The sequence below is a fragment of the Anser brachyrhynchus genome, assembly GCF_964034855.1.
Source record: "Anser brachyrhynchus genome assembly, chromosome: 3".
Taxonomy (NCBI): Eukaryota; Metazoa; Chordata; class Aves; order Anseriformes; family Anatidae; genus Anser; species Anser brachyrhynchus.
Genome location: NC_137696.1, coordinates 23,245,596 through 23,388,990, shown reverse-complemented (window position 1 = coordinate 23,388,990; position 143,395 = coordinate 23,245,596). Strand labels below are relative to the sequence as shown.

The following is a 143,395-nucleotide window of genomic DNA, read 5'->3' as shown; positions in this document are numbered from 1 at the left end:
GTGATGACTCTTGAGTGCCCTCTGGAGAAACTGCCTCTACGGGTGCCTCACCCTGCTACAGGACAAGGGTGGCTGCCAAGGGCTGCAGTCCTGCCTCTCCGGCCCCACAATGCGCTCTGTAGTCAGACCCTATTTCCAGGGAAAGGAGGATGTCAAAATGGTGCCGTTGGGCATTACTCCTTGCTCTGTGTCAATGAGAAAGATCCCATCCTTCACTGCTGCTTCACAGGGAAGCTTCTCATGCTCTTCTCCTCACCTCACGAGCACTTGCTTTCAGCAGCCCTCCCCAGTGTTCATAACTGCTTCACAGATGCTCAGTGCTGCAATCAACTTGCTGAGCTGAGCCCCAAGCACCTTAAAAAGCAGGAGAGCTGCTGCTTTGAGAAGCTTTTGTTGGAGACTGATGCTTGCCACCCCTTTATTTCTTTTTTCCCCATTTTGCGAACTGCTGATATGAACAGATGGTCAAGAATATGTACAAGATTTTATTTATTTTTTTCCCATGGCAGAGAATAAATAGGCTATAGAGACAGGTCCCTGGAAAGTGTACCAGTAGTCTTCTCTGCCATAGCATGGTCTGGGTTTTACCTATTCCTTTCTATACAATCTATAGTCAGTTCTTCCTCTAATTTGTGCAAGGTTGCTTTCCATACGTGAGCAGGTGTCTTATAAAGTAAAGTTTAGAAAATTTACCATCATGTAGTTTGCTCAGAGTATTTTCTCATCATCACAGGATGAAGCCCAAATCTTGAAATAGTCTTTTCCTACATCAGGTGACATCGATAGTTGCTAAAGGGGTGCAGGTCAAAATAATTGAAGGGATGTTCAATGCTTTGGGATGGCTTGATAGTTAGTCTTCAGTTCCTGGTGATAGGTAAAGGCAAGTCTATTTGGCAGTGGTCTGATTAACTATGGAAAACCTTTGTAACTCTTAATATGAAGAAACAGATGTGCTTACTACTAGTACCAGTGCCTCTCTCTGTCTGTTTCTACCAGGGCAAAGACCTTTGAGGTTTTACCCATATATTTGACAAAAAAATGAAGTCTTAACTTTCATTTAATTGATTCTGTTTATCTTTCGTGCTCATTCCTGAGCTTCATGGGCACTGGGGAGAGGAAAGGTTTGTGTCATCAACTGCTTGCCTAACCCTCTGTGCTACTCAAAACTGAGGTATTGGCATTATTCTGTTTATTTCAGATGTAAAAAGAATGAAGTGGCTACCTGCCTCTCAATTGATGCTTTCTAATCATCTGCTGGACAGTATTCTCCTTTTGAGAAGCTAGAGTGCCAGCTTGTTGTAAGTTTTTAGATTATCTTACTATTACATTACCTTGATTACCTCGCTATTACTAAATAGCATGTGCTATACAGTAGGGAAGTCACCCTTTCTTGTAATTGTGCAAATGAATTCCATGGTCATCCATTTGCATCATTACGTAGCACTTCGTCACTTTGAGGGCTGATGCAGAAAGTCGTATTAAGAAGAATCGTAAACATAAGAAAAGTAGCAGAAAACAGATCAGACTGGTATCTGCTCTGAGCATTCTGGGCAAAAACACAAAAAAGATTGTTCATCCCACTCAGTGCCAAGAGAACTCTAGGTCCAGTGCCCAGGAGATGCATCAGCCAAGAGTGGAAGAGCTGTATCTACTTCACAAACGAGATATGAAAAGGTTAATATCAGTTTTTCTCTTCTACATAGCGCATATCCCTTGCCATATAATGTTCCTCCAGTAGAAATTTCTATTTCTCTCTTTGGGAATAAAAGTCAGCAGAGGGAAACATTAGATAGTTTTTGTTTGTTTGTTTTTTGTTTTTTAGTATAACTGTGCACGTATTTGAGGATACAGGATACTTTTTCAGTAGCAGCAGTACCTACCACCTCTGATTAATTTTGTTGTCTTCAAGCCTAGGAAAAGAAAAATCTTGAAGCAGACTGTAGAGCACATTTTTGTTCTGTGCAGTAATGTTGTTTTATTTCATTGTAAGAGGCAATTAGAGAACAAAGTCTTTCTTGGAATATTGTAGTGACATCTCTACTCACAGATTAAGCTTTTAGAAGGAAAATTTCCTAATGGATCTTCTTTAATCTTCTTAGGTCATAGTGTTTTTCTTGATTAAAGTCTCTGTCATTTCCTACCTGGGAAAAAAGAAATTGGTAATAACTGTAAAAGAGGAAGAAGTTGTATTTTTACTAACGTGTCAACCTGGTCATGTACTGATCCTATATTTAGGAGACTTTTTTTTTTTGTCTGCCATACCCCTACGTGCAGATACCAGGAGACAAGAGAGCAAAAAGGTCTTATCTTCCTCCCTCTGTTCTCTGTCTCTTCTCATAGCCAGTGCAGCATCCTGCCTCCGCATTCCTGGCCCCTGGACGCAGTCTGAGCACAGCAGTCATTTGAGGGGAGGGAGCAGTCAGAATGCCTTTGTGTACAGATATCCAGCTCTCTGGTCATAATTTATAAGGACTGCATCATGAGCACAAACTGGTGAATCTGGAGATCTGCCCTAAACTGTGCTGCAGGTTGTACATGACCTAGACTGTTCCTCGTAGTGGAAGGTGCAAACAACCTCTCTTACATCCTTGTACCAGTGCTGGCATAAGAACATGGATGAATCTGAGTTGGTGTGGAAAATCCATGGGTATTGTGAGCAACCATGCAGTAGGGACAGCCACTGTGAATTTGCTGTTCCAGACAATGACAATTGGCTTTTATTTTTATTTTATTTTTTCCTGCTCATATGTAGCTCATGTCATCAAGTCAAGCTACACAAGGAGCACAATGCAAAATGATATGTGAGATAATGTGTCCGTACATGAAATCCACTCATTTTTGTGTGCTAGCATGAATTTGGGTGCATATGTAGATGTAGAACGTAGCAGCATGGTTTAGTGGTAGACTTGTCAGTACTAGGTTAAGGGTCGGACTAGACGATCATAGAGGTCTTTTCCAGCCTGAATGATTATGATTCTATAATGACTCTATATTTCCTAGATTTTTTTGTTAGAGTGGACTTGCTACTCTCTGATTACTAGTGGATCGTTTGTTCTGAAGACATGGATGTGACTGTGAAAATCTGTGAAGTTCTAGCAGCATATGAGCATTGTAAACAAGTATCTACACTACGAAGTGATGGTGTGAGCAACTGCTGAGTTGTGTAAATTGTCCTTTACCTGTCCTTTAATTTGCCAGTGCCATATCAAGCTAGGGTTTTTACGTTGGATAGGCCTTAAATTTATGTCAATATTTAACTTACAACTTGCGCTAAGATTATAGCAAAACCAAATCTAGTGTCAAATTTCAAAGAGGCCTGCAGGAGTGCCTCTTGGATCTGAAAGTAATAACTGATCTGACATGCCAGTCTCAGGTATGGGCCTTTTGAAGAATGAAAGTATTCTTAATTCCTATAAACACAAAGGCAAAACCTGGGGAAGTGAGGGCACTTTTCACCCAAGCATGTAGATTGAATTAAAGACTACAAGGGAGCCTGTTAGGAATTTGATTCGCTAATGTTGTGTACAAATTGCAAACTGTATTGCTATTATAAAGTTTTCAATTCCATTGAGCTTCTGACTGCCCAAAGCAGACCATATTGCTAGCCATTGCTGAGCTCTGTGCTGCCCCACCTAGATTGCTACAAGTATCCCAGCAATTATTCTAAAGCTAGAACAGACATGTCTAGATGATACTGCAGCCACTGTTATGACTGCATTTTTAATTACTGTTGAGTTAACATAATTTTTTCCTTTATGAGGACAACTCCTGGAGACACTGCTCTTTTTCTTTGATTATATTGTTTCTGTTGGTCGAAGATAAAAGCCATTCAAACTAAAAGAGTATAGAGCTGCTTTTTTATGAAAAGGTAATATGTGCCAATGTGAACACATCTTAAATAAAAAAAATAGTATTAGTTGCACTTCACACTTTAAAATGATGTACTTAGATGGAAATGAATTACTTAAAAGGTTTTAAAGCAACTTTAAACAGGACATTATGATGCATTCATCTTGAGTAATTCTGAACTTTCTAAACACAAATATTATGCTGTAGAATTATTTTATCCATATGTAGTTCCAGTCATGTTTAGATGAGCGATTTAGTCATGTTGAGATGAACTATAGATAACTACGCAGATGTTTTGGGGTAAAATGATACAGCAAACAGTATAGCATAGAAAAATGGAATGGCCCATATTGAATTAATCTTCAGTGTTTGACTTAAATTCATAAAAGACTTAGTTAACTCCTTAGATTCACTCATTCTCAACAGGTAAGAGTTAGTAAAAAAAAAAAAAAAAAAAGTTGCTAGAATACTACATGATCTAAAGTTTTCTAGTCTCTGAATGTAATTCAATCTAAACATACTTATCAGTGACTCAAACAAGTTTTATGTTAAATAAAACTACACACTCAAAAATCACTTGACTGAGATACAGTAAGTTTAGTGAAAAGCCAATTTAAGACCAATATAAACAACCACCAAAACAACTGTGGAATGAGGATAGCAGTTCTGCTTTATAAGAATGGTCTTCTGGGAACTAGTGGTATGCTGAATTTTCATTAGTTTCCCACGTGAACGTAAGCTTTCTCATCTTTTCATAGCTGAACATATATGTCCACTACTTTCTACATGACTCTTATTTTACCTTCTGACAGCGTGCAATGGGAGGTCTCACCGGCATAAATGAAATATACCTACGCGCTGGAAAAATGTCTGTGTTCTTTTTGTTGCCTGTACTGAATGTGCAGTGCCCGTCCTTTCGCTGCTCTGAATTCTGAGCAGATACACTCAAATGTTAATCCTGCATAGACAGCTCTTCCTCCGAGGTCAGCAGGGCTGTTCATGGAAGGGCTTGGTACGGGTATTTCCTGTACAACAGTACAGTTACTGTTGAAACGGCCATATCTTTTATCTGAGAACAGGAGTCTTTCACATGAAAACAGACCATTCTGTTCCATATGACATCATCAGTTTAGAATTTAAATCCCTTTTTAACGCAATTTTGTATATGTTATTCCCAATTATAAAATATACTTAATTAGTCAAGTACATTTCAAAGTACATTCAGAACTATTCAGGATGGCTATCCAAGAACGCATCCTGTAGGTGTATACTAACCTATAATCTTATCTCTTCTGCCAAGTCTTTCACAAAGTAATGTCAAACTCAACATATTTTGCATAAGAAGATATTTGGTGTATTGTTACACAAAATGTGGCTAGCACTGCTTTAATGTATATACGCATATGACTCTCCACATGATATGGGGATATCAGTGGGAGTGCTGTTGTTAGAATAGGGCCAGACCGTCTGTTCTGTACCACAGATTCAGCACCTGTATTTAAGATAGGTTGGGTACAAATTCCAGATTCTAATCTCTGTGTTTCAATATACATGTGTATTAGTTTACGTTGGTACAAATCACTGTATTCATTCATGTATTGTCTTTACCAAACTGGTGTTCTAGATTAGTACCAATCCTACAGTTTGTTAACAGGCAATTTATTTTATTCTTATGTTTCAATAAAAAAAAGAAAAATAATTTTTTAAAAAATTCGCATTTATATCCATTTATAACTTACTGCTATTCCACTGGGTATTTGTTTATATTTTTAATTGGTTGTAAAATAGACTAATTTCTCTACTTTAACATTTTCTGTTTAATATTTCTATTTAATATTTCTTTCTAATCAAGGATTATTTCATGCAGGAAAAAGAACCAAGAAAACATACTAAAACCTATCTGGCATAGATAATCTATTTAGATATTCTTGCAGTGGATGTTGCCCCATATTGTCACATGCAAATGAAGCTTTTTTGCAACTGATTATTATTACAGTGGTTTGTTAGAATTGCAGGGCATGTTTAAAAAAAAAAAAAAAAGAACAGTCATTTACAATAAATCTTTAGTTTTCAATCTTGTGTTCCAGTAGCACTCTTTGGAAAGAAACCAAGTACTGGGATTTTGTGTGACTCACTGTGGTAGGTAATTCTTAATCTCTGAATATACGTTCTATGGTCCTTGGAAAGTACATTGTTGATTGTATAGGAGGTATTTGAGTTGCTTAATTTATTACCAAACACTTGATTACTAAATAACGTTTTACATAAGTTTTGCTTACAGAGAAATTCCATACTAGACACAATATACCACAGACTTAAAAGTAAATGAGAATGTTTTGTTTTTCTCAAATCTGTGATCTAGAATGACAGCACAGGAGGGAGTTATGCTGTGCCAGAAGCACTTGGTAAAATCCAAAACCCACACAAAATAAATCTAGCTTCAGGTTTTATGTACTCTGTATGCATATCATCCATGCTTGCAAATATTCCAGAAAGATGTGACTGTTATTACTAGTATAGATAGTCAGAAAACTTGTGCTAAATACTGTACAAACATGCAGAGAAGATATTGTCCATGTTGAAATAGTGCAGAATTAGTGACATGGCATAATTTCACAGCAAGAAGTGGGATTATTCACAGTTAGAATTGTGAATGGCTTTGGTTGCTTTTTGGCATAAAACTTGGTGAACTTAATTTTACTTGTTCTGTGAAGCAGAAAGTCTGGTTTTGGAATGAGATACATATTAGATTTTGTAAACTTTTTCAGGATATTTACTCTTACTACCAATCATTCTTATGCTATGTGTTCCAAACTAAACAATCCATATTGCAGATGAATGTTGATGTCCACAGTACAAACATCTGTTTTACCATTCTTTACTTCTGGTGAGTTATTTCCTCTGTTCAACCCTATGTTTTCTATGGAAAAATTACCCAGCTATGAATTAATCAAGACCCATTATCCTCAGTAATGCCGGCCTCAGCACAGTACTTCACCATAAAATATTTGATGTGGGAATTATTTGAAGCCAGGCCTTGCTTTGTTTATAGTGTTTAAAGTTGCTACTGCTTTTTACAGAAATGTTTTAGGTTTTTCATAATTGAATATACTAAATAGGTTCTTGAAACTTATGTTACCAAATTTAACATTTCTTTTTGTATTTCCTATGTTTTTTCCTTTTCTGGATTATTCATTCTCTTCCTATAACCCTAGGTATTTGAAAGTTAACTGTAGAAACCTTTGCTAAACTTCTTGTAGCGTGACTTTCTTCGCTGAAGTCACATCTCATATTTAGCTGCTTTCTTCATTAGGCTTACTTGCTTAAATACCCTGATGTATCGGTTTAAGGATTTAATCCTTTACAACACTTAGGTATTGCATCACATATATAAGGTTTAAAAAAAAAAAAAAAAGCAACAGGCTGGCTAATGCTGGGGACTCAAATTCTGTGTTAACCTGGTGAGAACTGTGAGTTAATAGTAGTCCTCTCAGACAAGTTCATTTTGCTCCCTTCTTTGAGCATTTGAGAGTTTGGATTTTTAGGAAAGGAGCTGAAAACTAGGATTATTCTCTGAAGTACATAAAGATGGCAGGGTCAATGTCTAAGTAAGAGTTCTGCACAGAATCAAATACAATAATTTTATAATATTTATTACAATTTTGTATTACAGCTGTGAGATTACATTCAATCTCTCAAATAAGAAACAAATTACAGTATCCTTCATGCAAGAATCTATCATCCTCATATAAGCATAGATTCAGGTCTTTCTGTAAGTCCATATCCAGCATTTTATATCACACTTTTTGTTTACCCTACATTCTGCCTAGAGTATATATTAGAAAACTTATTATTACATGGGCTTTCCAAAAGATTTCCATGTGGCAATGAGCTTGTTGCCTCTAATAAAATCAAGGAAATATCTTCAGCCATATTTATTAACTCAACAGAATGATATTAGTGATATTGACTGAGCAAAGTAAAGTCTAACACTCAAGACATTAACATTTCTCTGACTACAGTGCCTTAATTATTAATGAAGCCATACTGTTTATTCCAAAATTTCAAGGAATGACCTTGATATTGTTTTGAGTTTTCCAATCATAGCCCTCTGGAGCATTTCTAAGTGGTCAAGCAAAGAAAGTCAGGATTCCACACTTAGGACACAAGAATAGGGGGTTGTGGAGATGGAAGAATAAAAAGTGATGGAAGTTATAATTGATGAAATGGATGGAACTAGGATTGGTGAAATGGTGACTCTGGTAGGATTTTTTTGTTGTCAGATTTTTTTTTATTTTTTTATGTTTGTATTTTTCAGATACAAAATGCTGTCTTAGAATGAACAGAATTTTTGTCGTCTTGTTGAGAGGCATATGAGCTGCTCCATTTTGTCTCTGTTTTTCAGCCAAGCAAGCAAGAGCCCGAGGGAAGCAAGGAGATAGACCGTTATGTCATTTACTAAAATACAGTTATTATTTCTTTATTTTCAAGGCTGCCTTGTGCAGGGAGTTTCCAGATCTGAAGATCAGCATTCACTGTTTCACGTGTCTCAAACTGATAAAAATATTCCACTCACAAAGTCTTGTAACATCTTGTACTAAGACACTTGGAATTTACCAATTTACATATTGCTCCATATACAGGGCTTAATTTTGCCACTGAACTGTGGGACGAGCTACTGCCATTAGAAAAGCGTTGTTTGGGTGGGGAGAAATACATATAGCTGCTAAAGTTTGGTTCAAGAATTGTATAACTTGTGAATTGGCATTTTGCAATTCCAGTCCTTTTGTTTTTTTGTGTGTGTTTGGTTTTTTTTCCTAATACAAATGGCATTATGTGGAATGATTTACAGAAGAGCCAGTTACTACAGTCATGTTTCATATGTCATATTATTGTTTACTATTGGAAATGATCCACTTCTGACTTTTTGGGTGAAACGAACAGCATTGTTGAAAAATGTGAATTGCCTCTGGCTTCATTATAGTAGGCTCGTGTGCCCATGATCGTGCTGACACCTACAGTTTATTATTAATCTCCAGCAATTTAAGCAAGGAATTCTGAGGCTTAGTAAGTTGCAAAATGTAGTTACGCCTTTCATGGTCCTTCTAAGTAAACAAATTGTCTTTTACACATATACTGCTTCTTAAGAATCATCTAAATGATGCTAGAGTAGTATCAATTTGTTTCTCCAAATATGTGTGCATTGGTGGAGAGACTTGAGAGAACAAAGTTTCCTGTTAAACGTGAGAGGAGATAAGTACTTAATTAAGTGCCCAAGCCAACAGTGCAATAAAAAAGGAGGCAGTTCAGTTTCCTAAAGCTCAAATTGTTATTTTGAGAGCAAATTCCAAACTGTGAACCACTGGATTTTGTGTTGTAAATGTCACATTGGCATTTCGTACTGCCCATAATGAGACGAATCTACAGTTTATAGCATTAGCTAAATCTACCTGTCCTGGACTTGTCTTTTTGTGGAACTTTTTCATGTGTGAAAGGAAGTCAGTTTTAATTTTGATACTCTATGTAGGCTGTCTGTCCTGTCACAGTCATGTTGATCACAGGCAACTGTATTGGGTTTGCCAAGGACGTGTCCATGGATTGCATTTCTGTAAGGTGTAACAGCTATGGGAATGGAAGCATCCACCACCTTGCCCTTGTAGTAGGGCAACTGGATGCATGCTGTTCACGTCACTTTTCTATATCCCTGCTCAAAACATGGTCCTTTAGCCAGGATCATTTTCAAGCTGCATGAGTAAGAATGTTCCTGCAGTGTGCATTTTTAAATCCTCTATTAATGGAGAGTTGTTTATTCTTTGCTAGGCCTTTTATTTTAATGGTTAAAGAGGTTAATGGGATGCCTTGTGTTGAGATTTTAATATTAGCTCTATATGACTGAAGAAAATTGTGTCTTGATACAACCCTTACGTTTGTAAGACTGAGCTTTCCTGAAAGTATAGGCTCCAACTGCAATATATTAGGACAGTTCTTCACTCAGAGGCACTAAAATTTTAACCTTTTGTTTGTTTGTTTGTTTGCATGCAAATAATCATTGGTGCTCTGCATTGTCAGAGTTGCACAATTCCCAACTTTCCCCCAGTTTCTTATTATGATATGTTACTGAGTTGAAAATAAGAACCCATGTCCCCCTCCGGGGCTCTGTTCCAGCAGTGCTTGGGTACGCAGGAGCAGAGGCCTCTTTCTCATACTGGCTGCTATTTACCTGAAGTTGTTACTCAGTTCCTTTAAATCACAGCACTACGATGCAGCAATCCAGCTACCAGAGATTCTGCTTCATTGCCATAAACAAATTTAATCTGGCAGTTTTCTTTGACTGGAACTTTTTAAGACATTATTTTATGTATTTAGCCTTTCTGTAAAATACTTCATATGCTGTAAAAGAAGATGCATCATCTCAGAATCGAGTCACATGTTTAATTGCAAATGACTTGAGCTTACTGCATTTCGGTGTAATTCTGTGATGTCCTCACCAAAAAGACAGCACATGATTATTTGTAAGCTTGCCATATCTAGGACGAAATTTGATAAGGCTTTCAGAACCTGCATTGTAAGGCTAGTAATTGCTGTGATCCAATAAGGGAGCCCTCTGTGGTGGCATCACTCAAGAGAGTAAGCGTGGTGTGACTGCTGCTGGCTTCTCGGATCACGCTGTCTAATGAAAGATTAATAAGGGGATGACGCTTTGTAACAAACATCTAATACTGCCACCGGGTCACAAGTTTGATTTGAACCAATCAATAAAATTCATTCTCCTAAAGGTAGCTAATGATAGCCTGCTTATGAGAAATGAAATGGCCTGCAATCTAAGACAGCCTGCAAGCTCTTATTGTGTCAGCCTTAAAGAAACAGCTTTCATTTTGTTATGTCATCTAAACCTCGGAAAGAAAGAAGAGTTTAAAATCAGATAAAAATATTAAGAAAAAAAAAATTTTAAAGATTTAAACTCAGGAAAACTGAACTTAGAGAATCCTGAAATGAAAATTAATAATAATTTAACATCTCTAGAATATGAGGGAAAAATAAAAAAGTCTTACATTATCAGAGTTAATAGTATCTGAAATAGAAATGGGTGTTTGATTTGACCTCAGGGTTCAAGGATGTGGTGGTTTTATACTGCTGGGCAACTGCAGGATGCCGTCCTTCCCGAACTGATCCTGCGGGGGCTTCCCCCAGGCAGCAGCTCTTCAAGCACTGCTCCCACACGGCTCCGTACCACGGGGTCCATCCCCCAGGAGCAAACTGCTCCAGCACGGGTCCCCCACGGGCGGCAGCTCCCCCCAGACCCCCTGCTCCTGCGTGGGCTCCTCTCCACGGGCTGCAGCTCCGGCCCGGGGCCTGCTCCTGCGGGGGCTCTCCATGGGCCGCAGCCTCCTCCAGGCCACATCCACCTGCTCCACCGGGGGCTCCTCCACGGGCTGCAGCGTGGAGATCTGCTCCATGTGGGACCCATGGGCTGCAGGGGGACAGCCTGCTCCACCAGGGGCCTCTCCACAGGCCACGGGGAACTGCTGCTGCATGCCTGGAGCACCTCCTGCCCTCCTTCAGTGACCTTGGGGTCTGCAGGGCTGGTGCTCACTCCTCTCTCCCAGCTGCTGTTGTGCAGCAGGTTTTTTTTTGCAGTTCTTCAATCTGCTCTCGCAGAGGCCCAACCAGCGTCGCTCCCTGGCTCGGCTCTGGCCAGCAGCCGGTCCCTTTTGGAGCAGCTGGAGCTGGCTCTGATCTGACATGGGGCAGCTGCTGGGCTCTGCTCACAGAGGCCACCCCTGCAGCCCCTCTGCTGCCAAAACCTTTCTACATAAACCCACGATAAGGGATCAGTTGTACATGAATGTCTGTGTCCTTCATCCTAGCAGTAACTCACGAGCCTCACTATGGAAGGCAGCGGGTCTGATCCTCTGCTATGGCTTGTTGACTGGTCTGGGGAGAAGGGGAGAGAAACTGGACCATTGTTCTCATGTTCTTGCACTCACAGAGGGCTAGGTAATTTTCTGATGTAACTTAGAATCTGTCTCAAATTTATTTTTTCTTTTTACATTATACTAGTTATATTAATTCCAGAAAGCAAGTATAGGACACAGAGGCGGGCATGCGTTCATATATTGCCCTCAGAGATGATCCTATGAGACACTGGACAATCTGAGAATTGCAGAGTAAAATGTGAAAACATAAAGTGAGTTATTGTAGCTGGACATGGAATAGGATACTGTCAAATACGAATAATGGAGCTTAACCTTTGAGCTCTTGAGTGTTAGACCTCAGTTTTCCGAACTGCATAGTGGGAACTGCTTACTTCTCTATTTAAAATATGTCCAAATTGTATAATGAAAGATTCTGATTTTCACAGCAAAATAGTATTGCTGTCCTCTATGTATATATGGGACTATACCAATCTGTCTCCAATTACTCCTTAGGTATAAAATAATATTTTTATGATTCAAAAAATCATTACAATTTATTTCCTAAATGAAATTAGTATTTGCTTAAAATTTAGGATATTTGGCTTGTGTGATAATTTCTTTCTGTTTGGATAAGTAACACCGTAAACTTTATAAATATTAGCATCATTTTAATTAACAATGTTATGCTCCTAATACCCAGAACAACTTGAAATTTGTCACCAAAAATATCAATTTGTCATGAAAATATAAAGTTTTAAAATATCAATATCAGATCTAGAAAAGTCATTAAAAGCCAGGATAATGTTCATGCTAACATCATTTTCCAGGAGCACGAGTGCACCAAAACACTCCCTGGCAGTGAGTAAGCAGTCTATTCGATGAGTAAGCCACTTTTAAAGCACTGAATAGCAATTCTAATAGCAGCCCCAGTCCACTTTTACACTGTAGTAAGAAGGCTGTATATTGCCATTAGATGACATTTCTTAATGTTTAGCTTTCTAGTCTTTATCGTACAGTAGGGGTGAGAACGAATTAATCACCTCTGGCTGCAGTTTGAGGTTACAGCCAGATCTTTGTTTCAGTCACTGAAGCAATGCCCTTTTTATTTGTTTTCTTCCCCTCTATATATTGATTGCATTTTGCTTCCAGACTGCACTGTGATCAATTGCTATCATGTTTCTTGGATTAACTTGGATTTCTCAAGTTTTCTATTTCCGTTTCCTTTTTCCTATTCCAGTAAGTGCTCTAAAGTTTTAAATGTTTAAACAGAAGCTGCTTCCCATAAAGCTTGGGATTTACCAGGATCCCTTCCTAGAAGAGGAGCATGATCTAATGGTCAACACACACACAGCAGATGGATGCTGCTGTGTTCTTATCCTAGTTGATTTACTTTGGAGGCCTTAGGCTGATCTCTAACCTACCTATCAAGAGACCTATGAGGATTAATCAAACAAGCAAAGTGCCTTGTAATGCTCATTACTGTCTGACTTTAAGATTATTGTACATTCACTGTCAGCCTCGGATATGAGTCTGTGATGGTATTGAGAGAAATTGTGCTTTTTCGGTGATCCTGCCTGAAGAATGGTGGTGAGGTTCCTAATGCCAGTAACGTGACTTCATAATTGCACAGACTTTATTTTCATGATGCAATGAAACTCTGTCATTTTTGCCTCTCTCTGGTAGGTGACATTTTTGCTAAAGTTTCCTGTAAAGCTTGCAGGAGAACAGATGATTTATCTATATTTGTGTGGATCCATTTTTAAATAAATTTCAGGGTTGTTGCTATCCATAGTCTTGGAACCAAAGATGGAAAAAGGAGGACTGTAGAAGACAAATATGCTAAAACTGATGTCTAGAGAAATAAAAAGTAGTACATAACGGTGCTCATGTTAAATTGAAATTATTTACTCCTTAAATAAATATTCAAAGTAGTGAATGTTGTTAGCTTGATAATAGTTTGATCAGACATTTCTCTTTCTTAACAGACATTTTACCTACATCTTTAGCATTTATTTTATTCTAACTAGTGTCACCTGGGTGCTCAAATGAGACTTTTCTGTAATTGCTCTATTTTGATTTAATTATTTGAATAAGAGTGACAAGACCTTATATGTAATAAATTTCATTCTGATTAGCACTTGGCATCCTGACAGAATATGTTAGTGTTTTCTGTGCCACATCACAGTGATGGCTCATAGTCATCCCCTGATGGACTAATACACCCTATTCTTTCTCCTCATTTGTTATTTCCAACTTGTCACAGGAATTCATACCCCTGTGTGTATGACTATGTACTTTATTTTATCTAATTCCATTCTGCTTCTGTTACTGCAGTTACCCATTCTCCTTTGGTGTGGAACACAGTCTTCCTTTGTATTAACAGCTTACCATAGACCTAACTTCTGTGCCAAGGTCACAAGGGAAAATATTAAGCATATCCCAAGCCAGATGCTTGAGGAATTAACCTAGCAGTTTTTCTCTAGCTTTATGCTTCTGTTGTTTTCCTCTTTAGCCAGTGCTACATACATGCAGAGACATATATTCCAAATTTTCCTGTTAACTTTATACATGAGTCTGAGGTTCTACAGATCATGCTAAAGTGTGAAAACGAAGTGGTCAGAGAAGCCTCTAAGAGATTCCAAAAATTCTTCAGGCATTTGCAGAGCAGCTCCACTCAGACCACTGTGCCATCACTAAAATTTCCAAGCCAAATATTGCTTTTAAGAAGACAATTGTTACTTTCTGCAATTGTTACTTGCTCTGACTTTGCCTCCAAGTAGCTAGGGCTTTACTTTGGAACTGGCAGAGGTGGCATGCATTTTTGAGCACCTATCAATAGTAGAACAAGCTAGTGTGTGTCAGTGACTGGAGTTCAACTTGCAGCATCCATATGCACATGCTCAGGGCTTTATTCTGTCGGGTCTTGAGCTACTAAGGGTGGAGACAATACAGCCTCTTTGGACAATCTCTGTCAGTGCTCGGCTGGTGAACAAGTTTTTCCTTATATCAAGTTGGAACCTCTCTTATTTCAATTTAGGTCCTTTTCCTCTTATCCTTCTGCCATGCACAACAAAGATGTGGACCTGCTAGAGAGAATCCACAGGAGGCCACGAAGATGCTCAGAGGGCTGGTGCTCCAGCCCCCTGGCCATCTTGGTGGCCCTTCAGTGAACTCACTGCAGTTTATCAACATTGTTCTCATACTGGGAGGCCCAAAAATGGATATATTCTTAGTGCTGTTTAAAGTGTGCTGAATTAAGGGAGATAATCACTTCTCTTGATCCCCTGGCTACGTGCCTGGTGATAAAGCCCAGGATACTGTTGTCGTTTTTTGCTGCTAGGGCATACTACTGGCTCGTGTTCAGTCTGTTGCCAATATCCTCAGCTGCCCAGCCAGTTGGTCTCCGGCCTGTAATGCTGCATGGGGTTTTTCCTTCCCAAGTGCAAGACTTTTATTTGTTCTTGCTGAACTTCATAGCATTCCTGTCTGCCCAACCCTCTAGCCAATTTAGGTCCCTTTGATTAGTGGCCCTGCCTCCTCCAGGTCATCGATAGATGTAAAACAGAACAGATCTCCCATTGTGGACCTGTGCCATACTGTACTTGCTACAAGACTCTAGGCTGAGGGCAACTCATTAGCCACTACTTTCTGAAACCAACCATCTATCCAGATTTTTGCCCATTACATCAATTCATCAATATAACTTTTTATTATTATTTTTATTCAGTTAATACATTAATTAACATTTTATTGAAGGAATGCATTTAAGCCATGACAGTGAAGGACCCTGATAGTCCGGAGAAAAGAAAGCTATGGGTAATAATACAGCTTTTAAATCTAAACTTTTAAACCTGGATTGATTTCATTTATTCTTAGCCCATCCTGAGAGGAGCCATCTCTGAAACTGGATGCTCAGTGGAACACTGTGTAGACACACCCAAGCTGGTGCTTTATAATGATATCTTGAGTCTAGTGAGCTTCGTTAGCTCAGGTGAAGAGCTGTGTGAACCACGTTACTTCTGAGCTCAGGCTTGCCTGAGAATCAAGTGGTCATGTTTCTGTGCTGTCACTTAGGCGTGGTGAACTTCAGCTACCATGCACATTACTGTATTAAATACCTCTGCACCTGTGTCCTGATTTATCTGCAGAGTAGGTAGCCCACACAGAAATTTGACTGAGTTACTGTCTATGTGCTGACAATGGAGTCTCTTAGTAATTAGGTGGTTGAGTCAGAACATGTGTCTTTTTAGTTCATATTTTCCAAGGCAACCTCGTATTTGAATTTTGCAAGTGATTCGGCAAATATAAATGGAGTCATTTGGTAAGTTTGCTATCTAATGTCATTTGCAAAGTAAGCAGATTTTTAGATGGCCCTGTTTACCTTTATAGTTATTTGCAACAGTGAAATAAATGGTGAGGCAGGAATCCCTTTAAAACTAGGCCCTGAACATTTTGGTCCTGATTTTGCTTTAGTAGTAACTTCTGAAGAGCTTGCCACTAATGTCAATGGGAACGAGGTGGGGCGTGTCTATAGAATATAGACATTACGTAGACTGGTAATGGTACAATTGTGTGTGAATAAAACTGGTTTATTTCACTAAATGTTAAGTGGTTTGCCTGAAATCACTTTCAATATTATTTCTTGTTCTCTATACAGTAAAATATGTAATTAGGGAACATGTTATACAGCAAACGCAGTTTGAAAAATTGATTTTTAAAGCATAAAAGAGGCAGTGACTGAAGTCCTGCCAGGCTCTATCGAATACTCACATGCATTATATTGGAAATATAATACGATTATACTGTATGTTGTCATAATAATTGGCAGTGGTATTGGAGCCAGTCACTGAGTGCTTCGTTCATGTGGTAATAGATGACAAGGGTTACGAAGTTTGTTGGCAGCAAACTTGTTTTTCTTTCTGTTTTTCGTAGTAAATTGGTTTCGAAACAGTGGGAGGCTTTTTTTTGTTTGTTTTGGGTTGTTTTGTTTGTTTTTTTGTTTTTAACCAACTGTCTTAGGATCCAGATGTCTTTATCTCTTCTTAATGAGATTTGGGACATTCTCCCTGGAAGTGCTGTTCACCCAGTGCTGTCACAACGGCCGCGTTGTTCATTTGTCTCAAAGCACAGTGCTGGAACAACGGCGACAGGAAACACTTAGCAGTGATCAGCAGCACAGAAGGCCGGATTAAGTCAGATTCATTAGGATCCAGGGCTGAAGCGTAGCATGAGTCAGGAGAGAACATGAAAATGGAGCCTGGAGGCCAGCAAATAATTTTAGGTTACTGGGGAGGAACAGCTCATCCGTCAGTCTCCGTAGGCTTGACTCTCTAATCCTAACTCACGCAGGCTGGGCTCCTGGGGGCTGCCGGGTGGCAGGAGCTGCTCCTTGTGTGTAGGGACGGCAGAACCAGGCCACTCACCGAAAAGGGCCCGCAGGGGCAGGCAGGAGAGGTGACAGCTGGGGAAGGAGCAGTTGTCCGGCTGAAACTTCAGGACATTTCTTACTGAGGTAATCGCCGGCGTTATACAGGGCAAGGCACTCTTACAATCATTTCTTTTAATATCCAGGCCATGTAAACAACAGCGCTCTGCAGGACCCTGGAAGAGAGTTTGTGGTGGCTTGAGGCATTCACAATAGGCATGCATTTCAGTTATGATGGAGTGAATTTCACCTCGTACAAGTTCAACAGCTGAGAAAATGTTGCCTGTACCAACTTTTCATCTTCCATCAAATTCAGATCATAAGACTCAAGTACTTAGCTTCATATTCCTGCCAAATCATCACCAACACACACACACACCCTATTCATCACCATTCTTTTACCTTTACGTATATCCTGCACTTTTGCCAGTTTGAGTCCCGATCCAGCTCTCCCTGACTCCGTAGTACACGTTACAGCCATATGCTCCCACCCTTCCCAGGCTTCCATGCCTTTTCTCATTCCATTTATGTGCCTGTCCTGTCTGTCCCTGTGTCAGTCATTTGCCATTTCTTCATCCCATGTCGTGTACTTCTCTCGATCTCAAAGTCCATTTATTTCCATCTTCATTCTCAATGTTACTCACTAGTGCCTGATTCTTTTTTAGATGTCTCCTTTGGATTACCAGTTGCAGAATATGCCACCACCACAGATCCTTAGTTCTGCCAGTAGAACAGGAGTTGCAATAGAATCAGCACTACAATCATATCTTGTTCCTACAAAGCAGAAGTAAGTTTATGCTGCTTTGCACCGATATATACGCTTCAGCTTTCCTTCAGAATGCCCGCGTGGTCAACAATCTGCCCAAGTAGTTACAGAGACGGGATGGTATTCAGCTGCCGTGAATGAGATGCCTACCTGTAACCAGCATTTAAAAACACAGTGTATCAGCAAGTGAAGAACAGCTTGTTTAGGTCAATCTTCAGAGGGAAATGAAAATCAATAGGATAGTCACCAACAGTGATATTTAACCTGGCCTCTATCACTCTTTTTCCTCTTGAAAATGTTAGCAGATTTGTGATCTCCTACATGGTGTGGTGTTTCTCAAAGCATGGAGGATTTAGCCCCATACTGAGTCATAGGGAAGAGAGATGTGCTTGAACCACTAGTACAATTTGGATTAGTGTCTTAGAAGTTCTTTCGGGATTTCCTATCCCGGGGGTGTCCTTGTAAAACTGTTTAGTTCGTGAACATCTTTTAAAAATCACCACTCAGGATGGTTTAGTAATTTAAGACTATGTTGAAACACAAATTAAATAGTTGTTAAATACAATATTTCAACAATTTCCAGTTAGCACAAAAATGAACATTGTAGTATTTTTTCAACATTTCAAGGTTTTTATTCACATGCTGGGATGTCATCTGGCATATGATGAAATTGCTGCCATTTTTCCTCATTAAGATGTACTAATATGTGCGTGCGTATATTCTAATATGCAGTGGATTCTCAGCTCAGGTATTATAAGCATTGCAAACTGCAGATGTTCCAAGTGCTTTTCTCCTCGATATTCCAATTGTTAATTATGTGGCTAATCAGCACTTAAAGGCAGAAGTTGCATGTAAAGAGTTTATTCATCCTTTGGGGACTTGCTACCAAGTTCTCTCTCTACACAAGTGCTCTGCCCAGTAAGACACATATGTGATTAGCTGCATGTGATCAAAATAGAATCAGAAAAGGAAAGTTTTTATAGCATACAAAGTAGCTGGAAATTGCTTTTTGAAAACTTCTGTGATTTTTTTTCAGTGTACTTTACACACTGGGAGGGGAAATACATTCATGCAACAGTGCCCAGTACTGGAATTAGGACTGATTTAGCTTGTACTTTAACCATGTAAAAAAATCCCAATGTCTCCACAGTCTCTTGTGACTTTTGTCCACTCTGCTGCTTTAGCAGTCAAGTTTTTTCAACCACGAAAAATCTTGAAGGTACAGCTGTGCTTTGCCACACCTCTTTCTCTGTAGGGGATGGCAGAATGGAGAGAAAGGTTTCCTGCACCAGAGCCATTAATCAAAAGTTGTGCCTGTTTATATCCTCTGCAGTGGAAAATTCAGAAAAGGGTAGGCTTGACATTTCCTGATATTCTAAGGTAATATGCTTGAAGGCATGCAGCAACCTAGCCTTAGGAAAATACACTCTCAAATGTTTACAGATTTTTTGTACCCCATACCAAAGAAGGAAAGGAGCACACAGACACAGCTTTTCCTTCGTGAGTCATCTTCTTCCTTACAATTCTGCTTTTGATAAAATTATTTGGAAAGAGACTTAAAACTCTTTTTTTCAAAGTGACACAGTTTATTAGAAATCTGAAAGATCATGAGTTAGCTTCTGCCTCTTGCACGTTGATATATTTATCCCTATCTCTCTTCAGAGTCAATTCAAAGGACAGATGCAGAGTTTGTGAACATGAGCATTGCACCACTTCAGAGTCATGCTAAACTCCGTGATGAGGAGAATAATACCATGCCCTTTCAACAAGCATTGTGGAAAGTGTTGGCCATCATCCTTTAAACAGTACAGTATTTGCATGTCTCTTGATCATCTGTCCCGGGGCAAAGTTCAGTAGGTTGAGGAAGTATTGTTTAAGTGCAATTGATCTAAAAATATATCAAAAGGAAACAACTGTATGTGAACAAATTATGGAAAGGCTTTATATAGTCTTGTTGATGTCTATACATACATAAACAAGGAAGCAGGACCTTATGACATGGTTATTTCTGGAAAAGCGGAAGGCCTGACCGTTATTGTTGCACCACACACAAAGCCAAGAAGTTGCTACTGAAGAAATTGAGTGGAATTTAAGAGCTATTAGATTCCGCTCAATTTAGATAATATTTAGGTATTTAGACTCAATAAAAAAAATAGAACTATTTTTGTAGTCTTATGAACTCTTTGCTTCAGGTTTTGCCTCCATGAAAATCAGTGGGAAATCACATATTAATCTCAGTGGGATCAACTAATTTTTGCTTCCTTCCCCACCCCATACCACCTCACTTCTTTTTTTTTCAAACACAAACCATTTAATTTCCTTTCCAGAGAATACTTATTCTGATCATAAGCCTGAGGATATGACAATCTTTGGTGATTTCTGGCAGATCTCAACAGAGAATATTCTGAAGTGAGTGATGTCAGTTGACTTCTTCAGAAGAAAGAGTAAAACATATTACAGTGTCTACAGGAATAAATAATTCTGGAAGGGACTACTAAGTCAGTTAATTTGCTCTCTGTATCATAGGTCATTATTACCCTGTACAGAATATATGGTGTCCAATTGCAGTAGTAAGCATCTAAATATGTGCTCAGCTGCAACACTCTAAATGGTATCTTGACTTGAAGACCTCAAGAACTAAAGATGCCATTGAGAATTCCCGTGGTAATTTAAGTTATAAATAACTTGTTATTTAATGTGCCTTGTTTCCTACCTGAACTTTTTGTTTACACTGAGGTACCCTGTAGGAACGGGTATTTTCTGTGAAACATTAAGTCAAGCTAGTTAATAATGTTAATAAATGAACTTCAAGTCTTTTCTTTGAACATCTCACTATAAGACACTTTCTCTTCATTTTGTATGCTTTTCGTATTCTCTTTTGAAAAGGTTTTAAAATGTGAAACTTGGTGTGGCGTTTCACCTTAGGTTTCACCAGTGTTGCACACAGTTTTATAAAGCTTTTAGGTCTAGTCCCTTTGCATTTGGCTGTATTAACTCATGTTTAGTTTGAATGGGATTAGTTTATTAACTGGTCCAAATTGTTGTACATGGCAATCTCAAATCTTATTATTATAGGTATTGATATCTATTTCCAAATCATTGATGAAAATTATAAGCCCTAAAGCACGTTTAAGTTACAAGTCTCCATTCATTATTACTTTGTTATGTTTTTCTGGTTTTAGTCCATTTAACATATTTTATTGATATTTTGTCGTGCTAATGTTAATAATTGGAACATCATACACTCTTAAGTCCAATACTCTCCAAAATATATTACATCTATACAATTACTTTCATCAGCTAAACTTCTGTCTCATCAAGCAATGTAATAACTTTATTTTACAAGAGCTATTTGCCACAAAAATGTTAACTGATTTTAATTATATTCCTGTACATTAATTTTTATTAATATAATTTTATAACAGCTTTACCATTTTATTACCTGGAAGTAACGTCAGCCTAACTACCCATTAGCTCTCTGAGTCATCCTGCTGGCTTTTGTTTTTCTTGGCACAACATTAGCGCTTTTCCAGTGAAATGGAATTTCCCTAGAATGCCTTAATTTATTAAAATAAACATGATTAGTTCTAAGGCCTTCTTAGTATTAGTTCTCAGGTGTAAGGTAGATGGATTGGCTGATTTTAAAGTGTTTATTTGTAGTACCTGTTGTATAACATCCTGCTTGGTTACTAAGCAATTGGAAAATACTTGGTCATCATCATGTGACGTAAGAACATCTTTCCAAAAAGAGAATAGAAATATTTCTAAAACTTTTTGCCTCTCCTGCATCACCATTAGAAAATTTTATCACCTCTATCTGGCAAAAGGTTTACATTATTACTACAACTATTATAGTATTGATAACATTTTCTAAATACTTTGTGCTGCATTGGTCCTGTCAGCTCTGGTGTTTCTGCTCATGAGTCTAGCTTGCCTTGATTTCTGCCCTTCATGACCCCTAATTCATATAGATTATCTCAGTTTCTCTTTATTCTTCATTTACTAACTACTGATCACACTTGAGTAGTGAAACAAGACACCGTTTGTAGCCAAAATTATCCTGTCCTTGGCTGTGGCATTACAACTTCTTGCACATCCTAAGAATTCTTCCTAAAGAAATTTCTCACTTGACTTTCTCACCTCAATTTCAATCATAATTTTAATTACTCTGGCAGGATACTACAGTTATAAGTTACTGACAACTGTAACACATATACCACACTCATGGCTTTATGTTGGAGTGTGTCCCTCATCTCTCCCACTCATTCTGCCCATTCAGCGGTTTTTCTGTTGTTGTAGGGGTTTTTTTAGCATTTAAATCAGGTGAATCATTGCACAATGTTCATGACTAATAATAATGGCATCATTCTTTTCCACTGGTGACAGTTCCACGTTCTCTGGCTTATTACCACTTCCACCCTCAAAATGTAAATGTCATCTTTTAATACTCCTTACCACAGTCATTCAACGTCTTCAAGGACTGTTCGAGCACTCACAGTGTTTGCCTTCTTACCAGCTTCCTCAGGAATTGCTTCTTTAACATTCTCCTGCCTGCTCTAGCTTATCTCCAGCTCAGACTGGATGTCCATACCTCTCAGATGCCAGCTGTCTGTCCATGTGCTCCCATCCTCCAGTGCATTACAGTGTGCTGACCACCAACCCATCAGTGCCACACCATGCTGACAATTCACCAGTTTGCTGCCATTGTTTTCTGTTTCTCTGCGAGCAATGTAGCATGTCAGAGGAGTGGAGACAGAGGTAGCACTTGCACCATCCTCCTTTAGGGTTTTTCTCAGAGGTCAGATTACCGTGGGGAGTGAATTTTCATAAAAAGCCCTGTTGGTGGAGTCTCCCCAAGTCATGCACTTATGTCTGCTATCCACCTGACCGTGCTTGCTCAGAGCATAATGCCACGTGTTCCAGAAGTGGTGCTGCAAAAAGGAGGGATCAGATATCACAATATTGAGTTCTCTATGCAAAATTTTCACCAGCATGCCTTCCATACTAGTGTACCAGCAGAACTCAAAACTAAATCTGAGTTTTCTGATTATTTTTTTCAGCAGGTCCTCCTCTTTCTTAACCTTATGCATTTTGCCTCTGCGACTGAGACTCCTGCATATTTGGAAGATGTATCATAGTTTTATTTGATAATGTTGGATATTTTTATTTCATGTTTTAGAATAGAGTGTGGTAAAAAGTGGGATGATACGAGTGTTGAGGGAACTGTAGCATCTAGCTATAGATGTTGGTGTTACTAAAGATTACTGTCCGGGAGTAGAGCACGCTGCATGTTTTGCAGTGAGCATTCAAATTTGTTCAGCATTCAGAAGCAGTAGCCAGCTGGAGGTGATAAACAAAAATTGTGGCTAGAGCATATGTCCTTGTTTCCATATTTTAAATCAGATGCCTTCCAAGGGCAGGGCACTCAGTGAAATTTTCCCCTCTGACTTCCTCTTGCATTCCTGAAATAAAATTATTGCCACTGAAGCCTCTCCTATCTGCAGCAGATATGACCAGCAAAACCAGTGTTTCCTTAATACATGTATGTTGCAATAAAAACTTTTATTTTTATTATTATTTTTAAATTTTATTTTAGTAATATTCCCACTTGGACCTGCCAAAGGCTAAAGAAGGAACCAGAAGGAAAGAATTATTTCTTTCTATAGGTTTTATTATGTAGAGAACTGAAATACTGATAGATGATGAGCAGAGAGGGAGAGGAAGAGCCGACAGAGTTCAACTGCACCTATTCCTTCATGGTCTTACAGTCTGTCTTGAAACTGAGGAAGGAGAAGAACAGCAACCAAAACAAACTAGAATGTACAAATAGCTTTAAATAGAGGCTTTTCTTTCCCTAGTTATTTTGTACTCTGTCTAAAGTGGACATCTTGTTACACAGATTTCACCTATTATTTTCCAGGGACAGAGACTCAAAACCCAGTGATGACTGAGTGTCACACATTTGACCTGTGGTCAGAATGATTTGGTCGAGATCATGTTGCTAAAGAAATCTTTAGATCTCATGAATGCATAAGAACATCTAGTTCCTTCCAGAATAAAGATCACAGAAGGACTTTGTGTAAAAACAAGTACAGTCCTACTTTAGCAGTAGTATTTTACTTGACATGACCAATGCAGAAGAGTACTAAGAAAGAGTCCCAGTGCTGGAGCCACAGTTTTTCTGAATCCAGACTTGTTTGGATGTTTTGAAAGAGAAAATGAAATTGTCACATGGTTGCTGATTACATAGTGAGTGAATTGTTTCTAACTACGTGTGCTTGGGGAGATAGACTCTGCAGCTGGGAAATCCCCAACATGTGACTGGTACAGCTGTGTTTGACAGCGTGATTAAGCTTTACTGCAGACCTGAGGATTTCACCGGGTTGCATCTGTACCTGTGGGTGTCTGCCTGTTGCAGCATTCAAGAAACTGCCAAATGTGTTTCAGAGTTTGCATCAGCGTTTGAATGCCTGAGCTCCTTGAACTGTGCTAATCTTTTGCTGATAAAGCAATGAGGAAATAGAGTCCCAAGTGCAGGGAGGAAGAATGTTTCTCTTGAAGGGCGACTATGGTATCTTTAAGTCATCTGCATTTGTGCCGTGTTGCCAAAGGGTATAAATAAATGGCTAGGAAAAGGAGAAGCTGGGACTTCTGCTTTTCTTCAAGCTATTTTTATGCTTATCCATCTGCATCTTGTTCTTGTGTTTTCTCCCCCTGTGGCATCTTGTCAGCAATCGAGATGGTGAGTTGTTCGGGATAGGAGCTCTTTGTTACTCATTGGCACAGCGCCGAGGGTAACAGGACTTGATTCCCCGTGGGGTTTGTAGGATCTTCTGTAATACAGATTTGTGATTTCAACTAACGGTTCGTTGGGTGACTCATCCTGACATCCTGACCCTCTGCATTGTCTCCTGCGTCAAAGCATCAGGCAGGGTCCCACGTCCACGTGGGAAAAGGGAGACAGATGCTGCTCCGTGCCTGAGCAGTGACCCCTAGCAGGGCTGCAACGCAGGCACCCTGCTGCATGGCTGAAGGTGAGGATCACCGGTAATTGCAAAACATCACCGTGATGACTTCACCTGTCTAATAGTCAGCCTTTTTCACAATTCTGCCACTCCCTGGAGATTTTCTAGCGTGCTGTGAGCTTCGCCGTCTCTCCCAGTTACGCACTCGTAGCACAGCCCAGCAGTGACCCGTCAGCTCCGTGACGTTGCAAGAAACCATCGCGCCTTGGTTTTAGCATCCTGACGATACAGTCCCTTGGATGCTGTGCTCTACTAAGAAATTATTCACATGGAACAGAATAATTCAGTTAGAAGGGATCTACAAAGACCATTGAATCTAACTGCCTGACCACAGCAGGGCTCACCAAAAGTTAAAGCACATAAATGAGGGCACTGTCCAAATGCCTCCGGGACACTGACGGGCGTGGGGCATCAGCCACCTCTCTAGGAAGCCTGTCCCAGTGTCTGACCACCCTGAGGGTAAATACATTTTTCCTAATATCTGATTTAAATCCGATTTAGGGGGAAAAAAAATGCATTGAAGCACCATTTTACAAAGTCTTCTGTCTTATGAGGGGAAAAAAATGCATGATTTTTCACTGTAAAGTATGTGCAGGATGGCGTCCCTTGATAACACATTTAGCCTTTGCTTCTCAGATTTATCATATGTTTCTTTTAAATGTACGATGTCCTGGTAGAAGCTGCAACAGCTCTGGTCTTTCTCTTCCATCTCAACTCTGCTGATCGTGGGCTGGATTATACTGGTGCTGCTTCGACCATCCTGCCAAAGCCTTGCAAAACATTTAAAGCGTGTTTTCCTCCCGAGGTGTGCTACCTTACGTTTTCTGAGACCAAGTAGGGCTGACGTTTAGCAATTGTTTCAAAAGGTGAAATGGGGAAGATATTGCATGAGAGGGTTTGGGTCTAGCGTTTATTTTTATGCCTGCAATTTGTCACACATTATGGTGCAAGTGTCTGTGGTGAAATGCTGTAGCATGTTAGCCTTATCTTCCCTAATTGTAAACGTAAATTTTGTTTGTTGACAAAATTTAATGGTTTTACTCAGGGTTGCTTGTATTCAGTTTTACATTCTCAGTGGCAGAAAGTTAGTTGTACAAACCAATGCAATTTTTAAAGAATATAGAACTAGACTATTTATAGATTGCTATATTCCATATTCATATAACATTTTTTCTTTTTATATTTAAAATAATTACCCCTTTATGAGGCCTTTAGGGGTATGATACTTCAGAATCTAAGTATTCTCTGCTGTCACTCATTTCGTAATGAAGAGCAACCTATGCCTTGGTCAATCTGATTAATTAGTCAAAGGTTAGTCAGATTAATTAGTCAAATATTTGATAGAGCATGTAGTAAAGATCAGCACAACAGCAAAAAAAAAAAAAAAGCAGCTATTATTATTCCTCCTGTTAGTTGCTTTCTAATTTCTGTATGCTTTTTATATGTATTTGTCTGTGCTGTGTTTGAGGAAGTAATCAGGTAAGAGGTCAGAAAGGGTTTATGAAAGTGAATCATGTACTGAATCACTGTACACGGGCAGTGTGTGTTCGGTGTATTTGGACTGTGCCTACCTTTATTAGTTTGTTAGCCACTATACTGCAGAACCTGACTTAAAAGAGATTAATTGGGTTGCAAATCAGTTGAGTAGATATGTTGTTGCAATGTAGCTGTATGGACTTGAACGGAAAATTATATAGTTCATTTAAATTCCACAGATAAGCCATCATTCAGTGCTAATTTAGGCCACGTCCCCAGAATCCCCGAGTTGGAATTGAGATGAAGAGATATTTGCCTGACAAAAGTGAGATGCAGGGAGCGTGTGTGCGTTGCCGTCTGGTCGTGCGATGGAGAACGCGCTCCCTTCCCAGTTTGCTGTGACTGTATGCAAGTGTTGTAGCCTAAGGACACGTTACCTCCCCAGATTTGTGTTAACGTGCATAAAATGAAGTTGGGGCTGGGGACAGTGCCTCTGCAACAGCTGAAAAGAGCCCGGACAGCAGTCTCCGTCACACTTTCCTGCCCGTGGCACTAGGCATGGGGAAAGTGCCACAGCTGGAGTTGGGAGAGGGCAGGCAGGGAAAATCTGACGTAAAATAGCCACCAAAAATTGTAATCAGGATGGTGGAAGAGTCTGGTTGTTTTTTTGTTTTGTTTTGTTTTTTTTCATTTAAGTTGCCCAGGGCAAAGTTGACATATTTCCTTCCGCACGTTGCAGCCTGCTTAGTCATGTGTCTAATGTGCCTTGTTCTCTGTGACCACCAGCTTATATAATGTAGAGGGATTTAACCAACCTCACATGCTTTACCACAGTGTGATAGGTCACTTGACAGTATGAGGAACACAATATGGTAATTAGGAAGTCTTTTCTCTCTTCTCCCCACCTCCAAAATAGACGATTTCATGCTTGTGGAAGGGTATCATGCTAGCGCTCCTGGGAAGTGACGCTTTATCTGCAGAGGAGATGCAACACGTACTGTTACGCTGCAGGCTTTCATCACGCTGACATGTCAGCATCTCAATTCTCACTTGGAAATGCAACTTTTAGGGCTGGAAAAGCAGTCCAGGCCAGCTAAGGTGCTTGTTCGTACACCTTCTGGATAAGACTAACAAACATTAACACCAGAGCATTCCCTGTAACGTCAGACAGAGATATACCAAGATACCAGTACTGATGCCAATGTGAACCCTGATCTGCTAGAGGTGCTACCTTGTACTTGAGACAGCCAGTATCCTTCTCATAAATCACACAGCCCAAACCTTTAAAACTGGAAATACAGCTCCATGTGCAGCTGTGGTGTAGGAAGGGGACTGCACAGGCAGGATAAACCATCACATGCCTGGGTGCTGCTATTTGGAGCGGTGAGAGACGGTCATACTAGCAACACCTGTAAATCTGCTTTAAAGCATTTGGAAACCAAATCCATGCTTAGGATCCTGTCTAGGAAAGTACCACAAAACTTCTGCATGGTACTTAACAGCTGAAAGCTAAGCAATTCCATTGATACATTTCTGGACTGAGGCCTCTGGTTTCTTCTAACAACGAGTATAATTGCAGCTCCTCTGACCTTTAGTTGGCTTAATGCAGGCATCCAGGCTTGAAAGTTGTACATTGTACTACGGGAGTTCGAGTTTGGTTTTCTCTTACTACACCTACAAGTGGAATGCCAGTCTGATGTGCTCAGTAATGAAAATAAACACTGAGCAGAACAAATGGAAGCACTGTTGGACACAAGGGCTCAGTATAACTTTGGCATCATAAAAAAAAATCTTCAGGATGGCATTATAAGATTTTTATTTTTATGTTTTTTAAGCTGAAATAAATCTAACTATTTTTTAGCCTTTCCTCTTCAGGTGATGTAAGATTAATATATATGGAGCTGAACAGGTTTCATATGTTCTGAAGGGTATGTCTTTGGAATTACCCCAGAACACGTCTGTGGAGTATTGCCTCAGCAGACTAGACTCTAGACTCAGAGTACTGCTTCTAGCAGACCCTGTGTTTTCTGCAGCTAAAACAATGTTTTAAAACTTAATTTGGAATATGAATTGACAAAAGTGGGGAAAGAGTGAATGGCTCTGTAAAATGTCTGTAGTTACTTGCCGCTGAATATGCAGACGTTATGCAACTCAGGTTCTTAAAAATCATTTTCCCCTCCTCATAGGCACAGAGCTTATCTCTTATTGAGATCAAAATTTACAATATTCAAGGGACAAATTAAGATTATTGACTCCCTCACCCCCCACACACCTTTTTTATAGTTATTTGCATAAATTCTCTTTCCCTATGACTGTATGCATGTTTCATAAGCAATTGTATCCAAGGAAAAGATTCAGGTGGATAAATGTGTGTATGTGTGTTTGAAGATTTCATTAATAACTGTAGGTAGGGCTTCCTGAAATCTGGAGTTTTTACTCATGCCCTTTATTTTACTTAACTCATGTTACAAAAATTTGCACTTTGAGAGATAGGCATGCTTGCCACCAATTCTGGGGAAAAAAAAGAAAAAGGGACAAAAGGAAAGGACACAGGTTTCTCGAATATTTGGACTAATGGACAATACTAAGTAATCCAGAGAATGGGGAAGCACATATGCAGAGGGAAAACAGCTGAGTCTGGGAACTAAAGCAAGAACCAAAGAACCACAACGTGAGTGGAAAGCGTATCTTGGGTAAGTGAGGAGAAAAGCTGAGCAAGAGCTCTTGGGGAAGCATCTCCCTTTACCAGCTGGGGGCACCTTTTAGCTGTCTCATTTGTTTGATTCTTGCACAGCTGGAAAATATCAGACTGTAAAAGGAGTTGTTAGTATTATCTTGAAAGTATAGCTTAATAATTTGTCAGTTCTGGTTTCTGCCTTCTCTCTGCGGGAGGCTTCTAGCCCTTCAGCTAGAGTGAGAGTACTCAAACAGGCTGCGTGCCTGTATTTGGCACAGCTGAGAGGCCGAGCCTGTGGTGAGGAGCACAGCCTGGAAGCGGTCAGAAGCCTCCTAAAACTGATCTGGCATTGATGAAGAAAGCTTCTATGCTGTCAGCAGCAGAGCTGCTGGAGAAGGCTCCCGCTCCTCCCTGTGCCCCTGCTGCGTGCTGGTGAGCAGGATGGACGTGGGATGTGAGGATGGGGGAATGTCTTAAAATGATAAATTAACAGTACTTACTGAATCTAGCAGTTAAAGCTAATTATTATTTGTGAAATTGGTGGTAATTGAACCAGTTATTGTGTTAGAATAAACATCTGTGCCAGTGTCTTCTAACTGGAAAGACCTCCACAACGCCGAGTTTTGTCTAGGTGCTCAGGGTACAGGGTTAAGAGCTGAATAGTTCAGATAGTGCCAAAGTTAAATGTGCTTCAGCAGTGACTAAAGATCGGGTTCAGCTTCCCCTGGGGCTGTGGATTCACGCGTACTGCCTTCTCATAGCAGTGTCATCCCCAAGCTGTTCCTTCTTGCTTGCTTCCCACCCTTACCTGCGTATTGATTTGTCTCAGTAAACAGTTTGTGTGGATGCGCAGTGAATTAGATTGGGGAACTAATCCAATTCCTCTCTTTCTCCTCTCTTTTCTGGGGAGGGGGGATTATTTTCCTCAGTACACTTCAGCCTGTGCCCATACCAGCAGTTTTCCTGGCACAAATAAGGCTGTGGTGTGAGGTGGGTATAAGCTGGAGGGAACAAAGTGTTAAAGCCAGGACTGTTGCTGAAAGAGATGTTTGTAAAAACACACCTTGTTTTGGTGCAGAGGAGCAGGAAAAAGGGTGTAACTGACTTCACCAGGCATTGCTGGCGATGTGGTTACATGTGGTCGCTTTTGCTCAGAACAGAGGCCCAGATCTGACTGCCTGTGGACCTTCATTCGGATCCCTTTTTTTCCTGTAGTGGGTTCAACAGAAATGTCACTGCCTCTGAACTCTAGAAGAGTGTTCTGTGCTAGACTGGAATGGATGTAAGTTAATTCATTGGTTGGAAAAAAAAAAAAAGGAAATAAAAACACTGAAATATTCTGTATAGTACTGTTGTTCTTCAGTCCAGTCATCTCGTTGTCCTTTTCTCCATTGTGTCCTGGGCACTGCTGCAACAGGGGATGCAAATGGCCTTTCCTGCTGCACAGATATATATCCCTTCCAGGTTTCACCTCAAATCTGCCATTTCTTCTGCTGTAGATCATACCACCTGAGGACTTGGGCTGAAAGACAGCATAAGAAATTGGGAGAAACCTCTACATTGAAGTCAATGACTTGACTCAGAAACCTAAATGAGATCAGAGTAGTGTTCTAGGTCTCTGGAAATGAGAAGGTAATGATATTAAGGAATAAACAACAATAATCAGTCCCTATTTATTAATTTTATCATCTTTTTTTATAAAAACTGTTTAGTCCTTTTTCTTGGGTTTACGCGACAAGGTTTTGGTAGCAGGGGGGCTGCAGGGGTGGCCTCTGTGAGCAGAGCCCAGCAGCTGCCCCATGTCAGATCAGAGCCAGCTCCAGCTGCTCCAAAAGGGACCGGCTGCTGGCCAGAGCCGAGCCAGGGAGTGACGCTGGTTGGGCCTCTGCGAGAGCAGATTGAAGAACTGGGGGAAAAAAAAAAAACAAACTGCTGCACAACAGCAGCTGGGAGAGGGAGGAGTGAGAACCAGCCCTGCAGACCCCAAGGTCACTGAAGGAGGGCAGGAGGTGCTCCAGGCAGGCAGCAGCAGTTCCCCTGCAGCCTGTGGAGAGGCCCCTGGTGGAGCAGGCTGTTCCCCTGCAGCCCATGGGTCCCACACGGAGCAGATCTCCACGCTGCAGCCCGTGGAGGAGCCCCCGGTGGAGCAGGTGGATGTGGCCTGGAGGAGGCTGCGGCCCATGGAGAGCCCCCGCAGGAGCAGGCCTGTCCTCATCTCAACCCTTGAGCCCTTTCCATTATATCTTCTTCCCTTTTTGTTTTGAGGAGGGGGAAGGGTAAAACCACCACATCCCTTCAGTTCTGTGCATGGTCTGTTAACAGGTCCATTGCTTGAAGTCTTTGTCTAGTTTTAACTCAGTTCTCAGCTGGACACCTTTTGCATCAAAGTTGATGCCATTTTGCCTGAGTGGAAAAGCAAGGATCAGCCTAATGGCTCAGCCCCTGCACTGACAGCGCTGTGCCTGTATGTTAGTGCTCCATCCACGTCCCAGGAAAACGATGTGCCACTCTCAGTTCTCACTTTGCCCCACAGTACTCTATCTTCAGGTTGTTGGATTTCTCAACAACATTGAAGCGATGAGTCTTCGCTGCCAAATGCAGCACTCCCAATTGCTTACATTATATTGTCCTCTAGTGGTAAAACTTTCTGCGTGCTGTCTGGTATCAAAAGCAGAGTTTTTTCAGGCACTTCCTTCTCTGTTATTCACATTTTAATGTTGATCTTCAGGCACCATCTTGCTTTGTGATGAAGTTCATAATTCAGTTTCAAGGTTTAGCTTTAGGGGTGCTTTTGTTTGGTTGGTTTGCACTGCCTCAGCCATTCTTCTACACCATTCCTTGAACTTGCAAGTGGAAGAATATTTGGGAAAGTATAAATCAAAGACAAGAGAGCTGAGTTATCACTCCGTTTCAAGTGTAAGATTTTGGTGAAACTTTTGATGTCATTTTTCTCTACCACTTTTGTACGCTGAGGGGAGTAACAGTAATAGCTATTTCATCAGGGTATTTGAGGACTGTTGATGAAAACAAGGTCTTAAATGCAACTGATTTTCAATGTAAAAAACAGTAATGCATTGTCTCGCACAGTAGGCCCCAGCTACAATGAGAGAATCCTGGTTCTGAGGTGGTACATTTTTATCTATGTTTACGTAACATCACAGTGAGCTCTTACTGTATGTAGATCGTAAGATTTAAGCTTTTTTTTCCCCACCATGAGTTCTTACCGAATGTAACAAACTTCAAAAAGAGGTGGAAGCTAAGGCAAAAACAAAAACACATTTTAAATGTTCTTTACTTTTTATGAAAGTATATTAAGATTTATTTTGTTAATACATCTGGACCTACATTATTAAATCATTAGGTCAAGAAGTGATTAAACACTAACCTTTAAATAATAATCATTTTTTTTAAATAACCAAAAAAAGTAGTCATAATTTCAGGTTTCTGGTGTCCAATTAAGTGTAATGATATATGATATGCAGGACTAGGTGGAAATTCCACCAATTACCCTGTTAATAAATAATAACTCTAACAGAACACAATTCACATGCATTTTTCTGCGCTGTTCTACAGGAATAGGTGTAGAAAGAAAGAAACTTTGGAGAAACCAAGTACCAACTCCAGTCAACATCACTTTGCCCCCCAGAGCTGTAATCTGAGGGACTTTTCATCTCCAGAGTACAGCAATTAGGTAAGATTTAATGATTTTTATGAGTCCAGAAAGATAACATGGTGTCATCGTGTAAAGGAAAAATCTGTATTCAGGTTGGAGTTGTGCAATTACGCTGTTAACTCTTGAAAAAAAAATCACTTATAGCCCACTTTCTGGAAGGAGCCACTGCTGACCAGTGATCACAGCTCAGAGCAATCCAGTTTTGCTTGTTTAACCATGAGCACTAATTGCCCAGTGGCCATCAGGACAGATCACTAGGAACACAGTTGCTATTTGCCCATCACTTAACTAAATTAAATCCACCTGTAGACAAAGCTGCCCCCAGGCAGGCACATTCTGAACAGCCTGATGAACTGCAGGACCTCTACCTGGGTGCTGGTGCCAGGCTTGGAATACGATGTGACTTTGTGCTTCATTACCAAATTGTTACCTGACAAGACCAAGTCATTGCTACAGTGTTCTTCTAGCATATAACAGACGGGTTCTTAAAATGGACACTGGATTTTAATAAAGCACCTTCATATAATCACTCTGTGGATTATGTGTCTTCATGAACGCTAACACCACCACACCAGGCCCTGGTGTTAGCCAACAATGTTAGTTCAATTAAACATCCCTCCCCAGTCTGGTCAAGGCATGAGACCTGCTGACAACTGATTTGCTGCTGTTAACGGCGCTTGAAATGACACTGTGCATCTCAGGTCAGTGCCATGGACCTGCATAACTGAGCTGTGAATAATGCTCACCGACAGCTGATAATGTTTGATCACTTACAAGCATGTGACATGTTAATGAAGCCAATAGTCCTCGCTTACATTGTCAGCAGGGAGAATATAGTCATAGAATCATTCAGGTTGGAAAAGACCTCTAAGGTCATCTAGTCCAACCCTTAAGCAAGTACTAAAGTCCACAACTAAACCATGCTACTAAATTCTTTATCTACATGTTTCTTGAAGACCTCCAGGGACCTCAATCACTCAACCACTTCCCTGGGCAGCCTACTCCAATGCTGCACAACCCTTTCAGTAAATAACTTTCTCCTAATATTCAACATAAGCTCTTCAGTTCAGCATTCTGAATTGCCTTTAAGGGGCTGCTGATTAGGGATGCCACATGGTTACCATGTTAGATGCCTACGGTTAGACAGTGTCATCAGCCCTACCTTACAGCAATTCCAAGATACCTCCTCTTTTAAAAAAAAAAAATCCAAATAAAAACTAGGTCTACTGCACATCTAATAGTTCTCCAAATGTCACCTATTCTGCCTTATTTAGATACCCCCTCTAAAAATACATGCAAGGTTTTGATAAAATATTTGAAGAACTAGATTCTCGTCCAAAGGTTATTAGTAAAAATACTGCACTTGATGCCCAGAACCTGAGATTCTGATTTCAGCTTTTGATTTCTATTGCTATAGATCCATTGCTTCAATGGAATCTCTCTGGCTTTCCAGTGAGATCAAATATGGTCTAAAATCATAAGGGAAAACTATTTGCTGTAATTTTCCAGTCACTTAGGTATATTGAGAAATCTCTGAATATATTGATTTAAAGCCTTCCAGAAAGTAGATTCTAGTGATGTTAGCCATTAAAATCAAGCCCAAGGGGCAACTGGTAGTTAAGAAATGTTTTTATTTAATTCAAGCACAGAATTAATGTCGATCAAAGTTATGCCAAGCAATTTTTACTAAGCAGCAGTAAGAAGTGCCTTGTGGACCTTTTTTTTTTTTTTTAACTTCTGTAGTAGTAGTAGCAGCAGCACAGTTGAAAAGCCTTGCAAGGAAATGCACAATAGAGTGAAATATTTTAGCAGAAGGCTCAGTATAAGACTTCAGTCTCCTGTGTTTTTTGTATATTAGGATTATCTCTATCGCAGCTTGATATGCTGTTCACCTTGTATGAAAAATCCACCACACACGTATATAAGATAAAAAGGAACCAATTTTACAGAAAGGAAATCCAAGAGTCAAAGGAGTTTGTCTTTGACACGACATATGCGAATATGAAAGGCCACTTGTTCAAAAAGTAAGTTACACTGCAGAGCATAAAAATCCCTAAGAGCCAGCACTGTACACAGGTCAGGTGTAGTAGCTGAATTATTTATTTGCTTTCTCAATTAGTGTATTTGAGAGTGTCCAGTATTTCTGAAGACACCCACATGGGATGGGGTACTGCAGGAAGGAGTGAGTGAGAACAATCACAGACTTCTGATCTAATTAATACAAAAGACTGTCTCCGCCTTCTGTCCTCACAGCTGTATGAAACATTCAGAGACAAGTAAGAAAATATGGACTCTTTGGGTTTTGTTTGTTTGTTTTCCCATTTGAATCCCAGTCTTTATGCCAGTATGTATTCAGGGTATACACCACCTCTAGTAAGACCGTGATTGCTGAAAACAAAGTAAAATAAAAACAACACACATTATCCCCAGCTCCCCCAACTGCAATACTGAAGCAACAATATAAAGAAACATGATGCAAATCCATGTCTACTAGAAAAAGGCTCCGCCCTTACCTTTTAAGAACCAGGAGCTGTGTACTTACAACTAACAGGATGGGCTTGTCATCTGCGTTACCAGAGTTCTGCAGGGTCCTTCGTGCAGCAGGACAGGTCTCCTGCTCAACATTTGTCCAGAGTGCTCATCTTGAGAAGGTGGAGGCAGTCCTGCAAAAAAACTAAACATCTGTACGTACTCATCCCTGGCACAAGCTCTACTCCATTCTTCTGGTGTTGCTGCTTCACAGATACACTAATACAGGTCAAGTTCAGGAGCTAGAGGTTTAACAATGAGCAGGCAAACAAACACAGGTCTTTGGAATGTGAAAATCATCTCCCTGCCCAGAGGTCAAAGATTCACTCCCTCCGGAGGACATACTGTCGTTGTAAGTCTCATGACAGTGCTCTTACAAACAGTGCATGGCACTGCTCACACTGCAAGGCAGCTAGCAAAAGAAATACGTCAATATGCAAAGGAAAAAAAAAAAATCAAGACAGCCTGAAACTTCTGAACTGTTTTATTGCTTTGTGATTTTTAGTTGTACTTTGACACAATGTACTTCGGAATAAATTGGCGCCTACTACATAATTTAAAAACTTAATATCTTACAGCTCATATATTGGCACTATAGAGAAAACCCAGAGATTTGTCATTTTGACCCAAGATTAAAAGAAAGATAAAATATTTACACCCTTTATTGTTGGCAAGTAAACATTCATTGTGGAAGGCCCTTAAAAACAGTGAACAAAAAATATCAACCTAAGTGCCCTCCAAAAATATATAAAAACACTATCAGGTAACTCACTCCTTTCTTAAACTAGACTTTTTTTGCGCTTTGGCACTTTTAGTGTGCAAGTGCACAGTAACTCCCTCATCTCATTACTTAAGGAAAAAAGTAACGTGCTTCAGGTGAAAAGAGAGGAGAGATTCCCACACACCATCCTCCACTCCCACACAAACAGTATTTTCATCAAAAAAGTGACGCTGCTTCAGGATTTAGCACATACCAAGGAGTTTATAAATACTAAAGCTTTTTTTTTTTTAAATAAGAATCTTTTTGAATAAATAAATGACAGTTGGTAATAGAGAGCTACATTTGCTTTGGTGATCAGTTATCTATACGCAGCATAAGTTATCTTCATAAGGCAAGCAATGGGATAGCAGACGTGAAGTCCCTGAGGATCAGCAACTCTGTGGAACAAACATGTTGAACAATGTGTGTAGATAGCCTGGAAAACAATCAGTCCCAAGGCATCTGCTTTTTGATCTCCAAGCACAGCTGCAGACCACACAATGAATTATTTCTATCTCTCTTCTGTAGGCAGGAATTCGTAAAAAATAAATCAGAATACTTAGTAGGCAGTGGTGGGGAATTAGTTCTTCTAATGCTGGACCAAGTGCTCCATCTTGCGTTAGTCCTCAGTATTGAGAAAAAGCCTTTCACTCCCTCCTTGATAATTGCTGGTTGGGCGGAACAGCTTGTAACTTCTGCCTATGAACTACTGTTGTCCATGGTGCCATATGATGGCTGCTCCTTTTGGGCAAGCATCGTCCTTTCTGTAGAATGAGGATGCAAAACTCGGGGGATGTACATCTGAAATCACAAGCGTTAAGGATTTTACTAGTCTCTCAGACCATAACGTTGGGATAATTTACCCAGGATAATTTTTCCCCTTGCCATTCTTCTTTTCATCCATTTTCCCATTCTTCAGCTTAACACCCGAGGCCTTCTGCACGCTACAGGAGGCTTCCTGGTGCACCTCTCACCTGTACACACACAACTTGTAGATGTGGCACAAAGACCTCTATTTCTACTTCAGTCCTACAGCCTTTTTAGTGACACGGCAAAGACCTGCTATACACGTCACAACTTTCAAAGTCACAAAGCAGTGGCAATTGACTACATTTGGCTGCTGTCCAGATGTCAGGTACTGTCTGGTGTAAGGCCCAGAACAGCATTTAGTGCTGCTGGAGGTAGCATATCTCAACTACTCCTAAAACTTCAGCTGAAGGTACTTCTGGAACACCACCTGGGAACAGTCAAGAAGCCCAGCTGCAGAACTCACTGGTCCCACCAACATATGGAAGTCCTACAGTCCATTCAAACTAGTATGTCCTACACAAGCTCTCTGGCAAGCAGGGTGAGAAATTAGGCTTTTCTGAGAAATGTGAGAGAATATTAGTAACTCTTAACTTCTTACAGAAGACGCTGGGATGGTTCGTACATCTGTGTTGTTTCCGCTTTCGCATTGCACGTCTTCTATCTGTGACCAGTAACAGGTGGGGGAAGGGAGAGAGACAATATCAAACTGGTAAGTTAAAACAGTATTAAGAGATGGTAAGCACTTGAAAACCTGCAGAAAGAAATCACTGGGCAGTGCTGGTGCTCTAATGTACAGTTACAATGAACTTGCCTCCAATCTTTTTCCATACTGCTCTCTCTCTTAGATTTGGTTCCTGCTGAAACTGGCACACTTTCCACTGTGCCAAGTAATCTGCCTCTAATGATCAGCCCTCTTTAGTCATCTTACTGGAATTAATGTTTGTGGACAGCCATTGCTACTGTCAAGGCAAGAAACGCCCCAACATGACTAGCTGGTGCTACATCAAATACACAGGAAGGTGCTGAAAGGTGTAAGGTATCCATCACCTACCTTATAATTCAGTGGGCTCAGATGCTTGAAACAGCCAAAACAAGAATAAGCCACGCAAACAGCGATTGTGATGTTGACAACCAGGAAGGTAAACATGCTTGTAGGTGCTTTAAAGCCTAGAAAAATATCCAGAAAATAATATAAAAATACAGAGCAAGAAAACAAACACACTCTTATTTTCACACTCCCATTTTCACAGAAGCCTCATGTTTTCTCCTTGGAGGACTGGGCAAGCCACTTCCCACCTCAACTAGAAGAACCTGCTTAAGCACAAAGCCTGCTGACTGCTAAAACTGATGAATGAGCTATTCCCCCCCCCCTTTTTTTTTTAAAGAGGCTAAGGCAGGCAGCTGCAAATCTTGAGTGCTAAACAAGGCTCACAGATCCTTCTTCTCCTCCCTCATTTATCCTGGACCCACTTCTAAGATGCTTTTAATTAATGATCTGTGAAATGTAATAGGTAGAGTCCATTTATTAAATAGGATGGTGGTACCAAACCAGAGAGCTTGCAAACAGCTCAAAGGGGAAAAAATGACCTTTACAGATTAAAAGTTGTTCCTCCACTACCTCCCAGGGAAAAATATATATATGGATAATAGAACTGTAGCTTCTCAGAGTAAGAACTGGTGAGAAAAAGTTAACCCAGCTGTTTCTAAACTTCTTTGGCCAAAAAGAGCAGTAACAATCCTCTTTTCTGTGTGTGTTTGTGTTAACCCCAGCATATGTAGTGACACAGAACAGACATGTTTACTGTTTAGTAGGTTATATGAACAGATCTGTGCAGATCTATTTGAGAGGAGGAATAAAAAAACAAAGTACATGTTGCTGTTCAAGCAAGGGAAATGAAAGAACTTCCCTATGGGTATTCTGGAATCTCCTTTAGAAGTTGTTTTTCTAAGCATAGGTTACATCACTCTTTAACCAGCTGTTGAGGAATGTCTACATCAAAGCCAATGTATGGAGTGAGCCACAAGGCAAACAGCAGACATCAGGGGAGAAGTCTCCACAAATCAGTTTTCCCCTGCCCTGCATCCTCAGCACTCATCCCTGCCAACATCTCTAGAGAACCATGGGACTTCGGTGCCCATCCCAGGAGACAGGCTGAACTGCTGATACTACTACTGTCCTCTGCCGTGAGGGACACAGCAGCGTTTTAGGTGTCTGATGGATAAAACGGCACGAGGCTGAGGAAGATGACAGTAGCTGAGGAGGAAATAGATGACACTGGCGCAGCCTGTCTGCATGCAGTACTGTGAGCAGTCAAGCGATATTTGATCCTGACTCAGAACTGGGATAGAAGTCTTTCTAGCCTTACATTTCTGTGAGTGAGAAAATGGAGTATTGCTGTACTCTGCATCCATAATGTCCATCACTGCACCAGGCAAACTACACAAGTCATTGATTAAGCAATAAAACTTTACATACACAGTGATTTATTTTGCAGGTAAGGAAGCACTCTTCCCCCTCCTTCCTTCCCCTTGGCACAAGGAGTAGCAATTAAATCAAAACGTCAAGGTCCTGCCTCTCAACCTCACCCCACTTGGTTGGACAGCCTTGCGCACTGACAAGGCATTGAAGAATATCCAGTTAAACAATAATTCTATACTAAACCAAACATAGTAATGGAAAATACAGATTGGGTTAAGTTCCACAGCAAATGATGGTCTTGCCGCAGAACCAGGAAATAGAAGGATTTCATTTTTACTACACCAGGTTTTCCTTCATAACAATTAGAGACGTCAACTGCTGCATGTTTGTTTTTTTCCTAAAGCATGCTCTCGAAATTCTGCTGTTATTTTAGAGGACATGAATTTGTTCGTCATCCCAGTTGCAGAGAGAGATCAAAACAAAGGAGAAAATCTCCCAAGCATATAACTACCACAGTGACACCTGCTCAACTCCAAAGATAGCCTGAAGCCATAGTTTTGAGTGCCTCTTAAATCCACTGGGAACTCTCTCCAAAGTTAAAAAATATAGATAAATGACAGTCTGCCAACAGTATAAGTACGCTGGAAAAGCACGATGCAAACATACTTTGTCATCAGTGCTGTGAGAACAGAGAAGGTAAAATACAGTTAGATTCCAAGGGCTCCCTTCCCAAGAAGGGAAACTTAATTCCTTCAAACATTCCTGTTCCATGACGAGTGCTTCCTCCTACGTCATGAGTGAAAAGCTGTAAGCTATCACGTACCTTTTCTGATGCCAAAGCTGTTAGTATACTGCAGCCAATACTAATAATGCCAAGTATTTGCAAAATAAAGAACATCTGCGTATTTAAAATGAATTACACAAAACCATGAGTTTTTGAATCACAGTATGGGGAGGAGAGTCACTATGTCACTGCAGTCTTCCATATAAAGTTTGACAGATGATGTAGAACAAAGGTCATAGTAGCATTAGCCAACATTTTAAGAATTTTTTCCTAAACAACAGTTGTACAACAGAAGTAATAGCCAATTCACTCAGGCAAATTCAACTTACATACAGACTGCACAAATGTGTGTAGTTAAGCCAGAGACCATCTACTAACAATAACTAATTCTGAACAGACTTTTCTTTAACATTGGTGTGTTTATTTTTTATTTGTTTGTTTTTAAATACTGTCACTCTACAGTCCAATTGGCCAATTCAAACTCTGCAGATTTAGGGAACGCAACTTCCTGTAAAGTGAAAAAACTGAATGGCACTTGATATTTCCAGTTAACACATCAGCCATCTATGCCTTCTTCAGAGCATCTTACGCAAACTTGTATAAGCTGCAAATATTGCATACCTCAGTGCAACAGGTAACCCCCATGACTTCCCGTTTACACAGGCAAAAAGAGAAGCCCATAACGCCTGTGGAACTTCACGTTTCACATGTAAGAAAGATGTCAAGAGAAGACTATGTTCTCAGTGAAAAAAGGTAAAGCTTACCCAGTCGCAAAAATGAGAAAAAATAGAGCCATAAAAGGCAGAGAATTGGAGCGGCAAGAGCCTGGTTCACTGCTGCAAAGTGCATCTTCTTTTCCAGCTTGGCAGGGAGATATGCATAGTAAAGGTTGTAGCGGTCAACCATGTGCTTCAGGAGTATATATATTAACCCTGGGAGGGAGAAAGGAAGAGCCAAGGAGAGGTTGTTGAAGACTTGATAAAAGCAGCAATCCTATGAGATCTATACCAACAAAGTGACTGAAGATCCAGATACTAATGGTGGATACAGCCCAAATATGAATGGAGTACAGCTTCATGAGAGCAGCCTGCTTCTGCGGTAGTTCATGGGGCAGGGCCAACATCCCCAGGGTTTCACTAGCCCTCCCCTTCTCCTCACACTTCTCTGTGGCACCACTTGTACTCCCAGGGTAGAGCCCGAGTTCCTCTCTAGTGCTGGCACATTGGGCCAATCTGTTTGGGTAGGCTTGGTAACTCCCTCACTGCAGTACGGGTAAAGAAGAAAAGTCTAGCAATGGCTTTGTCTTTCCCCCTCAGCCTTCAATAAATCCACGACTGGATTTCAAGTCAGCTTTTGTCCTTCCCCAACCCGTCCCGCACAGCAAGGCAGCCTGTGACTTGGAGACCTTCTCCAGGTCCTACAGAAGGACCCCAGCTCTAACTACACTACAGGGCAGCTGCACCCTACCCACATACCCTGAACTAATTAGCTGGTTGTCTAAGCCAGCGCATCAAGCAGAGTACAGCATTTCCTTTCCTGTCAGAGGACAGGCATGGCATTCACCAATACGTCATCTCAAACAAAGTGGCTAGGATATCATTAGGTCACATCTCTAGGGTCAAGACCACGGAGCATGCAGCTGTCGATAGAATGGTGATGGCCACAGCCCCTTTTCTCATTCAGGGCATGGAATTTTAGATAAATGGTTTGCAACACAGTAGAGCTGCAGCAGTGAAAAGGACAGGTAGTTTTCCAGCCTCTTACTACTGTATTAACATACTTCTTTTTGTGCTTATTTTACATACTTCACTCAAACTTTAAGACAAATGTTATTGCAAACGTGCCTAAAGGATTTGGGGATCAGAATGTCTCAAGTCAAGCTTGGCTGCTTAAGATGGACCTCCAGATACCTTATGCAGCCTGCTTCTCCTAGACCTCAAGAACCAAAGCTAAAAATAATCCCCTCACACCCAAACCTAACTTCTACACTTAACTACTAAAAACCACCACCAGAGCTGATTGAGACAACACTCAAAAATAAAATAAGCATTTAATATTCATCAAATACAGTTTCAACTTCTAAATGCAGCGCAAGAACTAATTCACCATCTTCTGTCCTATTTTTCCCCACAAGAAGGGATGAAAAGTTTAAAGTCCTAAGGATCATCAGCATCTGAACTGTACCAAGAACCTAGAATTGGGCCTTCTGTAACCCCCACTTGGCTCAATCTCACTCACAATGTCCACAGCTCACTGGAGAACTTACCGAAGGGGACAATGATGGGGCACGTAATGCTATAGGCCATGACAACAGTGAACACACACAGCATCCATGCATACATCGCTCCAAATTCATATTCAAATGCTTGTTGCTAGGAAGGAAAAACAAAACACTTAAATCTCTCGTGTCACCTATCAATTTGTTAGGAGTTAAGACAACTCACTAAAGCAAGTTCACCTTCTCTTATTCTCTCCCTTTGATAGATCAGTTATTTCCCTGAGAGGTACAAACAACACTTATGTATAAGTATTGTGTGTTTTAAACAGGTACACTCACAGAAAACACGTTACTACTTCCGTAGCCTTAAAAAAAAAATCCTCAAGGATAAGTGTTTTCATCTACAAGAAGCAACTATTAAAGCCACAAAGTAGGAAGTAATTGGGCCAAACACAGAACCTTCACCTCACTGCATCTCTCATTGAATCTGTATACTGTTCCTTGTGCTGGTTTTCACACCAGGGAAAGCTCAAGATGTCAAAGCTTTGGTATGGTTGGTACTCCCGTTTTTTTCTAATGCTTATCTGAACCTCTTGGAATGGGAAAAAAATCTATACGTATCAGTTCAACCACAACAAGGTGTAACATGCAACAGTTAACAAAAGCAAATGTTTAACATGATTATTTTAAAAAGGACAGCCCCCCCCGCCCCCAAGAAAAAAAAAGGAAAAAAGGAATGGGAGCAGCTGTATACAGGCTTAAGTTCGTATTCCAACACCTTGAATGTCAAGCTGCAAGACAAATCATCATCTGAAAGTTAAAGTTCAGTGCTTGAAATCAGATGGTAAGCATTAATCTGAATGTACATCTAACAAAATAAAATCAAATTGCACATGCTTGATGGCTGACAGAAGAAACTAACTGTGGACAGATCCAAATTTTAAAAACCCTGCAATTTAGAGTATAAGATAGTATCAGGATTCTACTAAAAAAATCCAAATCATAAAAATCTGACTTGGAGCTACAAAGAGAATATTTTGACCATCTCTTACTTGAATAAATACTTCACAGTTAAATATGCTGCAAAGAAAGGCAATACAAATCTGTTACAGATGAGTGAAATAAAGGCCAAAAAAAGTCAGGACGTGATAGTTAATGGTCTGAAAGATGGGGGCTCCCACTGTGTCTTATAAAAACCAATTGTTTAATTGCCTCTTGGCTAAGGTGGGGCGCTAATACCTGTTTAATATTTTTTCTTTCTGCTGTGGACTTGGCCATTATCATGCGTATGGTATAAAGGATGAGGCCAGGTAGGCGCAGCAGCTCCATCCCATTGCCAATGAAAGCAGAGGCAATCACATAGTTCACAAAGAATGCTCCCTGGTCAGGCAAAAAGACACATCTGCAAGGAAAGACATCAGACAGTGACTGGAAAGCAGAAAAGCAAATAGAAAAAACATATATACAATGGATCTCTATCGTCTTCGGAAATCTCTCTCCATAGGTATAAGTACTAGCCACCATAAGAAGTGGCTAGAAGACTTCTGATAACCTTGTTGAAAAAGAGTACTACCTAACGATAAATGCAGTATATGCAGTAAAAGCGTACTTTTACGATGCCAGTGCAAACTAATCTGTAAGAAGACCGGCTGAGTCACGCAGGTTGGATAAGGAATAAACTGTTCAAGCAAAGAAACAGCAGTCTGATGGGGTGGCTGATAACAGACAGGAGCATCACTTGATGGCTACAACGGCAACTTGAGACACGATAAGAAGACTGGGAGATAAAATTATCCTATTACAGTGTAGTAATTCCTAATCATCTTCTTGTTTGTGACTTTGAAATAGCAGTTGAGAACATAATTTAAGTCTTAATAACTGCACCCTATTCTTTCCCTCCAGCCACCTCGCAAACTAGCCAACATGCTCAGCTCACAGTCACAAGAGCTTCTAATAACCAATATCTGCAAGTGTGCGGTACTGGCATGAAGACATTTGTATTTCTTAATATCAACAGTGAGTCAATGGATTTCAGAAAAGAGAATTGTTGCAGCTATTTAGTCCCAGTGCAATTCTTTGGAAGATCCTTCCTTTGTCAATGATATATAAAAACCCTCAGTACATTATCTGGTCCCCTCACCTGCATTACATCATCCTGTCTTTTCTTGTCTTCTATAAAATTTGTGAGGTTTGGGGAAAATAACTCTCCTTAGTAAATGTTTGCATATATTATCTGGCAGGAAAAAAATAGACTTCTCCACAGCAAAAGCATCTGCATTCTCTCCTCCCCTTATTTATTACCTCAATGTCCTCCCTAAGGTACCATCCCTGAGCTAATCTTAATAAACACTAACCAAAGTTAGTCAATAGCAAAAAAAGCATCCTAAATAATTGTACAAATTGTTGCTAATACTTACTCTAGCCTAATGGCAGAATCAGATGATTCTCTGTCAAACAGCCAACGGAAGAAAAAATCAAGACTGAAAGAAAGATGGTTAATATAATTAGTGTCCAGAAGCTTAGCACTGTGTAAAATTGCTTCTCTTTCAGTAGTTCAGATCAGGATAACAGATGGAAAGAATTTAATCAAATAATCTGAATACTACTTTAGCTTTATACTTACTACTGGTCAGAAGTAGGAAAAAAAAGATGCATAATAAAAGAAATATCTACTTCATACTAAAGTTCTAGAAATTAATTTTTAGAAGCCAGTATATAGGTAAGACAAATATGTGCTATCCCATTAGCTAGAGACAGTTAAACACAGTACAGGTCCAGAGAAAGAAAAGAAAAACTAACTCAGGTATAAGACATACTCAGGAAACTAGGTTCTCAGCTACAGCAACGTGGGCAACATTCAATTAGCCATTGATCTTTCAGTGTCATAGATTTCTTTGCTACACAAAAAGTCAAACTTCACAAACATTAAGGGTCTTCAGATGAAGAACATGAGATTTCAATGTTACAATGTTTTAGTGTGTCACCAGACACACTGGAAAGGGGTACCTCAACTGTACCTCAACTAGCAACTAGAAAGCAAGAAATTTGTCATTCAAAAGCTGTCAGAATATCCAAACATTACTCTATTAAACTATGACTTTACCTGGTCAGACCAAGGGAAGGCAGAATCAATACCATGAAGATCAGAAATATGTAGACTTTATGCATCATTATTCTGTTCTCTGCAGATCTGCCAACAGAAAAAGTTACTAAGAAATTCATGTGAAAGACTTCCACACATGAACGATCTTGCTCAAAGAATGTCAGGACCCACGAGACTTCCAGCTTCCCCCACCACATACATCACTACAATATACTTGCAAAAGAAACACCTTTGGGATATTCACTGATTTCGACCAAGCAGGCTCTCAGTATCTTCTTGGGCACAGAAAACATTTCAGAAGATTAGTCCAGATGCTGTGCTAACAAAACTACCACCCTGTACCACAAGCAAGGGGATGAGCACCAGTCACAGCTGGTCTCTCATCTAATGATACATCTCTCAGCAGCTTGTAAACAAACTGCTCTTCAAATACTATGCTAAGAAGGATAAGGCAGTTTGTTGAGGGGCACCAGTGCCAAGAAACTAGACGCTCAGACAAGCTACTGAATTATACTTGCCAAGAGTCAAGACTTCGGGAACACAACACTACTAATACTATACCCCTCCTACAGTAGTAGGAACATCTTTCTAAAGACACATAGTTGCCAGAAAAGTGCAGAGATGCCATAAACAATTCAGACTCTTTCAGAGATGCTGTCTCATATGGCATTAAAACCAGAGTTTTTATAGGATCACATGGCCACTGGGTACTGTGGGACATATCAGTTAGTATAATTATACTAAGGCTTAAAATCAGACCTGCAATTACTAGTGACTCTAGAAAACTGTTTCAGCCAATTCAGAAGGGCTCAAAGTTCATGTGTTTAGTACAACTATCAATAAAGAAGTTGAAAAAAAGCATACAGTTTGACAAATAAACAGCAGATTCTGGACACAATGTCTTATGGGGGAATGGTACAAAACTAAAAAGGATTTGACCTCAATATAAAAATAAATAAGCAACGGCTGCAGGCAGAAGATTGAATGAAGCGTAACTAGGATTCAGTGCACACTATCATGCTTTTATCTCACTGTAGGTAAACTGGAGATGAAGTCCAGTATGCTAAACCAGGCCTTGCTGAATACCCCAGGTTAGCAGCACATCACCAGTCCTATCTGAAAATCTTGCATCGACAGATCTGACAGGCCTTGGTCCTGTAGGTCTTTCAGAACACCACTAATAGTATCCAGTAGCACTGATTTGTGCACTGTTACATCCCATCATTTCTTCCATGTGAAACAACACGAAGAAGGATGTCTTTCTTTTAGGTAGCATGCCAGCATTTGGAGCACTTTTTCTTGAAGTAGGATTCAGGGACTCAGAGGGTGGTGAGGCACTGGCACAGGTTGCCCAGAGAGGTTGGGGATGCCTCATCCCTGGAGGTGTTCAAGACCAGGTTAGATGATGCCCTGGGCAATCTGATCCAGTGGGTGGCATCCCTACGCATGACAGGGGGTTTGGAACTAGATGGTCTTTGAGGTCCCTTCCAACCCAAGCCATTCTATGGTTCTATGACATGATTCTATCATGACTCTTATGTTCTCAGCCTGGAAAGGATCCAAACCCACAATTCATACCTTCCCAGACCGTGAGCTAGTTACAGGGTCAGAGGAATTACCCATACTCCTGTTGAAGCTACATTTCTTTCCAAGTAAGCTTTAAACACAAAGTATGTGTGATAAGGGAGCGTAAGCAAATCATGTGGTCAGATCTGTAATTAATACAGCAAGTGTAATAACTCCAAAGTGTTCAGTATTGCATTAGAAAGTGATGAGAACATGATATTCCTGGCTATGAGAGATCTGGAGATTTAAAAGCACGATAAAAGATAAGCACTTTCTCCATTGTTCTAGTAATACACAGCTGATAAGACCGAAACAGAGGAAGATCTTGCTTACTTTGTCCAGTGGGACTCCAGCAATGTTGAGTAATAGACAATTGTTGGTAGCAAAGCTGAGAAGGACCAAAGCAAGAGCGTTGGGAAAAACTGACTGATGATGGGATTCTAATTGGAAAAAAAATAAAATTAAAGGTGTTAAAAATAGTTTAATGCAGCTGTGATAGAAGAACAGAGGCTGCACTAATTAGCTTTTTGTAAATTACAGCAGGTTGAACAGTGAAAATCGTATTCAGATGCAGACTTAGAATGAGGTAGAGCTCAGCACTGGTGTGCAAAGCAGGAAACAGGAGTAGGATTGGGATTAAATTCCGTGAGGGTGAAATCTCACAAGCAGCTTTTATGTAGTTTATACCACCTTGGGGAAATATCTAAAATGAACAGTTTGTAAGAGACTTCAGCTGAAGTCAGACTAGGACCAGATATATATGACATCCTGGTTTTCAATCCAGTAAGCAAAATAAAAGCATGGCATTTTACTTTAGAGTTTAAAATCTGAATTCCCCTCTTCTCATCATAAAAATCAATACAAGTTGGACATGAAATTCCATTTTTGGCAAAAGGTTTTACATTTTAAATATTTAAAGTTATGTAACTTTGGAATGCAGCTTTTACTAAAAATAAAAGATTTTATTATATAAAGTTTCAGATGAAATTATCCAGCCTACTATCAAGGAACAAAAGATGACCAAGGACCTGACACTTTTTATATCAGAAGCTACATTAAACAATTTTCAGAATTTCAACTGAATTTAGCTTATAGACATTGTTACATTTTCTTACTATGCACCTATCCATTTAGTAACGTTTTGGTCTGAAATACAGCTATATCCAAACACACAGTGATACTCACGTTAAGGTAGTGAATAGGTTTAGTGACATTGAACTTGTCCATGGTTGAAATGATTATGGATGGAGTGGTAAGAAAAAACAGCACAATAAAAAGAAACAAATTAATGCAAAACCATCTAAACCACCATTTCAGACCACGCACCGAAAGATTATTCCTGCCAAAAAAAAGACAAAAACAAACAGTAAGCATGTGCTATTAAAATATATATATATATCTGTCAAGTAATAGGTGGCACTGCTTTTTTGAAGCTGGGCTTTCATATTCTCAAAGCTAAATAACAAAGCACTACAGAAGTCCCAGTTGCTGTTAGAAATAATGAAAACAGTGCAACCTTTCTTGAGTGATAACATAACTTACACTTTCAAAACTTTAGTCTTTTGTAACACTTAAAATACCATGTCCAAAGTAGTTAAGCTTTAGGATGAAACACTTTGTTTAGTATTTCTACATTATTAAACTGTGAAAGTTGGAACGAGATTGCAATTACACAGAGAATTTCAGCAAGGAGAATAGCTATCAGAAGCAGAATCTACCAAGAAACTCTGATTTATACAAAAAAACAACACCCAGCTGAAACATCCACCTGCATCCACAGCAACCACAGGTCTTAAACAGGCAGTGTTCCTAATGTTTTCTGAAACAGTTCCCAAAAGGACTGGAATGACTTGAACTTCAGCCAAAGCTGAGCATTAAGAACAGACAAAGCAGGGACAGAGGCTCATTATCATTCCCTCTGCTGACAACTCTCATGGTAAGCCTAGGTAAGTAACATTAACATGGCAAATTGCTGTGCCACCTCTTCTTCAAGGGAAAAGCCAAACAATAGGAGTATTTTTTGTCTCATTTGCAGTTTCGGTTTGGGCATGGAAACGTCACGACAAATTTTCTGTCATATGACCTGAAGATTATATTGGTGCAATCCTACGTTATTTACAAAGCAACTGGAAAATGTTTAGTCATTTTTAGCCTATAAGCATGACAGAAGACAGCACAGGAACAGCTTGATTCAAAAAGCATTTATCTATTTTCACACACTCTCAAGTAAAGTCTGTGAAATTTACTGGGTCAGTAAAAAAAAAGATGTTGGAAAACAGACCATAGTTCAGAGTGGATCAAGCTATACTTGTCCTGTGGCATTGCCAAAAAAAAATAAAATATATATATATATACACACATACACATACTTGAAGAATACTCAGCACTAACACCAAATTCCTTGCCTCATATCTCAACAGTAGATATACACTAGCCTCAAAAAATGGAAAGGAGGAGGTAGAGACTAATTAAAAAAATAAAAATGGATTTAAAAAAATCAAAGTTAACAAGAACTGCAGGTACCAGAACTTTGTTGTGTTAAACTCTATAGTCAACCTCTGAGAGACATCCCCAAGGTCAACGAAGAGCAGCATTAATGGAAATATTCACACCAGCCAAATGGAAACATTCCATAAAGTTTCAGTTTAGGGTTAAAGAAAAATACACTTAGACCCCTTCTCCTGTCCCCATTCTAAACCTACACTACCATAAATAAATGGTGGAAGACGGGAATCTTACCAACATATATTCTCAGGATATGGAGCATATTTAACCTTCCAGTTTGATACGCACAGCTCCTTGCTGTAGGATGACGGCTGTGGTTCTCCTTTACAATTAATACCCTCACATTTGCAGGCATTGAAGTCCTTAAGGATGCTGTAAGGAGGGAAACAAGAGGGGGATTTTTTTCAAGTTTTTTACACCTGAAAACACTGCAGATATAGAGGAAGACTGGTAATAGTGGTAAGAGTTTGTTGTGTTTTTTATTTTTCCTTTTAATAACTAGAGATTGAGAGCGCGTTTAGACAAAATGGTTATTACATACACGAGATGATGTTACAATCAGATAGACTCTTACTACCACAAGCCCTTGATAACTGACAAAGCTGGAAAACAAAAAAGCAATCTTGATTTGAACTGTTCAGTGCTTCTATTAACACTAACGGCAGCAGTGGTTCGTATTAAATAACAAAGTCCGAGAGCATGAGAAAAAAAAGAGACAGTTCCCCAAACACCTCTTACATAACTACAGCTGTTCTCAAGTCATAGCAGACTGAACGATTAGTCTACACTTCATTACACTAATTAGAAATCTAGCCATCTTTGCTTTTCGTAGAATTTTTATCATGCTGGTATCCTCACAATTCAAAATAACCTCTTTTGCCTGTTTCCAAAATAAACACATTTAGTTTTATCTTCTACTATTTTGAGTTGAATATCAATGTGTTTAAACCAAATTGAAACATGACCAGAATAAATGCTCTAAAAGATTTCTCAAAACACACCAACAGAAGTGATAAGCATATATTCAGAGACAGTACAACTGTGTGTAAGTCAGTGTAAAAGGTTCTACTCCAGATAAGCACCATTTCACTAGCATAGAAACAGTATACATTGTATTTGAACAAGTGGACTGTAAAATTCCTGAACATGCTTTTTTCTAAATCATGCTCTTAACATAAAGAAAATAGAGAACCACACAGACACCAAACAAAGCAATAAAAGACAAAACAGATTTTTATCTTACCAGAATTCAAGTAGCGATGTAAAACTGTAAATACTTGCTGCTGCAAGATGCTAGGAAAGTTTTTTGATACTTCGATAGCTTGTTTTTAAAAGAGTAAATATGAGGCAAGCTTTAGCAATTCCAACCACACTACACGAACAGAAGCACCAACTTTAATCCAGCTTCTACAGCTACCTGACTCCATGAACATCAGTCCTGGCTTCTGGCTTCTTCCACCCTTTTACAGGGCTCCTTGGAGCAGAGACCACTAGTGGCACCATATGACTTTCTAATGTGATGGTAGCCTCAGCTCCAAGTGTAAACTAATTTTCCAAAGAATAGAATCCACTGCAAACTAAACAAGCTAAAATCTTTCTTAATAATCCAACTCAGATGCCCACAGTGCAATTCAGAACACATGTCCGAGAAGAAATTATCCTATCAAAATTATAAACAAGAAATTAACAGCTAGAGAAAGAACCTCAGTGCTTATTTTTCCTTTTAGTTTCACATCTTAAAGCATTAATTCATGCTCTGGAATCTCGAAGTATAGTATGTATCATCACAAAAACAGAAGGGCAGATTTCATCACATAATTAATACTCCGTTAAAGAGCAGCATGCAAAGTTTTTCCAGCACCTCAAATTCTCGAAATCCTACACCCTGGAATTCCCTGAAAAGAGCCTGAAAGACTGACTCTCTACTGTGACTTGAGAGCCAAAAGAACACAGACAATTTAAACCAGAAATGCTATGAAGAATTAAAAAAAAGCATGATCTGTTATGCTTGTATTACAAGTATTACTCTGCTTCCCTTCACTCACTTTGTGCTAGTAAAAGGTGCTTACAAACTGCTAACAGAAAATGACAGGTTACATGCATTTTCTCTACAAACAACTAAATAAAAGGGGCTGAACACCTTCTGATAATAGGTCTACACATAGATCTATAGTAAAAGGTAAGAAGTACACATGTAGTAAAATCTGAAGTCAAACAGATTTTGAGGGTCATAAGCAAAAAAGGAATATTGAAACAGATTGTCCCACATAACCCTCCATCATCTTGCAAAGAAGTAACTATTACTAAAAACCTAGAATATTTGACATAACTTTAAAAATGTCTTTTTTGAATTGTCTTATCCTAGCTTATCTAACAACTTGCTTATTCACCACACTTTTTAGAAATATGTACTCACACAGATTTATGCACACATACACAACACAAAAAAACTGAGCACATGCATACACACATACTTTTCCCTGAATCCTGCACAACAAGTTACTATGCTTTCTATTTATTTACAGACACTCAAAGCTGGAAACTTCAGTTTCTCCTCTTTACTCTGCCTGGTACTTTGCCAACACCAAACATCCAGAAACTACCTTTAGAACGAAAGTAATTAAACACTGATGGCCAGGTCAGTCACTAACTACTTCATTGAGATTACTAACTAGCAGTATAATTTGCACCCATTGTGATACCTTGGTAACTTCACTTGCACAGTAGAAAATGGAGAAATCAGTAACCCACATTCAAGATCCAACTAGTCTGGCCTACTATTAGCCTAGACTGATGGATCCCACACAGAAGAGCAAGGTTCCTCATCCCAATAAATGTCTAGAACCATTTAGTCTCTTAGCATCTAAATTCTTTGAAGTATAGAGGCTTAATGCACACTTACAGGGGAACTTACCAGTAAGCAGAGCAGACCAAATCCACAGGATGGTGAAGAAGAAGAAAGGAAGAAGAACCAACATAAGCACACAAGCAACATAAATCAGATCAGATTAGTAGTACTATTACAGTTAAAACAGAACAAAGACGACAGCAGACAAAACTTACTAGGTTGCCATGGATTTCTCTTGAAACGTTACAAATGCCATTCCCAGTGGTTTATTTTGAACAGCTTGTTCCTCCTTTGAGAATTCTTCCATCAGTTCATTTGTAACTCTAGTATAATAATCTACAGCATCCTCCTGTTGGGAAATTGATGACTGTTACATCCAAGTATCAGATGGCTAATAGCTTCATTAAAATACAGTCCACACAAACCATAGCCCCTATTCCTTACACTAATTCCAGAAATTACAAATCACATCACCACACAAAGACAAACAACCAGAAGGGTTTTTTTTGTACTTCTGTTTTTGCACTAAGATTAAATTTCAAAAATTTTAGGGAACTCCTTTTCCCTACTGTAAGAGAAAATGAAAGATGAGCTCCCTGCAATAAATGAATAAGTATCTTCTGAAGTTCAACAAGATGTTACACAAAAACTAGTCTTCTCTACTCTTATAATGATATTCCCAGCCACAAGTAAGAATGAACGTTATCTCTTACCCTTTCACATCCTCTCATTTCACAACAGCAGAACTGACCACATGGCTTAGGGTTGATTTGGACCCGCTTGCCATGCTTCTGATGCAAATGCTTATAGTAAGTCAGGCTTTTTTCTGCCTGTTTCCTAGATGGAAAAATACATCCAAAACATTTTGCAAGAGAACAGTATCAACAGCAAGTTACAAAGAATATAAACCCCAAGAGAAAAAATTATGTCAAGGACTCATAACAAATCAAAGATATTCATATATCTTATTTTGTCTACTTCATATAATTTATTTTCAAACCTATAATATCATGAGTCTATACTTGTCGTGAGGTTCCAGAAGGAAAATTTATTATTGTATAGCCCAGAAAACAATCCTTTTTCCTTCTGTGTCCAACATCTCTGACCAAAGCAAGGTCTGCTACAGTTTCTAATTAGTTACTAATTGAACAGCTCAGTTTTCTACTTCGTACTGCCCAAACAAACAAACCAGCTACAGCTCACTTTAAAACACAGCTGAATCTAACTGAATACCAGACCAGAACTTTAAGAGCAGAAAGCACTTCTAGTATATGCAAGCTTAGTACTACTAGTAAATGTTGATTAAGGACTGGCAAAGCATTCATAAAATTATTCCAAACTCAGATATATTACAAAAAAGTACCTTTTTTTGAATAGATAAATAAGCCTGGCTACATCATAACATAGCTGGACTTCCAGCACAGTGCAGGTTGGGTAGGCAGCACTGAAAAAGAAACACTACATGAGAAAAGACAGTACATTGAAGAACCTTTTTCAAAGATCATCTCTGATATCTTAATGACACCTCAGTCAATGGTGTACCGCAGAGAGGAGACTTCCACAGAGACAGGTGCTGGAAGTTACTTTTATGAGATGTGCAGCATTATTCCCAAATAAAAGCCATGTGGGAGCCTTAATGGTAAGTGTGGCTATGCAGCCACTTTTTTAGATACTATATTTCAATAAAGCTAGATAGCTGATCTGAATAATAGAATCTTCCCTTCTATTCTCAATTATTTCTAAGTAATAAATATACTTTTAAAAGATGGATACTATAACATGGATTTGAAACAGTGTAAGAGTCAAAAATATTTCTGTTTGGACAGGTAGAACTACCAAGATAATTTTAAATCTCCTGTTCTTAGTGATACTAGTCAAGCACGGAACTTACGTGAAATGACCTTGTATGGTCTCTTGATTTGCATTTTTTGGAAGACCCGTTATAAACAATGTGCACTTAACCTGCAAAAGAAAAAAACTCCTATTCTGAAAAACCGTATGACTAAGGAGAAAAGAATATGAGGAAGGAAGTGACATAGCACAGGTAGCTAAGCTTTAGAGGGGGGAAAAAAAGTAGGATGTTCTGATTTTGTTGGGAGCTGCACCTATTCAAGACAGCAACACATTTACCTTCTATACTAGTTGAAGATACATCAAATTTTCACAAGTCCCTCCCCACCCGCTGTCTCTCCAGCCATGTTTCACAATTTACTCAGTGGAGCTTTGCTTTCAGTAAATTCCCTCACACTCGCATCACATTCTAGCAAGGAGGCGGCATCTTAGCAATTTGATTTTTTAAACACTATTCACTTTCAAACACTTTAGAAAAAAAACAGAAACTTACTATGTTTTCTTCTTTATATGTGACTGCCTTCATGTGATGTCTCATGAAGACAACAGTCAGAATCAGGTAAACAACAGCAAAAAATGTGTGCAGCCAAAGAAGATTGTTACTGTTGGACAAAATGTTATGAATGTGAGAAATAGAAACAATTAATTGTCCTACTGATACAAGTAGCCATCAAAATGCTAAGCAGATCAAAACTTTTCTTTGAACACAGTAATAAAAAAAGTAGCAACTGGTAAATAGTCATACCCATGAAGATGCTTGGACAGCCACTAGGGTTACCCATAGCATTTTATGATAAACAGTAAATGAAACTGCAAAGAAAACCACTATTCTATAGCATGGATCTTTTAGGAAGCATTTGGCTTGTGCCTTCGCATTCAGATGATCAATAGTACACCCCATGGTATTTGCGAAAATATATTTTATTGGCATTACCATGTTGGGTGCATAATTGAACTCCCCTTGAAGACAATCCTTACCCCAAATGAAAATAACCCAATACAGGGAGTAAACACTGCTTCTCTGATAGCTTTTTCCTCCAAACTTAGGAAAGTTTGGTTCTATGAACAGCTCTTCATTTTTGTGAAGGGCATTAATAATTACAGGTAACTATTCTGCAGACAAAAAAACAATCAAAAGTCTCCACTAGTTACTAGGAATCATAATGTGGTTAGAAAAAATGAAGTGCATTGGCAGAAATTCTGTTGGACATAAGAGCATGGATAGATATATTTTTGATCAAGTAATACAACACAAAAAACATATAGCCTTGTATTTCAGCTATTGTATAGGCTTAAAAAAAATAGAAGTAATTTTAACAGTGGTCTCAAATGGGACAGACACACGCAAATCTAGTGTAAGAGAATTCAAGTCATCTGAGTTACATGTTATAGTACAGCTGTCAGCTTTATTCCCCTTTCTGCACCATGGTTTCTTTCAACATGGAAATTTCTGAAAATAATATTGTTAAACGTGTGATCATTAGCCAAGAAAGGCACATGGTATAGGAAGTAAGAGCTGAGAGAGTAGAAGCCAAGTTTCTGGATTTCTTATCAGTGCTGTAATGCGTAGCCTGAAGCAGAATACATCCCAGTTTCAGTTGATGATGCTTGAATAAGTAATTCCTACCCTGTGAGCCATGTTGCAAGTATCAATTCATTGTGTTTAGAGACTATGGCAGGAAACAGACATAAGCATAAAAGTACTCCGCAGGATTTACTCACCCAGTTTCTAAGTTTTGTATAGTTGTTCTTCCAAAACTATAGGGATCTTTAACTAAGAACAAAAACAAGTATCATAATTAACTGGTGCAAAATTCACATGCAAGCTATGAGAAAGCCAGCTTTTCTCTTTTTTAAATGTTGATCTATTCAACATTAAATATATTCAGAATCATAATCAATGCTGGTTTGCAATATTGCATTTTAAAGTCGGCTAAAGAGTGCAAGTAATAAACCACTTTCAGCCTATCAAGAGAAATAACAATTTTTAAGATCTGAATACCAGATCTTTGCAGCGTGTCCCCCTCTCCTCTAAGTCTCTGTTCATATCCAATTAACAATGCTGTTTAGGGTTTAGAATCAGTTTCCTTCACATTTTTATTCCATCTTCACTGATTTCTCTTCTCTGACAGTTTTTTTAAACTACATGAATTCAGTGCTTACAGAACAATACCAATAACCTTACTGAGGTCAAAAATGAGAAAATTTATATGGCTTTGCTTCTTAGACTGTCAGATATTTGAAAAATGATAATTCGAGTGACTGAAAATTGAGTATATGTTCAAAGGAGAAAGAGATATAGTATACCTGAAAAGCTAAATAATCTTTTAGCACCAACTATTACAAGTTAAACCATCACAACAGAAAGAACTGCACAAGCATAAACGTAACGTAAAAAAAAAAAACTTACCAAGTAGATCACCTGATAAGTTGACAGGCAATATGACACCCACAGACAAAACGCTGACAGCAATCAACAAACAGATGATGTGACGCTGGAAGGCAAGGTAATGTATGGCATCTTCACCACATCTGTCATGAATCTCATCATCACTACACCATTGAGGGAAAAGCACAAAGGTCAGTCTACTCAGAAGCACTGGAGTTTTTGTTTTCTGTGTTGTTTTGGTTTTTAAACATACATTATTCTCTCAGTCTACCCAATGACTTTCTCCCTATCAGATTTCAGCACAGTTGTGTTCTTTCATGCAGAAGTTTAACTTCAAGTTCCAACAGTGTCTTTTTCTTGCACAGTATCAACATATGAAAATTAACATAGAAGAATTTAAGATAGAAACAAGTAATCTGAAAAGGAAATACGCATACGATATCATTTTATCAAGCTAGAGATGACAAAGACATCTGCCATGAATTCCTGTTTTAAGACAGTCACAGGGTAGTAAGTCTAACTCAAATTTTAGGATCACACTGTGACAGCATTCACTCATCTCAATAAAGGCTTCCCATGAGGAAAATAACAGAACCACCTGACTCTCATGACTCCCAATTAACAAAAGATATTAATAGGTTTCCAAAAGAACTGTCATCTACCTGTTTTCAGCAAGACAGATGAGTAAAATATTAGTTCTTGGAAAAGGAAGGAACTGAACTAGCGAAAACTGAGAAAGACAGGCTATATCCCCACACCTTTCCTGTTCCAATGTATCCAAGCTACGAATTGATTTGAAAAAAAAAAAATCACAGTTTACTAAGCCCAAAGAGATGTAAAAAACCAACATCACACGTCTAATGCTCAGTTTCTCGGAGACAGTGGAATTGGCTTTTCCTAGTCAGTCAATTCCAGCCCCAACTAAACCAACAGTTCTCCATCAAAACTCTTGCAGGGAAAGCCTGTTACCTATCCAAGGCCCTACTTGCTTCAAACAGGGGAACACCCATGCAGTACTGTTTGAAGGGTAAAAGCCTGAAGCCTGGTTATTGGCTCAGAACCCATACAAAAGCCATAGATTCACTTCAGTTCAAAATCTGTTCCTAAATCAGGAAGTCCATATACTGCTAACAGAAAGGCAACTGTATCCTGTATTCCTATGTGGTCACCTTGTTTTCATATTCTTTTTCCTACCCACTATTGCCCACCCCACTGGAGGCACACATCCTGTTGTTTGTATTTAATTCTATCTACACAGGGGAAGAAAAAAAAAAGTGCAAAAAGTTCACTACTTTTTCCATATACTTACTGCATCCGAAAAGCAGCTGTCATCCAAGAACAAAACCCCTATAAAGAAAGAAGTTTTAGGAGCTAACATAGAAAAACATACTCTCTAATTTGTACAACTGAGAGAAGTGTTTCTATTAAAGCCAATTTCTTAGCTAAAAATTTTGCAGCATTACTCCAAAATCATCGTTTAGAAACATACAGAAAGATACCTATTACTTTACATATTTTTAAAGGGTTCTTTGTAATGTCTGCCTTCAGAGAATACTTAAGACATTAGTGGATGGTGGTGGAGGATTATTTGCAGGTTTACTGCTTGGACTTTTTAAATTTATGAAGTGTGTCCAGATCCCATCTCTGAACAAACGTCATGATTCAATCTTGTAACGAAAATTGGTTTCTAATGCATTGTTTTAGACAGGTGATTCCCCCCCCCCCCCCCAAAAAAAATCAGAGACCCCAATTTCAAAGTTAAGCTACACGTGAGTCTCATACAAGTTAATCTCAAACTGTAGTTAGAAGCAACACAGTGATGTAAAGCTAGATAAGAAGCCTCTCTATTAATTTCAAGTCCTCCTATGAAACTGTACAGCAGAGATCACATCCCAGTGCATGTTCTGTATGGTTAAAAAAGCCAAAACCCTCTTTCTTGAAAGGCCTACTCTTCAAGTTAATAATATTCAATTAATGAGACATTTGTATTCAACAGTTTCAGTGATAAAGTTGCTTTAGGATTTAAAAAAAGGATGCAGAAAACCACACAAATAGCAGAGCAATCCTGATCAAACACCAGTATGCTTTTGATTCTCATGCAACTATTTGGTTATAAAGTTTAATATTAAATTGACGCATATATAAAATGTTAAAATGTAGGCTGCCCTCCACTTGACAACTCTCCTGATTTCATTCTGAAGCTGCAACACAGAATACTAGGGATGTATAAGTTCAAAGACTCCAGAAAGAATTAATTAGAAATCTGACCAAAATTTTTCTGACATATTACTGGTTTTTTTTTTGTTTTTTTTTTTTTTTTACACTTGAAAGCTATCTACACGCAATGACTGGTTCAGTGGGCTACGTGCAATGGCAAACTCCAGCAGATTCCATTACACAGTTTATATTTAAAAAAAATACCAAAACTCTAGAATACTTACACTGTCATATTCAAGAGCTTCAGGTACCAATGAAGATACTGACAACCGGTTGTATCTCAATTCACTGAAATAAATGAAATGATGTTTTTAAGTATCTTTAATAGCAGATGCTGAAATTCCATAGAATTATTTCAACTTTAACTATTTTGAAGTAACTAAGTGAAGTAGTAGTAAAATACTTTTTCCTCTTATGAAGGCTGCGGCTTTCACTTTTCCTGCATATGCTACACAGAAGCTTGTACTGCGTCTCATGTTCCTAAGTTAGTACTTGTGAGCTCCTGAAGCGAGAGTGTGTAACTGAACTAAAAATAAAACTGTATGTTTTATTCAAGTACTAAATTGAAGTCACATGAAATAATGCAAAACAGGTTTTAAGCCTAGGCAAGATCAATTCTGCAAGTTAGTTTCCTGCTCAGATACTCCTCCTCACACTTCTTTCCCTCCACCTCTCTTCCTTTCATCTTAGAGCCATTTCTCAGAATTTCCCTGCACAATTAAGTCCTTTAACTGCAGGGAACTCCTCATGCAAATTCAGTCTTGTAGCAAGGCTAAAAACAATTAGAGAGTCTGTAGGTCTCAGTAAAAATAGCAAAGTACCTGTTTTCAGTTTGTTGCTAAAAAGAAATGTTGCAACGTTGATGTCCATGATTACAGTATTCATAGGTGTATCAACAATATTTTTGACCTAGGTCACTATCCAGCAGGGATAACAACACAGACTCCTACCTGTCTGACTCAAATATCTGGTTGTGGATCTCTGTGGATCTCCACAGCCCACTAGGAAGCCTGTACTGGAGCATCTTCATTCCTGCTACCTGAGCTAGCCAGATTAATGCTGTCTCAGTTATTGTTCATCTTTTTTGCTGCATCCACTTTTCACACTTGTACATGGATACAGCCTAAGAAAACCACACTTTGAGCCACTTCCTTTTGCTTAATTGCAGATTACCACAACTTAGATATAACATTAATACCAGCAAGAGTCTCACTGGTAAAGTTCACCCATTTCATAAACATATGACTAGCTTTTAAACACCTCAAGAGATCACCTTGTAGAAATAATATTTAAAACAAATAAAAAGCTCAGATGCAGTTATCACTAAAAAAAAAATCAGCGAAGAATTTCAGAAACTCATAACAAGACTTTTTTTTTTTTTTTTGAAACTCTTCAGACTTATTATGATACAATCTGCATAGGGAGCTCTGGGAAGATACTAGGCCTGAACCAGGATAAAAACGAGTTAATATCCTTCTATTGCAGAAACACTGTAAACATTAACAAGCACTTATGTGACTTGCTAGCAGACAAGCAGCCTATTCTTTTTTCTTACGTCCACTTCCTTAACCCACAACAGCAGAATGAAATTCACAATGACAATGGCAAACACAGTTTTATTAACTGACACTGCAAAGAGGAACTCTGTGAGTAGAACTCTGTATTTCAAACAAAGCAGCATGACGACATTTTTAATAAATATGTATGTGATTACAAGCACATCTAATTGATGAAAATTCATGTAATTTAAGCCCTATTTACTCTACTTACTTCCACAGTCCCCCACAGGTTTCAAGAAATCAGTCCAATTGTATATCTTTTTACCTTTCAGTTTCTGACACCAGAGCAACACGACCATAGTCCCAGAATCTCTTTCTTATAGTGGAAAACAAAAACATGAAAATCTAGAAAAGAAAAAGAAAGATCTTTGAATATTTATTTTCATTTTCATAACTGTTATTCTACAGGTAGTGTCAAAAATGCTGTCCTAGCTCTTAAGCCAACTTGTCTGGGACTCAAGGGCCAGAACTGCTACTTTCCTTTTCTAATTTATGAAGGAAGAATTCTGAACGTAGTATTTCCAAACTGAATACTGATAAAGGCTTGTAACAGTCAGGAAAACTAGCAAGTAGTAATTGACAGAAAGTCAAAACTTTCATAAATACACCTTTACCATTTTTCTTTAGTCCCACACAAAACTACAATGGAAGACTTTAAATGAATTTATTTTTTTTAAACAGTGGTGTAACCAGCTGTAAGGGGGGTCAACTATTTTCTCAAGTATGAGAATTATTCTTTATCCTTCTCAGTAATAATTAATACATTATTATAACTCAAACCCCAGAAACTTATGGTTGATCTCTCCAATGTATTTTTGCTCTCTCCCCTATATTTTCACATTTTGAAAGAGGCTAAGAAAACAAGAAAAAAATCACTATTTATTTCACAGATGCATAGGATTTTTTTTTAATTTCTTAAAAAGACCTTGCTCTGTATGAAGCAATGATGCAGAACTAACAAAGCCAGTTCCCTAAACATATGTTAACACCTACACTCTCACCTTCTAGCCCCTCCTACATCCCATACCTGTTTGGCTAGAAAGCAGTGCCAGTAACGCAACTTATTTCAAGCTATGCAAGTACTGACTGGCCAGCCAGGATAAATGTCAAGATTACCCAGCTCATTTCCGCATTTCACAATAAATAAAACCTTCTTGTAATAGCTTTCCCCCCAACAGGAAATGCAAATTCAGATCTTTCTCTTTTATCTGTCCATTACACTTCAGGAACCCAGAAATTTCAATGACGACAAATCTACCAGAGTCTCTGAAATTGGTTGAAATTGGCTGATATGTTCTGCGGTTATTAGGAGGAACTGGCAGACAAATGGGTGGACAGTGCAATACATAAACCTCACTTCCTTAGGAAACCAGCCTAGAAAATAATATTCAGAATTACATCAACTGACACTTTTTTAGGGTATTTGCAATAAAAATGTCATAAACATAGGAGGAATATAGGAGTTGCTAAATAAATTGCAGTCCTCAGTACCTGAAAAAGAGAAAAGTCTTCTACACAGCAGCTAACTTTTCCTAATGCCATTTAAGAGGAGAGTACAACAGAAAGGAACTCAAAAGAAGAGACTCAGCATCTTTAAAATACAACCACAGCTCAGAAAATATCCCCCCAAATAGTCCAACAAAATATTATTCAATGTCACTGTGTAACTTTCAGGAACATCCTCTAGTTCATATGGAACTATCAGCTCAGACCTCACAGAGGTAGTTTTAAGTTTCCCCACAGTGGCCTTCTAGAATTCAGGAACTGTGATTCCCTCAGTCTCATTTCATTACCAGAAACCTTACTTATCAGGCCCATTTGCAGGTCTACAGTTCTGTTTTTCTGGTGGCTTAAGACCAGTAAGACCAACCAAACTCATTGAAATAACCACAAATTTTATTGGAGTCTCAGGCCTGCCTTGGAGCCTCCAGACCAGCAGATAGTCTTGTTTCTCCTTTTGTCCAGACTGAGCTGATCAGTACGCTATTTCTTCGACAGCTTCACAAAATCTAATTCAAAAATCTCTGAAGCGACAGATTTTCCATATTGTATCTCTTCTTGTAAAACAATCAAGATGTTTTCCTCTGGATAAACAATTTAGTAGCAGTGTTCCCTTTCTGAAAAAGGTACTCAGGAGTTAAATCCAGAGTAAAGGAAAAAATGATCTTGCCATTAAGACAAAACATAGAAAACTGAGCTACCACTACAAAGCCCACCATGATTCTAAATACAGACCCCATCATACTGCACTCTCTCTACACCTACACATCCAACATACAGTGACATCATCATCCCGCTTACATGTGAGCTTTTACCAATACTTGAAAGCAAACTACCTTGAAGTTCTCAGGACAGCCTTAACACATTTATTATTCTAAAGGTTCTTGGAAACAAATTGCTACCTGATAAAAATTGTGCAGAATTCTATGTCTAACTTTTGAGATGGCCCTAGTATTTTCAATACATGAAATAGAAACTGGTCTTACAACAAAGCAGGTTACATCAAGCAGCAGGACAGTTGGGATTCCACCAAAAGTTACTCCCTGGAGCACCGTGCTGCCCCGGGCTGTGCTGTAGCAGTATGTCTCATTTGTTGAGTTGAAAGGTACACTTCTATTCCAGTAGTAGGCTAGATGAGAATGTCCAAAACCCAGGAACAAAGAAAGGCTCATTTTCTCTCTCCCTTAATAAAAAGAAAAGAGAAACAACCATGTGAGAAGCCTTCCTAATATTTGTGAGACGTACTATCATTATAAGTACAGGAAACACAGGGAGATTCGACAAGGAAACTACTTTGGAAAAGAAGTCACATTTAATAAATCATTCCTCTTCATCTGAGAAATATTTTTGCAGTAACTCAGTTATTCAGTAGACTCAGTTGTTAGCAGTGCCCTAGCAAGAATTCCAGACATCTAACCAACCACAGTCTGTGCAGACATCTGAGCAAGGCTACAGAAGAACACACAAACTCCTCTCTTATCTAACTTACAACACTAAACTACTTTCAGGCTGGATTCTGATTCTAGAAGTAACACAGGGCATTAAATATTCCAACAAACTATAAAAGTTCAAAGATGGCTCCTAGTTGATGAGCATGTGTGATTACACTAGCTTGTGAACTTTGAATCCAAGTGTTTGAATCCAAAACCTTGAGATTATTAACAAATTTGCCACTAATTCCCCAGAAAAAAAATTACTACCCAAATACACATGCTCCTCTTTCTCTGTTCTTGGAATATTTTCCTTTTCAGTTGGAGAGTTTAACTAGGAGAGCAGCACAGTAATTACAATATATCATTACCATGAAAGAACAGAGTATTTCCAATTTTCTGCGAGACATCCATATACCTCATTTTAGTCAACTGACTTGCTCAGATAAATTAGTAACATACAAGATCAGGCAAGATTTAGCTACTGATACAACACTGTTTTTTGGGTTTTGTTTGGTTTTGTTTTTTTCTTAAATCAGTGCAGACAGTTGCCCACTTACTTTGGGACTTTCCACTTCAAACACTTCTTTTCTTGGATCTTATAAACTTCATCGTTCTTATCTACTCGGGACAAAAGCGTGCTTCATGTAGAACACAAATTGACTGATAAATTCATAAAGAAAGCATACCCCAAAAAACTCTATCCTTTGAAATCAAAGATTGTAGGTCCTCATCACAGGTCCAGGAACACTACTTTTGGGATATCATGCCTCTACAAGAAGGGCGCACATGGCAACACTGTTCCAGATGCTGAAAACAAAACAAAAGAAGAATACGATTAAGCTCAAAGTCTCCCTCTAAAGAGCAAAATAATAATAATAATAAAACCACCATGGAGAATACTTTTCCCAGAGCAGAATTTACTAAGTGGTGGACTGCATGACACTGGGAGAGGTAGGGGAAGGATTCTGTCTCGGCTGACAGGTGTGCTGTGAAAAAAACACTTAATTGTGCCATAATTCTGTCCTTGCTTTCTAAGGACTGAAATCTAGCGCTGACAAACGAACAGGTCTTTTTTAACAAACTTCGGAAACTTTTGCCACGCCAGCTACAGAGACTGCGAGTTAAAGTAACACGCTGCATCTCGTCACAGACGGCTTCCAACTCTGCAGGCTTTTGAAGAAGGCAGTCGCTAGGACGAAGGGCGCAGCAACACCTCCCGCAGGGGGAGCTGCGCAGCGGCGAGCACACCCCGCCACCCTGCCGTCCCCTCACTGCGGCAGGGACCCTGCGCCAGCCTGGCAGCCCCAGCGCCGGTTTCCCCGAGCGCCACACGGGGCAAACCCGTGCTCGTGAGGCTCGCAACTGCCGCGAGGAGCCGGCCCCCGTGCTCCTGGCTCGCCTCCCTCCCTCTGCTTTCGGCCGAAGGGGACCCGCGGGGCCACACGCCTCGCCCCGCGACGCCTCTCCCCACAGGACGGCGGCGCCCCCGGGGCTGCCCGGCCCCCCCCGCCCCAAGCCCGGGGCCCCGCCAGCCCCTGCCGGCAGGCAGTAAAAGCCCCGCAGGCGACAGCCCCTTCCCCAGAAGGGCCGGGCTGAGGGCAGCGGCTCGCCCCCTCCCCTCTACCTGCACCGCACCGCTCCCCGCCGCGCCGCCCCGGCCCCGGCTACGAGCCCCAGCAGCAAGTCCCCGGGGCCGCGCATGCGTGCCTCGGGCAGCGGCGGCAGCGGGCGGGGCCGCGCGGGCAACGGGCGGCGGGCGCGTGGCGGCCGGCGGCGGTTGGTGCCCCGCTGCCTGACAGGACGGGGCGGCCTCGCCGCCTGACGGGGGAGCTGCCGCCGCCCGCCTCTTTCCTGTCATGTTTTCCAGACCCTGAGGCGCTGCCCTCAGAGAAGGGGCGCAGCTGCTCGTACCGTCGCGATTCCTCTTCTTCCGTAGTGCTGCAACGAATGTTACGTGGCAGCTGGGAGACGCAGGCACACAGCTGTAGCCAGCAGGGTTTGGTTGGCCACGGGAGTAGCCGCGAGGTGTGCTATGAGCTGTGTTTACTCCCGGACAGAAGGATCAGAAAAAAACATGGAGGAAAAAAAAAAATAGGATATGACAGAATTGCCTTTAAAAGATTAGAAGACAACTTTTCTGCTTATCTAACAGTGCTTAAATATCATCTGTTGTGGCTTACAACAGCTATTTTAGGCATTCATGGCATATCTATGAAAATTTTATACTGGTTCCTAAAGACAAAAATCTCTGCTGAGGCCTAAAACATTTTTTAACTGCTTCACGATATTTAAGTTTTAATGTTAGTGTGAGCTACAGCGCTATGTTTGGGAGGCAACCATTTTGTGCCTCCGTGACAGGGATTTTTGGCCTCTCCAAAAAATGAGATCCCCAAAGAGATTTATTCTTTTTTAATTGCATTATTTTTAGCAGAAAAGGAGGAAGAGAGGTGGGATTTCAAGAGGGACACTGAATTTCACAAATCCCAGTCAGATACAGGGGGTGAGCACACAGGTGCCAGTGAAGCAGGCTGTATGCCGAGATGGGTAGCTCTGAAATAAATTCAGTAATAGTGGTAATATGAATGTTCTGTGAAATATTCAAAGCCTCTTGTCTCAATGCGTCTATAAACACAGAAATAGTGTTTAAATGTTGTACATTGGAGAGGAAAAAAAATTAAAAAAAGGAAGAAAGAACGAACAAACGAAAGAATGAACAAAAGAAAACGAAGGAAGGAAGAAAAAGGAAAAGGAAAAGGAAATGAAAGAAGAAAGAAAGAGAAAAAGAAAGAGAGAAAGAAAGAGAGAGAAAGAAAGAGAAAGAGAAAGAAAAAGAAAAAGAAAAAGAAAAAGAAAAAGAAAGAAAGAGAAAGAAAGAAAGAGAGGAAGGAAGGGAAGGAAGGAAGAAAGAAAGAAAAGAAAGAGAAAGAAAGAAAGAAAGAAAGGAAAGAAAGAAAGAAAGAAAGAAAGAAAGAAAGAAAGAAAGAAAGAAAGAAAGAAAGAAAGAAAAAGAAAGAAAGAAAGGAAGAAAGGAAGAAAGAAAGAAAGGAAGAAAGAAAGAGAAAGAAAGAGAAAGAAAGAAAAAGAGCACCAGACCTAGGGTGTTTAAGTTACTGTGTCTATGATAGGGCTGGGATGAGAATGATTTCCAGCCACCTACAAGGTCACCCTCTACTTTATGGAACTGAATTGCTTCCAGCCAACAGGCTAGAAATGCAGTGCAGCAAGGCCCCACTGTCCGCTGCTTCTCTACCCTTTATTTTAGTGTTCCCTCAACAGTCAGTTGATGCACCTAAATCATCAAGGCACTGGAAGATTCAATCTCATGTTACACTAGTCAAAATCTCAGGCCAGTACTCGGTCATCTTTCAACTTTTATGTTTAAAAGAAATTAGCATCTGAGCTGCCTAAAAGCCAGCATCTCCTCTAGTTGGCAATCCCATTATTGCCTCTCCATCTTCAACTCTGTGTGTATTCAAACTCTGTGTTTTTAGGTCCCTGCATGCAATGCCCACTGTCCTGCTCCCTGCCATTTTATTACTCTGTATGGGAAGAATTGCTTCTCGGTCAAATCCCTGTCTCATTTTTCAGGAATGCCTGTGCAGTTCACAGCAGATGTATATGCGCTGTGTGCCTTCCGCCACTCCGTCCTGCAAAAAGGGAAAAAGTCCCAGTTATATGCAATAACTAAGAGAAATTTTAGGGTAGAATAATTGTAGATAAATGCAGATAATCTGGGATTTTAAATTGGCCATGAACATTTATGTTAGTTAGAAAATGGCACAGAAGTCCTCAACTTAAAGCAGAGTGGCTCGGATTCATGCTGGAATAAAGACGTACATTATTGTTGAATGGTGTTAATGGTTTCTGCTTAAAAACTCATTGTCTTCTACTTAGGGCTAAATTGGTGGGAAAGCTGTTTGGTGTGAGTATATTAGAATAATTATTCTATCCTGGATTTTCTGGTATAACTTTTCATGTAATAATTCAATAATTCTTCAATCAGGAATTAAAAGTGGAATACTTACAACTTTTTTTTTCTTTTTGAAATTAAATCTAACTGACATGGCTATAGCAGACTAGAACTACCATGTAGGTGAAGCCCTAGTGCATGCTTCCAGGCAGCTCTTATACTTTTAGGATGAAAATCCATTTGGTTGATTTTCTCACTGGTTTTCTAAGCTGTTTGTACTTTTTATTCTTGTCTTATTTTCCAGAATTACAGAGGCCTTGCTATGGCTAGACTGTCTTATTCTATGGTGTAAATTAGATGATGTTCAGTGGTCTTGACATCACTGGCTTGACATTCTTGGTTCTGAAGATTTTCGCCCAGCTGCAAAATCATTTTCCCCTCTCTTTCTCACAAGAATAAATCAAGTTTTTGTCTTTTTTTTTTTTCCTCCTCTGTCTAGACAGGCTCTTTAGCTAGGAGGTGTGATTTTGTTTACCTCTAATTTCAGCAGCAGTCACATCTCCCTTCTCTCTACCTCTTGTAAATAGGGGTTTGTTTACCACTGTCTGTTCTTTTGGTGACAAAAGCCACTTACTGTCATTAGTTAGCAAACTTTTAATTACGTTGCTAGAGCAGATGGAATCCAGCCTCAGAGAAGGTCAACAGAATTTAAAGTTCTTCCATCTTTATTGTACTTTGCGTGCTCCATATCCATCTCAACTGCTCTTTAGCACTAAGTTGAACAAGCGTGCGAAGTATTTACACTTATGTGTGGGACTGTTCCCTTACTTGAGTTATACCCTCAGGCAAAGGTACTTTATTAAATGACCTTATGGCTGAAGAACTGGCCTGTCACTTTAGGTTTGATTTATCACAGCAGGACTTCCCTAAATGGGTGAACTTCCAACAAAACATCAATAGTCTCTGGACCGAGTATGAGGTGGCCTGGTGCTTCACCATGTGTGGCAGCTCTTGAAGTGGTTACTTTTGCTGCTCTCTGAAGAAAACCTTCAGCTCAGCTTGCTGTTCCTTACTTATTTGCTTATTCAAATCTATCTTAATGGATTTAATTCAGGTTTCTAGCCTGGCAGCTTATTGTTACCTTTTAATCTTTGCTTTCATCTAGCAGTCTGTTTGCAAATCTCGATATACCAAAGGACTTAGTGTGGGCATTTCTTTTTGAAAGATGTGAGCATTTAAATGTGTGCAATAAAAACAAATAGAAAAATCTAGACAGATAGACAGATTTACATGAACTCTAATCATAATACAAATAAGCAAGCAGCAAGTGCAGATTTAAATTTGTTAATTACACTTGATTTCTCTCTGTCCTTTTTAATTCTTAGTGTTGCTTCTCATTCATAGATAATATTGATTTTCAAGGTAAAACTAGCCTTGCATTAAGGATTGAATGCATTTTTATTAATCAAGAGAACTCATTATTATACAAACCATTTAACCAAATATATCTAGCAACATGTAATAGAAATTTGCCTTATTTTTCTTTTACGTTTTTTACAGATAGGACATGGTACATGAAGCCTTGGTGTTGGTGGTTGAGCACGATATATTTTTCTCATGATCTTTCTCAAGTTATATTTGGATGAAAGCTGGAAGTGTACTGAAATGTACAAATGACTTGAATCTAAAACAGCAATTCTGAAAAGTAAGTGCGAAATGTATGGGGCGGGGAGTAAGCTTATAACAATGTTTTCTGCATTTAAATGTGATTTATTAAACAATGAGGTATTGTTCCTACTTTGTGCTTTGATATCATTGTTTTTATCGTCCTTGTTATGTATAAACAGGAGTCCCTGGGTGTGTTCCTTGTGTTCGGTACTGATACCTCAGCTGTGAACACTGTCAAACCTTGCTGTAGTCCTACCTGGGCCAAGACAGGCCCATGCCTTGCCACGGGGCAATGCATGGAATTCCTCGTCACTCACCGGTGTGAGATTTCAGCGTGAGATTTCAAACCTTTGTTTTGTGGGTAGATGCAGCTGTGGAGAATCTATTGTTGATACATAGAATGTTTAGGTTTATTATTAGGATGTTGAAATGAGACCATTGCTGAAGTGACATATTTTGGTATAAAACTAGGACAAGGAGCCCTGAAACATGGATGACTTCATTGTTTTCTAACTTTACATATTATGTTAATATCTATCCATGCATTAACCTTGTGTATATAGAGTCTGAAAGGAGTTAATGCATAGGTAGTGTAGCACTAACTATAATTAAGGCAGCTCCCTGGGAGAGGGAGGGAGGCAGAGAAACCATCTGTCACATCCTGGTCTCTTCCACTGAAGAGGACAGCACCTGGCCACGTGTTTGGTTTAGGTGAACCAGGAGGCAGGTGTATTTATCACCAGCCTGATAATATCATCGGTGATGATATCACCAACCACTTACAGCTTGTAATGTTTTGCTGTCCCTGGGTGCAATACATGTTAGCTTTAGCAAAACAGTCTAGTGTCCTTGTTTCTATGCTCCACAGCTGTCCTGATCATACAAAACAACTCTTGTTGCAACAGCGCTGGGGTAAGACCTGGATAGACGTTAGCATATTTTCCCTTGAGCAGAAAGCTGGGCAATTGCTTGCACAGGAGCCACAAAATGCTCCAGGAGATCTTGCAGTCTAAACTATTGGAGGGCCAAGACAGGAGGATGTGCTGGAACCTGTATCCCCAAGATGGATTGAAAGTAATTTGTTGTCGATTAACCTCTCAAATCCTGTTTTTAATCAAAATAGATCAGAAGAAGAAAACTAGTTTTCCCATTTTTTTTTCCAAATACTAATCAGTTTGACAACTTGGAGCAAGAATGAACTGGGTGGACTGCTTCATCCACAGTACATCTGCAGAGTCCATGGAGATCCTCAGCTTTCATCCTTCTGAACTGGACTCCAAGGCCGACATCATGGCCCTGTCTAGCTCACTGGCTTGGCTTGCCTTAAAAGGTCAGTATCAAGCACACTGCTTGAACGTTTATAAATGTAATTTACAACATTTTTAAATGTCAAAAGCTTAAGCCTTAATGTAGATGGTTATAATTTAAATAATGACATTTTAAAAATAGGAATATATTTAAATAGAAACCTGGATTAAATATTTTTGAAAGAACATTTAAAATGAGTGGTCTTTATTTTCCTTGGGTGCAAACTCCCCCTTCCAACTCCTGGATTTAAAGATGGGGAAAAAAAAAAAAAAGAAAAAAAAAAAGTCTGAGTGCAGCCTGTGAGGATTTCAAAGAGCTTTGACTTTATTTTCATCTCAGGCTAACTCAAAGCAGATTAGAAGCAGCCAAACTAAGAGTTACGCTTTATAGCATAGTGTAACGCCTGGGAGTTTGCACCAATAATTATCTCTGTGGATTTGTGTGACTCAGCCATTAGGCCCGATTTGTTAATTTCAGAGTTTTGTTTTGCGAAGAGCACAAGAAGTCCCTGTTGCACTTTGCACTGTAGCGGTGGCTTGGCTCCTTTGCACATTGACGCTGCAGCAGGTGAGCACGGGGGGCAATAATGGCAGCTGGATGATACTGGTGAGCCCAAGCAGGGGGTCAGGTGCAAGTGTCTGGTGCAAGTTGGTGACAGAATGCCAAGTACCTTAAGCGGGAAGCTGCGAACAGCTGTCACGGTGGCAAACAGCCACGACCGATGGCACTGTGGCTGTTTCCATGCAGAAAGATCCCGCATCCAGGGCCTGGCTTGGGTAGAGTTTGTGTGGTGTGCAGCGGCATCTAACCAGTTCAGGTGCATGACTGCCACTCAAGGCACACTGCGGGTGTGTTGTGGGTTCTTTGGGGTACCTTATGGCCCCTCCACTTCTAGGGAGACAGAGGAGTTGCCTAAATACAGGACAGTCCTTAGCGTGTCGTCACCTCTTGGACGTACGATCACCATACCCTCTGGCTTTCCCACTCTCATCCCTCCCTATCCATTCTTTCCCTTCCTCTTTCTGTAGTAGTTTATTTCCTCTTCCCATTCATTCTTTCTCACATCTCCTTTTTTGTGATGATTTTATTTCTCCTAATCAATTTATTGTTTTTCCATCTTTCTCCTTTCAAATGTATGCAAAGAATATAAAGGTATTCTCTTGCAACCCTTCCAGCTGTACACGGCACATTTAACATTTTCTTGCGAGTAAGAGTGCTCCTGATCTTGTAAAAATGGAAAGTCATCTTGTCACTGCCTACCGGGCTTAAACACACAGGTAATCTACGGATCAGTGGAGAATTTTCCTCACTGTAAAGACACAGTAACAGCTGACAAGAGTTGTATCACTTGTTTTACTAGTGTATGTACTGTAATTGTTTTAGTCTATTGGTGATTAGAATTTTGTTGATAGAAGCTGTGGTTGGCTGGTACCTTTGAAAATCATGTTATTTATCTTAGGGACTAAATAGGGACTTGAAAATATTGGCCAAAGCAATTTGTTCAAGGTCATTATACTGACTCAGGGACAGAACTGGGAGGAGAGCCCAAATCTCTTCAACTCTCCCTTCCTGTTGACATTCTGCACAGTCCCAGTAAAGCAGATGCTTATATGTGCAGATTATATACCAGATTATAATGGGGTGAGTGATCAGAATTAATTTGGGAGGAGTTAAAAGCAGGTCCTAGTGCAAGACAGGATCCGGGGCAGGAGGAATGTCTGTGCCTTGTGGCAGCAGGGGAGCAGGCTATTCCTGCTTTCACAGAACCTTTGATTTTACACTTTCTGTATTAGTTCCTGGCCACATGCAGTTGTATGGACACAGCTGAGAGGGTAGGTGCAAGCTGGCACTGCGGCACACAGAGCCCCGAGAGGAGCAAACCTGAGGTTTAAGGCCCAAAATGACCAACTGCCCTGAGGAAGGGCAGGCCAGGTTGATCGTAGTTCCTTTGTGCCGTAGTTCGTTTTCGCCATAGTTCCTGTAATGATTAGAAGGATTTTGTATGTCAGTATAAGACCTTGAACTTATTATTCAAATTATCATAGTGAGAATATTTCTCTGAGGACATGAAATATTGTTAAGAAATCAGTTCTTATCCACTTTTCTTAGGAAACAAGACAACTGTGTTCTGTAACTGTTGTGGTTTCTGGACAAGTTGCAAAGGCAAGCCAAGGCAATAACATATTTTTATGTTCCATTATGCATCTGAGCCTTTGCTTATTAAGGACAGCATACATTTAAGAGTTGTCCAGCCTGGGAACACAGTGAAGTCCAGAGGTAAGCTTTCGTATCACAAGGGACTGAGAACAAGCAATGCAATCTCTATGGTGTCTGGGGAGCCAGTCTTCCAAATCTGCTGCACTGGTGTCTGGGGAGCCAGTCTTCCAAATCTGCTGCACAGCATGATTTTCAAATTCCCTGCGCTGGACTTGCAGAACCTGAACTTTATTGAAAACACCATTTTCTTCTAGTCTGTTGTTGAGGTGTTCTAACTGATCTGGTCAAACTGAGTAAGTACTTCCAATGAATTCCAAGTTACCTATGTCTCTGCTCTGCTTGTAGTACTTTATTTCTAGTTTTGCTGTCACAGAGGTAAAATATCCTTTTCTCTCTTTTAGAATCAAAGCAGAGAAGAGGGACAATCACCCCAGTTTTGCACAAATCAATGAAAGATGGGCTTTGAGTTCCTTTTTATGCCTTTGAAAATCTTTTCCGCACACGTGATTTGCTGGAAGACTCTGGGTTCTATACTGGTGACTGCTGAAACTAACAGCCATGCTGCATAAATAGCGCAAATTTTAGTCACCATGTCTTTACTATGTTATTCAGCCTGGAAAGCTTACAGATATGAGGTTTGAGTGTGTGGCATTTCCTGCAAAATCTTGTGTTGAATCTAAAATTAAGGTTCAGAAATGCATTTGATTGCTATGTGTAAATGTTGGCCATACCTGGATTAATGCATTTAAGAAAGCAAATGGTTAGGTAAGAAAAAAACAAAAACCTGAAGTTTGTGTTTCACGCTTCAAGTGATCTGGCCAAGTGTGGCTAGATTCCCTTTTAAAATCAAATGAACACAATGCATCTCCCAGGGTCCTGTAGTATAAATGCTAAAAGGATTAAAACTAGTCAGGTCACACAACTTTATTTTACTCTTCACAAGGGCCACGTTAAATCCAAGACTTTATACCCTTTGTTTACATAGATATGGGTACATGGCAGGAAATTACATAATTTAACCTCTGACATGAAGTAAAATACCCCTTTGTGTTCTGTTTTGGAATCAAATACACAAAGAACTGTGTTTTCTCCAGTTCTTTCATACTGAAGTCATTTTTATTAAAAAGTAATAACATACAGAAAATAGTTTAAAAAAACACTATAACAATAATAAGTACTTAAGTGAAAACAGCTTTATAGTAACTGCTTGAGTAGAGGCATTTGACCTGCACGCCCTCCTTTCAGAACATTGCAGCACTGTTTGAAGGCAAAAGAAAATTAGGGGGCTATTTTAATATTAGTTATTATGTGATTCTCAAAGATGTACCGAGGTACACAGTCTAGACAGAAGGGTAAAATGAGTTAACGTTAACCACTTGAAATTTTTTAACAGATATAAAATCTTTTAAAATGCATTTAGAATAAATACTATATAGTCCTTTGAGGCCATTCTCAGAAGAGATGGCAGAACACTGAAGAGAAAGAAACAGTGCTGTATGATGCAAAGTTTGCAGCAAATAAAGTCTGTCTCTTTCTGTTTTAAAGGAATTAATGTTAAGGATCAAGATGAGGGATTACAGTCTGATCCCTATCATCATTTTTAGATTGTTTTGTCCTTCTTGAATCTCCTGACTCTACCAAAAATCTCTCATACTTCCCACCAGCTCACCCAGGTCTGGTGGTGCTGCTGGACCCATTCTGAATTCCACTTTATCGTCCTTTTGATCACAGAGCTAATGCGCTGTAAACATCAAGGAAAAAAGCCATCTGCAAGTGATTATTTTGAAACTGAATCCATCTAGGTTCCACAGTGTAAAACCTGCTGAGTGCAATAGCCCCAACATTGCTTCAGCAGCAGATGTTAGAGACAGAAAACAAATCTACAAGTAGTTTAGCTCAATTTCTTGCTGTTGGAGATATCTTTTTTTTTTTTTGGCAATATACTTGCTAAGGCACTGTCCAAGTTAATGTTAATTTAAGTCATTAACAAGTTAATGTTAATTTAACATTAAATTGGACGGTGCCTTAGCAAATATGTATTTCACTGAGCAAGTATGTATTTTACTGAGGACTAACGGAAGGAAGCCTTTGAGCAGTTACTCCACAATTTATCGGATGTACCAAATGAGTGAAGTCTAAAGTATTTATCAGTTCAATTTGTCTTCTCTGTGAGTACTGTGGTCTAATTGTGTCTTCTACAGTCTTGTACTGGTTTTTATGGTTTTCCATGCAGGGAATAGCCTTTTTCTTTTTTGCACTAAACTAACAAATGACTATTTTGCACGACCACTCACAGTACATAGTGGAAGAGGTTCATTTTAGATCTCACTCCTCTTGGCCTTTCATGTTAATTTTTGGCCTACAGAGAAAAAAAACATCCTCCAGCAAAGTTAGTAACGCAAATTATTCAATTTTCATTAACATGTAGTTCATAATATTTCTGCTTTTACAGCTTCTCCTGGTAATAAAGTATGGCTTCTGGAACACAGCGTTACTCTTTCTCTGAGTGGGGAAAAAGTTATTAGTTTTCTCTTCACAGCACAAGAGGGAAAAGCATTTAGTGAAGCGAAAGTTATAAGAGTAAAAATTAACTAAAGGAAATACAATCCATAATGAAGCCAGGCTACTCACTGCCACAGATGCAACATGAATAGTATTCCAAGTCTGTGAGTGTGACAGGAAAACACGTGTGTTTCTAACGAACTGGAAGGCCGCTTGCTACAAGACTTGGCACAGGACTACAAGGAATGCAGAACATGCATCAGGACGTGAATGCTCCCTGTGCTGGGTCTCACCAGGAGCACTTGGCTGTATGGGAGTGAAGCGGGTCGTACAGGCGAGGGTGTTCTTAAGGCAGCCGTATGAGCAGCAGGCTAGCACAGCTCTCCTCCCTCTCAGAGCTTCTCCATCACTACCCAGCCCAGAGGTGGATTCTCACTTGCATCACCAAGTCAGCAAAAACATACTCTTAAAAACAGGTGACCAGCTTTGACAGTGTAAACACACAACTCTAAGGAGGGAAAGAAGAAAAAAAGAAAAAAAAAGAAAACAGCATTTTAACTCAGCAAATAAATGTTTTTTATTAGAAAATTAAGTGGTGCTCCTACAAAATACAGCTATTTCTCAGCTTTTGGGACATTCCTCAATAATATATATGGTGGTGTAAAGCAAACAAATTATGGACATATGCTTATTTATCTAATTCAACAGTATTTGCTAAATGCCAGTGTTTTTCCCAGTAGCTTTTTTTTGTAGCTGTCATAGAGTGGTCACAAATCCTGCTGCCCCAGCTACAAACAAAGCATAGATGAGGGCAGCGGGGAGGAGACTGCTGAAGGGACAGAAAAAGCTGTATTTAAACAGTTGTGTTGGCTTTTCTGTAGGGAAAAAAAAAAAAAAAGATAATTCTCAGAGAGCTCTTTTCTGCCAGAACACTGGCACTTTGCAAACGCTGCCAACACAAACCCTGAGAGCAAGCCAGCTGATACCAGCTGAGCAAGGGCATGGTGGGACTTCTTTGGGCATTTTATCCATTCCTCTTCTAACAGATGTCCTTTTGTCTGGGCCATTTGAGCAGATCAAGCCTGTAAGTAAAAGCAGAAGGCTGCTTAAGGAAGGTGTGTTGCGAGTCAGTGCAATCGAAGTCATATATCACCGAAGTTACAGGAATTTATAACTGAACTCAAGATAAGAACCAGGTTTGCAACCTGTCTCAAATGAAATGGGGCATTTACTATATTGGATACGTTGTGAGATAAATGCACTCCCGGCATAAGGGAACATCATACCCGTTATTGTCTGGGGCTTCACCACCATCACTTGTGAGAGGGAACCCAACGGAGCATTGCAAGGCATTTTGATTGGAGATAGCCAATGCACCCTGGCCTAGGCTGGTGATAAGGAAAAGCTTTTCTTCCCCATGAGCAGACTCACGTCCTCACCTAGATGCAATGAACTGGATGATTTCTGTATAGCTCAAGCAAATGATGCACCGCAAAACTCACCATGGAAACTGGCAGAGCAAATGCTGGGCACCAAGGCTGTGGTTGCTGTGTCTTTGCTGTGAGATCTGGGTGCCGTCAGGTCAGAGTAACCATGGCTCAGGTCAGCCGTCGGACTCTACGTTGTGTTTCCCAGAGTTGTGTTAGAGCTTGCAATGCTGCCATAACTGCCTATTTTATGATTTTATGCTCCCTAGGGGCAGGGTGGCTGGGGACACATGGAATTGCAGGGTAAGTCAAACGACACCTGATCTAGCACAAAGCCTTTTGGCACAAAAATTAACATGGATGAATTTTTAGAAGAAATCAGAATCTGAAAAGTGAGTTCAGTGCAGATCAACCCTCTGCTCTGAGCAGCTGTGCAGTTTTCAGTCTGGCACTGGAAGCCAGATAAAAGCTGTATGTCTGGTGCTATCAGGCCATATCACAGAATAACAGAATGGCTGACGTTGGGAAGGGAACCTCTAAAGGTCATCGGGTCCACCACCACCACTCCCCAAGCAAGGACACCTAGAGCAGGTTGCCCAGGACCACATCCAGAGACTCCACAAACTCTCTGGCGCTGTAAGGTCTCCCTGGAGCCTTCTCTTCTCCAAGCTGAACAACCCCAACCCCCTCCGCCTGTTTGTGTAGGAGAGGTGCTCCAGCTCCTTGATCATCTTGGTGGCCCTCCTCTGGACTCCTTCTAATACTTCCACGTCCTTCTTGAGCTGAGGGCCCCGTGCCTGGTGTCAGGACCAGCATGTCCTGGTGCCTGGGGTTGTTCCTCCCCAGGTGCAGGACTCTGCAGTTCTCCTTGTTAAACAATCTTAGGAAATTTTTCTGTGCCAGATTTTGCACAGCAGGATGATGCTGTGGGGAGCGCTCATGCAGACTCCAGTGAGCCGTACTGGCCCTGGGTGCTGTTCCCCTAGCTCTTTGCACTGTGCAAGCTATCCCTGCCCTAATGAAAGAGCAGCTATCCCTAGAAGCAGTAGAAGGAAAGCCACTACTCTGGGAAGACAGTTCACCAGTATCTTTCAGCAGATATATGCCATTTTCAAGAAACAAGTATTACACAGGTCAGAGAATTTCTAGACCAGGCCGGTGGTTGGTGGTGTTTGGATTTAAAGTGGCAGATAAATAAGATAATGACCCTCTGGCCTGCTCACTCCCTTTTTGCAGTAGAGGAATTTCTCAAATTTCTCACAGGTCTTGCTTCTGAGGAAGAAAAGAAAATGATTTAGGGCTTACCACTTTTTTTTTTCTTTTTTTTTTTTTTTTCTTTTTCCATTTTTGAGAACAGGAACCAGTATTTGCCAATCTAAGGAATAGCTGGCTCGTGACCCACAGCAACTTGCTGACCCAGCTGAAAGCAAATCCTCCAAACAAGAAGCTGCAGTTCCCATCTGGGTTGTTGAGCAGATCTTGTGCAGAAGGGCTGCAGCTGTCCTACGATGACCAAACCGTCCGCAACCTGTGCTGTCCTGAAGCCACGCAGATGGGAACAAGGCATCCACTGCCCTTCTCTCCTTGCATAAAGGCAACATCAAAACGCAGGGCTGCCTCCCTGGCGGGGGATGCATTGCCATCCCACAGCTGTGCTTGCACCGAGAGGGACTTCTGAATAAGAGTCAGAAACAGAACCTCTACTTGAATTCTTCTTTAATTTGGCAAGTTCACACCTGCATCTTAACACTTTTATTTTTATTTCTGTACTTCTAGACTCAAAAGACACAGACTTTGTGTGGAAAAAAAAATCAAAACAAACAAACAAAAAAGAGCAAAATCAGTAAATCAGTGTAGAGATGTATTCACATCTCTATATAAAAAGCCTGTTGGACTAATCAGGGCATTTCTTGGAGCACAAAAAAACTGTGGCCTTTCACATCACCCAAGCAAAGGCCATTCTAATATGGGCCCAGCTGTAATACAAAATAATTACGCCCATGCAAATTCAAATCTTGAAAAATTAAGTATTCAGATCCTCACTGGCACACTGAAAATGTGTTTGAAACATTCCTGTGTCCCAGGATAATGGCTATGTAATTATGCTAAGCCTTTCACACTTTCTCTTTTAAGCCATTAGATTTATTTACCAAAATCATTGCATAGATATGCCCAGTTTGAAACTAAATTTAAAGCTTAAGTATAGAGGTTCTCCCTTCAACAGGTCCTGGCTTTCGTTAAAACTAAGTTCCTGGGACTTGGTGCCCTACAGCCCCTGTAAATACTCTGATTCCTTGAATGCACCGTGGAGATTCTAATACACATTACACAAATAGAGCTACTATAAAATTCCTGACTTTTCTTGTTTGCATGGCAAAGGGAGAATGGCAAATCCACCAATTGGACCGGATAATCACTCTCCTGTGAAAAGTCTGCAATCCACATCCTCTGTTTGCTTCTTAGCTGAGCTTCAACTATTTGCTCAAAAAAATTTATTTTATGTGTGAAGTCCATAAATCACCATCCAATAAACATTAGACAGGGAAGAGATTTCATCCTGGCAGTTCAGACATCAGCCACAGGAGAAGTCACATCCAGATCCAGAAATAAAGACTAATTGGACAGAGGTTTGCAGGATTAGGTCTTATGACATGTTTTAAGAGAGACCGCTACGAATGCATGAACTGTAATTTTTTCCAGGTGACGACTCTCACAACATCAACGTGTACCAGCATAACGGTGTGCCAGTCGGTGACGTGCCACGTAGCTGGAGATGCAGCCGGAGGGGGCAGCAGGGCAGGCAGGGCCTTCCTCAGGGGCTAAGAGAGTCACAGAGATGTCAGCAAAATAAACCTCCCCCCTCTTATTTGCAAGAGAAGAAGTTTCTGTCCCGACTTAGAGCTGATGGTCAAATGAAGTGGGTAATTTTCACTGCTTTTAGTGCCCTGGGAATTAATATCACAGAAAATAATAATTTGTTCTTAGAAAGATGCTACGCAAAGAATTAAAGCAGACACTGCCCTGGGCCATGCACAACCGATGCATTTATAGTCTATATCATGTTTCCACTTCCACCTTAAAATTCAATTCAACTCAAGAAGGTGCCCCTTTAGCATCTAGTGGAGACTTCATCGTATTTAAGGAGGCAATTTTCTTTAAGAGGCTCCAAAGGCAAAACAGTCTAACCAGAGGTGGTTGGCCAGGCTCTCTCAGCAGGCTCTGTTCCTTTCCTCCATGCCCCAAGCAGGCTGCCTCGGCTCACACTTGCTCGAAGGAGAGGTGAACTACTCCAGGGCGCTTTTGTATGAGTTCAGCTTGTTTCTGCTGGAGAGGATGAGAATCTGCCCCTAATGCTGTGCTCCTTAAGACTTCCATCGATCAGGTTCTGCTTTTTCAATTCCCTTCTCCTGGGATTGGTTTCAAAAATTGATTCCTTCACTTTATGTCAGCAAAGGCCACGGAAGAGGAGGATGTGAGCTTCAAGTTTAAAGACTGACTTCAAGGAGAACAAACAGCCCCCGCAATCCAGCCTCCACTTCAGCTTTGCTCTCTAGAGACAGCTCTGCATTGTGGTTACTGATACCACTCACACACCAACAGCTGTTACCTGTGTTCTGGAGAAGCAGACTGGTGTCTCACGTTCACTGAGGGATTATCTGCTTGTATATAAAGCCATCTTCTCTTAAGCACACATATTATTAAGCACTCAGGAATCCATAAAGAGTGATGGAACATTTTTCCAAAACGCCAGCCCTGTAGGTCTTCCACCTCCTGTGATTCAGAGACGGTGTAAAAGACCATAAACCATTCAACCACCATGACTCAATGCTGCGATTCATATGCTTGATACATATACTCAGAGATCAAAGTGGTACCTACCCTCCACCCCCAAAAAAAATAAATTATTTTTGTAATGTCTGCCATAAAGATGGACATTCAGCTGTAGCTTTATTCTCCTGACTGATATTGGCCATTTCAGGTAACAAGTCTCCTAGGGTAAAGATCGAGGCTTCCTTTAAGAGTCGTATGGTGCAGTACGGACAGCAACGCAGTCCGCAGATGTATTTTCTGTCTGACCTAGACCGAACAGGAGACTCTGCTTGCTCAGGGGATTTGGGGGCAAAACTTTGCAGGGAGTTAAAAAAGCAGGGAAATTTCTTCCCAGTGAAGGAATCTGGTAGCTCCCCTAAACCTTCTTCTGTCAGCTTGGCGGTACACGAAGGTGTTAAACTGGCATGTGTCTATCAAGGGGCGGGGGGGTGATCCTTTCAAGTCCTCTGCTTCATCCCCACTTGTGGAATTTGTTGTGCCAGTGGGACGAGGCTGGCTATAAAACCTCTGTCCTGCTCCAGCAGCCTGCGAGCACTCCACAGCCCCGGTGACATCCCTGTTCTTCCCTGCGGGGCCGCTGCCAGAGGAGGATGGAGGCGAGCTTTGCCCAGATGCTCTGCACGCTCTGCCTGGCCACCACAGTCTGTGCCTTCACCCAGGAAGAGTTCAAGGAGGTGCTGCTGAAGCAGCTGGGGCTCTCCGAGGTCCCTAAGCTTCATAAGAGAGACCTGGTGGACCTGGTCATCCCAGAGCACGTGAGGAACAAGTATATCTCCATGCTGAAGCGCCACAGGGTGAAGCGCCGCGCCTCGCCGAGCCTGGGCACCATCCTCAGGGGAATCCCTGGCAATGCAGGTAATGTCCCTGCACGGGGGCAAACCCACGGGGGGGGTGAGGTTGGGGTCTGCCTTTGAAGAGGAGTAGGGTGGAAAGCATATGTGTAGCAGCAGAGTAAAGATTAACACGTGTCAGTGGCTCCTCACAGCTGGAGAGGGGACCCCACAGTCCTGGCAAAGGGCAGACCGCTGCTGGCATGTGAGAGAAAAGTCCTAGTGCTCAGGAAGCATTTGGGGCAGATGAAAAAATAAATAAATAAACAAATAAATTGTTAGTGGAAAGTGCAAACCTTGCAGTTTTTTAGTCAAAGCTCCAGAAAGTCCTCTTCTCGTTCTTGTAGGAAACAGGTGTGGTATGTCTTTTGAGGATATTTCACTCACCCTGGTCCTTTTATTTTGCTTGGGAAAATTATCCACAAGGAAATCTGCTGTGCAGACACAACAGGCTGTGCAAGGACACTTCAAGCTCGCTTTACTTTCAAAAGACACGCATAGCATCCTGGGCAGCAAAGGAAGACACTTTTTCATTGCAATTTGTGCAGTTTGCTGCTTTCACACATGCTGCTGGCACAAAGGGATGCACACCTTTGGGTGTTTGCTCCATTAGGGGTGAATTATATAGATTTCTTTCCATCGTTGCCAAGTTGCAGAGGCTTAGACCTAGAAGAAGAATTAGGGCATTTGCAAGACATTGACTCAGGTATACATTAGAAAAGGTGTGTTTAGTGGCTGTCTGCCACAAGGGATCATTTTGGGAGCATGCAAGGAGTGTGTTGTGATGATAATTGTGGATGAGGTACAGAGGGTGGCAATGACAGACTGTCTTTTTTTGTCCAAAATGTGTGCAGACGTTGGGGGAGACGTCCTCTATCCTGACCCCACACGCCAGAACCTCGTCTTTGACATGGAGGGGAGAATACCGATAAACAGTGAGGTGACAATGGCCGAGCTGAAACTTTTCAAGAAGCCCTTGGACAGGGCAAACCTACCTGCTAAGCAGTCTCACAGGCCTGTCTCCAACGCCAGAGTCAGTGTCTACTGGGTGCAACGGCAGCGTGATGGTACCAACAGGACCTCCCTGATCGACTCCCGGTAGGTTATGGGGTGTCAGTCCCCTGGGAAGGGGACAGGTGCCACCGGGTGTGCCTCTGTCCGGCGTGGGTACATCTGTAGAACTGGGCTGTGTGGCCTCTAAGGCCAGAACAAGCTGATAAGAGCAGGTATAAGGTTAAGCCTGCAATATGCGATGATGCATTAAAGCGAAGCATTTCTGTGTCAGATGATGGTCTTCCCCTCTGACAGTCTCCATCTGACTTGCTTACCTCTCAATCTAACTCACAGGGGTTACTGGCTGCTGATAGTCTTTCCATTGGCCACTTCATTAGCTGCTTTCAATATGTAAATTATGCAAAAAGCATCTGTTTCTGCAGTCTAAAGCTTTTGAAAGCTTTACAACCCTTGAAGGCAGAATTAGACATCAAACCAACTTTTTGGGTGGGCAGGGACTTGTGGCCCTAATACAGCTAGGACAGGTGCAGGTGGGAGTAGTTAAGTTTAGCAGGCTGCTGTCATGAGCACTGATGCTGCATATAGCCCTGCACTGCATGAATGAATACCCTGGAACAGGTACACACAAGGGTTTTTGTTTTTCCCTTTGGTGTCTGCTAGACTTGCATGCTTTGTGTGCTTCTTTCAGTTAGTTAATTGCTGTGGGTGCTTGCCCAGAGGTGCTCAGCAAGTTATCGTGCAACTGAGGCACATGACAACGCACAGGGAGCAAATTACTTGGTGGCAACAACAGCACCATGAGCCCAGGCTTTATCTGACCAGCTTTTCTCTGACGGGCAGGCTGGTTCCAGTGCGAGAGTCGGGCTGGAAGAACTTTGACGTGACACAGGCTGTGCATTACTGGCTGCGAAACAAGAGGCAGGAGCCCATGGTCCTGCAGGTCTGGATTGAGGGGGAGCGAGTAGGCAGTTATGCCTCGGAGGTGGCCAAAGCGGTGCGCTTCACCTCGCAGGACCCCAGGGACAAAGCCATGGGCAAGCCCGAGCTGGTGGTTTATACCCTCGACTTGGAAGACTATGGGTGAGTATGAAACCAAAATCTGTGCAACCTTGACCCTGAGTTACCGTTCTCACTTTGTTGCCTGACTTTTCAAAGCAAACCTGAGCATGGTCCAAGCATCGTGACTCAGGGCCAGCCTCTGCCATCAGCCTTCCTGATTTCCTGTTGTTTCTTGCTTCACACACAGGGGCCCCGGGGACTGCAAGGATGGCGTGGTGACGGGGAAGTCCACCTGCTGCCGTCAGAAGCACTACATCAGCTTCCGTGAGCTCTCCTGGACACAGTACTGGGTCATTGAGCCAGCTGGGTACCAGGCTTACCGGTGCCAGGGGGGCTGCCTGCAGCCTCCCAGGTCCCTGCAGCACTTGGGGGCTGGGGAGCGTGCCTGCGCTGTGGCCGAGACCTCCTCGCTCCCCGTCATGTACCTGGTCAGGAGGGGCAACCGCACCGAGATCGAGGCAGCTGAGTTTCCCAACATGATCATCGAGAAGTGCAGCTGCATGGCAAATGGTGTGGCACTGGTGTGAGGGGCAGATGGATGGACAGGACTTGTGACACCAGTGGGCTCAGAGGAGCATCCATCCTCACCCAAACCTGTGTGACTTACACCTTGCTGGATTCGGTGGAGCTGCTTCCAGGTTATTTCAGTCCCTACCCTGGGGTATTGCACACAGCTGCAGGCAAAAGGCAAGGACAATGATCATTGTCAGGTGCAGAAGTCACACCTGGGTTTGACTCTCAGTTCCTCACCTCCCAGTGCTTTGTAAGTTTTGGTCCTTGTCTGTCCAAGTCATGTTTATTGTGGATTGCAGAGCAGAAGCACTTACATGTATATATTGTATACACACATGTATACACATGTATCACACACATACATATATGTAGTATACAAACAGGTATTGTATACATGCATATTGTATATATACATATTGTCTACATACATACATATAAGTACATAGAATATTGTCCAGAGCTCAAAGGAATTTATATATATGTGCGTATGTATTGTATGTATGTATACTTATATATAAATGTACATATGATATTGTCCGGAACTCAAAGGGTAATATTTTTCATCCCTGTACCTAGGGCTTGGCACAGTTTTAGGCAGAATTTAGAGTCCTGATGTCAATAGGCATGTTACAAACCATGACTATGATTTGCTTGCACAAGTAGCAGTTTGTAGAATCAGGCCCATATTTTTCTGATTGTGTATTACAGTTTATTCAATTAAGGGCTATTTTTTCTAGTCTTAATTGCTTTCAACAACAAGGAAACAATAAAATATAATTATTAAAATATCCATGTGTTTGCTTATAGTTATTCCTAGGTGTGAAAGCAGAGGGAAAAAATCAGTGATATTTCTGAACATATCCCAGTGTCCAGCTCGTACAAACATGCACCCAGTAACAGCCCGCTTACGTGTGTGTCTCTGCCTGCTCATGATAAGATTATCTGCTCGTGCAGGCAGGCACAGGGCTGAGTGGTGTGGAGGACACACCACCGCCACTCCTCCCTGTGCTTCTGCAGGGTATAAGCTAGTACCTTTACAAGGAGAAATTCCAGAAACTCATCTGAGAGGCAAGCGATGCCGCTCTCTGTGTGAGCTGCAGCAGTGCACCGTCAGGGTGGGCAGGCAGCAAGGCAAGTATATAGTCCTATAACTATAGCCCTGGATGAAACAGGCTGCCTCCTTCCTCTCCTGTGCCCTGGTGAAGTGCATTAGCCCCGGCCCTTCCTCACGGGCATCTCAGTAGCACATCTCCCAGAGAAAGGCGGTGATAATGTGGCATAATCCTTTTTTTTGAACTGTATATAACACAGAATCACAGAATATCCCAAGTTGGAAGGGACCCACAAGGATCATTGAGTCCAACTCCTGGCTCCACACAGGACCACCCCAAAATTAAACCATGTGTCTGAAAGCATTATCCAAATGCTTCTTGAACTCTGCTGGGTTTGGTGCTGTGACCACTTCCCTTAGGAGCCTCTTCTAGTCCCTGACCACCCCCTTGGTGAAGAACCTTTTCCTAATATCCAACCTGAGCCTCTGCTGACACAGCTCCATGCTGACCCTGGGTTCACCAGAGAGAAGCGATCAGCACCTACCTCTCCGCTCCCTGTTGTGAGGAAGCTGTAGGCTGTGATGAGGCCACCTCTGCCTCTTCTTTAGGCTGAACAAACCAAGGTGCTGGCTGAGCCCACTGCTGGTGGGAGGACTCCTATGTGCGTTTGTGTGGCTGGGCAGGGAGCCCAGGGGCCACAGACAAGGTGAACCTTGCCCCAGGAGGTTGTGGAGTCTCCTTCCTTGGAGATGTTCATATTCAAAAGCGTGTTCCCAGGCAACCTGCTCTGGGTGTCCCTGCTTGAGCAGGAGGGTTAGACAACGTGGCCCCCGGAGGTGGCTTCCCACCTCAACGCCCTGTGATTCTGTGGGGATTGGGGCCTGCTGGACTCAGCAGCAGCATCGGGCTGTCCATCACTGAGGCTGAGGTATCAGGCGCCCCTGCCACCCTGCGCGAGGCCAGCTCTGAGGTCACCTAGCCTCACAGGCCTTCCCCTTGGCCTGCAGATGGGCTGGCACCTTTCACTTCTGTAAACACTCCTAACAAAACAAACAAACAAGAGCTTAGAGGGGAGTAAAAATGGCAGGAGCACGGACTCACCAGTGCCAGCACCGGGCACAGAGCACCAAGGGTGACTTGGATCAGAATTGGATGAGCCAGATTGATCTCAGCCACTTTCTTCTCATGGTTATAGGGTGTCCGTCTTCGTGAACATTCAGACCTGGCTCCTCCCCACCCTGTGATACCTTGTGCATGCTGTCTTGCTGCGTTTATGTCTGTACAAGCTGTAACAGATACAAAGTCTGTCAAGCTGTCACATTATTCCTCCTGCCTGAGTAGCAGCACAGACTGAGGAGACAAAACACCTTATGTACATGGTGACAGTTTGTTTCATTAACATAAGGGAAGGGAAGGGAAGGGAAGGGAAGGGAAGGGAAGGGAAGGGAAGGGAAGGGAAGGGAAGGGAAGGGAAGGGAAGGGAAGGGAAGGGAAGGGAAGGGAAGGGAAGGGAAGGGAAGGGAAGGGAAGGGAAGGGAAGGGAAGGGAAGGGAAGGGAAGGGAAGGGAAGGGAAGGGAAGGGAAGGGAAGGGAAGGGAAGGGAAGGGAAGGGAAGGGAAGGGAAGGGAAGGGAAGGGAAGGGAAGGGAAGGGAAGGGAAGGGAAGGGAAGGGAAGGGAAGGGAAGGGAAGGGAAGGGAAGGGAAGGGAAGGGAAGGGAAGGGAAGGGCTATCGATCTTGTGAAAGCTTTTCTTATGAAGCAGACTTGGGCAGGACAGCAGCACATTCCTATGGCAGGGACTTTCTCCATTACCGTTACGTTTCGGAGAGATAACCGAGGTTTCAAGCCATACTAAACATCCCTGCTAGCTGAGTCAAATTGCCCTGGCTAATCCTTCCACGTTTTCATTCAAAGGCTGCCCTCCCATTTTCTTTTAAAATCTATGATAAGCTGCAGCTTCGCCCTTCTGGTGAGACCTCATTTCCTCTCCATCTCTTTTTTTTTTTCCCTTTGCGTTTCACAAACTCCTACAAAGAGTGTCTGACACTTGGCCTTTCAGGGCAGCCTCCTAATTGCTGGGGTAAGTAGAAAGTCAAATTCCCAATCCACATCCCAACAGAGGTGATAACCAGGGCAGCTCCTCTAGCTTGGCTGGGAACAGCTGGAGTCTGGGAAAAGGGGACCCAAGGCAAACAAACAGGGGAAGTGATGGGTTTTCAGGCTACCGTGTGATCCCTCAGAACTCTGGTATTTTTAAGGAGCCATCCAACAGTCTCAGCATCTCCTGGTTTTTGCATTAACTTAATGTGAAGTTAACTCCAGTGCAAAGATGGGCAGCCAGGATCTGAATGCCTCTTTCCATTCCTCCAGCAGGTGCAGCAGAAGAGCAGTGTGCCCACCGCCAGCACTTTTCTGCTGGGCTGCTTGGACCTGCACACAGCCACAAACAGGGTCTGCACCCCAGGGCCTCTCCCCTGACACAGGCAGCAGCCATGGTTGTGCTCCGCAGCACAAACATCACATTTCATGTTAAAGGTACTCCTGATTTTTATTTGCCTGCTTTTTTCCTCCTTCTGATTCTCTCAGTGATCATATATCTGCCCTTTTGAAAGTTCAGGTATGCATATTCCCTTTAAAAGTGTGTGTTTGCTGAAAATTAATACACTCAGGTCGTAATTGCTGTTTCTAAGGGAGCAGCCAACTTCCCACCCTGTGGCTAGTGACTGTCATCCTTAGGAGGTCTCAGATAATTACCTTATGCTGAATACAGCATCACACAGTGCACGTGACCTCATATATAACCACCAGAAATCCAGCGATGTTTTCAGTGAGTTGTCGAACACTTGCAGCAGACGTTTCACAAGTCAGCTGGTGCCTTATAAACACTGCTCTGCTTTCCAGACGTTACAGGCAGCTCTCTGAGGAGCTTCTTGCTCCCTGTTGTACTCCACCACAAAGCAGTCAGGGCTTACGGAACACATCCTCCTCTGTTAGTCCACTGCCACCTACAGTAGCAAGTGTAAAAGCTGTCACACTCAGAAAAACAAGGAAATTACTGCATGCTCCGTGCATCCTTACTAGCAGCACTAGCAGTGACGTGTCTAAAACACTGAAGTAGCTTTTCAGTAACTCACCTGTGTTGCAGAAAACTAGCAGAAGAAAATAGAAAGAGCCTTTTGACTGAAGGCAGTCAGCTGTTCCCATGTCTGCTGTTGGTCATCTTTGTAAACTTCCATGAGTTATGTTTCTGTACCTCAGTTTAGAAAACAGACGTAATCAACCCTAATCTTGCAGTGCTCTTGTGAATGTAAGCTCTTTAGGACTTCTTACACTGCTGAGAGATCCCAAGATGAAAATTATTTGTGGAAATCAAAAACATCGTTTAGTGAAATTAGGTGGTTTTATGTGATATGCAAGTTCTCTAAAGCTTTTTCTTCTGAGCTAAGAGGGATAAAAATACCATTTTTCACTTAGCAGCGTGTCATTCCTGTCACAGAAAAAAAGGCAGAAAAACATTACTCAGGTTTAGCAATGAATACTCCTGTTTGGCAACACTGGGTGATCCAGACAGTTGCATTTTGGAACTGAAGCTGAGTGATCAACAGACCGCAGCCTTGCTTAACAGCAGCACAGAAGGAGACATTATGCTCTAATTCTGAACTTGCTAGCCAGAAGCCAATTCTTACCAAACCTGAGTCTTTCACATAGCTAATGATTTGCCCTGTTCCTTGCTATTTTTTCTGCATTATACGTACTTAAATTTCCTTTCAGGGTATACATGGATCTGTATTCAGTGAGTAAAAGCTCTTCCCCAGGCTTGCACCACTATTTTCTCTATCACCAGTCAATAACTCTGAAATACAAGAGAAACCCAAGACAATGCTCTAGCTCTTTTAGAATATTTTTTTATTTTTTATTTAAAAAAAAACAAACGTAACGCAAAACACTTCAGAAGAATTCTGCAAGACACACTTCTTGCTTGTTGGGGAAGTGTTTGTGCTTGTTGGGGAAGTGTTTGCACAGGAGCACAAAGCTTTTTTTCGGACAGATGTTCATAGTCTTGATGTGTTTACAACCAGAAACATTTTTTGAAATCCCAAGTTGCATTACTCATTGGAAAGATAAAGATAAAAGCAGGAGTACCGTACACTCTGCATTATCCTCTGGTCCTGCACTAGAAAAGATCACCTTTATTCTGAGGCCATTCTGTACTATATGAAACAACCCATTACACATTGGAATGGCTTTAATTTATATATAATTAGTAGCTGCTGAATTCTTTCTTCTGTTGTCCAAATACTTCAGAAAGCTTCAAGCACTTGTTTCTGTTCTATTGAAGAATCAGAGTCTTGTCTATGATCTGTTTTCTGAAGGATACCCTATCGTCACATGGAAGTGAAGCACTGCCAGTGAGTGCCTGTATGCCTCTCTAGATGTAGTATTGCTCAAGGCTAACCCCGTATGCAGACATACTCCGGAACAAGTGCTTGTTCCTGTTTAGCTCAGCAGGATCTAAACAATTACAGAATAAATGTGCCTAAGCACTGAGCTGGTTCAAGGTACACATAAGCCATTATCCTAACAACGCAGAGAGGAAGGGTAATGCTTCTAATTCTGGCACTACTGAAGACAATTTAACAAGTGTTTGGCACTACTGCTGGTTGAAGATACTCCAGTTCTCCGCCGACCACTGTTTATTCCCTACCCTATACAATGCTCCATTAGTTATGCTGGCACAAATCTGTTAAGAGGCACACCTTATGCCCCATTAGGGAACAGATTTGTTAGAACAAGGAATCCACAACAAGAAACGCAAGTGGATGATAGTGCATGGGACAGGCTTAGAAGAAGCTGAGTCACTGCAGCTGAAGTGAAAGTGCAATTGCAGCCAGGGGAAGTAAGTTAGGCAAGTGTTGTTACCAACACACATCATTAAATTGGCCTATTCCATTTTGGCCCACACTATCCCCTGCCATACTATGAAGGAGCTTCAGCATGTTCACGTAGCTAAGGCACTCCTGACACACCCTCGGTATGTGCTTTTATGAGAAGAGCAGTAAGCATGCTGATGGCTTACCACCCAGGTGGGACTGCTGCTGATGCAAAATATTCTTGATGGACATATTCATAACTACCAAACTTCACTATGTTGAGGTGACCTTCTAGGTACCCTCTACTCCTGTTCCCTAATGAGACATACAGAGTAAACCAAACCTTTCTAACCAGGATCCACCCCTTGTCCTGTAACAACCCCCATGAGATATGATTTGCAGAATCTTAATGTCTTTTTTTTTTTTTTTGGAATTTCCCAAGTCTCCCTTACAGATTAAAGTGTCAGACATGTCAAGTGCTTTATTGCCACAAACATGAACTTATCTGCCATATTCTTTGCTGTATATAAATCACTGCTCATCAAATAAACAAAATTATACTAATGATAAGCTGCAAAATGGCAAGTTCACTACTTTTGGATCACATGTGCAGGTAAGTAGAGAACAGTTCAAACACACTTCAGCAGTTTAGCCCTCAATGGCTATAATTTGTGTTTTCGGAACACTCCAAGTAGATCCACGAGTGCTGGATTTGTGTATGACGCTGTAATTACCATCACTGCACGAATCTGCCTATCCATTTCATACTCAGTTGAAAGACCCAAAAGGGCACCAAGGACTTGTATGTACCATACAGCACTTTTACAGAATTTAAATGCACAAAATATGGTTCCAACTAGCGAGTAGACTCAAATCCATTTTACAAGTAAGACAAAACAAAGCACAGGAAGCGTTTTTGACTTGCCTATCAGCTGCTGCATTAGAAATAAATCCTGCACTTCCCAGTTTCCACACCTTTCCTCAGTACGATTCGAGACCATCTGCTATGAACTGGAATATATGTAGGAGAACAGAAGACCTGGCTGCCAGGTGCGTTAAGGATGCTTGCTCACACCCAGGCTGTCCCTGACCCTCAGCGACACCTGGAGGAATGCTGGCACCAGGACTGCTCCCTTGTAAACTTCAGGTGGATACATCTCCAGAGCAGGAAACCCTCCATCTTCATTTTCTAACCAAGTACCTCAGAAAGACCAAGAGAGGAATGCTGGTTTTGGTTTGGCCAGATGCCAGAGATTTTGTCAGGGGATGGGGTGTGACCAGAAGTGACCAGCAGACCTAGCAAGGACTCCCTTCACTGTCCTGGCAAGTCACAGAACAGGTCCCATCAGTGACTGAATATAAACTGTCGGATTAATCAGCATGTTGGGGCAGCTGCATGAACACAACTGTTTTGGCAGCTCACCTCTACAGTTTGTCAAGAAAAAAAAACTTTGAGCTTCAATACCCTTTCTCAATCCCGAGCTAACTTCCAAGCATAAACAAAACAATTTCTGAGGACAAAGGCTGTAAGATTGAAAAACCAAGTCACTGCCGACTGAAATATTAGATAAGCACTGCTCATATTTGAGACATAAAATGACACAAGTGAACTAATTCCCTAGCATTTGAAACCCATTTCCTGTCAGTGTTGCAGTTCAAAATTATTTTTTGAGCCAAACTTTATACAGACAGACTAATGGTAGATGACAGAAAAGGAAGAAAGCAAATTTTTTTTCAGGTCATTTTTCAGGTCTCTCCAAGAAAATCTGATAGGCAGACCATGAACGTAATATTCCCCAGTATACAGTGGTAAAATCTGAGGCAACAGACTGAACACTACATAAAAGCCTCTGAAACAAAGGAAGTGGCAGTTGCACACAGTCATGAAAATACGCTGCCCTTCCAGCAAGGGTCCTTAGCGCCGCACAGGGTAAATCCAGCCCTAAGGTTACAGACACTACTCTAGGGTAAAGCAGCACTGCTGCAGATATTCAAGTCCTTAAGAGACTATTCCATTGCTTTTACTATTGGGAAAAAAAAAAAAAAAACAAAAAAAAAAACAACAAAAAAACACTATTCTAAATTTCCCATTCACGTTCCGATGATCACTCAGTATCTTACCAACCTTCAGCAAGCAACAAATATAATTTATTCTTTTTAATTTCTTAAGGATGTACATCTCTTTTTCCTCACTCAGACACTTTTCAAGGACAAAAGTAGTAAATTTGTTTATTGAACTGGTTCTTATAGAAGAAATACCAATTATTAACTGATATCGTATTGATACCTGACATCTCACAAATTCATAGAACAGTATTTATTTATACTATCTTCATCCATATAAAAATGTTCTTTTTATATAAACTTCAGCTTTTAAGCCTAAATAATAAGTCTGATGTTTATCTTTTGACGGTTGTAACTGTGCTATCTTCAATACATATTAAAGGAGAATCAAGTTAAAGCCAAGAAAGGATTGATATTTCTTAAAATAAATGACGACAGTGTCATAGAATCATCAAATTCAAGATATTCAGATTATTTCTTCCCGTCTGCAGCAATTTTGTTCTGTCACATTAAGACTTGTTATAACCATTTGTAAAGAATACTATAACACTCTTGTATACTGAGCACAAAACTCACTATTTAGCAACTTACTGTGTTATGTTAACTAAACTTCATTAAAAATAGAAACAGAAAACTATCCGGTGATAACAAAGAATTCTATGTGGCAGTACAGAATGGAAATAGAATAACGAAAACTTAAAAGTATACAGACACAAAATAATTTAAACTTTCGCTTTTTTCCCTTTAGGTGGCTTTGCAAATAAGGAAGGATTGATCTGGTCTCTAGTGAGACCTCTCACTGAGAAAAGCCTTGCTGCTCTTTCCTGTAAAGTGCCTCCACATTTCAGCCCTAAAGCCATCAGTTCCATCTTCAGTTTATCTAAACCCAGCACTTCCATTTCAGCAGCAGAGTTGAATGCGAGTAGGTCTATTGGTTCCACCTCCTGCAAAGAGAAAAACATCCAATGTGACAATTATTTTCTTCCTGACGGAGGGAGGGGGCAACTATAGACAAAATGCTTGATTTTACAGAAGACCTTAAATTAGGATTATCTCAAAGTCTTAATTACTTTACTTAATGAAGTTGATCTATATCTCCATATATGTTAGGCTGGATATTCTCTTTATTAGCAGTATCTATTTTATCCAGGCCAAGTGTTACTGCATCACATGCAAGCAAATTTAAGCTAGCCAGCAGCCTGGCCTTAAACATGCACGTCTGAGCAGAGATGACACACCCAAGAGCAGGGTGAATGCCCAGGTGGGCTTCATACTCAGTGTCCAGCTGTGCTGCTACAATGCTACTCCTTGCAATGCCTCTGCTAGCTAGTTAAAGGCTCGCTCTAACATGTCTAGGCAAGCTGCAGACAAGCTTAGTCTTGCAATGCACACAGCCTCCAAGACAGAAGCACCAGCCATTTTAAATAAGCATAAGTGATTTTTCTAATTACTCCACTAAAATTAACACATTCTACTTGCAATAGCAGTTTAAAAAGTAAACTAAAAATGTAAGTGGCAGTTATTTAATACTTTTCTCCAGGAGACAAAATAGATGGCACTGTTTTTATCCCCTCGCAAAAAAATGAACTAAAAACAACAGCCCACCATCTCATCTAGCAGCTCCATAGCTTAACCTTGGCTTCCAGAGTCACAACAAAGCTATTTTTTAATGACATGCAGAATACAACGATATGCCCCTATCAGTAGTAGGAAGGGGAATGGACAATTATTCTAATGCAGTTACACTCTAGTTATAGAAATAGATACAAATAAGATTAACAAAAAAGCTCTTACTTCTCATCTTGACACATTAAAAGTTATTAAAATTTCTTCTTAAAAGAAAATTGGTATATTCACAGGATAGTTGAGTATGAAAGTGACCCTGCATATTGTCCAGTCCAGGCCTCTGGATACCAGCACAGTAAGGTTACCAACTGCAGGTTACCCAGGGTTTTGTCCGCAGAAGAATCCAGACAAGGACTTTACAACTCAAAAGTGGGAATTTACTAACACCCTGACCACTAGCACACTAAGAAGGACAAAAGAAAATCAACCCCACCTTGCTCAGCATTTGAAGCAGCTATAAGTCTTAGGGTAAGCGTAACACTGGAGGTATCAAAGGGACTTCAGAGCAAGTAGCATCAACAGTGAGACTACTGAGTTATGAGCTCAACAAAAACAATTAGCACTAGCAGAATCAGAACCTTTGTCCTGCTAAGCATACAAAAAAGACTGGTTGCCTCATTATTCTAGTCCTACTTAAAAACAGAAAACACACAAAAAAAACATCAAGGACTATTATAAAAATATTTCCACCTGCAATAACAATCTGCCACTGGTGGAGTTTCCTGTTCTAAGAATAGACAGCCTCACAAATACTGAGCAAAAGGTAAACAGTGGAGAATGGTAAACATCCATTTTAAAGTGTCCCTGCTTTAATAGTACAATAGATGATCAAGTTCTAATTTATCAGATTATAGCCCTGATTTTTTTTTCCCCATTTAACTGTATTAAACCTTTACTTATCAGAATTCAGCCATTGCCAATGGCTGAATTCATGGGAGGCTTTCTGCTCTAGTTGAACAAAGGCAGAAAATTCAAGCAACTCTTCTAGCCTGAAAAAATACTTGATTCATCATTTCCCTCTCCAGCCCCACCCACCCTCCGCCCCCTCCAAATGTTAGTATTATACAAGGGACAATGAAGCACAAATATTGGCAACTTTTACTGCCAAATATTAGTTGGGCTTTCATCAATTCAGTGGGAAAAGCTGCACTCTCTTCTGGTTGAGAGACCAATCCAGAGCCTCCGCAGCAAAAGAATCCCTGTCATCCTCCTGTCTATCACCAGAGAAGGAACCTCATGGTCAGCACTGCTCCTGATCCAGCTGAGGGTGCTCTGACACCAACCCAAATTGCCAGTGAGGATAATGGTATAGCAACAGTACAGAAGTGCTTCTATCACTGATGCGCCAAATGATCAATTTTAAAACCATTCTTCCACCATCCATCGCAAATTCAGGCAAAGCCTATCACCTACATTAATCTTGCCTCTCTAATACAAGGAGCTGCTGCTTTCAGACTTTCACTGGTCAAATGAAAACTGAAATTTGCAGCAGACCAGGGTTCTCTGTGAGCTAGACTGAAGTCTTTTATAAATAAAATACTGAGAAACACTGATCAGCTGACTGGTTTAGGGGGCATCTACATGCAATAACTTCTAATTTTAAAATTGTGGTCAGTTATAAACATTAAGATCAAATTATAAGTAAGATTAGTCAAGTTGGAGAGTGGTAATGTCTCAAGAAGTATTGGTAAGAGTCTTTCATCCTACAGAATGTTTTTTTTCCTCTACCTCCTGCATCAATAAGGAATTCTGGATCCAGAGTTTACGGGGAAGGAGCGAAAACACAAAAAAAAGGGAAACGCAGATCTTGGGAAAGACAACACTACACAGCCAAGGGCAACTACATCTTAGTAGAAACTCTAAACTATTAAAAATCTTAATTTTGTGAAGTTTTGCCTTGACCCACTCTACTTATCTCTCAAGACCGCTGCCACTTTACTACAATTCTACTTCCTGCACATGGATCTAATGGTTACCAGTGAAGAGCCTGTCAGCTAAGAGCCTTATTTGGCTGCAGCTGCCTTTATCTTGCACATTCCCTTTTTGTAAGTATGGAAATGCATCATCTTCAGTCAAGCAGTTTTTCCTTTTTAACCTTGGGATTTTGTCTGCTCTGTATCAAACACTGAAGATTCTATTAGCTTCTTAGGAGGATATTTACTCTAACTCAAGCACTTACATCTAATGCATTAAATTCAGATGATACAGATCCTTTCCCCTTCCCTTTGTGGATTACAGAAAAAAAGTGATCAAGTAAAAGCAACTGAAGAAAAGAGACACGTTGTGTTCTGTACTGTTTCATACTTACTGTGCTCTGTGACTGGTCCACTTCCTGCACCTTGGAAGAAACATTTTCTTGCACCTCTTCTTTCACGCCTTGGGTTACTTCATTGTTTTCTTGGGCCTCTTCCTTCTGGGGCTCTGTCACTTTACTGTTTTCATCACCTGGAATTTCAGTTTGCCCACCTTTGTGCATCTCCCTTTGCAGGTCACTTCCACTAACTTCTGGCTGCTCCGGTGCCTTCTCAGTGACTGGACTATGTTCTGCTGGATCCACAGGGCTGTTTGAACATTTGTTTGAACTGCCAGCATTTTCACCATATCCACTGCCTGATGGACAACTTCCGTCAGATGCATGAGGGGAATCGTTTTCACTGTCGTCAGAATCTGAACTGTCAGTATCATCCAGTCCTTCCAATCCCAGCCTGCAACAAGCAGTACAAGTATTTATCTAAAATTCACTTTTTTTTTTAATTCTTATCTTTTTCTTTCCAAAACTTGCTTCAAAGAGATGCACTGAACTACTCTAGCAGGTATTTAGGATAGTTCAGTAAGACAAAGAGCTGCTAATACCAAACAGGACCTGACATCTCCCAAGAAAAGGTGTGTACCTTAACAGCAATCCCAAATACAAAAGTGTGTGCTACCCATTGCTACTCCAAGCACCACTGGAGAATCATTATGCCTTCTCTTTCGTGTTACGTGAAGAAAAAACAGCTGTTGTGATTTGGGGTTTGTTTGTGGGGTTTGTTTGGTTTTTTGTTTTAATTGGTTGTTTTAAGTTCATTTTAACCTGATTTCATTAATGGAAAAAAAAGGAAAATGAGTGTTAGTAGAACATAACCATATTAAACAGGGAGGGAAAAAAGGATGCCTACTTTTGCAAGTAAAAAGTTTGCTCCTACTGGGACAGTTATATGAAACCGTCAACATTTACTTAGAGCTCTCCCGTTTAATCAGTTCCACTTATTAATTGTTATTTAAGTCTACTTTCTGGATGCGATGTTGTTTGCTTACATTTAATCAAATTTCCATTAAGTTCAAAGTTTTATGGAGTCATAGTACTTACAAAAAGCATTTTTTCTTTCCATATTTTGTTCCATTCTTTCCAGATTCACCTGGACGCTTCCGGCTACTGCCACTTCCCGGTGACACTACTTTGCTTGAAGTGGCCTGCAATCCTACGAAAGGAAGTCAAAGTCTACTTCACTGTTACACAATTCATACACAGAATTTACAACAGGCCTCTTTTTATTTCAGATGCAGTATAAAACACTAACTGAAAATAATCACTATCAGTGCACATTTATGGAAATTCAAAGCTTCAACAAACTCAGCAGCAACAAAAGTTTCCTTATCCCACTTTACTAAGACACAGAGTTGATCTTAAAATTGGATTCCTGATGTGAACTCCTAGTTTCTACATCCCATTCAGCCTCAAGTTTCACTATCAAGCTGCCAGCAAGGGAACAACCAGTGGATAAATAAAATAACTACAGAGAATGGTAAATGAAACAGGATATTTTGTAGCTGTATTCCATTTCTGTTTTTTACATAAGACCTGATCACGTATCGTCATTTTACTGAAAATGATTACATAATTCTTACTGATGAAATACCAACACTACCTTCACAGAATTTTGATATTACTGTGAGATGACACTGTAGCACATTAAAATAAAGTATCGCTAGAATCCGTGTTACGCTGTTCAATGCAATTTAAGAAAAGCAGTAGCCAAAGAGGAAAAATTAATTCAACAAATTTTACTGGAGTTTAAAACATAATTCAACTGAAAGAGCTACTGTCAGCATTTTTTTCCTTTCTTTAGTTTTCATGCTGGGCTGCGGTCATAGGGGCTTTCAATTTGCTTTATTTTTTGAGGACAAAGTGAAGCTAAACTGCGATACCTTTAAGGACTGAATCTTCTAGCCGCTCAGCCATTTCATGACACTGCTGCTGGTAATCTGGATTTATAAAGTAATGCTTTGGCTCTGCAAGTTTCCGCTGCAGCCTTTCCAAGCGCCTTTGCTCTTTTTCTGCTTCCCGTTCTGCTTGCTGCTTCACCCATTCAGCCATCCTGCAGATTACAGAGCCATGAAAATGACAGCATTTCTGAGACTTAGAGTAATATTAGTCTGTTACTTTGCAATTACCAAATGCTGAAGAACAAAAACATTCATGGGAATTACTGAAGGAATATATAGAAAGTCTGCTAAAACAAAGAGAATAAAGTTTATTCTGGAAGCCAGAAACAGCAGGAAGGTCAACTTTCCCCAATATGCCTTGCAGCTTCAGAAAGAAGAACTGTGAGACTTTCAAATTAGAAATCTAAGACGTGCAGACCAGTCTTCTCTCAAAAGAAGGTCACGGTACAATCACCTCTATTTTTCAATAATACATTAACGCCAAAAGAATGCTGTTGACTATCTGCTCTAGCTGCCCCTGCTTAAGCAGGGGAATGGGACCAGTTTACCTCCAGAGGTCCCTTCTAACCTCAACCATTCTGTGATTCCGGTCTATCTGTGCTCATAGTTTCACTTTCACTCCTTTTAGTATTCAAAAGGAAAATTCATTGCTATAACAGCCTGTTATATGACCTCTTTTGTTAGTAGTTAATCATGCAGTTACTCTATTTTATAATGCTAGCTTCTAAGAAAATGCCTCACGCTTTTTCATGATTGACATCTCGAAGTCTCCTTCCACTGAGATCTCGGCAAGCCTCTCTATTTGTTGTCTTTTCAATCTGTGCACCAAGTGCTCGCAGCATAGATCCAAATCCTGAGGAAAAAAAGTAATTAAGAATTAGATAAACAGAAACAAATGGAGATGAGTTAGCACAAAACAAAAGAATTAGCTATGGAAAAATAATATAGTGAGTTCAACACTTCTCTTTCCCTCAATGCTACTGAAATATGGGGTAAATTGAAAATTACGTTAGAAATGTCACCAGGTGACGTTTTAGGAGATAGCCATAGCCACTTCATCGAGATGATCATGATGGACAATCTTATGCTGGACAGCCCCCCAAAATAAATTTCTATATGCTCCTCAGCCACTATTCGTACGCACAACTGCTAACATTTCTCATCGAGTCCCATCTTATGTTGTCCCAAGTTTGAGAAAGACACTTAACAGCCTCAAAGAGACAATGTGGATTAATAAAATCCTTTAAGCAACTTGAAAGTACAAACCACGGTTTTTCAATTAAAAGCTGAACACATCTGTACCATCAGTGCCCTCAAAGTACCTTTAAGAAGTTGCAAACAACAGCCAATCCAGATAGTCTACTGGATCACGAGGCAGAAAAAGTACTGTGTTCAGCTACTAAAACCAATCACTGCTATTGGCGATGAGAATTTATGTAGCTCATTGAACACGCTATCGAATTTCACATTCTGAAGAATAAGAACCTAGCTGTTACACCTAGCCAGGCATGCTCCCAAAAATCAACAGCAATGAATTCATTAAGGTCACAAGTGTTGAATTAGACCTGATAACAGAGCGCTCAGTTTTCTTATAAGATGATAAGCATGATCTGTAACTCTTTGAGATCATACAGTAAGTCTTAATATTTCTGACCTGTGCTTGCTCACCTATTTTTAATCAGTCTTTTAATTACAAAGTCAAATCAAAGCAGGCAAAATTGTCAAAGAGCAATTTTTAAGCAACTCCAACAGCACATCAGTAACACAGAGTGAATCACAGCATGTGCACCCTGGGTCATCCCAGGATAACTGAAACTGACAGACAATAGGTGAGGAAGATGGATGCTATACAATCAGCTTATAAAACATGCAACACTTTTAGGGCACTTAACCAGCCAACACAACAGCTCGTAAGCTGAAGCGGTAATGTTTCTTTTCAGTTCTTTCTAAAACTATGAAGAAGGCAACGCAAGCTGAGATGCAGTCTGATGCAAGGCTGCACAATTATTCAGCATTTTAGCTCAAGGGCCAGAAAGCTCCAAGAACTAGATTCAAAAAGCAAACATATATGGACTTCATTTACATGCAAATATACTCTGCTAAACTTGTTTCACCCTTCACGTTAGATTTTAGGGAATGCCCATATTGTCAGTGGCTGCATATTTTTTTGTGATTAGCACATCATCTACAACAATGTTAAAATATTTTGACAATAGAAGCAGCCTGTTTTAGACTGAAATCTTTAGTTCTCAGGATACTAAGACCTTGGCTTTATTTTTTCAAATAAGAAAAGACAAAATCAATTAGGTTATATAACGTATTCAAGCCACAGACTATTTGTAGCTGGAATACTTGCCATAAGCGACCACAAGTGAAATTTAGGAAACTAAGAAGCCTTTTAAACACAATTTTGACCTTGAATTCGCTCAGAGGCACCTTACAGATTTCTGCTAGTAGAGCTAAGCTAACTAGGGATGCAAAACAGGACGGTGCCAACAACAGCTGTTACAGAATCACAGAATCGTCTAAGTTGGAAGAGACCTCCAAGATCACCCAGTCCAACCTCTGACCTAACACTAACAAGTCCTCCACTAAACCATATCACTAAGCTCTACATCTAAATGTCTCTTAAAGACCTCCAGGGATGGTGACTCCACCACCTCCCTGGGCAGCCCATTTCAATGCCTAACAACCCTTTCGGTAAAGAAGTTCTTCCTAATATCCAACCTAAAGTAAACTCTCAGCTTTGGCTTTACCTCGTGGACAGCCCGCAATCATCTGCATTGCGAGATATCTGCTACCAGATTACAACTTCTGGTATCAGTATTAAGGTATTAAATAAATAAATAAATAGATAAATAAATGAAATTTAAACCTAAGACGTGAATTCGTAAGAAAGCACAGAGCAACAAACCTCCTTTTCCACCACAAAGCCTCGGTTCCAGGCTATACACCGCGCCATTCTGGAGAACATCGTCATCATGAGCCAGCCGCCCGTTGCACTTCACGTATAAACTTTCTTCGGGAATACCCTAAAAAACAACACAATTTTTATCACGTGATCGGCTGAAAAACGAAATAACCTGGCAAAGCGCACCGTTAAGGAACCGCAGAACTGTAGGGGCTGGAAGGGACCTCCGCGGCGAGGCACGGAGCCCGAAAACCGGGACCGAGACCCCCCGGTGCCCGCGGCCCCCCCGCCCGCCGCCGCTCACCAGCCGCCGGGCGCAGTCCCGCAGGAGGCCGCGCACGGAGCCGCCGCCGGGGGGCAGCGGCAGCGGCCGCGCCCGGGAGCCCAGCGGGTCCCGCAGCAGCAGCAGCGCCATCTTGGAACCGCTCCGCCAACCGCCGCCCCGCCCCGCGCCGCGCTGGCGTCACGGGCGCGCGGCCGGGTGACGTGAGGCGGGAAGCGGGGGGGGAAGGGCTGGTGGGGGGCGATAAGGGGAGGGTGGGGCGGGGTGGGGATGATGGGGATGGGGATGATGGGGATGATGGGGATGATGGGGATGATGGGGATGGGGATGGGGATGGGGATGGGGATGATGGGGATGGGGATGATGGGGATGGGGATGATGGGGATGGGGATGATGGGGATGGGGATGATGGGGATGGGGATGATGGGGATGGGGATGATGGGGATGGGGATGATGGGGATGGGGATGATGGGGATGGGGATGATGGGGATGGGGATGATGGGGATGGGGATGATGGGGATGAGGACGATGCACGTAGGGTCTCTGCCCTCTCTTCAGGTGGTGTGGCTGTGCTGCTAGTGACTATTAACTTTTTTTTTTTTTAACTTTAGTATGCTTTCTAGTTGCCGGGCTTCCATTTTTTCAGCTGCTAGAGGCTCAAACCTCACCGAAGACTACCTGCGTATGTTGTATTTTAACCTTCGGGGTCAATCTGACGTTTCGGTCCTTTCAGGGACCCAACTTACCATTTTTATGTATGTGGGGTCCTGAGAACTTAGGTGTTTTGACCACTGGCTTATAGTGGTCAGTCTGTGGGAGCCTGCATTTACCATGAAAACATTGAAATGTGACGACTTGCCCCGGAGGGAATAGAAGCTCACAAGCAGTGACCGGATATTTTCCTTTAGGAAATGGTTCTGAGAATGGTTCATCTGGAGTGTGCTGCGTAGATGAAATGCCCTGTCTGCCGGAGTACATGGCACAAGCAATCTTAAAAGCCATTTCCACCCCTTTTCTACACTAGATAATTGTACCTTTCTAATTCAGATTGATAAGTGCAGCCTACGAGGTTATAAAGGCTCTTTAAAGTGTGTTGCAGCACCTCTGTGAGAACATAATAGCAGGCAAAATACATACTTTCTCCAAACATGCTTGTCTGATTCGCCGCTTTGGTAGTGGTGGCAGCAGCATGAGAATGGGAACATTCATCCCGCCCCAGGTAAGTGGGAGGTGGTTGTGCTGCCATCACCAGGCACTGCGACCGAATGCTTGCATCAGCTACTGCTTGTGTTCTGCTCACCACAAGTGTGGCAAAATACTGACAAGAAACGTGCAGCCGTTGGGTGACCAATTGGCACAGGCAGTGCAAATTGCAGGTAAGGAGTTGCAGGATGATGGACTTATTTGTCCTGCTCACCCCTACATGCATTTTAGTGTACAGTTTGGGAAGAGGCCTCCAACTCTGAAACCTGGGGCTGATTCAGTAGCATAGTTACATAAAATGCTTTTAAATCAGGATGAAGGTTGAGCTCTGTGACATACAGTAGCTACCCATAAGGAGGAGGTTTGAAGAGTGGTTAGCAGAAGGTGCACACCTCTACCTCCCCAGAAAGAGGCGTGTACAATGGCATGATGGAGATCCAAGCAGTGTAACTATTGCATTCTTCAGTGGCTTCAAAACGCTTTCAGTGTCTTCAATATAGCCGTCTGGTGAGAGGATGTGTACAGGTAGGCTGCTGCTGCCTGCCTCTTGTAAGAACTGTCGCAAACACTAGCAGAAACATGGTCGGGCTCGGCAGCCTCCTGCCTCTCTATTACCGTCAGGACAGCGTCAGTCACTGAGAGCTGGGGCTTTTGTGTAGATACAGCCACGCACAAATCTGGCCTGCGACCAAAGCCACTGACACCGGATGGCTGGTACGGTATATCCAAGGCAAGTAAACGGCCTCTTAGTTTTGTGTATCGGTGGAATTATGATCACTAAGACACGCTGCAGTGAAGCCTAAACCCAAACGACGGAAAATGGGAAGAGTCGGTGCGATCCGAGCTTTGCGCGGTTGCTCCATGCCGCCGGCAGCGAGCGGGGCGGATCAGCCGGGCACACCTGCCGCCTCAGCGGCCTTCCCGCCGCGGGAGGCGGGCAGGGAGGCTCGGCCCGGCTCGGCCCGGCTCCCCGGGGCCGCCTCCGGAGGAGGGGCGGCGGAGCAGCAGCAGACCCGGGCGCCTGGACGGGTGCCGGGGCCGGCGGCTTATCTGGCGCCGGGCGGAGGTTTATCTGCCTGCCTCAGCTCTGGGCCCGGGAGCTCCCCGGCCGCCCTGCAGGCCGTCCGTTAGGAAGCGAGACAGGGGGACGTGGCGGGGCCTGAGGCGAATTTAAGGTCTTAGGTGGCGACTGCGCTTTAAAAGGACGGGGCTGGCCCGCACTCCTCGGCTGCTCCCGCCTGTGGGAGCGCCGTGCCGCTCGGCTGGGCCAGCAGAGGCTGTGTGGAGATGTAGCTCCGCTGCCAGGCAGCCCTAGGGGTGTGTGGGGAACAGAGAGGTGCCACGACCTGCAAGCCTCGACTTCACGTAAACAAATGAGTAATAAATTAAGGGAATCTCCCCATGGGATCGTCTTGACAAATTAACAAATCAAACCTGGCCCGCTGCTGCTTACACTATATTTGTTTTAGCCACAATGTTTTCACAAAGCATTTTGACCCAGTCCAGACGGCCCTTCACTGTCTCACCCAAGAGCAGGTTGGTGTTTCTGAATTACGTGCCATGTTGTCGCAGTGCAACCATTCAATCTAATGTCCATGTAGCCAGGAAAAGCTGTGGTAATTTTGTGCTGGATCGGGCCCCAATTCGGCCCACGTTGTATTTTAAGTCACGTGGTGCTGTTTGTTTCATTTATAACCACGTGCTTTATCTCTGGAATGCCATCTAACACTGAATTCTGCTAGATTTTTTTTTATTCATGTATCAGATTGAAATGTAATTGGCAATACGTGAGTTATGCACGTATATATATACACAGATGAGTAACTATTTTCTTAGATCTGCAGGGTTTCAGTTTGCATTCCAAGGGCATGATTCATTTCCTCCTCTGAAACTCCGGCTATTGGCACTGAGGGTGTGGAGCTTGCCAGTACAGGCCAAAGAATAGGCAGAGTGTCCAGGAAAGAGTTGGGCCACAGGACTGTCCAGTAGATGTGCTGAATCAGTGTAATTCACAGGTCATTCGATACGTGTCTTTTCTGAATATTTTGTTCTACTCTCATATCTGTGCTGATGACTTCCTGGCCCTAGTAAGTGTTGGCTGAATTATAATTTCCCTGTGACAGCAGCTAAGGTACTCCTTGCAGGGAAAAGAGCACCAAAAGAGAGGTCCCGTTGCACCCTGAGAGACGGGCTGTGGCAATTGCAGCCAACCGTTGTTCACAGCCCTGATATGTGGATTTGGCCTGCAGATGCATGCTACAGCAGTAATGCACCTGTGAACTTGAAAGCTGACAATAGTGGAGTCATAACGTAAATCAGGCCCTTTATAGATCAAACATTGTCACCTCGCGGGTAATTTGGGGCTGTTAATGTCATACTGTCTGTGGTTCCGGGTGGCTATAGGACTGGCACAGATCCCTGCAACTAGTCAGGCTACAAATAAGTGACATCTAATAGAAGAGTAGTTTTCTTTCAGCTTGGTCTAGCATTGGTGCTAGGTATATAGTCCCTATTTGCATGATCTATGCAATGCCATTTAGCTAGTGCAACATTAATGTCACTAGGAAAGCTGTGTGAGTGTTCCTGTATCTCTTGTTCTTCATTACACTTCTATACCTAGAACTCGTCAAAAGCATGTTGCCTTTCTCCCCACAAAACAAGTCTAAATAAGTCAAAAAGGCTGTTACTGTAATTTCCAGTTTGAAATGTAGTTTATTAGAAATTTTATCCCCTCGATAAAACAACGATCAGTCTGTTATTCTGCAGTGGTGCTGTAGAGATAATTAATAAATCATGCCTAACGTTTTTCATTTAGAACAGATTTTACAGACATAATTAATTAAACTTGACACTATTGTTATAGCATAAGTAAGTATTCCAACTTTTAAATAGTGAAACTCAGGCAAACTGGTTACACTGCTTTCTCAATTCAGTGTAAGGACAATGGCTCAAATTTAAAATTTCCTACTATTTTGACATAATTTTCAGAGATGAGAGCACCCATCCTTTTCTTATTTTATTCTGGGTACTGTGAATGTGATGCCTGAGTTACTGAATGTGGTTCTATGGCCTACAACATGTAGTGCATTGGACTATTTTCTGCTTAAAATCTATTACTACATTTAACATGGAACAGAGTTTTTTTCAGTATTTAGTATCTAGAACCATCAGATGTATAACCATCAAAATGCTGTTCACTCATTCATTCATCCTTACTGTTTGTTCCAGTATATTCCATTTTAATAGTAGTAGCAGCACTTTACAGGAGCTAATAACGGCCTCAGTCAAGACCAGGATCGCATTATGCAAGACTGCGCTGAGAGTAGGTGTAAGATACTCATTGGCCCTTGACTTTTAATGTGCACCAAAAAAAAGATGCCCGTAGAAGGGAAGAATGTAGAAGCAGTTGTTCGCTGAGGTACCCAGGTGGGTACCTCAAAAGGTAACAAAAGGTGGGTTAAAAGTTGCTCTGATAAGAATTCAATGTTTCCCACTTTTAGAAGTGTTCCTATACATAGGAGGGAGAAGGGCTAAACGGTATCACTTAAAATATGAAATGGATGTGTATGTTCCTTTTACAGTATTGTGAGTGTGCAGAGATATTAACAAAAGTGATATTGAAGTCACTTCAAGAAGTTGAAATCATATCTTTTAAGAATGGATTTTCCATCTGCTAGACAGTCCATCATATGCTGTAGTACATGTGGAGACTGTCTCATCTGGATATATTTTCTCTAACATTTTAATGGTATCACAAAGTATAAGTTGCAGATAATATATTTGCAAACCTTAAACATGCTACACATGTTAGTTTTTCATGGGGGATCAGGATAGCATGAAAAGAAACCTCTGTGTGCATGTTCTCATGACAATAAATAAGACAATAAATAAGAGAACATTTTTTCCTTCAGATACTGACATTGTACTGTTTGACAAAAATGTAATTAACCATAATTAATCTAAGTTGATACTTGCAAGTGAAGCTTCCTGCCAAATGTCAATAATCACCTGCTTCAGTTTCTGTGTCATCAGCACAATGGCTCCAGACAGTGTGTTATGATACCTGATGCTGGGTTGGTAGCAGCTGGGGGAGAAATACAGATATTGCATTACTTATATTACCCCTTATTAGTGCAGTAGCTTCTGCTGTGAATGCCTAGATATCAATTTCCTAACAAGTCTGTGGTGAATAACTATATTTTATTCTTACAGATCACAGTTGGTAATGATGGAGATACTTAGACGTAATCAGGATTTAAAAATAGTTGTTAACCTGCTTTTTGCCATCACAGTACTCCCTTTGCTGTGTATCTTATCTTTGTCTCCATCTTATGCGAGGATGTTGAAACTGGGTTCTTTCAGGGAAGAAATATGCACTGCTCTGCATATGTAGGTAGTGAACCTGAGAAACCGAGGTCTGGTTTTGTCTGGCCATGAGTATCAGCAGCACAGCCAGCGTTGTTTGTGGTGTTGTTAATAATTTTAAATTTGGCAACAATGGTTTGGGGTGAATTGGCTAATTAGACACCCAGGTAATATTGTAGAAGTTGATACTTCTCTAGTAATCAAGGAGAGTCTAGGATTTCTGTAACCTTGTGTTTACTCTTATTTGCTAGTCTCAGTGCTTAGATTTGATCTGTCCTGATTAATTTTAACTGAATGCAGCTGGAGAATGATGAATGGGTTAGTTGTAATGTACAGTATATTTTATAGGAAAGCAATACCGAAAGTAGGTCTCTGCCTCTTTACTTTTGCTTTCCCCATAATGAAGCTAACTGCTTTTAATTATAGTTTGTAGAGATACTACGCTGAATTACTTGCTCTCTGTGTAAGATCTGGATTCTAGTTTCTTAATTGGCATCTGAATGTTTGGCAGCATTTTCAAAAGTCCGAAGTTAAGAGTGAGCGTACAAGATGAGATCAGTACCATGCACACGATATATTTCTAATGCATCAGACCTCTATGCCTTAAAGTTTTGAAGAAACATTAGAGATTGAACATTCACATGCCCTTGCAATGTGAGCGTTTCATTCAGTTGTGACGCTGTTTGCAATAATATGAAGCTCCTAGAGCAAAAGAAATTGCGCTTTTCTTGAAATGATCAGCTGAATGAGAGGGGAAAAAAAAAGAGAGAGAGATTAGGTATCCTTATATGTCTTTCATCTGAGATGAAAGCGAATTTGAAAATGTTCCTTGCTAAAACTGAAGCTGTATTTCCAATAGTTGGGAGGAGCTGCCAGGTTATATTACCTAACCCACATCTGGTTGCTTTTGGTTTACCTGGGAATATTCTACAAAGGAAATGAATGCAGAAAAGGAGGACATCAGGAAGGAAAAAAAAAAAAAAAGAAAAAGGAAGAGAATTGTTTTTAAACAGAAATTTAGAGCAGAGTGCCTCAAACAAGCATACCATCTTTTCAAGTTATGTTCAGCAGAGATAACAAGCGGTTAGCAGTTTGTTACTAGGCATGGCACACTGTGGGTGTTCATAAATCCTGTTTAAAGCAGATCACACTGTTGATTTGTTTGCTCCTTGATACGATGTCAAGTCAGGTCCTCAGCTACCGTAAACTGTTAAAGCTCCACTGGCTTCAGGGAGAAATGCCTTAACTTATGGATCCAGCCTGCAGTGTAGAGAGGCTTCATTCTTTGGATGCTGAGTTTGACACGGCTTCCTTTTGCCAAGGTCATTACTGACCAGCTACATTCAGACAACGTTCTTGTAACAGTAATATTTATCTTCCTGTTTAGAGAACGTTCTGCTAGCTTAACGAGGACTTGCGAATGCATAATAATGGGTGCAGTAGTACAATTTTGGGGGGAAAATGCTCATTTTTCTCCGTTATTTTTATACGATAAATTCAACTTTGGAGAACACTGAGTTTATAACGCTACAGCTATGAGAAGCTTCTTGTTTGCTCAGTATTTGAATGGTTTGCCATTTTGTTTATACAACAACTGTCATTGGTGAATTCTGGACTCTTCTCCGGTATTTTGTCTAATCCTTTCCAAAATAGAGGTAATTATGTCATTTATGAGGAATTCGTAATACAGCATAGTATGCCCCTTGAGGATTTTTAAGTCATATTTATGTGAGGCCTGGAAAAATCCTGTCCCCACATGGCTATACTTGAACATCAGCGACACGACAATGTTACAGCTGTGCGTTTGTTCCTTTGTGTTCCTGCCTGGCTTGGGCTCTAGCCTAGGAGTGTTGTCAGTATCAGAGCACGTCAGACGGCTTGATTATCAAAGAAGCGCTATGAAGAAGTCGTGCTAGTGTGTAAAAGTCACAGTCAGAAAGCCTTGTTGATGATATTTGCTGGTTTGTTTGTTTGTTTCTGTCTTTTTTTTTTTTTTTTGGTGTTGTCATCGTCATACTTCCCCACCCCACCCTCGTTGTTCTTTTGTACCAGGAAGTATCAGGAACAGTTTATCAGGAGAAGCTGTCCTGCCACTAGAGCCATGTCTCAGGTCTGCAGAAATAAGCGTGGCACTGAAGTGCGCTCACTGCAGGGCTTGTGCAGGCAGCCCTCTACCTGCTCTTTACAAAGTGACATTGTGAGTCTCGTAACCAAGAATCCTAAATACTGCAGATGTGGGGTGGCTGATCTTCCTGGACCTCTGAGCCACGTACCAAAATGTGGTACTGCTGGATAGCTAGCTTATTCTTCAGCGAACCAAGGGAGAAGGGTACTGCCTGTTTTTTGCAGGTGGGAAATGACAGCAGCTCCCAGGAATGCTAGCTGGCCATTGTGGGTCAGGGCTAGGCCGAAGGGTGTAACTTCACGATGTTATGGCATGTATAATGCCAATTTAAGTAGTATTGGACAAATTATTCCTTCACAGTGGGGATTTAGTCTTTGTATGTCCTCTCTGTTGGATGCAGGACACAGTGCCAACACGGGAGCTGTGCTTGAAGACCTTCTTGCCCAGAGGCTGGCAACCTTTCCTATAGCTCTTTGTTGCTGCGGTTCCGGGTGGTGTTTCTTCGCTGCCTTTGTCTTGAGATCCATACTCAGCACTCCGTGTTAAACCCAGCTGATGTTCTCCACGTTAGTGGCCTGGATCGAGGCTGGTATTTTAACATCACTCAAATGCCTGAAGTAGTAGTGCCAGGACTTAGCATACAAAAATCGTAGTCAGTCCTCGCAGAACATAAGGTTTGCCAGGAACACGCAGTGTTAGCACATGCTGAATGTGTTCATTCACATTTGCCTTGTGCTGCTTGTTTGTTTGTTTTGGTGGGTTTTGAACTGTTAAGGAATCAAACTCGTCTCCGCAAGCACAGCTGCCTGACATTTTCTTTAAAATTCAAAACTGAAAGATGAGATTTTGATGTTATCATCACCTGTCTGCAGGGATTTGGGGCTTATCAGCAACTGATTAAGATATACAAGTCACGTAGGAAGAATTGGTGCTGCCTGAGAAATTCTTCTTATACACCAAGGACCACTGAACTGCTTTAAAGGAACTGGGCCCCGCGAAGGTGGTCAGCGTGCTCAGGAGCTTCTATTTCTTGCTCTAACACATGCTTCTTCAGGGCATGAAGGCAGGTATGTGAGCATATCTAAAGCATTTTTTTTAAATGGGTTTTAATTGTGGTGCCCCAGTTTGGAAATGCAGTTAAAGGCATACTAGGCTAGATTAAGTGCTTAATACCTGCAAATCCTTTTATTCTCAGCTGGGATTGTAGGTACTCAACGCTGTGTAGTAAGGACATGTTAGTTATTCTGTAGAGGAGTTGGATGCGAATTGTGTTGGATAAGTTCCTAGGCATTAGGAAACTTTACTGGACAGCACTAATATTAAGCACTAATAACAGCAACTGTAGTTTTCACATTGGGATGCCTCATGAGATGCAAATTTGCAAAGAGGAGAAGGAGACAAGACCAAAATAATTTCAAAATGTGGCACAGTACAGTGTAGTCTACAAAATGTGACTTACAAAGAATGTTGGGAAAAAAGGAAGCTTTAATTTCTTTTAAAAAAAGCAAACTGTTGTCATCTCAGACTGAAAAGAACATAAGTAATGTTCTTTCCTGTCATCTTAAAATATGCTGTCTGTCACTCCATCTTTTCTTCCCCTTTTCTGATGTCACTTGGGAGACTAGTTTTCCTTAAAGTGGGTTTTCAGATTTGGGAGTCCTTGTTAAAAAAGATGAGATATGGCAGAACACCTCACAACTGTGCTAGGGTCAGCCCTCAGAATAATAATTTCATTTCTGAGAACCTTCCTCAGCTAACTCACAGGTTAGGCTTGTGAAGCATCAATGCCATCTCAAGACAACCTTTGGCTCGTGTTTTCACATAGAAGAAACAGGCCTATTTTGAAAGTAACCCATCCACAGAATATCACTGCCAAAAATTAGGATATTGGGCATCATACCTGATGTTTTGTTCTGCTGTTTGCTGTTGGAGCCTGGGTACTGCACTCTGTGCTGTTTGCATTGTACTAAAACACGCCTGAGTTTCGCTCTGACTGCTGTCCCCGGGGCCCTCATGAAGAAGAGATTCATAGATTCATATCTCATGAGATTACCCCACTGAGCAAAGAAATGAAATAAATAATGTAACTCTTTTAGTTCTGTCAAGTATAGTAGCTCACAGAAAGAGCTTTTAAAGGCAGTGTCAGCATGGGCTAGATACTGCATCAGTGCAGGAAAAAAAAGACATCCTTTCTAAGAACAGTGCTGCAAAATGAGGCCAATGTGAGCCTAATGGGTGGTGGAAAACAGTAAGCCTTTTTTTTCCCCCCCACTCCCTAATGCAAGCCTGCAGGGGTTTATTTGCCAGTGTGTATGAGTCTTAGATCAAATCAGCTTGCTGAAACTGTACTACAACAGGAGCTCAAAATAAATCATTAGAGTAGTAGGCATCTTATTTGGGAACCAATCGGAGTTTGTGCCGCTTGTTTCTCCTTAGCAGCTTTAATGAATTTATCAACACAAACTAGGAAATAAAAGATCTTACAGTAGTCTCCATTAGGGTGAAGCCCACCAGAAATCCAGTTCCTTCCACAGTACAATACAATGCTTCTAAAAGACGGAAAAGTTTGTTATGATAATTTAGTCATGTGCGAAGGAGAGCTGAAATGAGTTTAATAATTTTGTGGTACTGTAACTTTAGAAAGAAATGTTCCCCGGAAAAATTGCTCTTCCCTGTACTGCAGAAAATCTTGCAAAAGCCCACTTGGAATGTGTCTATCAACGTGCACTAACTCAGCCAGGTACAATAAATTTCAAAATCTTCTATTTCCATTACAGAGGGTAAGCGCTCTTTTCTTTTTATTTGTCCACCAGCCCTTTCATTCAAGGCCTTGGACATAATTTTGTAATAATAGTTCGCAACATATTTCTGAAATGCATTATGACATTTGATCACGTTTTATCTAAAAATCACAGATACTCTGCCCTATCACATAATTTCCAGCCTTTGAGTACAACAACCTCCCAATTATCTGTTGAACGCTATTCCCTATCTGGTGCTAGGACTCTGTTTCTGTTTCAGTTAACCCTTCGGTGCACTCTGAACGGATGGTATCTGGTTAAGGGTAAGAAAAATAGCATAGTGGTATGCTGAGAAAAGCGAGAAGAAAGGTGTAAGCTCAGCAAAACCATTAAGAAGGGGAAGCTCTCTTGACAAGGGGAGGTCCCTGACTGTGTAAACGTGTGCTACCATTATTGTAGTGCTTTTTCATACCATATATTGTAACAAAAGAGAATATAATTATCCGATATTAAGCTTGCAAGTTAAACATGGTGAAAACATTATATAAAATAGAATATAGCTGTTAAAAAAGCTACCTTGGTTTCTGCATCGAGTTTTTATATTGTTAATGTAATAGGAATTCTGTTTTTATGTGTGTGCGTAACAAAGTCCTGTTTCCACCTTAAGATAATGAACTGTCATATACAAGCCCTTGCAAAGCTGATAAGTAAAAATGGAGGCAGTGGTTACAGCTACAATGAACCTTTAGGTACCTGGAACTCTGCCTGATGCGTAGAGAAGAACAATTAAATATATTTTTAACTTCCAGTCTTTAAAAGGTAATGGACTTGAATTTTTACGGATATTAAAGTATTAAGCATATTTTAAAAGCTGTAAGAAATAAATAAGAAACCAAGATAGGAATTGGAATGTAGCTTTGGGACGTCATTATAGGGTGCTTTTACAGGTTTTCTGCGCACCACACTTTCCTCCAGAGGAAACTCAGTAGACCACGGAAAAGAAAGGATTAGTACTTTCTAATGTAATGTTATTTACTCTTTCATATTCCGTAGTACCTCATTACTGATGAGAGATGAGTTCCAGCAGTGCATGCATGTTATAATAGGCGATATAAATGAGATTATAATAAGAGAATCCTTGATGATGCACAGGGAATTAACAGACAGGAGTCCATATAGAAAAGCGAGCATGTACTCAGAGAAATTAAGCATGGGATAAGTCGTTGCTGGAGAGGAACCACAAAGGTGGAGGTTGAATCAAACTCATCAAGCCTCCTAAAAATTTGCAATAATCCAAAAAGAGAAGCAAAATCCATGAGTCCCAAACTTTATTGTCTGTGCTATCGTAGGCTTATTTTCACTCCTTAGAACCGTGTCCTTGAAATTCCTTTTGGAAGAAACTTTTCATTCTCAGTCTCAGCGAAATGGTGTAAATTAGAGGGGAAAAAAGGCTGGAATAAAAATAATAATGATAATAAAAACAGATTTACAGTTCTTAGGTTATGAGACACTAGAAAAATACAGTTTTTCTCCAAACTAGATTGTTCTGAATCTCCTGTGCGTAAGTGTGAAAAGAAGTGCCTTTGACAGGACTGATTTTTTTTTCCATTTTAAAGTATTTTAAAAATAAAATAGCGTATTATATAGATTATTTTAAAGTGCATTTTATTTTTTTTCTTAATTTTCTTTTAAGCTAAAGTTTATTTTAAGTTTAAAAGTTTCTTTTAAACTAAAGAACCCAGGAATTCCAAGGCTCCTGTACCTGTGGCACGGGTACTCACTCATTCGTTATTTATGCAGTGGGACTTTCCTCAGGGATCAGTCTTCGGGAAGGTACATTAGCATGTGTCTAAATCTAAGAGTATCTATCTACCACTGAAGTCAATGGAGCTTAAGTAGGGGCTTAGAAGTATATATGTTTAAGACCTTTCTTTAAATAGCAGGGCCATAATGTCAATATATGTGAAGTATTTTGGAGAACAGGAAAAGGCAAAATACATGCTTGAAAGACCCAATGAAAACAGATGAAAAAAGTGATGTGTGCTACTATTATACAACTTTTTGCCTGTATTTCTGGTAAGTGCACATTTCTACAGATCCAGTTACTAGTTTTGGCCTGTGTATATTTTTCCTCTTTATTGACAGAGTATAAATAATACACATGGTTGTGCATTGTATGATATAATAGCCAATCCAGCATGCCAAAGAGCTGTGTATTACAATGGACGCTGTTACAATGTTATGTATACTTTCTGTGGTTTACAAGCTCATGACATAGATAATTTCAAAACAATTAATAAACAAAAATTATTTACACAGAATTATTGTAAATCATTTTGAGGTTTTAAATGACTCGTACTTTCCAATGTAAGTGCCAGTGCTTGCTGCCCTTAGTAAATTCCTAGTAAAAACGCTAGAAATTGTGTAGATGATTATTTAGGACAACATTCACATACACACCCAAATGTACTGTTAACACAAAGCTAGGGTTACAAATGTTTTCATCCTGCAAAAATACACCTTAAGAGGAAGATAGTTTAAAAACTTCCTAGCATATTGTACTTAGATTTTACTTTAATTTCCAGGAGAAGTTTTAACTGTATAGCTGCTGCTGCAACCACAGCTAGAAACTAGCCAGCAGGCTAGCCAGGGCTGGAGCGGGGACAAAGGAATACTGGACAAGAGATTGGAATCGCCTAGGAAAGGCTATCAAGGCTGGGAGCTGCAGAAGGAAAAACATCAGGTAAGGGACTGGGACTGGCTGAAAAACTAGGGGGAGGTGGGAGTGGTCTGGCATGAAAAATGAGGGCATGAAAGATGGAGATAGGGACGAGGAGAAAGGAACATTAAACTGCCTGAACAAATACATGGAATCGAGGAGGTTGTTTAGGGAATGTGAAATCATGAAATGTCCAGCAGTCTGGGAGCTGAGACAGAGTGAGTATGCAGAACGTGAGTGCAGATGTGGTTAGAGGTTTGAAGGAGAGAGATGGATCTTGAAGGAGAATGGGAAGGGAGAACTGGATCCTGGAGGAGAGGTGTGGAAGTCTGAGGCAGGCAAGTGTGTGTTGTATGTAAATAAAGCTAGTATTTTATACTCCTTCCCTCACTGGAGTGTCTGAGTAACTTTTCACCTAAAAATTAATAGCAACCCTAACTTCCCCTGGGTAACAGGAGGAGACCTTTATTTGTTGAGTGGGGATTAGTGGGGACAAGTGGTTTGGATTTTTACGTTGTGCTTTCTGTGGGGATAGGAAAGAAAAATCTTTGATCAGAGACTGTTTGGAATGAGTTTGGTGATATAACAAACTGTGAATGTCTCTTATAGTGGGAAAATCTTTTTCAGGTGTTCCTGAAAGATGCCTGCAGTGTTGCTTAAGAACAATTATACTCTGGAGTTGCATGTTCTCCTTTGTCCAAGTGCCTTAAAAAAGGCACACTTCATCTTCTCTGCTTTGTTTTGTTCTGGCGTTTGTAGTCTGTGCTGTTGCAAAGGAGAGCAGCTGCTGCAGTCTGTGATGTTCCTGGGGATGATGATTTGTTAGCTCTTGTGCTAACCAGGCCCAATGCCTTACTCTGGTATTTGGAGCTGACTAGGAGCTGTCTGAAGGACTCAAGCTTGAGGCTTTTGCTCCAAAGCAAGTATTTATTTATTGTCAGTAACAATTTTGAAGCAGTATTTTCTGCTCGATACAATGAGTTGCAACTAATCCAACCTGGTATGAAAAATGCATTCCTTTCTCTGTCCAGCCTGTCCTCAGCAAGATAAGAGTCTCCCAACAAGGTGAAAGATAGGATTTTGGAAAACGTATGCTGCTTGGATATAAAGCCAAAATGTGTAGGGGCTGAGAAAGCCTGCCTCTCTGAGCTAGATAAGGGCCGTGCGCTTCCTGTGAAAGGTGTTAAAAACATCAGACAGCTTCTCGTTTCAGTGTTCCTCTTTTCTGCCCAGCGTCACTTCAGTTTTCTTTGGCTCCAGCCGCTCTCCACCCTAATCTCATTTCCTCTACCCATCGGGACACGCTACCAGCGGTTACTCCGGCTGTGGACGAAGTACTGCCGCTGCCCTTGGCACGCTGTTGCCAGCTAAACCCGCGGGATCTTACTAGGTTGGATTTCTTGGGGGGTGTCTCACAGAGGCTGGAGGGTATCCTTGTGGCCTGCGAGATGAAGGCCCTGAGAGAGGCGCACCAAACGCTGGTCGCTCGAAAGTTGCAGCGGTGCGTGTAATTACCGCCGTCCGTAAGCGCGGGGGGTCGGCGGGCACCGCGCCCCCGGGGCGGCCGCAGGTTGGGGCGAGCCCCGCCGCCCCCTGCCCCCCGCGCGTCACGGGATTCCTGCGCGCTCCCGCCAATCGCGGCGCCGGGCGCTGCGCCAGCGGCAGGCCGCTGAGGGGCGGGGGGGGGGCGGGCCGCGAGCTCCGTGCGGCCGGGGGGAGCGCCCTGCCCCGCCGGCGTGCCCGGCCGCGGCCGGCTGCTGGCTGCGGGAACGGGGCTCGCGGGGCTGCTTCCGTCTCCCCTGCTGGCGTTCCCGGGGCTGTGGTTCTGATGGAAGCGATCTCCGGGTTGTGAACCTCCGGGAGGTTTCCTGCAGCTGGGAACCGGCGCCGCTGGCTTGGGACTCCCCCAGCTGCTCGTTACCCTACGTGTGTTGTGTCGGGTGGGTGCCCAACTTGGCGCCTGGCTCTCAAAGTTCGCAGAATATTCTGCTGTGCGGCTCCGAGTTCTCCCTCCAGCTACCCGTTAGGATTCTGTTCTCTCACAAAATAGTGCCAAGAGGTAAATCAATCCACTAACTCTGCTTCCTGACTAAAATGCTTGGTAGCTTCACCTGAGCAGTCGCCTTTGATAAACTCAGCAGGGTCACAGGGTACGGTACGTCCGCATTGTGTCATCGTTTGTAATAAAGACTTTGCAAACCAAATATGACTTCCTGTACCCAAGTGACAGGCAAGAGAGGTTTGCATGAGTACAGAATTTGAGGCTGTAGTCGAAATGTAGTTAAAATCGCAAGCGGCCGTTCAGCCAAAGCAGAGGTTACTTTCACATGGGGCGTTTTGTTACTGATGTCAGCAGAAAACAGAGCGAATTTCCCTCGTTACACAGCACGGCAGCAGCCCCGACTGAGCGGGGCCTGCCGGAAGCGCCTGCTAAAATTCACACCGCGTGTCCCACCGGAATGCAAGTAGTTCGGGCGATCCGACACGGGAACGAGCTGCCTCCGCCTTCCCCAGCCGTTAGCGGGGGGCGGTTGGGCGGCCGTTCCCCCGGGGCGGCCGTTCCCCGCCGCGGCCTCGCGCTCCCCGGTGGGTGCGGGCCGCCCCGCGCGGCGCGGCCGGCGGCGTGCCTTTTGTGTTTGTACACACGGCGCCCGCGGAGGGAGGGAGGGGGCGAGCGGGGGGGCGGCGCCGGGGGCGGGGCGGCGCCTTCCCTCCATTGTGCGCCATTGGCCGGCGGGCGGGCCGGGGGCGGGGCGCGGCGGGGCCCGCCCCTCGCCAGGCGGCCATCTTCCAATTGTGCTCCCGGCCGCCGCCGCCGCCAGCAGCGGCCGCCGCAGCTCCGGCTCCTCCCCGCGCCCGCCCCCTGCCCGCCCCCCCTCCCTCCCACCCTCCTCCCTCCGTCCCTCCCTCCCGCACGGCAGCCGCGCTCGCCCAGCGGACGGGGTAAGTCTCGCGCCGCGCCCGCCGCCCCCCCGCGCCCCTCGCGGCCCCCCCGCCGCCCCCCGTCCCCCCTCACAAACTTTTGGGGGCTCGGCAGCCGGCGGCAGCCCCCGTCCCCCGCCGCCTCCCCCGCTCGGCCGGAGCGGCTCCCTCCGCCGGCACCCCCCGGCCCCGCTTCTCGGGCCCTTTGCCCCCCGCTGGCCCCTTCGGCCCCGCTCCGGACCCCCCCCGGCGGCCTCCCCGGCCCCTCAGCTGCCCCCCGGGGCCGGCATCCCCCCGGTCGGGGCCGCGGAGCGGGGGCTCTGGGCAGCCCCGGGTAACTCCGCTGCCTGCCTGCCTTCCCCTGCTCCCCACAGTTGTTGCTCAGCTTCACCATCTTGTCTCTTTTCTCTGGTCACCGACCATATTTTTTTTTCCTATTGCATAAAAAAAAAACAATAAAAAGGGAAAGAAACGGGCCGAAGGAACGGCCCAAACCCCACGCAATTTTTCGGTTTTCGAGCGTAAACTTTTCCGCTGCCCCCCCCCCCACGGGCACCCGCATGCTTTGCAGCTCCTCGCAATTTTTTCGCCTTATTTTTTTCGCGTTTTATTTTTCGCCTCCTTCGCCGGAGAGGACTGGGGCTGCGCTTCGCGATTGTTTCCATCTTGTTCTGGGGCCGGGAGCCGAGTTTGCCTCTGAGAGGCGCTTGGGAGCGAGGCGGCTTCGGGGGAAGCGCTTCCGCGGAGCGCAGGCGAGGCGGCTCCCAAGGCAGCCCCCCGAAAAGTTTGCCGCTCTCCTGCGCTTCCCCCCGGCCCCTTCCCTTCCCTTCCCGCACGGCAACCGCCGCTCCGCGCCTGATCGCCCGCCGAGCGCTGCCGGCCGGCGGAGCGTGTGTGTGGGGGGGGGGGCACCCTTTGGGTCCGGCCGCCCGGGGCTGCCCCTCGGCTCTGCCCCCTCCTCCGCCGCCCCGGGGGGGGGGATTTGGCCGGGCGGAGGCCGCCCACCGCCTGCAAGCCCCCCCCGGCCTTCCCCGGGCGGCGTTCGCGGCACTTTGCCGGTGGCTGCCGGCCGGCGGGGGAACCGCAGCCGCCTCTCGGCGCCCGGCTCCCCGCGCTGGTGGGGCCGCAGCCCCGCCGCCCGGCCGGTGGGCGCAGCGCGCGGGGGGGGGGGGGCCGGTTTAACGTCCGTCCCCCTCCTCTCCCCGGGGGACAGCGGTCGTTACGCGGGGCGGGGGCTTGTCGCCGCAGGTGTAAGGCAGCGACGTCGGCAGGAGCATGGCCCGCACCAAGCAGACCGCCCGCAAGTCCACCGGCGGCAAGGCGCCCCGCAAGCAGCTGGCCACCAAGGCGGCGCGCAAGAGCGCGCCCTCTACCGGCGGGGTGAAGAAGCCGCACCGCTACAGGTAACGCAGCGCCCCGCACCGGCGGCACCGCACCGCTCCGCACCCCCCAACCCCCCCCCCCCGCAACGGGCCGCGCGGCGGGGGGGCGGCGGGCGGGCGGGGCGGGGGGGGGGGGGGGCCGCCGCCGTGCTCCCTCCCTGCCTGCCTGCCCGGCCCGCCGCGGCTCGCCGGCCTCCCAACAGCCCCGCAGCCCCCCCGTTAATTACAATTTAATAATTATCGTGCCTTTTCGGCGCCTTCCGCCTTTAACCCTTCAACCGTTAACGCACCGCGCGCGCGCGCCGCTGCCGCCGTGGGGGTGGTGGGTGCGCGGCGTTCGTTTTTGGCACGTGGGGACCGCGGCCCCGCAGCAGGGTGCTGCCGCCGCCGAGCTTACCGCCGCGGAGCGGCTCCGCTTCTGTCCCCCCTCGGTGCCGCTCCGCCCGCCGTGGCGGTGCAGCGGGCACGGCCGGCCACGGGGGGGCGCGAAACGCCCGCGGGCGCACCGCGGCTCGTCCCCGAAACAGCCGCTCAGAGCAATGAAGGGAGTAGTTCGCTCGGGAGGAGAGGCGGAGCTTGTCAGCGGCGCTCCGGTAGCGAAGCGCTCCGCCCGGGGAAGCCCTTCCTCAGTCCGGAGCAGTGAGAGTCGCGCTGCAGCTTGGGGACGGTCCCGGGATAGGTGTGCGTGTCACCTGGGGAAAAGCGCCAAGTTAGTTGGAGGAGGAGCGGGTTGCGAATAGTGAGCGTAACCGAGTGTTTACTGTGGGAGGCGTGAGGCTGAACTGACAGGCTAGGAGGCAGGTTATAAGGCTGGAGTTAGGAAGTACCAAACTTCTGCAGAAATAATTGCGTTGCTAACTTTTTGGGTAAACTCCGTGTGTAAGTATATTGTCCATCAGAATTTGTAGTTCTAACACCAGGAAATAGATGGGATACTTTTACTGGTAACGCTATACAGAATATAAATTCTCTTACTTCTGAGAATGTCGTCAGTGGTTTACGTCAGCAGGGAGGAAGAGCCAGATGACCCTTAAAATTGTATTGCTTTTCAGGCTAATTGCTAGGAGGGTACCTCCGGTACTGCTGAACAAGGTAACTCACGGCAGTCTGCACTGAGACCACTAATGCATATCAGTGTAAGGTAGCTGATGTGCGTTACACAGCCTTTTCATTGCCGTCAGGACCCTTGACAACCTGGTCTTGTCCTGCAGGGATCCCTGCTGGGGCCATTGGAAGTTCGTACAGATCAGTGGTGAGAAATAGGGGCCCTTTGAAAGAGAAACTGGTTTCCTGTTGTAGATGCTGGGATGCTTCTACGCAGTACGTGCATGTAATTAGTTTAGGTTAGATTGTGAACCCGTATGTTAAGGTGATGTAGAATTATGTTTTGAATACTAATTCTTTTTTTTTTTTTTAAATTATTTAATTTTAAAAGGCCAGGTACTGTGGCTCTCCGTGAAATCAGACGCTATCAGAAGTCTACTGAACTTTTGATCCGCAAACTTCCCTTCCAGCGTCTGGTGCGTGAAATTGCTCAGGACTTCAAAACAGATCTGCGCTTCCAGAGCGCTGCTATCGGTGCTTTGCAGGTAAGTGCTGCTGGGAGAAACACCTCGCCTGGGTGGCAGTTGGTATGGGTTCTCAAGGAAGTTGCTAAAGCATGCATCTGTCTGCTTTCCAAAAGAAGCCATTATTGTAAGGACACAACTACTGCTATTGTAAATGTTGTAATAAAGTGGCTCTTGCACCCTAAAAGGCAGAGGTTTAAGGTAGGGGAGGGCTCTGCCCCCTGCCCCATCGGCCAGAATGTTTCTGTGGTTAGCTCTAGCTGCTCTGGATTGGTGGGCAGAGCTGCTGTCGGAGGGGCTTTGACATGGGGGATGCACCCTCACAGGCATCCGTTGCTCACAGTTGATGCGGTGATGCCCTGCAGTTACCATAGCTAAAATAATGCAGTGGCAGGTCAGCAGCTCCTTATAACGGCTACAAATGTGTTTTTGTAACCAGCTACCCCAGCTCTTCTCCAGGTGACAGAAGAGTTAGTTTAATAAGACACTTAAGATAAATCTGTTTCTTCTGTTTTCAAGCATTGTCAGAGTTCTTACCTTTGGAAGAGAGGAAAGTGTCTTTGTGTAGAACTTTCTAGTCTGTCCAAATGGAGGTCTTCCTTTGAAAAATAAAACCAGCTTGATGAGCCACACCTAAACGTGGTTGAGGAAATAAGTGGTTTTGTGTAAAGTACTTGATAATAAACACATTTTCTTATATGTTAGTTAAATAACTGACTTAAAATACATTGACAGTGAAGTATCGATTGCTCCTTCTGACCAAAAATCTTGGCAGTATAACTTAAAATCTAGTGTAACCTACTTAGAACTTGATATCCTTGTTAAAGTAGTTGTATGCTTTTGCTTCCTGTGTTCTGAAAACTGATGGACTCCAGCTGTATAGCTGTACTTCCTAAATACGGTGCCCAAAAGTTTAATCCTGTGGCAGAGATTTTGCATCTAAGTTAGGTCCCCTCCAAGGCTGTGGAGGGAATTCATGGAACATCATGGAATTAAATGCTGCATTTCTTTCTCATGAGAGAAATAGATTCCTGATTTAAAAGATTGTTCCAAAACCGATCTGTAATTATAGAATATATTATATCCAAACACAGCTGTCTTTTTCTGATTCATGGCTTCCACTTTGGCCAGAATGTGTGCCATGATGTCCTGTAAACTTGAGCACACACTTGGCTTCAGAAGGTGACTGCATTTGTATGGTTGCTGCTTTTGCTTTTAGTTGGTGTTCTGACTTTATTGCTGTGAGTGAATATGTTAGTTCTTAAATCGTGAGGTTTATCTGTGTTTTGGTTTTTTAAATCAGGAATTGTGTGTTAAAATTTAGTCAGTATTAGATTCAAATTCAGAATGCTAGCTTGAATGTTCCTGGTTTTGTGTTAAGCAGTTGTTAGAGAAGTTGTTTGTATAATATTTGTACAGGCATATTTTCAAGAAAAAAAAAAGGCAAATTTTTAACTCTTCTAGTACCATGTTGTTCATGCTAGTATTGCTTACTTAGTGAAGTGTCTTAACTTTTCATGTAGAGAATTAGCAAAGCTGTGTTAGGATAACTTATGGCATATGAAATGACTTAATACTACAGTCAGCATCTGCTGTAGTAAATACTTTTTTCTTCGAATTAAATGTTCTATGTAACCTAGTAAGTTGATTTGGCGGCTCACACAAGCTGTTCTTTTGCATGTATTCTAGAAGGGTGGACCTCGGCCTTCCTTCTGGAAGCGAGCCCCATTGCTTCTGTCTTTTTATCCGAAGTGCATGCCGTGTCCTGTTCTGCGTCTGATAGTGGCATGCTGCTTAGGAGGCTGCTAGGTGTTAGAATTCTGAATCAACCCCAAAATGGGTAAACTGTTGTTATGTGCTAGGTTTAATACCAGCCAAATTAATGTGAGTTAGAAGAATAATTAGGTCCAACTGGGCATCTGTCTAACCCCAGATCCGGTCTGCAGTGGTTTAGTAACGGGGACAGCACAGTGATATCGGGGTTGTAGTTCTCCTAGGACAGGGCTTGTCCTTTGCCCTTCGAAGGTGCTGGCCGTGTGATTCTCACAGAGGTGAGAGCCTGCTGTGTAGCTGGGGGCTGTGGCATCTGTGCCCCAAATATGATGCTTAGGGAGGAACAGAGCATAGGATCGTGAAAAGTGTCTAATAGTAATTCTCAGACTGCTGGTCTGCTTTTGGTGATTCGAGAGGTTTGTCAGTCAGAGGTGTTGTACCCTTGTATCAAATAATTCTCAGTACGTTTCTTTTGCTAGTTTGTGATTTTTGAATTAAGCAACCTCTTCAGTTGTATGCAGCATCCTACAGCAAGGAGCTGTGTGCCTTAACTGTGTGTTGTGAAGGAATATCTGCTCTTTTCCTTAGCAACAGCCAATTTTACTCGACGCTCAGTAGCTCTTACTTTGGAAGAACAGAAGAGTAACTTAAATGGTGTAACACTGCCTTTAAAAAGAGAAGTTCTTAAACAAACTCACCTTTTGATAAGATGATCCCTTATCTGTGAGAGTGCTGTCACAATATTTATTCAGTTGTATTCCAGAGGATGTCCTCACTAAGTGGTGGTAGATTTGACATAGAATATTATTTGGAGGTTTGTAAGAAAATGGAGTCTTTTATGTTTTAACAATCTAAAACTTTTGGTGTGTATTAATAAAGATAGAAGCTTAAACTTAATGCCATCTTATGTTGTACTTGGAATTCTTTTTTCTCCCTTGTACTCAGAGAGTGAAAGTGTTCTTAACTCTTTTGTTCTATACTAGGAGGCAAGTGAAGCCTACTTGGTTGGCCTGTTTGAAGATACCAACCTGTGTGCTATCCATGCCAAACGTGTCACAATCATGCCAAAAGATATCCAGCTAGCACGCCGCATACGTGGAGAGCGTGCGTAAACTTCACCACGATGGGTTTGTCATTCTTGAAGCAAAATATTCTTCCTGTTATTGGTAGTAATGAACGTTAGATATTTTTTCCATGGGGTTAAAAGGTACCTAAGTATATGGTTGCAAATGGAAAAATAGGGGACAGAATTGGTATTGGCAAGTTTTTTTCCATTTTCATTTGTGTGTGGATTTTTAATATAAATGAGGGGGCATAAAACATCAATGCAGGCAAAAAAAAAAAGTCTCAGTGAACAAGTTTCAACAATTCAGCTTTATAAAAATTATAAATAAACCTGTCAAATTTTTTCTGGACAATGCCAGCATTTGGATTTTTTTTAAACAAGTAAATTTCTTATCAATGGCAACTAAATGGTGTTTGTAGCATTTTTATCATACAGTAGATTCCATCCATTCACTATACTTTTCTAACTGAGTTGTCCTACATGCAAGTACATGTTTTTAATGTTGTCTGTCTTCTGTGCTGTTCCTGTAAGTTTGCTATTAAAATACATTAAATGATGCCTGGTTTTAGTCTTGATTTTTAAATATTACGTTTGGGTTATATTCGATTAAAAAGTAATCAGTCTGTATCTGGATAAATTTTCTTCCCCCTTTCCTTCTTCTCTTCCATATGTGGCCTGAATACCTAAGGTAGATTTAGGAAACAAACACAGCTGATATTACCTTGGCTGAAGTACTGTATATGTAAGGGTTTTTTTTAAGAGGTTAAAATCTGTCTACTCCACATGAAAGCAAGTTTGGTGTGTGTATATTGCTGCGTAGAGTCTGGAGCTCAACTGAGCTTTCTAACTTAACTGCTTTTTCATAGCACTGTAGCTTTGTTGCTGTTTAGATTCTTCTCTTATTTGAGTTAATGCTGAATTTGGAACCATTTATCTTTTTGTGCTTCACTAGACAGTGCAGTCAGTATAAGTGGTGTTTTTTTTCTTTCTTTTAATTATTATTAAACCTTTCTGCACTCCATTATCTGGTTTCTTGATTTGTAGGTATTCACTTTCTTGGTTGACTACCTCCTTTCTTTTTCAGTAACACTCTCTAGGATGTTGGAGAGCTTAGTCCACATGACTAGTAGTGGTTTGTACACTCCAACCAAAAAGACACTTTCGTAATGTTTTTGTTAAAGTACTTTATAGAAGCAGTACTTAGACATGAACATACATTTAAAACCTACTATTTTTTTATATACCTCCTTCCATCACTGATGAAAGCTCCTGCGAAGAAATTTACTGCTGAGATTGTCTGTCAAAACGTGGTTTAAATATTTCACCTGAAACTGGGTTAAAGATTCTGATGGGACGATCTGAAAATGAGTTATGTGGTGTATTTCTTGATAGCTCTTGCAGATGATGAAACGAGTTACAGAGAAGAAAACACATAGGCAGTGAATGGATGCAAAGATTCATACAAAGCTTATTTGCTGCTAACTACTTTGAAGAAGCTCTGAGTGAGTTCTAAACACACGAGTGAAGTTGTCTGAAGATTTCTAAAGAGGATTAATAGAGATGTATTATCTGCTTTGGCATCTAGAACAGAGCCAAAGATTACAGAATAAATCACATTACTCATAATTTGCTGTCTGCCAGGGTTGTGCCATGTAAAGTTTGTTCTGATGGAGCAGTTTGTCACAGAGAAAACTAGTGCTAGACAAAATGTGACTGCACACACTTGATGCCAAGCAGTTCATAGCTATGAAGTAAAAATTAAGGGGAACTTGTTTTAGAGCATCCTGAACAGCAAATATAAAAGGTGTACGACTGAGATTTAACTGATATGAGATGTCACTTCTGTTAGGTCGATAACAGCCCTGTTAAACTTGATATAAATGCATTTCAATATACCAAGTCTGCAGATACTAAATACTATTTTGTCCTATACCTCAGAATTGTTTCATGCATCAGTCAACAATGCTGCAACCACTCACACAAAAAGGTAATAAAGCTGTTTTGTTTTTTTTGATAATGTGGAATTGTGAAGTATTGACAAAAGAACTGAAGTTTTTCTTTCTTGTATATATACTAGAAAACCAAATCTAGAAATTCTGGTATGCAAATGTAATACTGAGTTTCTCCCTTTAAAAGAGAGAGTCGGGTTGAGGAATACGATGACAGTGCAGGTAAACTGTTCAAGGCAGAAGAATTCATAAGGGAAGACTAAGAGGATCAGGAATTAGGCAGCTGACAGCATTTAAGCGTGCAGTGCTACACCTACAGCTTAGGGTAAGCTTTGCTTCTTTGAGAGTGTTCTGACAGTTGTGGTCCTAGAGATACCATGTGTATTGATACCAAGCGTGTTGTCATGTTTTTATTCCTGTGGAATCTTAGGGTGCCACCTCTCTGCTCTTCATTTGTCTTTTCAGATTAGATGAATTTTAATTCTTCAGAATTTTTTTTTTCCCACTGTGCAAGGGAACAAATTATTTAATTTCTAGCTTTCTTACCCCCTGCCCCAAGTGCATATTTTGTCTTTACTGTGCAGCAGCATGAAAATAGGAACAATTAATTGTCAGCTTTCAATAAGAGTTGCTTTTTTCTTAATATTTTGCCACAATGGTAAGGTGTCAAAGGTGTCAGTGTAATTTTGGATGGATCTTCTAGTCAATGCTGTTTAGCTAGGGTTAATGGAGGGAGGAGAGTACAAAAGGTGACTTTCCTTTTTTCTTCCTTTTTTCCTTTTTTTAATGCTGAGAGTTCAGTTCTTTGGGATTATATTTTCCAGCAGATTTTGAAGCTATCTGTCTGTTGGCATAACGTAACCAGAGATGACAGTTCATTTGCCAGGCCTGGGAGTCTCTCAAAAACAGGCTTTGCAATATAGAAAACAAAGCAGAAAGATGGGCTTAATACAAAAGCTGCTAGAGGAGATGGACCTTCTATGGTTCCTGTTTAATCAACTTCTTTTCCTTGTGTAATAGCATTCCCACAAAAACGTTTTTGGAAGGTGGTGTGGAGGGACTGGAAGACTGCACAGCACTCAGGATCAAGGATTAGGGTATACACGGATCATTAGAGAAGGTACGGTGCGGCATGTTACTTAGGTTCAGTTCTTAAGCTGCAGAAGTGATGCTGGTGCTTCCTTCCTGTAGTTGCTTCAGGATTACAGGATCCTGCTTCCTGGAGTGAAAAGGAGGTGCTTACAAAATAGATCTGATGCAGTTACGTGCAGTAGTGTGTTTTAAAAAGTAACTGGAGAGTTGTGTTTTGATTGCATCAATCTTCTTCTTTCACACATTGCCACACATCCACCGTGCTGTTTGATGGGAGTGAGCAATAGCTGTTGGTGGCCCTGTTAGTTGTCTGCATATGGAGGTTTGGGTATCAGCTGAAAGGAAGTTCAGCCTGTGCTGCAAATTATGCAGGCATTCATCAAATAGGTACTGCAGCTGATCTTTTCACTCTCAGTTGCCTGGGCTGCTTCTACTGAAGCTGGCAGGTGGGGAAATGGGTTGCATGGGGAGGTAGCTGACCCGCAGGATGTCTGCTACAACATTTGTTGCTCTTGGGTGCCCTAATTGTTCTTTTGATAAAACCAAGGGGTCGTTCTCTTGCAACTGTATATGCCTACTTACTGGGTGACATCATTATTGAGGAAACTACTGACAAATTTTAATGCATTTTACAATAATTTTAAGTTTTTCAGAGTTGCAAGCTTTTCTTTGGCCAGTTTTGCAAGCACTGTTTATAATCTTACAAGAGTCTTAGTATCTACAGTTACCGTGAGTTGAGGAAATTGTCATATTTAAAAATGTAAAATCCTATTAACTTCTGGTGTTTGGGAATTGTGGGAAAAGGGGAATATCATTAAACTTGAATATGGACTGATTTAACAGTGACAGAAAAAGAAACCCACTTAACTCACACATGCTGCATCATCTTTTTACATGCGAGAGAGATGTAATGCTGATGTAAAGCATCTGCGTTCTGTGGAAGAAATGGCTTCAGGTTTCTTTCCTATCTGAAAAAAAAATAGGTTGAACTTAGTTCCTAAAAATAGTTAGCTTTTTTCCCCTTACCGGTTCTACTGTTTCCTGGGCAATTCATTACAGGTGGGATTCTGAATATTAGAGACAAGTTGTGGTCACCGGGAGCAGTTTGGGTGGAGGGATGGAAGTGATGTAGCTTGCTGCATGTTAGTGGTAAATGTTCAAAGGTAGATCACCTGTTCAAGACATATTGTTGCATGCATGTCTACGTTTGAATGTCTGAATTGCCTTGTGAAGTATTTATACACATACTATACATATATGTAACCTGTTTTTTAGGTCCTTGTTTAAGATTTTTTTTATGTTAACAGCTGTATTTACTTGCATTTTTTCAACAGTAAAACCAAAAGATTTTGTAAAGTTGAACACTGTCTCAACACAAAGCAGTCATGCCTACTAGAAACTAAAGTGAATGTACTGGGAAATAACTTTTCTTTTTTTTTTTTTAATCTGAGGAGGCTTTGATATTTTCTGACCTGGATAATATGTCAAAAACAAACAAACAAGGAAAAAAACAAAAAACACACCACCTAGAAAAAAAAATGAAAAACTCTGCATCTATCAATATTAGAATTAAAAGCATCCATTTTGGTTGTGTACTCTGACCTGCTTATTGCATGCTATTGAATTTCATCAGATGGTACCTAATCCAGTTCGTATTGTCTCTTTGAATTTGAAACATACGATGGATCTAGCAGTCTGAAGACTTGCTATGAAAGTGCTCTGAAAGCATCTCTAGTGATTATCTGGTTTCTGTTTGGTAGAGCCACTATCTGATAGTTAAATAAGGCAATGAATTGCTGTCAGAAAGAAAATAAATCCCCAAACTAAGATTCAATCCACCTGTTTTTTTCATTCATACCACCCGTTACCTTGCTTCTGGCCCATGCATGGGGATTTTAATTTATTAAAAAAAAGAAAAAGATATTCAGATCCTTGTAGGAGGCTAGGTACCGTCTTTTCTTCATTCGAGGATTCTCTCTCTATTTTTGGCAGTGATGAGATACTTCTGAATGAATGGGAAGGGCAGCATGAGTTACAGCTGTAAGTCTGAGGAGCTTTTCGGTGGCTTTCTGCCTGTCAGCCCTCTGAATATTACCTGTTACATGATCACAACTAAATACCGTATGTAAGAAACTATTCAAAAAGGAGAGTATTGCGTAATTGTAAGGAAATGGGTTTAGGAATGTTCTCCTTTGCAGCATGCCTAGGGCGTAATTTCTGCTTTTTCCTTAATGGTGCTGCTTATTGCTCCTCTGCAGTAGTAACACTGAATATCAAGATGCTAAGGTAAAATCTCACAGAAGATGAGGCTGGAGCTGAAGGCAGGTACAGCATGTGCTGTCATTCACGAGTGGGAAACAAGCCTAGATTACTGCCCATTTCTCTTGATAACACATTTGTAGGCCTATCCTTAGCTTGGGGTTTGAGATGCGCACGTGTATTCTCTTCTGCGTTGTCCCCTGCCAGCAGCATCCCCCTCATCTCCTGCTGGAGGCAGGCAAGTATGATCTCTAGCACCGCAGGGGTGCTTTATGTTGCTGGAAGCTCCTGTGAAGTCAGAAAGATTTAAGGGGAAAAAAAAAAGCCAAGAAAGAAAGAGAGAGGGAAAAAAAGCAAAAAGCCATCCCTACAGGTCTGGAAAAAGCTGGTATCTCCTGCAAGCATTTGGACCATGCATTCCTTTCCTCTTACCTTGACAGGAACGTAGCTTCACCTCCTCGTTGATGGTGAGTATAATATGTGTCTTGTCTGTCTTCATCTTCTTATGCTCCGAGTGGACAAAGATGACACTGCAGCCGTCGGGTGGGAGATGCTTTGTTCTTCCCCTCTGCTGGGGGAGGCGGCCTGGAGAAATGATATCTGCAGTCCTGCTCTGAACACGTAACTGCCCAGCAGCTGAGGCTCGGTCAAGCAGCTTGTGGGTTGGAAGGCTCCCAGGCCAGCACGTGGACGCTGGCCACGCGGGTGCTGCTACATGAGGAGCACAGGTTCTGGAGAGGAGCCCCAGATGGGTGCATCCCCAGGACTGCCTTCTGCTGAGGACCTCTGTGTCACTACATCTAAAGGCTGGCTTGGCTTCAGTCTCCCCACCAGCTAATTTGGGTCTGGGATTGCTGCTAGGCACAGGTACACATAGACCTGAGACTTCAAGCTTTGGCTTAGCCACAGAGCAGGTAGAGAACTGTCAGAGGCAGCAGCACAGGCTTCCTCGTGTGAGCTTGCCAATGCGCCTCACCCCGCGGGCCCACCTCCAAAGGTGTGCAGATGATGGCTCTTTCTCCTTCCAATTACATTCTGCTGAGGCTGTGGGCACAGCTCCAAGGAGATGCCTGGAGAGGAGGCACCTGGAGAGATGCTGCTGTGGGTGCACCCCCTGGCTTCCAGGAGGTAACTGGCAAGGTCGAGTCCCCGTTGGTCAGCAGGGCTGTGCCAGGTCCCCAGAACTGCAGGTAGCGGTGCCAGCTCTGGGAGCGGTCCCGGAACTGTTGTCCAGAAGCTTTGCCCTGCTGCTGGCTGGGGCTATGCTAGATGGGGAGCTCAGCTGCTTCCCAAGGTGTGTAGCAGAAACCAGGATAAATGGTGTGGGGAGGAAAAAAAAGCAAACAACTGCAACATTGGTTGTCTGCTTCCTGCAGCACCCATTTTCATGCCCACATGTGCAACAATGCAGTAGTAATAGAAATGAACAGTAGGATTATTTTTTTTTGATTGAGGAAGGTGGATTGATCTTCCTTCAGTGATTTGGGGTAGGTTTATTCGGTCTTGCCCTCCCACCTCCTGTCTCCTCCCTCCATCCCCATGACAAAGGACGCCTTCCTGCTTGCCCTTCTCTGCCAGCTGAAACGCTTTACATTGGTAGCTACTTGCACTTGTTTTGAAGCTACAGACCCGACTCTTTGATATAACAGCCAGCTAGGGAAGTTAAGAGATGCTTTCTCTGTAGTGTGAGCATGAAGCCTACTAGACATCGAATCCCTCTAGAGGAGGACACATCTGTTCAGGAATCTGATCTCATTGCTGCTGTATAGATTCCCCAACTAAATGGACCGTTTGCTTTCATGAAAGTAATTGCTTTGAATGCTGTGGGAGAAGAAGCCAAAGCCACAGACAGTATCGAACCTGCTAGTGTTTATTCAATAAATTAATAAAATAAACACTAATAGGGGAGCACTGAAGTTCACAGCAGTGAAGTAATTTATTTTTAAGCCTTTGTGGCTACTGCTAGCATTGAACACCACACAGTCGCCACTATCCATAATGCAAAAAACCTGGCTGCCCGTGCAGATAGCAGTTATACTGCACCTGTGAGCGTAGTGGAACCCAGGCACAACAGCTCTGCAGAGCCGTATCTGTTCCCATCCACGCTGGTGAGGAGCTGCTCTGCTTCCACTGCAGCTACGTGAGCAGCAGGATGTGCTGGGAAATGTGCTGATGCCGAAGGGGGGCTGGTAAAGGTAGATTGCCTTAGGTTTACTTGGTAATATTGCCTTGGGTTTTTTTTTTGTTTTGTTTTTTTTAAAAAAAGTAATCTTTATGATGAAGAATCGTTTTTACAGAAGCACAGCTGTTAAAGTACCACAGACAAAACTTTCAAGTTTTTTGCCTTTACCTAGGCCACAGCCACCAGTGCCTGTGCAGGCACTCTTCGGAATGTGTGACGTGCAGCAAAAGGGAGATCTGTGGCTGCTCTCCCTTGTGAATCCACACGTGCACTGCTGCATTTTCCATCCTCTCCTCACCTTCCTCTGAGAGGTTGTGTTTGCAGCTTTGAGGCAGACGCAGTCCTAATGAATAAGTCCTTTCTTGCCTATCTTTCAATAAATGCCAGAATAGCCTGTGTCTGTATTTAGATTCCAGCATTTGCTTTGCAGACAGCTCAGAGTCAAGGTTCATGTCTCAAGTTCCAATCTGCAAAGATGTGCAACGTGAGGTAGGGAACGGGACACAACAAATGCCCAATTTCAGCAGTCTCCTGGCTTGATCTGGTGTCATGCAAAGATCTGGTTCCTCCTAATGCCAGCAAAGGTTTTGTTGAGTGGTTATGTGCTTTACTGGCTAGTGAATGAAGATGGATCCAACTCGGGACCAGAGCTACCTACACTTTCCTCTGAGGAAAATACATGCCCATCCCTTTCCCCAAGATGGAGCTTGTTCAACTTTCTCCCTCCGAGTCCACACCCCTCCCCATGCAAGTGAGAAGAAGGCAGTGATGTTAGCTGAAACTGTTAGCCCTATGCCAAGGGTATTTCTCAGTCCAAAAAAATAAATAAGGTAAAATTCGGTAGGATAAGTGTTTTAGTTCTGGACTTCCAGAAAGGTACAACACAGAGATAAAATCAAAGCTCTGCTGGTGTGCAAGGAAGGAGTTGAGGCAGGACTGCAGAAGAGGTCCCTTTTGGGCAGCCAGCTGAGAGCAGAGTATTCCTGCCGATGGAAAATCTGCTTTCAGCAATGATGCTGAGCTCCCTGCTGCTCTAAATGTTAGTGTGGATGTTAATAATGATATTACTACATTTCTGAGCAGCTTCAAGCAGCAGGAAGCGCATCCACCTTATTTAAAAGCAGCTGAATAAATGTATTTTATTTACTGGAATGTCACAATGCTCTTCTGGCTATCAGACCCATCGCTGGTATCACCAGTGTTGGTTTCTGCAGCTCTGCTGGATACAGAGCCACACGGCGCTGATGTCAGCAGCCAAAATGGGTTTTTAAGTGAGAAACTCACATCTTTGGCTGCGGATTATGTCTCTACTTCATGACAGCCATCAGCCAGCGATAGTTGAAGGCTATTACATTAAACATATATGTTTTAACTACAGTTAATTGATTCTCATGGGAAATCAGCATGCAGTGAGCCATTTACCATCTATTTATCATTACTTTTTGCTACATGAGGTCAGCTGCCTGGTGCCATGATAGGTGGATCTCCTACCTCGATGGCGCTAGCCTTTGGTTTGGGCAAGATGGAGCTGTCTGCCTGTCTCAGCTGCTCTGTAGGTGCTGTGTGGGACCTGCCTCCCCCTGTTTCCTGTAGCTGCTTTCATTTTTCTGCCTGGCTGCTGAAGGCAGAGCCATGTGCATGCCCCCAGGCCGTGTATCAAAGCCAGACTTCCCTTGGCCATGGCTCAGGACTTGCTCTGCCATAAACCATGAGCGGAGCGTGCCCCTGCTTGGCTGGTGTGTTGAGCAGATGTTTAGGATCCAGTCCGAAAAAGCTGAAAAGCGAAAGAAGCAAGATGCAATGATTTCCTCTCCTTCCTAACAGATGGTAATGCCCTTGCAAACCTTCTGCATTTGCAACGCCAGCCTGCAAATTCAGCATTTGCAGCTGTTCTGGAGATGGTGGATGTATTGCACAAACGGTGCCTCCCAGGTTACGTGAGCGTGTGTGAGGCTGACTCCAGCTGCAGGGGTGGAGAGGGCTGAAAGGATGTCTTGGAGCCACCCAAAAAATACTGCAAGGGTCTGCTGGAAATTTGGGGATTGCTTGGCTCTGTCACATCCAAGCCAGCCACTTTAACCTCTCTGTTCTTTGTATTTATTTCTCACAGAAGCAGCTCGGTTTTCATGATAAGCTCGTTACCTGCTGTTGCTGCTGTTCTCCAAGGCTAAACAATGTGGCTGTGGTAGAAATGCAACCCTAAGAAGAGTCGTGCCTCTTGGTCCAGTTCCGTGTCCTTCCTTTGCCCCTGCACATGGGCATCAGCGGTGGGAAAACATGCTGACATTGTGGGTGGCATTGGTAGTAAGGGGATGGTTGGACCGGATGATCTTGGAGGTCTCTTCCAACCTTGATGATGCTGTGTGATATAACAAGTGGGGGAGACTTCAAATTCCACTGGACCTGGCTGTGCGCTGCCAAGAGGAGGTGACCTGCTCTTTTCCATCTGAGAGAGGAGCAGAGTGCTGGAAGCCGAGCTGATTTCCCCTATTTTCAGCCCTGTTACTCAGTGATCATCCTTCCTCTGCGCCAGGTTAACCACCCCCCTGAGCCCACTCGTGAAAGCATTTGGTCAGCTAATTCCTCCCGTTCCTATTTAAGCCGCCTTGAGTGCATGGATGGTGTCTGCGTACGTACAAGAAGGGAAGGCATCAGTCAGAACCACACCTGGGGGCAAGCAGGAGAGCTGAGCTGCAGCGGGCTGTGGTGCTGGCTTCACCCTGGCGCTGCTCAGCTGTGAGCATCCGGGGACAGAAAATGGGAGGGTGATAGTGCACTTTTCAGGCTGCTACGGAATAAATCCATCACTTACCAGACCCAATTAACCTGTGTGCTTCGTAAGGAGAAATTCCTTTCATCCACAGCACAACGGTCTCTGCAACAGGATGCTCGTGGCAAGCATCGTCTTGGGGCTGCGTCAGGCAAGAAGTTCACATTTTGCACAGGAACAAACTTCACTGGGCTGATTTTCTTCTCTCGGCAGCTGAGAAATTCAAAGAACACTCCTTGGGGCAGCAGCTGAACCGTGCTGTGCGATGCCTTTTGCAGGTGATTGATGCCTCAGTCAGCAGGGCTGTGCCGTTGTGCAGCACCGCTGGGGGCACGGGGCTGGACCCACAGCCCAGCTATGGGGGCAGCACTGCCCTCAGCTTCAGTTCATTCCTGGATCTCTGTGTTGCAGGGAAAGGACAAACGTTTCGCAAGGAGAAAAAAGGGGAAAATGCCTCTTTGATCGATTACTTTGCTAAAGTAGTTGAAAATTGCTCCTGCCCATTAGACATCTATTCTGGGAGCAGAGGTACGGAGCGATTCAGCGAGGAGGTCAGGTAGGCTGTGCTGTGTGCACTGGGGCATTTTTTGCCATTTTTTCGTTCCTTTAGCAAAAAGACAAAAAGCACTGGGGGTAAAGGGCTCGTCTAGGAGGAGATTTGCTCAGGGCATGGTGTCAGTGAAGAGAGGAAATGGGATGCTTACACACGGGGGGAAAAAAAAAGGTAATTTTAGCCTGTGCAGTTAAATTTCCAGAAGTGCTGAACACCTGGAGCTGCGTCAGGCTGTCATAGGAGCTTGTCAGTCTGGCAGCACTGCCGGGGGAAGTGGCCATCTCAGCACCCAGCCTGGCCTGGGAAAGGCGAGCGGTGTCAGGCACTGCGGGACAGAGGCAAACTGGCAGCCAGGGCTGGAAAAGAGGAGATTTTGGGTAGGGTGGGAGAAAGCGAGGGGGTCTGCCCAGCAGGCAAAGCTCACCAGGGCTGTCCAGCACCACGAGACCTGGAGCCCTTCCTGCCTCTGAGTCCTGGCAAAGGAAAATGAGGCTGGAGGCTGTGGTTTCTGGTTGGCATGCCTGGAACACATCAACAGAAATAATATTTGGCTGGCCTGAGTGGGAGCGTGCCAAGTCTTTTGTGTCAGACAGCGCGGATGTGGCACTCGGTGTGCTCTGGGTCAGGGATGGCAGCTCCTGATGGGATGGGATGGGCAGCGACAGGCAGGGCTGGTCCACAAAGTGCGGACATTGGCCTGGGCTTAAACAAAACAAAAAAATAAAACAAAAAAACACCCCACTACATCGCTTGGTGAGGCAGACTTGGGGAAAGCTCCTCAGTTCAGTTAGGTGCTGTTGCAGGACTGTTGGAGCAGCCGCTGGATGTCTCATCCGTGTCTCCTGGGGGCATCCCTGCCTCCCCTCTGCCCGCCCCACATCGTTCCTGTAGCAGCTGCTGGTCGTCCCCACGGGGATGGATTTTGGCGAGGAGATGTCGTTCCTTTTCACCCATCTGTGTTTGCTCACTTGGCTGTCTGCCTGACATCCCGTTGGGCTTTGCATTAGCACCCATCACCTCTCCCACCAGTAATTTTCCTGGGTTGCAGTTGGGGTGTTCCCTATGCGTTTTCCTGTCCCTTGGGCTGTGAAATGCCCTGCCACTGTGTTTTGTGTAACCTGAATGTAAGCATGCAGAGGCTGACGGGGGAAGATGAGAAATGTGGCAGAGACGCAGGGGGGACAGAATTTGTATCAGAAAGATGCGCAGTAGTGCCTATTTTAGGGGTTTTGTGCTTCTGCTCCTCATCATCCCATAGAAATACATCTCTTTAAATGGACATCAGCTAAGAGAACGCACATACGTTCTTCCATGAAAGGCTTCCCATGCTGTAAGCCAATGTTCCCAGCACTATAAATTGTTCCTATAAAAGATGCAAACTCTCCCTGCCTCTCTTTAATAACCAGGTGTCGCAGCTGTAACAACACTGTCATAGTTCACGCCAGGTCGCTAGTCCCCCTTCTGCTTGCCTCCTGGGGGCAGAGCATCCCCACACAGAGGTGGATGCCCCGCTGGGGACAGCAGGGTGGGCTGGGGACGGGGAGGGGAAGGTGCTGGTGAGGGTGCTGGGAGAGAAGCTGGCCACAGGGGCAAAAGCAGTGGCAATGGGGTTTGAAATAAGCTACTAGCTGTCCTTCTGAAATGTAGAGGTATTATTCGGTCACTGAAACCCCCAGGGCCAGGAAGAGGTGGCTTTTGGTTGTGGTTCACCTTTTCTCTCTTGGATGTATGGCTAGGTGCCTCGGGTGGTGTGGGAGGCTATAGGTCGGGGAGGATCTGTACCTCTGAGGTCAGTTGCATTTTTACAGTCAGAAATGGAACTTAAACACGCTCAGCCTCTTTGCTGCTCATTGCATGAAAGAAATGGGGAAAATTTACAATGCAGCCCGTCTCATCACCGTGCATCTCATACGTACCATACCGCACATTTAGCGAGCAAACAGCCCGCATCCTGCCCGGGGTCAGCTGCCCTCACATTGCCCAGTTGAGTCTGAAGTTTTTACAGGAGAGCAGATTTCCCTTTCCCTAAGTCCTGTCTCAGCATCTGTGAATTTGAGACCCTCCAGCTGCAACACGGGGATGATTCCCCACTGAGACCAGCCCTGTTGCGTTATGCTGTTACAGTAACGCATGGCCAAGCATTTGCACAGTGACAGCTCTAATGAGATAGTTTTCTAACTGTGCATATAACCTTGTCACAATCCTGATAAACTAATGCTGCCAAAAAACCTTTTTAACTAGCTAAAGCATTAACTATGATTGCCTTACGGCTTGTTAATATTTTGGTGTTCTGCAGTGGGACTGAAGTAACTCCAGGAAGGTGGACGTGTTGGTGCTTCTTGCCCTGGCTCTATATTTAGCTCTTATGTGAGGGAAGAGGGTGATATAAATAATTCCAATAAATTCATCAGCTCCTCTTGCTACACCTCGGGGGGGGGGTGGCAGAGAAATCCATGTAGAAGCATGCTTAACAAAACAACATGGGGCTGTCTAAGTGGGTGCTTGCACCTACATGTGCTAACTGCCTACTGCCAAATGTATGAAGAAGAAAATAATGAAAGGGTTAATCCCATGTCAGGGGCCGTAGTGTGTTGGCAAGTGGCTGCACTGATAAAGTCTGATAGAAACACAGAACACGGTTAATAGTGTATCTATCTTCTCACACCCTTTTATTGGCACACCACCTTTCATGTGTGGGAAGTCCCCATGCCCTGAAGGCAGCATGCCGGCCCACAGTTGGCTGCTGCTCATCCCAGCAGCTCGGATCCGGAAACAGGTTGAAAATACATTTGAAAATATTCAACCATCCCAACGGGGCCTTCAGCTGGACAGCCTTGAGCAGGAGCCGCCATCACCTGGAGCTCATGAAGGCCACCAGCTCCTCCCAGACCATCTCCAGGTGTCACCCATGGAAAACCTTCTCCCAGGTGCTCCTGCCACTTCCTGCCTCTCCACGTGTCGAGGTACGATGGAGGCCCAGGCTGCTGTGGGTTTTCACTGTGGATTTAGGTGAGTTATCGCATCTCTTTCCCCCTGCTTTGATGTGACACTGGGGATGGGCCTCATCGCACAGCAGACAGGTGGGCCTCAGTGGGAGACCAGACCTGTGTGGTGCAAGTCTCCTGACACCTCCTGATGGTGACACCTCACCGTCTGCCTCCCAGCTATTGCCTGGGCCGTGGTACCTGCAGGTGGGTCGCCTTCCCTCCTCACGAGCTGCCTTCTGTGGTGCTAAGCTCTGGGGATGAGGACGGCTGTGGCGAGGATGCTGGCTGTCCTCAGGGAAGTGCCCGGAGCCCCAGCTCTGTCCAGCCCCAGCCCGGCAGCGCCTGGAAAATGTCCCCTGGCTTCCCCTGCGGAAAGCAGCTTGGAGACGCGGTGAAAAGCCTTTGTCTCAGCTTCCTATTGTTTTTCCTGCTTGCCTGTGGCCGGGCTCACCGGTGGCTCTGGGATTCCTGCTGGGACAGCACATCCCTTGCTCTAGAGCGTGTCCTCCGCTGCCCTCTCCAGCAGCGGGGAGCACGGTGGGTTTGGGGCAGGACAAGGGCCTTGCGCCTTCCTCCCCGTGGCTTATCTGCAGGGATTTATCTGCAGAAATAATGGGAGGTGGCAGCTGGGGAGTGCTGACAAAATCCTGCCTGTTTCTGACAGCATTGTGGCTTTTCCTGTTGTTTCCTTTGTTTGGAATTAAACAGTCGGTGAGGAGAAAAAAAAAAAGAAAGTACTTACAATAACTTTGTGGGCTTGCTGGTGCTTCAGCAATCCCCCCATGCCCAAGCACGCTGGGGGGAGGCTGGAGCCTCAAACAAAATGCCACGGCTGATGTATGACTGCTTTTTGAGACTGTCCCACTCATCCTGAATTACCTAATAAGCACTACGCATCAGTAAGAAAAAAAATAGTGAGGAGGAAGGGTTATTTATTTATTGTGCCACAAAAAGAAGCAGCTGTGGGAGCAGGAAGGCAGCAGTGACTCCTGTGCACTTGAGTCCTTAGGGGAGGAAAGTGCTGGGACAAAAAAACACTTGTTTTGTGTTTACGGTAAGGCGTGAAAATCTAGAGGGGTGAGTTTGGCAGCCTCATGGCATGGAGAAGGTCGGTTTATGGCTTATAACCCAGTACTTAGTCACAGAAAAAATACTGGGCTGAGGATCCTCAGTCTCTGGCTCCTCTTTTTTGTTTTTTTGTTGTTGTTTGTTTGTGTTAGGGTCACTGGCAATGTGGTAACACCCCCACCGCAGCTTTCCGAGGACTGTGCAGCCGCCATCCCTCCTGCCATGCAGGTGGGGAGCCCAAGGCAGCGGGCGGCCAAGCCGTCCCCACTGCCCCCTGACCGGGCAGGCTGCTGGCTCTGAAACTAATTCCCAAATCCTGATTCTTCAGCCACAGCCCCACCTAACGGCACAGCCGCAGCTGCTCCCTGTGAGGCACTGGGACATGGAGCTGGGGGGGGCTGACTGGCCGGGAGGCCTCGCTGCCGTCCAGACGGAGCGCCACAGGCTGGAGGGGTGGGCTGACACGAACCTCCCCAAGGGCAGCAAGAAGTGCGGAGCCCTGCACCTGGGGAGGAATGGCACCAGGACGTGCTGGGGGCTGCTCAGCTATTAAACAGCTCTGCAGAGAAGGACCTGGGAGTCCTGGTGGACACCGAGCTGAACACGAGGCAGCAACAGGCCCTTGCCGTAAAGCAGGCCACCGGTACCTTTGGCTGCGGTAGGTAAAGTCTTGCCAGCAGGTCGAGAGATCCTTCTGCTCTGCTCAGCACCGGTGAGGCCACAGCTGGAGTACTGTGGCCAGTTCTGGGTCCCCCAGTACAAGAGGGACCTGGACATACTGGGAAGAGTCCAGCTAAGAGGGCCACCAAGGTGATCAAGGTACCGGAGCACCTGTCCTGTGGGGAGAGGCTGAGAGGGCTGGGACTCTTCAGCCTGGAAAAGAGGAGGCTTAGGAGGGACTCTTAGCAACGTGTATAAATACCTGATGTATAGGTGCATAGAGGATGGAGCCAGGCTCTTTTTAGTGCTGCCCGGTGCTGAGGAGAAGAGGCAATGGGCAGAGACTGGCACACGAGAGGGCTCATCCAAATATCAGGAAGCACTTCTTTATCGTGCTGGTGACAGAGCCGTGGCATGGATTGCCCAGAGAGTTTGTGGAGTCTCTGTCCTTGGAGAGTTTCAAAAGTCACCTGGAGGTTGTCCTGGGCAACCTGCTCTGCTTGTCTGTGCTCGAGTTGTGGGGGTGGGAAGGGGTGAGGTGGCTGGACCAGGTGACCTCCAGAGGTCCCTTCCCAACCTCAGCCATTCTGTGGTTCTGTGAAAGATGCTGATTGATTGATTGATTCTGTTTGTAGCCAAGGAAGTCACAATAATGGTCTGTATCAGGGACAACCCCACCCTGTGTGTGCCTTGCCTCGTCCCCTCCGTTTCTTTGCCAGCAGCAGCGACATGCACAGGTCCATCACTGTGGGAACAAGGCTTGTCCCGCGGTGCCTCAGGGGTCTCAGGGAGCCACAGGGCTGGGGCAAATGTTATGCACGGACTGTGAGTGCACACCCCGTGCCAGGCAGGAGAATAACATGGCCAAAGTTTGCTCGTGCTGCCGCAGAAGGCCCCTCTCTCTTTCTCTGACCCTAAGCAGATGCAGAGGAATGGTCACTCTTGGCAGCATGGTTTCAGATTCTCCTAACACCAAAATCTGGCTCTGGATCACAAGGTCAGCCTCGTGTGGTGACAAGGCTTGGGTTTCAGCCACTACTGACACTTGAAAATTCGGAAGCTTCAGCCACCAGGACGCAAAGCAGCAGCAGGACCTCCTCTTCCAAACCAACCCCCGCTTCTCATGGTCTTTTGTGCCTTTTGTCGCTGCCTCATCTTCAACCCTAGGCAGAGATTAAGTTCAACTAAAATGATCATTAGATGCGTTTACCGTTAGGAAACTGGTGCATGGCAACAGCACTCATCTAAACACTTGACGGCCAACACCAAGGACTCTCTGATTCAACAGTGAATTAGCGAGGACAAGTGTAGGCTGAAACAAGGTATTGGTGTGATCATCAGGTCAGCACGAAGGAGCTGGTTAACGAGAGCAAGGCTCTCACTCTCCTTCCCCTGGCTTGGTACAATGAAGATGACATAAAATGGGAAGGTGAAAAGGCCAGGGGCCAGGAACAGAACTGGTTACAGAGAACAAGTAGCATCTTTTTTTCCTCATTCCTTGCGATTCCCTCGTAGGACACCACAAGATAGCTTTACATGCATAGTATCACTAATCCAGATGTTTTAATACACTTAAGTCAAGCTGACATTGTTTCTGTGAACCTGACACCTTTGAAAGGCTTTCAGTTTGCAATCAGCAGGTCTGAGATGACTGCTATTTGGAGAAAGACCAGGGATAAAATTTCATGCTCTGCTTAATCTTCCACTGTGTGGTACCAGAAGATGCAGCTGCAATGGGAGGTTATTTTTTTTTTTGCCTATTAATACTTTTATTTAAAACAACGGATCCAGAAGCACATAGCTCACATTTGTAACCTGCCCTGTTAACCCAGCTTTTGGTACTAACACTGCTGGCACACCTTAGCCCAGTGCAAGCAGAACAGAACTACGATTTACATGACTGCGTGTACATGCATTTTAGCTGGGCTCTCGATCTAAGCAGTGCCTTTGAGCAGTGCCATGTGTACGGAAGGTGCTGGCCCCATCCCAGTAACACGTGAGTGCAGCAAATGGCTGATGAGCTTAAGAAAGGGCAGAAGCTACAGGACATGAACCCAGAAGCCAGGAACGTGAGTGAAACAGGCTGGGAGGGGTTTGACAGCTCAAGGGGGCTTTTTTCAGCTTCTCTGTACAGTCTTTTCCCTGCAAGTGCACTAATGGATGGGAAGAGGACTGGGAGCGCAGGATGTGATGCTAGAAAGAAGACAGTACTGAGCTGTCAGAAAGCAGCCCTCATGATGCTGTTTTAGATTCGTAGGGCTAACAAATCCACTGAGCTGTTACTCGGTTTGGAGAAGAACACGGATAAAGGATGGCTGCTTTATATCTTTACACTCAACAGTTCCATGAAACCTACTCTTGTAATTTCTAGAGCAACTGCGTAAGTAGGAGGTGGTTAAATGGCTGAACTATTCTTTACGGCCTCCTTTGACAACAGATTAGCGACTTCATGACCCCCTGCCCTTCACACTGCAGTTACCTCACAGGCTGCATGCAGCTGCTGTAAATCACACAGCATCGAACCTGCAACTTACAAAGCAAAGTAGAAGGCACAGTGTTAAAAGCCAAGGCAGGGTATGGGGGGGGTGATGAAGAGGATAGCCAAGGCAAGCAAGGATATCACACAGCAGCCAAGCACCTTAATTAGCAAGTTATTTCACTTGTACTAAACCTTCTGTGAGATCAGAAGTGAGGAAGATGTTGCCATGTCTCCCATGCAACTGCCTCAAGAGGCAGCACAAGCAACATCCCCACATGAACAGTGGGTTTGAGAACAGTATCATTTCTAATGACTGCTTGTACAGGCCCCATTTGTCCATCAGATTGTTTAATATTCCTCAAAAGAGCAGTGCATTTGGAATCTAGCTTTGTCAGTCTACATTGCATCACTGAGCTATATTGCAAGTGACCCAGGCGATTTCAGAAAAAAAAAAATGTTTGTGATAATGCTCTTGTGGAAGAGAGCTACCTTAAGTGAGCTGGGAGAAGTACAGTGCTTCACTTTTAATTAGAGAAAGGAAGGTTTATACATGCATGTGACATGTAAAAGTCAGTTTGGGGTAGACTTGCTGTTGTAATTACTTTGGTTTTCAGAGCACTTTCAAGATTCACATGAAACTAATCCGTAACAGAACCAGACTAATAAATGGCAATTTGAACTTATTTTTCAGCATCCCCCAACAGCACAACACTTACTTTTGTTCTCACTAAAGAGACTTCTGCTCCCCAGGTGAAGTCCTGAACCACAAGCTAGAGATGCTGCTGTCTACGGGCATAGATGAGGCCCATAGGACCTGAAACACTGAACTTGTAAGAAACCCTCTCCTGGCCTCAGCTCCAAGGTAAAACACTTCTTAGTAGTAGATAGCAGCACAGCACAGGGTGATTTGGGCCAACCTTATCGTAACTTGGCTTTATGGACAGAGGAGGAGAAGCAAGATGATGCACAGTGATACCTGTCTCCTGCTCTTTGGGCCAAGAGCCATGCCAGGAGCCCACAGCTCAACCTCAGGCACCCATTACTGCAGCACCCAGATCTTGTACAAACCAGCACTAACTAGCAGGTCCCATTGAAAATATGCAAACAAAGTTATGTGAGTGATGCAGCTGCTGCCAGCAGTACTTGGCTGAGTAACTTAGAGCCAATTCACTGCTGCTGGATCTTCAGGCTCTTCAGGACCACATAGCCAGCTCACATTGCTGCTTGAAGCTGGGCTTGGCTCATTAAACCTCAGGGGCAAAGGCAGGCATGTTTCTCCCAGGCAGAAAACAAACTCACGGCTTTTGGCTGCCTGCATCCAACCTTTTCTGACACGGAAGATTGCTTTCAAAGCCAAGTGATTATGCTGTTCAAGCTAGGCTCTTCCAGTATGGATGATGCCATCTACCAAACAAGCTCGAAACATTTCTTGTAGAGAGCTTCTGGCCCAACTGATTAGGCTGCTAAAACCAGTGTTAGCATGGAACTGACTTTAAAATTGAAAGGGAAGATGACAAGCTTATGGCTATTCAGCTAAAATACATAGCAATGCCAAGGTTCCCAAATTAATAAGAAGCCAACAGTATTACAGATAAATGTATTTTAATTAGGATTAAATACTATCTCAGGGTATCTTGAAATTGCACTTGTACTGCACTAATCAACAGCCAGAGGCAATAAAAAAGTCTGAAAAAACGTAAAAGTTTAACATCGAGACATGACAGTAAGTGCTGCCATTTAAAGCAACAAACACCACTTCCAAGAACAGATATTCTTAGAGGAAAATGTCATAACAGTTTTGTATGGACAAAAATCTAAATTGAAGACTAGAAGAAATATATTAGTGCCTGCCTTTTTAAAAGTTTTTTTTTTTTTTACATTAAATACAGTTTTTCTTTAAAAGCAAGGTACTAAATTCATGGTTTATATACTGTATGTACACAAGAGCAGAACATTGTACAGTGTTTTTGGATAAAGCAGCACTAACTAGCTAAAAGCTGGTATGGTGTTGCAGAACCAAATGCAAGATGACAAATTAAGCACTCTAGGAGAAGTATCTCCATGGTTGGTGTGAGTAAAGTAAAGTATCATGTATGTACAAACTGATCATTCAGACAAATCCCCCAAACTCAACATCATTTGCTGTGGAATTGTACATGCTACAGCTAATCAATGGAAATCTTACTGCAAAAACTGATCTGACAGACCCAAAGTAACCAATTCCTTTCAGTAACAAAGTGCATTACCCATGCAGAGCGCACTTCCACAAGTCATCATTGTAACGCATGACCCCCTGGGTGCAAGGCTCCAAGGAGAGTGTATACTGCATCCTCAAGTCAAGTAGCCACCTGCATTGTTCAGCTACACAAAATCTGAAATGCCCCAACCGAACCATACAAGCCATATGAACTTGAGATTAAAGATACACTATTAAATATTTATGTGCATTCTGGCTTTCTGCAGTTACAGATCAAAGCAGAAAGTTTGCACACAAGTACCACCAGTTCAGATTAAAAGGGACTGGCAGTGATTTCCATAATTAGTGCACGTTAATTCCTACACTTCAGTAAAGCAACGTTACTGTTCTTCAGATGCACGACATGCTTCTTTCTGGCTTTAGAAAAAAACAGACAAACCAGGAAGTTGTGCAGATTTTTTTTTTTTTTAAACCTACCCCGTTAAAAACCCAAACTTAGAAATTGTTTGCACCCTGGATCAAGGTCAGTTGCCTCCAGAAATGACTTTTGTTCTAGGATTAGCAGCAGGGCAGAGATTAAGGTTCTACTTGTTACCTATGTTCTCAATTGTGTTTCAGTTTATGTCTTCAGAAGAGGTTACTTGCTGTACTTCCATGATGCTGTTCATCCTTGCCTAAACTACTACACTAGTTTAAGGAACTGAACGTTTCTTCTTTGATGAGGACAGAATTGAGACAACTTGTT

The 143,395-nt window shown here is 42.4% G+C and overlaps 5 protein-coding genes and 1 long non-coding RNA gene across 6 annotated transcripts in view; 3 read left to right on the top strand and 3 right to left on the bottom strand.

Annotated features, from left to right (window-relative positions):
- Nucleotides 1-3,695, top strand: part of LOC308193043 — a 12,886-nt gene extending 9,191 nt beyond the window's left edge. Inside the window, exons 3-4 of the long non-coding RNA XR_013949328.1 lie at nucleotides 1,199-1,298; nucleotides 2,341-3,695. This is a non-coding gene — a long non-coding RNA (uncharacterized lncRNA). The remainder of the gene's footprint in view (nucleotides 1-1,198; nucleotides 1,299-2,340) is intronic.
- Nucleotides 3,696-35,802: 32,107 nt separating this feature from the next.
- Nucleotides 35,803-65,157, bottom strand: TMEM63A (transmembrane protein 63A). Its single transcript, XM_080587213.1, has 24 exons — nucleotides 64,923-65,157; nucleotides 63,985-64,105; nucleotides 62,852-63,048; nucleotides 60,631-60,710; nucleotides 59,031-59,094; nucleotides 57,899-57,936; nucleotides 56,611-56,753; nucleotides 55,923-55,974; nucleotides 54,694-54,802; nucleotides 54,241-54,311; nucleotides 53,713-53,793; nucleotides 53,063-53,186; nucleotides 52,565-52,698; nucleotides 49,736-49,873; nucleotides 48,182-48,335; nucleotides 47,330-47,436; nucleotides 45,431-45,517; nucleotides 44,745-44,807; nucleotides 43,567-43,729; nucleotides 42,376-42,481; nucleotides 40,874-41,041; nucleotides 37,958-38,073; nucleotides 37,505-37,567; nucleotides 35,803-36,897 (listed from the first exon to the last, which is right to left on the bottom strand). Exons 3-24 carry the CDS (start codon nucleotides 63,035-63,037, stop codon nucleotides 36,796-36,798), a joined length of 2,349 nt encoding a protein of 782 aa, XP_080443339.1. The 5' UTR covers nucleotides 63,038-63,048; nucleotides 63,985-64,105; nucleotides 64,923-65,157; the 3' UTR covers nucleotides 35,803-36,795.
- A 4,899-nt stretch (nucleotides 65,158-70,056) lies between these two features.
- On the top strand, nucleotides 70,057-85,911 carry LOC308193040 (left-right determination factor 1-like). Its single transcript, XM_080587212.1, has 5 exons — nucleotides 70,057-70,206; nucleotides 77,688-81,016; nucleotides 81,846-82,089; nucleotides 82,846-83,085; nucleotides 83,252-85,911. The coding sequence occupies exons 2-5, from the start codon at nucleotides 80,752-80,754 to the stop codon at nucleotides 83,589-83,591; spliced, it is 1,089 nt and encodes a 362-aa protein (XP_080443338.1). The 5' UTR covers nucleotides 70,057-70,206; nucleotides 77,688-80,751; the 3' UTR covers nucleotides 83,592-85,911.
- Nucleotides 85,912-88,520: 2,609 nt separating this feature from the next.
- On the bottom strand, nucleotides 88,521-100,770 carry SDE2 (SDE2 telomere maintenance homolog). Its single transcript, XM_080587211.1, has 7 exons — nucleotides 100,612-100,770; nucleotides 100,311-100,428; nucleotides 98,138-98,249; nucleotides 97,379-97,548; nucleotides 96,540-96,651; nucleotides 95,499-95,895; nucleotides 88,521-92,508 (listed from the first exon to the last, which is right to left on the bottom strand). The coding sequence occupies exons 1-7, from the start codon at nucleotides 100,720-100,722 to the stop codon at nucleotides 92,287-92,289; spliced, it is 1,242 nt and encodes a 413-aa protein (XP_080443337.1). The 5' UTR covers nucleotides 100,723-100,770; the 3' UTR covers nucleotides 88,521-92,286.
- Nucleotides 100,771-116,535: 15,765 nt separating this feature from the next.
- On the top strand, nucleotides 116,536-123,011 carry H3-3A (H3.3 histone A). The gene is made up of 4 exons (XM_080587209.1): nucleotides 116,536-116,686; nucleotides 117,914-118,068; nucleotides 119,483-119,636; nucleotides 122,372-123,011. The coding sequence occupies exons 2-4, from the start codon at nucleotides 117,941-117,943 to the stop codon at nucleotides 122,498-122,500; spliced, it is 411 nt and encodes a 136-aa protein (XP_080443335.1). The 5' UTR covers nucleotides 116,536-116,686; nucleotides 117,914-117,940; the 3' UTR covers nucleotides 122,501-123,011.
- Nucleotides 123,012-142,038: 19,027 nt separating this feature from the next.
- ACBD3 (acyl-CoA binding domain containing 3) overlaps nucleotides 142,039-143,395 on the bottom strand; it is a 16,262-nt gene continuing 14,905 nt past the window's right edge. Inside the window, exon 8 of the mRNA XM_080587208.1 lies at nucleotides 142,039-143,395. This exon is cut by the window's right edge and continues 721 nt beyond it. The gene's annotated coding sequence lies outside the window, so the exon portion shown is untranslated.

What these genes read in the sequence shown, in the direction of transcription:
- TMEM63A (XM_080587213.1), bottom strand. Translation starts at nt 63,037, where the DNA reads ATGAGCCTTTCTTTGTTCCTGGGTTTTGGACATTCTCATCTAGCCTAC. An exon ending in CCCCATCATTGTCCCCTTCG is followed by an intron (nt 41,042 to 42,375) that starts GTAAGTTCTCCA and finishes TCTCCCTCCCAG; the next exon opens with GGTTAATATATATACTCCTG. An exon ending in TTTCTCATTTTTGCGACTGG is followed by an intron (nt 38,074 to 40,873) that starts GTAAGCTTTACC and finishes ATATTTTTCTAG; the next exon opens with GCTTTAAAGCACCTACAAGC.
- LOC308193040 (XM_080587212.1), top strand. Translation starts at nt 80,752, where the DNA reads ATGGAGGCGAGCTTTGCCCAGATGCTCTGCACGCTCTGCCTGGCCACC. An exon ending in ACCTCCCTGATCGACTCCCG is followed by an intron (nt 82,090 to 82,845) that starts GTAGGTTATGGG and finishes TCTGACGGGCAG; the next exon opens with GCTGGTTCCAGTGCGAGAGT. An exon ending in CTCGACTTGGAAGACTATGG is followed by an intron (nt 83,086 to 83,251) that starts GTGAGTATGAAA and finishes CTTCACACACAG; the next exon opens with GGGCCCCGGGGACTGCAAGG.
- SDE2 (XM_080587211.1), bottom strand. Translation starts at nt 100,722, where the DNA reads ATGGCGCTGCTGCTGCTGCGGGACCCGCTGGGCTCCCGGGCGCGGCCG. An exon ending in GCTTTGTGGTGGAAAAGGAG is followed by an intron (nt 98,250 to 100,310) that starts GTTTGTTGCTCT and finishes TTTTTTCCTCAG; the next exon opens with GATTTGGATCTATGCTGCGA. An exon ending in GATGTCAATCATGAAAAAGC is followed by an intron (nt 97,549 to 98,137) that starts GTGAGGCATTTT and finishes TGTAATCTGCAG; the next exon opens with GATGGCTGAATGGGTGAAGC.
- H3-3A (XM_080587209.1), top strand. Translation starts at nt 117,941, where the DNA reads ATGGCCCGCACCAAGCAGACCGCCCGCAAGTCCACCGGCGGCAAGGCG. An exon ending in AAGAAGCCGCACCGCTACAG is followed by an intron (nt 118,069 to 119,482) that starts GTAACGCAGCGC and finishes TAATTTTAAAAG; the next exon opens with GCCAGGTACTGTGGCTCTCC. An exon ending in CTGCTATCGGTGCTTTGCAG is followed by an intron (nt 119,637 to 122,371) that starts GTAAGTGCTGCT and finishes GTTCTATACTAG; the next exon opens with GAGGCAAGTGAAGCCTACTT.